Source organism: Falco cherrug, chromosome 10, assembly GCF_023634085.1.
Source record: "Falco cherrug isolate bFalChe1 chromosome 10, bFalChe1.pri, whole genome shotgun sequence".
In the NCBI taxonomy this organism is placed as follows: Eukaryota; Metazoa; Chordata; class Aves; order Falconiformes; family Falconidae; genus Falco; species Falco cherrug.
The window spans coordinates 25,991,547-26,131,906 of NC_073706.1; the positions used below are offsets into that span (position 1 = coordinate 25,991,547).

The following is a 140,360-nucleotide window of genomic DNA, read 5'->3' on the forward strand; positions in this document are numbered from 1 at the left end:
ACTATCCTAAAGACTGAGTAGGCTGCAACATAATTAATTCAAGAGAAATCATGAAGAGCTTAGTTTTCTACACACCTCTTTCCTTATTTTCTAATCATTACTTTTAAACTTCTGGACAAATGAGTCATTCCACAGATACCGCCAAATAAAGTACAGTGAGTGCTACCTACTTGAATTCCTGTAGTCAAAGAATAGTCATTAGCTCATTTTCCATTTTATTTACTCTTATGAATCTAACAGCCTCTTACCAATTTTAACAATTTTAAGCTGTCCAACAGATTTTTCCTATCATAAACTTTGTTTTTCTGTGTTTCTGCCAAAAAACCCTCTACATTTTTGTCCTCATCTTGTCTTTGGGATTCAGCACCATCAGTGATGTCAACAGAACTGTGATAGTAACTTGTTATTGCATAAATACAGTGCATTAAATAATTTTCTTTGCAAGGTCTTCTTTCAGCCCTACAAAGACAAGTTCTGAAATAGTTTTAAATATTTTAAGCTTACATGAGATAATATTTGTCCTCAACTAAATTGCTTTCCACCAATGGTACTCTGGTTTTCTTGGGATTAATTTTAAGTGATTAGTTTATTATCTCTTCAAGGATTCCATTTTTAGGACTTCAAACTGCACAAAAATAAACCACCCAACATGTATCAGAAGTGATTTCTAGATAATACTTCCACAGAAAGATTAAATACGTGGCCTGAACAAGTGGACAACTTTGATGAACAAATTTTGATGAACTGCTTTTGCTTACCCTCAGTTTCTTGCCATTATTGAATTTCTATGTTGTGTTAAATTTGGGAAGTCAAAACTACTCAATTATGCTGTTGGAGTTACAGCTTCTCCAGCTGTCTACTTACTCTTCTGAACTACAACCAGTCAAAACCAAATCCAAATTCTACTGTTGACATGGAGGTGAGCTCTGAACAAACTTTTCTGCCTTATCGCCAGTGTCCTCTGTGCACATGGAGAAACAGAATATATGTTGTTGGTGCACAGCAAAGACTTAACTTCATTACTCTATGCAAATGCATCAGCCATTTCCCTGACAACTGAAAATTTGTACACAGCTTGCCCACGTAGATTCTCTCAGCAAGACCACAGAAGGAAAGCATGGTCTTTAGCCTGAAGTGACTAATGCAGAATATACAGTAGCTTCCCTCAGATTTTCTGTGGGTCTCAGAAAATAATGTAAACTCATTCTTCTTCACAGTGCTCCCTGTAGCAAGTAGAAACTCTGATATTACGCTGAAAAAGATGAATGGTATCAGGAGCGATGCATTATTCTGTTTCAGCATTGTCTCTCATCACTTAGAACTACCGTGGCCTCACCCCTAATCTTATGACAGACAAAGCAAAGGTGCGGAAATACAGAGCTAAGTTACTGCAAACTTCAGCTTGAGAAGGGAGATGGACATTAACTAGGGCAGGAGGAAGAAAGAGATGGTGGGGAGGGAACAGTAGAAAACAGCTTTGTATCTTTCAACCTTGGTCATTACTTTTCTAAGAAATAAACTACGGGTTACCTTTTCAGAAGAGGCTGAGGTTGAAGAGCTCATTTTCATTCCATGTTTTAAGACTTCAAATTCACTAGCTCAAAAGAAGTAGTTAAAAATGCATTTACAGAACAAGATCACTCACATTACCTCATCTTAGACCCTGACCTTCCCAGTAATTTCAGGGCAGAGAGGCCTCTGAGGATGAAAGTATCAGTACTATACTTTTAATTGTGTTGTGCAGAGTCACTGATGTGCTTCAACATGCTTTGTTTTCTGAACACAGATATGTACAAAGAGATTGGGTGTGCCCTAGTGTTTCATGGTAGGTGATCATGCTTTGGTAAAGGATGATGCATGAAAAAATCTGCCATACTACCTAGGTTTTACTTCCTGTACAATTTAATATTTATGTATAATTAATGTTTGGATTAAAACTGTCTGTTTTAATGTTGCTATACCACTCTACCTTATAAAAATCTAAAAAAATAATTATATTCTGTAGGCACATGATTTTGTACAATAATTAAAGAAGCATACTTTACAACAGTTAGCCCTGTTGTAAAACAGGTTATGTTTTCCTTTATGTCAGTCCCAGACAGTTAAAAGCAGAGATGTTGAGAAACCCTCTTGCAGGACATATGAAGTCTTCTGTTTTGTAATGTGGGTCCTTGTAGCACATGAGACATAAGTAAATGCTAACTATGAAAACCTGAATTGCTTTGTGGCCAAGTTACTCATCTCAACCTTCATTCCTAAATCTTGTGTAAATCCATCTGCTTTGAGTACTATATGCCACAAATACTTTTTAAACAATAAACTAACCTTGGTGTTCCTTTATGAGCTATGAATGTAGTAAAGACCTACATATAGGCCACGATAATTCAAGTGCTTGTGGCCATACCTTAGCAAGTTCTGTCATATGAAACAACAAAAAATATACAAAACACTTTGCTGTATGTCTTTCTGGGTTGCTTTTAAGCCAAATAATTTAATTAATCCTGCTTAGATTGTCGCCACAGATATCTGAGAAGGCACAAAGCAACTCTTACCACTGACTGGTATAATAGGAGTAAAAAGCTGACAAGTGAAAAGAGGAAAGAACCACTTATATCGCAGCCACTGCTGAGATTGTAACAGGGATAACACACCATCAGAAAAGCATTTCATGGTACATTGCAACAGCAGCAAAGCAAGCTGGAAAGTTTCTTTACCTTCTTGTTCCCATGTGTGCAGAGCTGTTACTCCTTAAAATGCTGCCAATACAGCTGTCTGTGGGGTCACAGTACAAACCCATCACTAAAATGATTCAGGTTAGAAAAAATAAGTTATTTGGATCACAGATCATTCTGGCTTATTGATGATCACAACATTGTTTGCCACACAACTGCTAATCAAAAGCAATAGAGCAGAAGCAAAAGCAGATTGAACCTCCTCTGCCAAAGTAGCACTTCATGGATGGACCACTTCAGTCTGCTTGTGGATTCAATTCACTGCTTTATCATTCTTCAGATCCTGTCAGTGAAGCATAACCTAACAGAAATGCAAGACATAAACATGGCTTTAAAATCACCCATATAAATATATATACACATACTAATCCCCATGGAGACGTACACATACATGATCAAAACATAGTTGATTATAAAGTAGCTGTAATTGATAACATGTCCATGTTGATCATGATCCTTCCATCTTATTTGTATTGGTAAGAAGCAAGCATAGAGACTATGCTATCAATTACAAGTCCTCAGTCCCTAATTTCACAAATTAGTCAGATAACAGGTGTTTCTGTGCATTGGCCCCAGAAATACCATCAAAAGCCTCATTTTTCTAAACAACATCAACACAATGCTAAATTAAAATCAAGTACAAAGGTGTACCAACTTTAGCATCACACTTCTAGCAGTTTATGGAAAAATAATCACAGGTCTCAGATACATAACTGTTACAGTTATGCTGATTAAAATCCTTTATGATATATACAAAAGATTTAGGAACATATTTATGTAACAGCTAAGATAACAACACAGTCTTCTCACACTTCAGCTAATACTGTTGTTAGAACAACCTGAAACCAAAAACATTGACTGTCAGATGGTTTTAGGTTCATACCTCTAAACACATATATAGGCTCGCATGCAAAAGATTTTGCACCCCTGTCTTCTCACTCCCTTATACACTTAGCAACCTTATTCTGACACTGTTCATCCCTGCTCTCATTCTGACTGAGGAAGGACAGTGTTTGTTTTGTCACCCATTATTTCTCACACGTCATGTGGCTAACTTATACACAATGTACAGAATTCAACTATATAAAGAGAAAAAAGAAGGCCAAAGATCCCAAGATTCAACGCTGTATTTCCTCTTCTATACTCACACTTTGTTTCCCTAATCTACTCATGCCTTTCTAATCTTTTTAAATTTTATTTCATGTTATTCACCTACTGCTATCTCCCATTCAACCTCCTCATTACAGAGAATATAGACATATAGTGCAAACCATTGTCCCAGTTTCCTTCTCCTCCTCCTCTGTTCAAAACAGAACACCTCTACCAAAGAAAAAAAAAGAAACCTGAAAACCACATCTGCTCCACAACACACTCCAGATGCAATGCCTATTGGTCATGCTGCAATTGTTCTGTGCAACTGCTCACGCCTCTTTAGAGCTAACATGCTTCAGGGCAGAAATTCCTTCATCTGGCACATCTACCTTTTGTGAACCGAAGCAGTGTGCGCTTGGAGGTGAACACAGGGCACTTTCTTTGATGCAGGTTCAAAAAAAGAAACCAAACCTCATACAAACCAGGTCATCAATATAGACTTAAATTAAAGCCCAGGCTCTGACAAATGAATGTAAAAGCTTCTTCACCTGCACCTGAGAGATTTCAGATAGACAATGACTATTTATATTCACTAAATTCAACACAATTGAGAGAAAGGGGGTGATTTATAAGATTTGGAGGGAGAGGAGGTAGAGTCTAGATCCAATTGTCCCTAAATTTTGGAGTTCAACTCTAGATCAGTATCTTGCATTCCATGATAACTCCAGCACACGTGGTTTGCTCATTGGGAGGCTTGGGTTTTTTTATACAGAATGCACAAGTAATCAAGCCTGTCTACAATGACAGAACTTTCATTTCATTCTTCAGCATTTAAAATAGATCAGGACTCCAGGTGGGATTTTAAGAGAGGCAATATTTAAAAATTAGCATATTTATCATGACCATTTTAAAGCAATTTACATCCATCATTTTTTCTTACAGGTTACTTATACACTAATGTCCACCCATGTGGACACATCACTGTACTAAAGAAAGAAAAACTGCATGTGTCTGAAGAGTAGTAGGCAGTTTTGATAGACATGTGCTGCAAGGGCAATGGGGCTACTTAATAAAAAGTAGCTAAAAAGATTTGAGCTGGTAGAAGCTGTTGGACTGTAGCACTGCATGCTAGCACAGTTTGATCTTTTTCATTCCATTAGAGGAAAATCTGCTATGCAGCTCTCAAGAACCTAGCAATAGAGGACGGAAAACAGATGCATGGCCTTGCTTTTTGCCTTCCTGAAAGAATTACGTTCCACTTTTAAAAACAGAAATCCAGCAAGAAAACAGAAGTTTCAGGAAGCTGCAAATACACATTTGTTTTGATAAATTTATTCACAAGGAGAAATAGTACATTTTAAAAAATGTTTTATTTAATTTAATGAAGAAGTATTCATCTTTTTGATAGGTAATAATTAACCATTATTCTGTCATAAACAGAAAAGAAAGATGTACCTATGCAGCACTTAACTGAGCATTGTGTTAATCACACTGCAATGACTCAAAACACAAAAGCGAAGCAGTGAAGTTTCTTAGATGAAGTGTTCCTTTTGCCAAGGAAAATACAGCCTTAACATCCCTGAAAGTTAACTCATGATCACATAAATAAACCTTCAATTCAGTTTTACCCAATCCCTTTTGATTAAATTTCAAAGACAGATAGAAGCTGCTCAGCTGTCAAGATGACAGATTTAAATAATTTACACTGATGTGGAATATTAAGGCTTAGAAACTTCTCTGCATGCACAATTTCAGGAACTGTGGAGCAATCCCCCCAGATATCCCATGCTTTAAATTAGACAAAAGCAGATGTTGTTGAACATCTATCTTAGCAACTGATAGAGGCACAGACCTTGAGCTCTACTGAGTTGATAGTGGTAAGAAACAGCAAAGAGGAGGAGGATTTCTCCAAAGTGCTTAAGACAGTACCTGTGTGGGGACTAGCTAACACGCCTTTGCATCAGCCCTCACAGTAGGAGAAACATCCAATTCACCTTTTCAAAAAAGCAGTAACCACACACCAACTATGATATATGCTACTTCCTTCAAAGTAGCAGCCAAGGCTTCCTGCTAATCAGCAGAGTCCAAGGGTAAGGATCACCAATCAAGTAAAACCTTTTACATATAACATTTTTATTAAATATAGTTAAAACTGAAAATGTATGGGTTCAAGTATATTACTTTAAGCAATGAAGAAAAATAAAGTTTAGGCATAAAGAAATTTCAGGTTCTCAATTGCATACCTTTACATTATAATTTTTTTAGATTTATTTTTCCACTTTTCTCCAAGCACATTAATATGAATACTATGTACTTTTCATAATGGAAGAGAGGATGTGAAGGACTTAAAATACTGTGTACATAAATGTCTTTGAGTGGGTACACTGACATGGCTGATTCTACAGAAATCTATAAATTACTTTACAGGCCTTCAAGAGCCCAATAATGGCTCCAATTTAGCAGTCATATGATTAATATAACCAATCCACTACTAGATTTTATTTCCATCCTATTTAGAGAAAATATACAAGCCAATCTGACCCAGTTCAGTCTTGCTTGAAACCTCCAGAGAATTATGCATGGATCTATGACATGAGAAAACTCATTTAAAAACAGATTAACATGCAAATCTGGTTTGAATTATTCACTTTACAGCATTTATATTTTTCCAGAAAAGTTGGGCAGCACATAGACTGTGCTTACAGAAAAGGGCCTCCATATCTGAACTGCTACATCGCAGAGACAACTACTGTAACATTCTCCATCCTCTTAAATTGAACAATATATGGAAGTCAGACAAAAATTGTGGCAGTTGGATTTTTAGCTTAAGGTAACATCTCATTAAATAAAGGAAATCAGAGAAAAGGAACTTGTACTAAAAACCTCATTCTTGAAGTAAGACAATAATGGTTTGGCCTATCTGGACATAAGTCTAATGAGTTCAGCATCTTTTATTTCAAAAGTAATTTTTTCCTCTAATATCTAATTGCAATATGTTTAATTAAAAAAAAATAAAATAAACTGGGGCGGGAGGAATTGCTCTTCCCTAATCTGTTGCTTACTTTTTCTACATCCAAACTCTGTTTTCATCCAAAGCATGAAGATCGAGAGAGAGAGAGAGAGAGAGAGTGAGTGCATGTGCGTGCGTGCAGAGAAAATGTGAGTGAGAACATAGAGCAGATAAAATTACCTGACAGGATGAGGATGACAATAAATATTTTCAATGAGTTTTTTTGATTTGTAGTGTTTGATATTTTGCCCTCTGGGATATTTAATGACCATTGACATTAACATAGGAGAGAATGGTCCCAGTCACCATCAAGCACAGTCCAGTTCTTGTATTTTCAACTTCTTTGCTCCCTGTCCACTCAAGATAGTAACAGCTTAATGGTGACTGCCTGGAACAGAACCAAGCACTAAGAAGATAACCAGGCTACCTCTGCTGAGATGGCTTCAACAATTTGTACAAACACTGTATAAGTGTTGGTTGTGATCTTGTCACTCTATACCCCCAAAATCAATGGCCTAAGTACATCCTGAAAGCACAATACATATTTGATTACTGAAACTGCAAAGAGTAACAAGATCCCAGAACTTCAGAAGGGTGAATCTGACACTGGAATCATAGAACAGATGCCTGTCCCAAACCAGAATCTTCTTCAGAATATGATGCCTTCTTTGCTTCTTCAAGGATAAAAACTAATGAAGTGACCCTACATCATCTGAAACATAAAATACTGCTCCCCCAAGTCATGAAAATATAAGGACTGCCAAGTAACACTGAAACAAATAACCTAGACTCAACATGATCAAGCACAAGGAAAATAAAGATGACACATAACTCTACATAAGCTTTGCCACATGAGAAGACACTACTAGCACATCTTAGAGCTTGCATGAGTAGCTCAGGTCAGTGAGGTTAAGCTGAATCAAGGCAAGGCTAAAGAAAGTGTGCTAAACAGTTCAGTTCAGAGCTACTGCACAGTTTTCTTGACTCAAAGGGCGTGCACACAGTTGGTTAATCCAGTCCACAGTTATAAACTAAATTATAGAGTACTACTTTTGATTTAGGATGCCAACACACTCTTAGATATCATTCCTCATAGGTGCTACTGCCACCTCCAGTTAGCTAGAGGATAATAAACATGAGGCATCACAAGTAATTAGGATTACATTTGCATTGTACAGAAGCCAAGTTTAGCACACCAAGGACAGGCAGTGAAAGGTTTCTCTAGAACTGATCTAGTTGCTTACAGAATATAGGGTGACTACAAGAAAACTGGATTAAAGCCCACTGCTTATCACCTTCCCAAGCTCTGCATCATACCAAAAAAATGAATACTAATGAAACTTACTGGAAATAGTCAAACACAACATACAAAAATAAGTTGCAAAGAATCTGAAATTAACTTCTAACTATAAATGCCAAAATCATTACATTGAGCCTTGCTGAAGTGAAGCAGAGTAAAGGTTTGTCTTTGCACCAAACAGATTTTAAATAAAAGTGGTTAATTTAGGATGCAATGCTTTCATAGAGACACTGGACTAATGGAAAGGCAAGGGAGCATTCAGAGTGACCTAAACCTTGAAGCTATGCTTTGGGAGCCTCAGAACTGCAGAGCACAGCCTGCAGAGAATCCAAGGAGGGCTGCGTTGCAAGCTGCCAGGCAAAACTATGAACTTGCAGCAGCCCACAGGAACTGTATCCCTACTTCAGAGAGCAAAGGAACTTACTGTGTAACTGTGAGTAATCCTCAGGGTATTAAATCATTGTGTCGGCCAACTCTGCACATTTCAGACAGACCAAAGTGGTCCAAAATCTGAAACTGAGCTTCCAAGAATGAACAATGCCACACAAAAAAAAGTTTAGAGTTCTGATGTCACTGTAGACATGCGATTCTAAATAGATATGAATTACTTATTTTGTTGGATTTAAGCGTATTTAGTGGAAACAGTGCTCTGAAATTAAGAATAATTAAGAGCACAGGTGATTTCCAAAGATATGCCTGCCAAGAGCCAACATGATTTTCCCAAGTCCTTGTTTATCTGATTAGCTGCATACATTTCTGAAATTATAAATACCTACACTAAAATACGAATTACCTGAATAGATATAAGCCACATTCTCAGGAACTTATCTGCTAGAACAATTAAACAGCTGGTACATACATTAGTCTAGTGAAATCAGTTCCAAGTTAAAGACTGAAATTCTTTATCTTTTTTGAAATATACAAAGGCAAAATGGAATGTTCTATTAATATTAAAGGACAGCTACTGGTAAAAGTCAGGTAGTTCAAAGTTAAATAGAATGATCTGTTGTCCCTAAGCACCGATACACACATTCACACTAACATCTAAGAACCTATCTGTTCTAACCTCCACTGAGCAGTATTGTTGCTAATTGAACATGGAGAATGGGTTTGTTCCATCAGATGTGTTCATTTCTTCTAAGAACACCCTATGGAATATCAAATGTACTAAATATAGCTGTCAACATTAAAAGCATGCAACTTGAAAGTGCTATTAAAGAGCTAAGTGTACTTCACTTGGCATTATAAAGCCAAAGCCCTCTTTAAACATACATCATGTTATTAGCGACTATTCGCATTAATGCAAAAATAATCATTCTTAATATATTTTACAAGACATGTCTAGGCTACTTCCAGGCTCAAGAGTTCCTCAATTTCTCCCACATTTACTGGTAATTACATAAATGAATCAATAGTGTTTCAAGTAAGACAAAAAGAAATAGTTAACTGTAGCAGATTGATACCTTAGCTTTCCATCACAAACCAACTGCATCCAGGTAAAGCTTCAAAATAAGAAATGATGCAATATCAACAAATGTTTGCCAACATCTTATGCTATTGTATTTATTATTGCATTGTCTAGGTGCTATGCATTTTCAGATGTAATCCTGTAGAATTATTACAGGGTTTTAGTTAGAAACTCTGGAAGACTTCTAGGAAAACCTTTGCTCAGTAACAGGGGTGGGGCGGGGGAGGCACAGAAATAGTGCAAAAATAAAAACATGAGGGAATCTAGAAATAGCTAGGCCTGAGGAACAGCTCACAAATCACAAGCATTGTTCCTATGTCATAAGCAGAACTACTGTACATCTGCTTATTTTCAGAGGCCTCTTGCTTCTACCTCTATAATTCCATCCAAATTAACACCAACCCACAGATACTGTTTGAGAGCAAAATTTAACATGTAGCTGGTACTTTGGTTACTGTCAGAGAGGTCTCAGAAACACTAATGGAAGCTCTATTTAAGCACCACTAGAAGTAATAACATGAATATATTTTGTCTGAAGTATTCTATTTAACATGACCCCTACTACATACCTCTGTTAGCCTGCTTGCTTCCAAAACACACAAAATTCATTTCAAAGACATATGATTTTAAGCAATATGGTGTTAAGCACAGCAAACAATATCTCTCTTAACTTACCCCCCTCCCCTTCCAGTTTTTGGGAACTTATAGAATTTTAACTATTTTATATCTATCCTAAAGAATGCACTGAGATCGCTATCTTATTCTAAAAGTAAGAAGTTAAACAAAAAATGTACTTCCAGAAAACTAAAAAAAATACCCAATAACACTTCCAAGAATTCAGTCTGCTTTTTAGTAATTGGATGGATAGAATTAGCCCTGGTATAAAACTACATACCGTGATAAATAGTCTATAAATTCAAATACAGGCTGCATAACTCTAAGGTGTCTCAATTCCAACAATCCAGATAGATAAATAAATGACTAGATCACCTATTGCACACAGGTAAACAAGAACCTCAGAAATAGTCTCCTCTACAGTAAGTTGCGTCAGTTTAAAATACTAAGAGAACCACAGAACAGTAATGTCTTCTAGAATTCAGAATACCGCTTGGCAGAGCACTCAAAAAACCAACTAATTCTGGCCTTTACTGAGACATTCATGTTATTAGTGACAGCATGGTCTAAAACTGAAATCATACCCATAGCAAAACACAGTAAATTCATGAAAGTGAGACTATTTTTTTTATTCTAGATAAAGCCTACTTAATATTCCTATCTGGAGTTAAACACTAATATTGTTCTTCCAACCAAGGCTGATCCAAGAAAAGAAAAAAATCTGTTAAAAGGAAAGAGCGAGACGTACCAAAGCACATTTTATAATCCAGAAAAGATGTGTCCCTTGTTTACTCTGTAAACCATGCATTATTAGAGCCAAATCCCACAGGCCTTGTTTTTATCAAAATTCCCACTGACTTCAGAGGCCATTTTACCTAGTTTTTTCTCAGCCAGGAAAGACAAACACAATCTTTCCATGACACACAGCAGAACCCTGTTATATAGCTCATCGTCTCTTTATTATTGCTTGCTGTCAGAGAGCAGTGACTTTTGTATGGTTACGATTTTCCCATTGCAAGCATTCAATGAGGACTAGTCAAACTCTGATTAGATATTACAAAACCTTCTCGGAAGGTTTTCTGAACCACAGCCAGTGGGATTCCCTGCAGCATTAAGGGCCAGTCTTGCTCCCACTACAGTCTGTGGGAGTTTTGCCAAGGATGTAAGTGGCATTATGACTGGTCTCTGACAGCAGATATTACCCATCACGCTCAAGACTTGATTAAAGACCTACCCACCTGCAAATATATAACAAATAAAGGGCCTAACTGCATAATGAAATACAAGGGCTTTTAATCCACAATAGAAAACACCATAGATTTTAGGTAGCCCACATACACCAAACAACTCATTAGATCAGTATTTGCTTGACATCAGTTTACAGGAAGATTGCAGAGGGATACAAAGTGTACCTATTTTCAAGAATCAGAGAACACAAACAGAAAGCAATAAAATAAAGTTAAATAAAAGAATACCACCACAGCCTAGACCTACAGGCAGAAATAATTTCATACTGTGCACACAAGCCTCCAACAAAGATTTTCTTCACAATATATGCATGATGGGCAGTGATTTTGAATAGTAAGTACAGTGCTGCTATTAGACTTTTCCTTTTCCAAGGCACCAGGCAGAGATGTAGCAGTGTACACAAGTGGGGTGTAAAGTCAATGGGATTACATTTTCCTAATTATTTTCTGCTTGAGGTTTACATCACATACACAAAATGAGATCAGCCGGGACTTGCCTCTCTAACAAATCACTCAGACTTAAACATTGCTCAGATAAACAAAAGGGGGGGCAAGGCTGAGAAAAGGCAGAGAAGTGCTTCTTCAAACACAGTTGCAAGGAACAAAAACCTGGAGGGGGAAAAAAGCTGTTGGACCGCCACCAAATCTCCCCCCACTAGAGACAAGAGCCCATCTGCTGAGCTCTGCAACTTAGCTTTAACTACCATTCAACTCGCGTCTCTGCAGAGATCAATCTACAGAGCTGGCAGATGGACCCCTGCTTCCCTGAGTCGCTGTGTTATTTGTTTAATAAATTTAATTAATATCCATACTGCATTGGATTGCTCCCAGAAAGGGGGCTGCAGCTTTCTCTTTCCCCGATAGCAACATGAGTGATTTCCCAGAAAAGACCAGATAACAGTACCCCCAGGCCATTGAAAAATTAGAAGTGCCATGTGCTTACATTACTTCACATGTATTAATTTTTGCAGTGCACTAATTTGTTCTTGAAGCCTATTTTAACTTCATGAAAGTACAGGATTTTGAAAAAGTCATAATTCATTTTGTTTTGTATCAGTTACAAAATTAGTTGGAAAGGAAAAAAGCATCAAATCTAATTTGATTTCCAACAATTTTATCTATTTACAAGAAAAAACCCAAATTGTTAATGAGGGTGTCTCCTTAGGCAATATATATTGTCACAGTTTCTGCCAACAAGTTACAGGCATTCAGGGTCATGTTGAACATGCTTTACTTCATTGTTTAAGAATGTACTTATTTTAACAAATAAAGACATATTCAGCTCACACAAAATAATTCTTAAAAGCATGCAGGATGAAAGAAAACAAAACTAGCAGCAAATTTTTACAGTGAAAAGCAAAACGAAGCAACACATGCTGATATTCCAGTAGCAAGAGGAAGCATAAAATATGTACAAGTATTGAGAACAAAAAAGTTATTTGTCTTCAAGATTAGCATTTCATATTTGCTTCATTTAAGGTGCTTAATTTTTCACCTTAAAAAAATGAAATTGAGGCATACGTAAGAATTATTTCAGTCAAGCCTATTTAACTCCTGGAGTTGTGTTAAATGCATACACTTTTCCTTGGGTCCCATTTCCTTATCAACTTACATTACGGCTGGAATATTTCATCCTCATGCTTATTAGCTCAGCTCCAGCAGCAGGTGTCCTAGCGGACAGTACAGGCTTGTCAGCATCATCTTCAGCATCTAACCTTTCCTAACACCTTTTTCCAGAAGTAACTGTGGCAGGAAAAAGGTTAAGCACACCTAAACACTGACCTCTGCCTCTGGAGAGGAGAGGGTGAAAGGTACCCATCCCTCAGGTCAGCCAGCACACCTGCTCCTGGGACCAACTCTTTAGTCCACTTCACTTGAAGTCAGCCTTATTTATTCAAATAATGAGTTTAAATATGAGGCTTTTGCTAGAGTAGGTGATTGAGTGAAGCAGGATAAGGAAGAGTAAGACACACAATTATGCACACAAATCCACAGAGGCATTTAACTGCTTTCAGTTAACTACCACTCCAGCTCACCTTGCTGATAGTCTATCCCTGCGCATTAACTGTTTCCACTACCACTGCTGGCATTTCCATAGTGAACGTCTAACTTTACCTTCAGAAAGCAAAACAGTAAGAATACCAGTGACCACAGGTATTCTATCACCATCAAAGAGAGCAATGATAAAAGTCAGGAAATAAGGGCTGGTAGACTTCAGTGGTGTCCAAAGAGCAATTACCTTCTAGTTCCAGAATGAAATTCACTTTTTGAGAAAGAATCTGGGAAGGCAGCCCTGCATGGAAGGGGGAGCAAGTGAAAAGACCTATGCAAAACAGCTGAAGACCCCTCTGTGTACTCTGGCCACATGCTTTGCAGTTGCAGCTCCTGGAGAAGCAGAGGCAGGGCCAGCCACAGGACACAGAGCCTGGCAGTGCCCCCATCTGCAAAAGCAGGAGTCACAGCAAAACAAGAGGTGCCAGAGAATTAGACCTGCTCCATGGATAACGCTGGGGAATTCTTCTCCTTCCAGATCTCAAGTATTGCTACACAGAGCTCACTGAAAGTGTTTTTAGGGAGCTGTTCAGTGCAAAAAGAACTTGTACAGCTCAAAAAAGGTTGGCACATGCACTGACAGATTTTTTTGCAGGTCTTGGGATTTGACTGTGTTCTGAAAGAAATTGAGATTTTTTCCCCCTCGATATAACAACCTAAACAATCTTTTGTCTCATAATTCTAACTTTCTAAAGTACTTATAAAGTCAAATTACAAGCAAACAACAATTACTTCCTACCGAATATTTATGTAGTACCTTTTATTTATTAATAGTATTGTAAGTTTTATACAAGTATTAATTCCTGTCCTGTGGGCAAGGAAGCCGAGACACAAAGACACACCAACTTGCCACAATCACCCTCCTAAGGTCAGTAGTACAGTCAAGAGTAAAGTCCTCATTCACTCATTCATATCCTGAAACTCTGCCTTGCCCAGTGTCTAGAAAGCTCTTAGTAAGTAGCTGGAGTCTTGAGTACGGTGAGCATCAAAAATAAAGCAGTTTTTTTTAACAGGATTTACGTTTCAGAGAGATGGAATGAAGAAAGTGCTATGGAATAAGCCATCGACATGGTACATTCCGCTAATTTTGGGAGCTTCAAAATCAAGTACTTCATGTATACAACATTGCATCACTCAAAGTAGCTGTGCCATCCTTATACAGGGCAGGTGTGATAACCCAGAAAATGAAAATTCTCCCTACAACCACAAAACAGCCTTTGCACAGTGTTAGTCAAGATTTCACGCACCTCAACCATGACTAGTGAAAGTCTTTGGGGTGAGGGCACAGTTCCTCCTTTGTACAAGAGACATCACTGGCTTCTTTGCCAGGAAATGATGAGAGGCTGCAGACCCTGTCTATTAAGAGAAACATGCAACGGGCTCACCATTTCCCATAGGCTATGAATGCCTCGCAACTTGTGACTTGACTTAGAAGAGAAGTTTCTAGCTCTGTTTTTCACTGCCTTGGCAACCTCATTTCCTTACTATGATTCAGTTTTGTTTGCCAAAGGGAGGCTGGTCATTCGTTGTCTCATCATACTGAGCTGCCTTTATATGATTAATTTTTTTTTTAAGCTTCATTTCTCCCTCCATAACATTTTTGTAAATCGCTGTTTATCATCTTCTAGAGCTGAAATGAAAAATGTCTTTAATAACTTGTATAACTTGTATATTTAATTTCCTAAAATAAAATGAAAAAGTTTTAAAATACTGCAAGGAAAAGGGGAAGAAGAAAACTTGCTATTTGATGGAAAGTTTTAATTGTGATTATATGATTTTGTGGGGTGGGGTGGTGGTAAGATTTTTTTGGATGGGGGGGTTACATTTTTTGATTTTGTCATCTTCTCCCTGAAAACAAATCAACATCAGTGCTAAGGATTTACTTTAAAAAAAATTCAGAAGTTTCAGACATGAAATGCATGTTCAGATGCCCGAAAAGAAAATTAATTTTAATGCAACATAAAGATCAATATTCTTTACATGAGGATCATGCAGTTATATACAGGGCAAGCAGATTTCTTGAACCAAAGTCTGTCTACTTTTATAACAGTATTAATTTTCAAAACCTACCACATACTCATAATAGTATATGAGTTAATCAGACTACATCTGCCTAGATTTATTTTCACATTCTCAATGATATGTTATTAATTAGAAGACTAATTCACCTGACAGGCATTAAAGACACACAATAGCATTATTCATATTCCCCTGTGAAGTTATATGCATATAAAATATTGAAGAAAGCACAGGAAAGCAGTCACCTATATAATAGATAAACTGTAAACCCCACACAAGCTGTTTGTAAGACATTAACACCTAAACCTCTCTGTAAGATTTACATCTGACCCTATTTCCACACATACCCCACAACATAAATCCAATGTGCTTTTACTTTCAGGAGTGCACAGTCCTTTCCAAGTTGTTTTCCTTTGCAAATCTCAAAACACTAAAATGACAGGAAGAGTAGGTTTACTATTAACAAGGGAGACCATAAGCTGAAAAATTATAGGAAATGTAGCTAATGTGACTCTTCCATATAAAGTAAACATGCAAGCCTTAAGTCAACCTTATAACTTATGACAATATGCTCTGCCTCTTCCTTGTGAGTATGGAAATTTTGCCTTACATGAGCTATGTGGACTAACAAGGAGATGAAAAAATCCTCCAGGTATTATCTTCTTCAATTGTGATACAGAAGGAAAAAGTTATTTCTAAAAGGAAACAAATAGCCCTTTGTCCTTTCTTGTGTCTTTCCCCCAAACAATTGCAACTTGAATTGATAATGCAGTTTCCAGAACAATGAGAAAAGTCCTGTTCTTTCAATATACTCATTATGTTAGGGTTTTTACATTTGGTTGGTTAGTTGGGGGGGGGTTGTGTGTGTTTGTTGGCTTTAAGTTTTTTTCTTTATTTTTGCAATTTCCAAGTCAACAGAGGATTTCAGGTTAACTCTAATGCAATCCATCTGTTACTAAAAGCTTACCTAAGTTTAATGATAAATTTCAGACGAGTAATGAAATACTGTCACTGCTTATCAGTTTATTATATTACTGTGTATATTAACAACCCAACATAACATTCCCCCATGTCTGATTCACTGGACATAATCAATAAAAAAGATCATAGGAGGATCAATTGCAAAGACTTCAGGTCACTGTGCACTTCAGTAAAGGCAGACAAATCTGTGGGTTGAATTAGGGAGAGAAAATGCAGCACTTCAGAGCATAATCCAGCACCCCTTTCCTTTCCTTTAGTCTCTTTTTGAGGAGATCACCTGGGAAGCATGTAGAGCTGCCTCACCTCAATCAAAGGGTGCTACCAATTGCTAGAGGAAGATAGGATCCTGTCATTAACATCTCCAAGTATATCTTTTCTTTGGTTATCATTTTGGGCAGCTTTGCTAAACCAAGGAATATTTTCCACAGGCTCACATAACACTGCTAATCTAAGGTCAATCACCAATTCAAACAAAATAGCTAAGGGAAGAATTTACCATGAAAAGGAAGCACTGTCTGTCCTTAGGGCAGGGAGGTATCATCAACATGAAAGGTTAGTAAAATATGAGTTCAAGAGAGCAACTGGAGCTTCAAGCTGATCTCTCATCAAATTATCAAAGATAGAGAATTTATTTACATAAAAAGAAAAAAATAAAGGAGACATTCTAATACCCAGACACTACAATTACAATATGATAGATGACAAACACAATGGTATGCTTTGACAAGACTACAAATACATATTGACTGTTGTTTAAAATGTCAGCTAGAAAATCTTCAGGAGCATTTTTAGGTGTCAAATAGACTTTTCAGAGATCAGAAATGGTGGCAAAATGGGCAAAATTCTTTTGTGTGGCATTCCAGAGTCCAGCTGCTTAATTCTACCAAAACCAAATTAAAACTAGCTATAAGCCTTAACAGACTGAAGTCCGTCCTTTGAGGACATGCTTAGGTAACAAGGTGCCTAAGGCTGACTTGCAGCTTGCCAACTCTGAGATCTGCTAAGCAGCAGTGGACACTTAATTATATATTCAGAAGGAAACAATATTTTTATTAACTTCATTGCATTAGCCATATAACAAGTGTGAGGAAAGAAGCCAGTAAGAGCAATATTACTTTTACCAGACATTGTTGACCCCAGTTGTTATTGGACTCTGGGATTCCCTTCAGGTTATAGTTACTAATACAGGGAGGAAAGAAAATGTGGGAAAGAGATGAAAAAACAATCCCATGTTCCAAAAGCTCCACACAGAGGCTATAACTAGAAGTGGATAACTTGGAGCTTCTGCAATAGTCATTGACAGTTAATTTCTAGAGCAGATAACAAGGCATACTTAGTGAGGTCTAGTGAGTGGGCATTATACCACCTAGGAGATGAATTATCATGTACAGAACTCAAGTGCACTTAATAAGGATGAGCTCATTCTAATAACGCAATCTGACAGGCTGACATTCCCTATTACTGACTTCTGAGGTCACTCAGTGATTTTTTTTTACTTAACTGGTTTTCTTAATCCATAGTCTACTAATACATTGAGTGCCAAACCTGTGCCACAAACTGACTTCTACTACTAGTGCACCTGAATTACACCAATGGGTTAAGTGATCAAAAACTGTAGAAGAAACTTCAGAAAGCAGATGGTCTGAGAAATAATTTTGTGTAAAAACAACCTAGCTCACAACTTTTGTGAAAACAAGTTAGTATCATAAAGCACCACTGCCCAATTAGGATGCTAGATTTCTAAATTCTGTTGTATGTTTCACACTTACAAACAGAAACAAACATATAACATTAATGATAGATATATACAGCTGTCTGGTATTTTCATTAATCCATTCATCTGCAGATTATTCAAGCAGTTCCTCTTCCAGAAGGCTTAAATTAGAAAACATTGTTATCACGACAAGCAAAATAATGTTCCACATTCTGGACCTGAAGGCAACATCTGAATCCAACTCCAACAGCAGTGCAATTCAGACCTTTGGAAATCCAACTACACTACAGCTAAGCCTAAATTTTATTGAAGTATCTTAAAGCAGTTCAAAAATTTTGAGGTAACTGCAGCTACCTGTAGCATGCCACTGATACTGCAAGCAAAAAAGTAAACATGCTTAATTCAGTGAGTCAATTATACAATGGAATGGAAGAACCATCCTTCATGTTTGTAGGATGTGTATTATACATATAGGAGAGAATTTTAACAGAAAGTCTAAAATGTCACCAAAGAAAAAATTTGGTTTACAAGTTTTGTTGACTAATTTACCCCACAATGTATGGTATGGAGTTACTACAATTTAGAAAATCTGAACATTATGTGTAAAAATTTCAGGATGGAGCATTTCAGGTTCCTACTGATCTTGCATAATTTTTGAAGTCAATGGAAAGTCACAGTATTCTGCGTATGATTAAGAACTCAAAGAAGAGCAATCACAACCCCGCTGACATATATCCTGTTAAATAAAAAAAACAGTATGTTTTTGTAAATAAAACCCCTGCAAGCATCAGTTTATTACAAAAAAATGATTGTATGTCACCATTTCTTTGTTTACAATTCAATCTTACAAGGACTCCATCAATTAAGATTACGACTTGAACAGGAAAGGCTGCAGAAGAAGTAGTAGAACTGCCAATGCATTTCTAAGTTGCCTATCATGTAGTTATTACAAACTGCAAATCAGCATGCCTCAACTTAGACTCTGCTGTAGTAAGGTATGTTCAACTCTCCATTCAGCTGACCTCTGCTCTCCCTACTTATTTCTTATTAATAGGAAAAGTTTGATTCCCCCCCCCCCCCATCAGGTCAAGACTGAATGCATAGGGGTTGTTTTTATGATTCAGAAACATCCATCTGGTCAGAAGGAATTGAGACAGCTGTGGTATTTTATGTAAACCTTCAAAATACCAACAAGTGATAGTCTTCAGTCACACTATGAACTGATATGAGTATGTTCTAAAGGAGGAAGATCTACTACCAAGCTCTTCAGCAAATCCCTACCTTTCTGATCTGAGTTTCTTTTCTTTTGGACAATGTCATTTTACGACGTGAAAGCTGGAGGCTAGATGGACTCCACAGCTTTCCTGTGGTTTTTTTTGCCAAACAGCAACCTGAAACTCAATCTGACCACATAATTTTGTTGTTCTTTAAAAAACAACACAATAGGGGGAAAAAACCAGCCAAAACCTTTAAAAAAATAGATTAAACCTTTCTGCAATAAAACAACCAACATCAGCCTTGTATTATTTATAAGTGACACAGCATCAGGTAAACTGTTTCACTCTGCTCAAAATTAATTTCACGCCGAATAACCTGACTAAATGTTTCATGTCAAAAACTAATCTTCACAAAAGACACTATCTGATCCTGAAACCTAAGTTTTTCCATTTGAAATACTTACATGTCATTATTTGGTGACCATTAAATACTTTATTTAGCTAAAACAAGGTAGATATCTTCTAAATATTGGATGAAAACCGAATAGTGAATTCCACTAATGTGAGTAGAAGAGCTGGGACAGATGAGCAAAGCTGGCTTAAAATCACTCTTATCTCTCCACTTTTGCTGTTTGGCACTCACACTGCCATCCCCTATATACCATCATCCCAGGTCCTACTCAAAACACTTTCATTGCAGAGAAACAACCTGTATTTTTATGCAACAAAGCTAAACAGATCTTGTGTATATATAATATACTAGCATCATCAGAGAACATCTCCTTAAACTTGGACTATAACGAACAGCCCTAAAAAAAAAATATATATATATATATACACACACACAAACCTTCCCAAATTCAGCCTGGTTTTGTACCATTTGATTTTTTCCAAAGACTAAGATTTTCTGTTTGTGGAAATGCCACAAATAATGGAGTGCATTTACTCTTTTGAGAAGTTTCTACCTTCCCTTTAAACCAGAGCAGTTCCCTGATTTTACTTGGTGGATTTCTCCACTTTCATTCAACTTCTTTAAAGTCCCATCTTCCCAACCACACCAAGACATTGAACACATTAGTATAGGTCCTGCTGTATTGCATAAATCAAACCAGAAAAAACACCACAATGCACATCTTCAATAGGCAAAATCAGGCCCACTGAAAAAACAGTATAGGGATAGGCTGGTATTCTTCCTCCACAAACTTGGCCATTCATAGCATTACATCTGTTTGAACACAAGCAGCCTTCACTGTATTTTTAGGTCCTTGCAAAATACAAAAAACCCCCATGTTTTGCTCAACTTCCTTAGAAAAACAGCATTTCTAAACCAAAGCTTTTCTAACAGTCTCACAAGTTTTTTTCCAAGCATAGGATAAATTTTCCACTTTCATAAGAAATGGCATACAGGATGACACTTGCTTTAACAATGCTTTTCCACATTATAAACTCTGAGTGTATGACAAATGCTGTAGAGTCTGCATGAGCCACTTATTGGTACAACTTAAGATATTCATTATAAATATCAATTAACTTAACTGAAGGAAAGCTTTTTTCCCCATGTAATTTACTACCACTTCTACACCTACTGGAGTGTAATTTAAGAGCGTTTAAAAGACTCATCCTTAAGAACTGAGGATCCCAAATATGCCTAGGACTCTGAATTTTCACATCCTCTTGGTCTGAAATTATCAAAGTAGAAACCCTTTGAACATGGCAAAAGTCACTCAGGTTGAAAGGTTTCAAGTACAATTTGAGACCCAATCAGCTTTTGCAGATTGTCTGCTGATAAATTACCACCTCTCTGAATAGCAAAGACTGCTGGCTTGTGAAGTTTATTTTTAACCGATAGTTAACTTTAACTTACAGTTATATTTTAATTTATAGTTATTTAAAATTTAATTACAGTCATGTCACTCAAAGCTTTGTATGGGGTTTTTTTCCTAATGGTAGACATAAATCAGTAAAATAAATTAAGTGCCACTGACTGCTACATAGTTATATGGCAAATTAATGAAATCACTCAGGAATACACAGGTAATGTAGGCATAAACAATACTGAACCCAACAAGTTGGGCAAATGCGATATCAAACCTGCCAAGCAGCATGAGAGAAGCTAAAGGGTACACCATGAAAGCCAGCTATCTGCTTCTTTTAAGTAGCAGCCTACATACATCTCAGTTATTAACCCACATCTTATCAATTCTGCTGCAGTTGCTGGGGCAGTTTTCTCCTAGTTTGTCAAGCAGTTCTTTTGACTGTTTGCTAGGCTTGTTCAGTGCTATCTCTTTTTATGGCCTGTTTTAAGAAGTAAAAAATAATCATCATCTTGGTACCTATTGGCCAGATGCAGCTCTCATGCACTGATGAAGGTTATCATCCTCCAAGATTGTGTTTTAGAAACAGCATGTTACCATCCGAGGGCTTCTGGAGGGCTTTTACTGTAGCTCATTCCCTCTTTGTGGCTGCCATTTGTAGCGCAAGTCTGCGTAAAATAACTTTTCTTTACCAGCATTCATCTAACTCCACAATGCTACTCTTACATGCTAAGACAGCCAAACTATATTTTACTGAGAAGTCTTGAAGTAACCTCAAAAGCCACAGCACACCCAGACTGTGATTCTGTAAGCAAAACTCTTTCCTCCAAGTTTCCATGGATCCAATTAACAAGGTATGTGAAAATATACTGAATTTCAAGAGTAATATATTTCTGGAGATGCTGGTTTCTGAACAAAATGTAATACAGTCATTCTGTCCTCTTGTTGTGACCAAGGGTCTCTTTTCTGAAGACCAGGAATATTAACCCCAGTGTCCTAACCCAATGCTGAAATGGATATTGCAGCTAATTTCTGACAATGTAAATAGCTTATTCATTTTCAGTTTGATGGGCTTTTTTCTTTTTTCCTTCCTAAAAATGTTATGCAGGCCTACTGCTCACTGTTAAACAGCTTCTGAGTTTCACTACTGAGGTGCTACATGTCAGAGGTGGATGAAGTGATCCTTTTATATCAATTAGCAATTACTGTAAAGTGCTTTGGGGTGAAATGCCACAAAGGATTAGAACTTCAAGGGAAGAATAAGCAGCAGGAGCACATGAACTCATAAATGGCATAGATCCTATTTTATGTAAATTGCCCTAGTAATAAAGAACGAGCAAAAGGTCAGATAAATACAGAAAATGACATATAAGCAGAGTAGTGTCTAAACAGAATATTTTTTCTGTTTTCTTAGGCACTAGTGCGTCTCTAGGCCAATAGCTCCCTCATCTGAGCATCTGTAATACTCAGTAATTCAATATTATTTGGTTTTACCACCCTGTGAGTTAATTTCATTCCAGACTAACATAGTGCAAGCTCATAAAATCCATCACAGGAGAACAAAAATCCTCCCCAAATTTGGTAACAAAACAAACAAGCTCCTCCCCTCTTCCCAAAAGATGTGCACATACATGCCTCCCCACCCCCCCACCCCCTTCCCGCATCTAATCCCAGGAAGACCACTATTCCGGGAACAATTTTACATAGGATTGATGAATCTACACAGTATGAAGACTAAATCTAAACTACACAAAGGCTGGAACACATCAATACAGTAACATAATAATACATATTTGAGCAGTCTTGCAATTTGAGATATTACAGTTCCGGTCTAAAGAAAACTCATTTCCCATTTGTGCATTTTCATACCACAATAACCAATCTAGCATTACCTTTACAAGATATATTACAGTGCTTTCTCCAAAACATGTAAAAGGAAAACAAGAAAATTAATTACTGATAAAAGCAACACATTTGTTCTACTACCAACACATCAGATCTACAATTCATTAAATAGCAGCCAAAAGTTGATGTGTAAGAACTTTTGCTGGTGACACCTGGACTTTAAAAGCTATGAAATGAAGGATCATTTATGTAAAACCTGACTAGGGGAAGCAGGAACAAAATATGACTAGCAAGGATGCAGCAAGTCACATTTGATTCTAAATTCTATTAGTAATGCATTGATTATTCTAAATAAAAGTAAAGTATCCTATATAATTAACAACATGACTTTTTACATCAACAGTTCATGTACTAACTCTTAGTTTGCCTTTACCCTTATACAATGTCTCAACACCAGAAAACTACATATGAAGAGCAAATTATACACTGTGCTTAGCAGGACATTTAAAAGTATCCTCCAAGCATGCACAAAATGCTTCCTTAATAGCACAAAAAAAGACTTTTATCATATTTAATTCTTTTCTAATAATTTCTCAGGAACAAACACTATAGTAAACAAAATACCTTCAAAATACCCAAACTCTGTAAAACAAACCAATTTTCAATGCAAAAAAGACCAAATGCCATATGTCCCATTTAGCATGACTTTCAGACAGTGCATATATACAATTTCTACATCATTAACTCGTCTATGTTTCCAAATGTCTTGCAGTTCTGCTGGGTAAGCATTAGTATATTCATGGTTTTAAACATGCTACCTTTTATACACTGGATATTTCACTTGTTCAGTTATTTAATGCACAGCTACTATGGCTGAAACAAAAAAAGAAACTACTAAAAACAGCAACAAAATTCTCAAAACTATTTCTCCTGTGGGTTTACATTTATTCTTTTTTAGATGAGTAGGTTAGAATTGACACCTATATATAAAAATATGACTATATATAAAAATATAAGGATCTGCTCATTTTTATATATAAGTATACACTATTTAATTCAACGTAATTATGCAATTGCAACCCAGTCTTCTTCTGTATGCACATGAAGCAGGTATGAATGAAAAAGCCAAAGGGGGGGGGGGGGGAAAAATCACAAGTGAGAAAGAACAATCTCTCATTAAAGATCCGTGAGTCAGCGGTCAAAATTTCCCAATTCTGTCACAGACTGACTGTATTACTGCAAATAAGAAACTAGTCTTTCTATGCCTTTTCTTACCTATAAAGCACCCTGACCTCACAAAGGTGTTATAATGTTTCATTTGTTAATATTGATAAGGCATTCCTGTCTGCACACAGCTGTGTAGATGGGCCAGTCATTGGATCCAATGATACATGAAACATTGCAGAAGCTTTCTACTGGCAGTACCTCTCATTTAAAAAAAATAATCTAGAGACTAGAAGTTTCAAACAGACCTATAACTTTTTACTCAATGGTTAACGTTGACTTGAGCTGAAACTTGTTGAACACCAAAGAAATGTTGCAGAAAGCATTACTACTACATTGGATATTGTAAAGCATTTATGCTAAGCACCTATCAAAGTTGGAAGTCAGGCACTCCCTGTTACCAGCACTGCTGCCCCGGTCTGTCCCCTACACCATCACCCAGCTTCCCTTCCCCGTGGATCTATTCAAAACAAAAGGCAATATACTATCCCGGGAGAAAAGCCCAAGGAAGCCCTTCTGACAGGCAGCCTGTGCATAGGTTTCAATCACTGTGTCCTCTTCGATCATCTATTCTTAGAGTTTGAAAGGCTCATGCATTTTATAAAATCTCCAATGAAATGAGCCAGCCAATTCTCAGAATGAGCCCTTTATCAAGAAGCAAGTTGTATCAAATGGGAAAAAAAATTAGGATTTTTACAAAATGTTCATAATGTCTCCAGAATGCATTCTCTACTCAGTTACAGCTGAATCAAAAATGATTTGGACATTTTTCAACACTTAAAGCTCATGCATACACAGAAGAGTTTTAATACATCATCAGCATCAAACAGTCTCTCCCACACCTTCCTCTTCAGGTCCATCTTAGAACAAATTCTTAGAAGTATTTAAATTTGTTCATCTTAGATTATATATGAACCAGCAATCTATATTATGAAGTTATGAAGCCTTCAAGCACTTCTGAGTTTGAAAAAGCTTATTTAGCTGAAATTGCTTTTGCTCACTTCTGCAATTTCTGCTTTTGATAAGTGGAACTGCTGAAATACAAGAAAGCAAATACTACCTAAAGTATCAGGCCATTTATGAGAAAAATTAATTTATAATGTTGTTTCCATTAATTTCTGCAACTCTTAATAAGAAATCCAACCTTTCAGTTCCATATTTTCCACAAAATCTTTAGGTGCTTGTCAGCTGCAGTTCCTACCAACAGAACACTAGGAACCATTCCAAACCCTGATTGGTTCCCTGACTGGCTGATTAAGAGTAATACAAATGGTAAAGCCAAGCAAAGCAAGATTTCTACAAGATACAGATTAAGAAATTAAAGAAAAATCAAGATACTATTGTGCAGGAAAAGAGTATAAAAACAAGGGAATAAAGTTATTTACAGGAAGTTATCTCCATTATCTGAAGAGCAAAGAGATTCTTTAAGTTTTCACATTACAGTTAAATAACTGACACTTGGAATACCAAAAGCCTGTGTCATGTACCACATAGTTGCTATAACAATTCTTCATTTACAATGAACAAAAAAAGCAAACAGTTCAACACAGCCTCTGTGTTAAACAGCACACCTGTAGACTTGATAAGGGGGGTTAGCATAACACATCAGGTAACTGAAAACAGAGCTTGGCATTTCTCAAGTCCTCACAGATACAGATGTTCTTACTTCTACTCTGAGACCCTCTGTTTAATCCCTGTAAATCAGTCCTAATAATGTCCCTCATTTGTGGTCTCACTACATACAGCATTTTGCAGTATTAACTCAAGTGATACTTAAGTATCTCATACTTATGTAAGATAGTGATACTTGTAAGTATCATGAAACTTAAGAAAGCAATAGTGTATGTTTGAAGTCATCAACGTACACATTACCTGCATTACTCAAAATTAGGCTGGATGCAACAAAACAAACATACCTACCTATCTTGTCAGCTGTCCTGGGAAGGAGGGTGGGTCCTTTAATTACTGTGGTGTGACTTTGTAACTTGGTTCCTTCAGCTTTACTTTTGCCAGAGACTTCTTTTATAACCACCTAAAGCTATCCACTGTACTTCCCCCTGCATCAGTTCTTCAGCAATTACAGCCTCAATTTGGTTAATGCAAGCACCAATACTAAATTCAACATATTACACATCAGACACATAGGCCTCCATGAAATAAGTATGGACAATGCCTTCCTTCTTGCAGTGTATGTCTCATTTATTGAGTTCTTTCTGCAAAGACCCCACTTAAATGCTATGTATTGCATCCAATAGAGTCTAGTTGCTATTGGAATAGCTATTCTGTCCGTAGTTTTTGATGTTATTACACCTGCCAACTACAAAGAGGCGAAGTTCATAGTAATCCTGTCTGAAATACTTTCAGGGTTCAAATTTGGAGCCACAGAAACCAGCAGGTGCCAGTAGTTCTCCAGATACCTTCACTTAAAGGAAAGACTGCTCACAGTCTATTAAGTAGATATTCAAAATATAGCCTGCATGTGGTTACTTTCTGACCATGGCTTCAGGTCTGCAAGGATCACGTAGGTCCCTAGGCTTTGTTGAACTGCGTTTTTCATCTATCCTGACTGGAAAAGTGAGCTGCATCACTCCTCAGGGCAGCATGGAAGGTGAGACTCCAGAACAGGAGGATCCTGCTCTGTTTTCACAAGGAAAAAAGTAGCATTTCAATACCATCATGAAAAACAACATAGCTAAAAAGAAACATCTCTCTGCAAACACCACCTTTCTTCAGTTATTCTCTGTTCACTTTTTTTCCCTTCACAAGTTAACAACTGAAGTTTTCAAAAGTAATTGAAGAACTCACTCGAATGATACATTGATTAATAGCAGATTTTTTCCCTTGAACAGGAATTACTACCTAAAATTAATTCTCAAATATTAGAAATTTAGGACAAAACAATCCCTATTCATGCAGTCAACAAAACCACACTGAGTTCAACTATGTTAACAATCACACTTGGGAAAGAATCACACTTGTGCATCTCCAAAGCGGTCCAGAAGCATGAGGAGAGAAGAAAAACACCTTTCAGCTTGCTCTAATTTACCTCCCACACATCACCCTAACAATGGTTCTTAATTACAAGATTTTAAATTTATTTAACTGTCCCTTCAATCACATGCCTATCTATAGAAATATGTAACACTGCATAAATGCACACACAGCATTCCTACAGATGTATGTTTTATTAAGAGAAGTTTGGCCTCAAAAGCTGTTTATTCCTCCAGATATTTTCCCTTAGGATCCCTGTTGTCAGCTATTCCACTTAAGCTTTTTTTTCTTCTCCTGTTCCCTAGTCTAGTAAAGTTGGAAGGCAGGGTAACACTAAAAACATTAAAGATTCATTAGGAACATTTTATACATTTTTAAAATCCATCCTTAGTTTAAAAAAAAAAAAAAAACTAAAACCACACAAAACCCATACCCCAGTCTGGTTGATCCAGGGGAAAAGTTAGTGTAGGAGTTTAGTCTGCTTTGCCAGTGTGGGCACCTGAAGGCATAGAGAGGTATAGGCAGCACTGTGCAGGGACTCGGTCCTCAACAGGGCTAATCAGCATGGCAAGACTGGCATGCTAACATGACTGCTCTGCCCGAGGGATCCACACTGATTTCTTTAAAAGACAGTCAAACTACATCTGTGTGGCATTAAGCACAGCCCCAATCAAGATGACCTGGTTTCCTTTATTTTGGTTTGCTTGATCACTGCGTGACATTCAGACAATTGCTGTCAGACAGACATCCAGGTTTTCTCTCAACGTGCCAAGACTTTTTTCTATTCACTCATAATCTGGGGGAGGTCCACTACCTGCTGTACAGAGCTCTCATCTTTGCAGCTGATATTTTGTATCTCATATTTTAAAATTGTTTTTTTAAAGCAGGAATTCATTCTTTGTTATTATTATTATTCCTCTTCCCTCTTTCCCAATACATTACTTGATTCTCAAGTCAAGAACATTCAGAAATGGTAATTCTTAATTTTTAGAGCTTAAGGCAAGAATAACCCAGAGTGAGTTGCTGTTGTTGGGGGTTTTGGTTTGGTTTGGTTTTTTTTGGGGGGGGGATGTTTGTTTTGGGGGTGGTTTTAGTTGTTTGTTTGGGGGTTTTAAAATTTAATTTCTTGGATGTATATACCTAAGATTTGTCCACCTTACAGACAAAATGGGTAAAGGCAAACAAAGAGAACATCTATTCAGGTCTATAACTAGGTATTACAGAGCATCCAGTTTTACTTTTTCCTTTTAACAGCTGTTCACAATTCACAATTTAAAAAGTTAAATTTTAGTTTATACAGTAAGCATTAAAAATAAGACAAAACTACTTGAGAAAAATAATTTCAGAAAAGACAAGGTAACAATTCAGAAGTCTGAGGAATGAGAGACTAGACTGAATCAGGAACATAAGGAATGGAAGAATCTCTCAGAAAATGGGAAAGATTGGTGGAAAGGTCTGAGCAGTATATCCTCTTTAAATTACATAAAATCTGCATAGAGGGGAACTGATATCTCCCACAGCAATACTCATGTAGGCTGCAAAATGTGTGGAGGACCTTGTTCATTACTTGGCATGACTGTACAAATGTTGCTACATTTTATGCAGATATATTTGGGTGATGGGTAAAGTAATTATATCACATATGGCACATTAATTGCTCCCAAGAGACATCCCTCTCCCTGTTTATATATTAAATTCTGCATTCTTCCATAATCCTATCAAGATGTTACTTGTTCCAAAATCTTCCACTTTACAAACCAAACTGAAAACTGAAGCCATCAAATTAGTGCCTATGTGCCTGTTATCACAATTTACAGCCAAAAAATTTGCCTTACAGAACCACAGAATAATTTAGGTTGAAAGGGATCTCAGGAAGTTACCTCATCCGGTCCTCTGCTCAAAGTGGTCTAATTTCAACATTAAGTGAGGTTATTCATGGCCTTGTCCAGTCTAGTTTTGAGTCTCTCTAAGGACAGAAATCTCACTTATTGTCTTACCCTGTGTTCCAGTGAAAAGCCTTCCATCTTTTCAGGCATTCTATTCATTTCTACAATTCTTCAGGATCCTTCAGATTTTAATAAAACCCTATACAGTAAGAATAAAAGATGATTTTACACTATTATTACACTACTTTAGCTAAAAGTACTTTATAGATGTGGGAGGGTGGGGTTTTTTGAATATATATGTATATGTATAACTATACAAGTACTAACAGAGTAGTAATATTACACTTGTAAATAGAACATAAGTAATCAGTACCTATTACAGCTATTATACCACCTTGTTTTCAAAAGATTAAAATTAACCACATCAAGGAATTTTCAAGTAATATAACCATACCTTGTAAAAAACATCATTGTTTGATCCAAGAATCAAGTGAAAGGGAATACCAAACTGAAATTTACTCTTCATTTTCTCAAATTATTTTGTTTCATTACAGTGAAGACGTTGCTAAGTCTGAATCACAAATATTTAGAATTTTATGTATTAAAAATTCAATCATAAAGCTCCACCAAGTGGAAATCCTTAAAACTACACTAAACAAATTCATGAACAAAATTCACAATGTAATTATAATCACTACCACAATTCTAATTATATACAGTGAATAGCAAATCTCGCTATATATACCTATAACCAATCATTTTTACCATGTATACTAATTATGTTATTGATTGGAGGGGACAGGAAGAATAACTTACAAATCATTAACATACTTGATTTTCTCTCCGTTTAGAACACTCCTTCGTAAACTTTAATTTTGCTATATTCAGTATGGACTAAAATGATCTCTACACACTGATTTGATACCTCTGTCATCCTGACTTGCTGAAATTCCTATGGGTAACCTTAAGTTCCCTTTCTTAATATGCAGGTTTGGTTATTTATACAAATTAAGAGGCATTGCCATTTTAGGTAGCATAAGATTCTTGAACAAATGTTGTTTGTTAAATGGTTTGCTGTCTCTCACTATTGAAATATTCATCATCTGTGTAATTTTAACAGCCTGATAAAAACTGTTAAAAGCATAGCTGTGCTGCCCAGCAGGTAGTGCCATTTTTAATGAAACCATAGCTATCATAAATAAATAATCAACTCATGAAGTATTCATAATGTACCTCAACTTCCATAAGAAAATTTGTTTTGGTATGGGACTGCAAAACATGCCACAGCTATTCTCATCCAGTAAAAGAATTACCAGAGAGATACTCTAAGCCAAAGCTTATTCTCAAAACATTTGAGCTTGACTTTATTGCACAGAATAAGTAATTTTTACGTGCAGAATTCAGAGAGATCTAAACTCACTTGGTACATTTGATAACACAGTGCCCCTCACACATAGAACAGAAGTGTGAAGAAGTATCTCCCTTTTGAAGCAACTCCTTTCCTCCTGTATGGATGCACCATCCCAACATTATCTATGAGGACATTCGATACATGCCAGGAAACTGTTCTTCCAGCACAGTGTGGGTCACTGCCTGCATTTAGAGAACACTACAGAAAGTTATCAACATGGTAACCTGATCCTATTTTATACAGCAGGGAATCCAAGACAGGTAGCCTAGCTTGTAAAGCCCAAACACCAGCAACTGGCAGCGTGTCTATATTAACATTTAGTTCAGATCACATGTGGGGTTTTAAGTGATTTTCAGTCACCACTCTCACATACTGTGCTTGTGTTTGCAACATAGAGCAGTCTTAGAGCAGATCAGTGGGAATTCTTGGAGAAGAAACAAACCCAGAAGCTGCACTCCAAAGGCCAACAGAGTTCTGGTCTGCAGGACAGGATAGAGCTAGTGCAACATATCTGAAATCAGGTATTGCATGGACATCTGGTCCTCAGCACCAATTGCTCTAATCTATAGATATGTTTATACCACACAGCATATTTGCTAATGTAAACATAGCCTTGGATGTCTCAATCCTGCAACTCCTGTTTTACATTTCCTTGGGGTTATTTTGTTTTTCAACTCTTGGGTTCCCATAGTCATAGAGAGTCCTAGTCTTCATTTGAAATAGCTGCTGAGAAACAATTGCAAATTCTTTACAAATATATTAAGAAATATAAGAACTGCTTTCCAAAACAAGGATGGGTCAAACTGAGGTTTTGCTATTACTTAATTATTAAAATAGACACAGTACAGACATACTGGAAAGAGGCAGAATGAAATACTACTTTCTTACCACAAAGAAATGCTTTCTACACTAATTCACCACTCACTAGGCAACGTGTGAAACACTAACTACTAGAAGGAAGGATGTTTAAATTTCCAGAACCAGACAAGCAGCTCTTTGAAATTTCTAACCTTTTTTTCAGAACAGTGTTTCTTCTTAAAAGAAATTCTGAGCTGTAGAAATCCTAATGCTTTACCATTACTTAAAATGGTCAGTAGTAAATGACCCAATTAACTACAGGTTAGTCAGATTAACATCAATACAAAGCTAAATCATGACAAGATAATATATACAAACAGGACTAAAGGATAGCAGGATAATTAACAGTAACCAGCATAGCTATGTGGACAGTAGAACTTGACAAACTTCCTGAAATATATTACAAAACCAACTGATAAGGTAATTGGGTTGATAGTAAACGTGGTCTGTATCAGACATGACTGCATGACATTTTCTTTAAAGCACGACATTTCTGTAGTGACATTTGTCACTATACAAAAATCAAGGTTTACCACAAAGGCTGAAAACCAGTGAAGAGATCTCACAAAAAATATGTAAGTGTGGAAACACTTAAGAGGCATGGTTTTAGTAGTCCTAAAGACTCTGGGCTGGTACTGCTATTTTTAGCAATGACTGGAAATAAAATGGATGAATATAAAAATCACTGGTAATAAACTCTGTATAACAGAAGTCAGTGAATTGGGTCAGCTAATCTCACTTGAATTCTAATTATTATCAAATACAAGTTCATGCTTAAGAATAAAACATGCAGATCACTTTCAAGCTGGCAACCTCACCCACAGCCTAAAAAGCACATTATTTGGAGGTAATGATTAGTAAAAAATAGAAAATAAATTCCTAGAGCAAAATCTTTTTTTACATGAATAGCAAGAATGCTGAGGAGATAAAGTAACAAGAGTAAATCAATGCAAAGCACTGAAACTACACATTGTACAGTGCTGCCCTAACAAATATTTCTAAGTTTCAAGAAGTCCAGAAGAAGATCACAACAAGTTAGTCACTGTGGGAAAAATTATTTCTGTCCATAAGCCTGAGAAGTCTCTAAATCGATGTGCTTTTTCAACAGGCAGTGAAGAAGAGAATTAATCAGACACCAGCAGATACTCGCATGGGGAAGATGCTTGTAACAAGCGATGGATAGTATCTCAATCAGAGAATCATTTAGGTTGGAAAAGACATTTAAGATCAAGTCCAACCGTTAATCCAGGACTGCCAAGTCCACCACTAAACCATGTTCCTAAGCACCACATCTATGTTTCTTAAACACCCCCAGGGATGGTGATTCCACCACATCCCTGGGAAGCCTACTCTGCTTAAATCTAATTCCAATGCTTGGATCTTTAATCCAGAAACAAAAGACCTCATCAGATGCAGACACTGAAAGCCAAAGCTAAAAAACCTCAGACTAAAGAAGAATAATTTAACAGTGGAAGTGATTAATTATTGGAACAATATACCCAGGATTCTCCATCACCAGAAATATTTTTCAGAGTCACTTTTTTCTGAATAAGAGCAGCTATAGCTCAAGCAGAAATTATAAACTCCATGATGATTTATTAACTAAAAATGCCTGTTCCAAGTGACACAGGTCAAACCATTTGAACAGAAGGGTTCCAGTAGTATTTAAAAATCCAAGCATCTATGACAGCACCCTAGAATTTTTCACTATTTAAACATACTTTTGTGCTGTAAGCACTAGCAATACAGCAACCTCTGATACATTCCACTAGGCTGATAACTGAAAATCCAGTAAAAATACTGTTTATGCTTATTGATGCACTCAAAATAATTTGCAAAGAGCAAAAGTATCAGGCTGAGTGATCAGAATAACGGCTGTGCATCTGTAGTGTTCATACTTGTTTCTGTTATTCTTTTCACTCACTTGAATTAATCCAAATACTTTCTTCTTACCTGCAAGGGATGTTTTTTCAAGCATTATACCCTGTCCTGTAGGAACATCTTCTATTTTGTTTCATGGGACTAGAGTGTTATGATCACAAATTAGCCCTACAATCAAACAATAGCCTTCAAAGAAACTGCAGTTCTTACGTTCAAAATAAAAATTCTTTGTGGAGCGTTAGATTTTAAAACAAGTCTTTGTGACTGCTCTGGCATTTGGTTTCAGCCTAATAAAAGTAATTTCTAACCAGTAATAGTTCATGCAGTTTCCTTATACCAGTAAATGAAAAACCAACTACTACACAGAGCCTTACTATCAGGCACGTTTCACCACTACTCTTTGAGATGCTATCAACCACACTGAGATGAAACATTAGTGAAGGCCAAGCTGTTATCACAGAAGATACTGTTACTCACAGTAATGGCTGTTTGGAAGGCAGTATCACTTCTGTGGAATTCCTGAACTGCTTTAATGTGCATAAGCCTTGTGTAATAAATAAATTGCTATTCCTTCCAGCGCTTAACACACATAATTGTAATTCCAAATTTATCCATATTTTCTGTGTTTTTGGTTTGAGTTGTCTATCCTGGCAGCTATCAAGGTGATCTGTACTTGCTGGCCACATGATATCAGACTGCCGTTATTTTTTCTTTTAACTGCATTAAGTGAAGAAAAATACAAGTTGAATACTCCCTTTTTTCCATATAATCAGTTACAGTAACTGCAACAGAAAATTATGCAATTGTCTTATCATATGCACCATATCCTCTTTCCTTTACCCTCACAAACTGTTACCCACACTATGTTTATCCAGCTGTTTTAGGAGCTTCAGAAGCATTTCAGGTAAGCAAGGTTGTGGGTTGGACTCCAATTCCACAGCAGCTGGTTTGTTGTTTCATGTAAATTCACAGGTGAGTTTTCCAATCAGACCGAATGAAGGGCAATGCCCAGTTTATTATTACTGTGCTCAAATACTGCAAAAAACATTGTCAATACCTTTGCCAACCCCCTGTTGTTTTTTCATTGGCAGACTTAGCAAATGGCTAAGCATGACCAAACCTCGAGCACTAAGACATGCTGAGCACTTACTAGGCATTTTGGAATTAAAATAATATAATAAGCCACAAAAACCAAAACCAAACAACCTAACACTGAAAATTTTATACAAAGAAAGATTTGGAAATTTTAAAAAAAAAATATTAGTCTATTACAAGAAAGGCAGAACCTCACAAAAAACTCATATTCAGTCAACAACTTCTGCAGAATGCAACTTTACCAGAAAAAAACTGGTTTGGGGTTTTTTTTTCCCCCCTATCCTACTCTATCGTATTTGGATATTTCAAAATAAAAGTCTTGAAAATCAAGAAATGTAAGACATCCAAAAAACATGCTTAAAATCCAACCCAAGTTTAAGGAGGCCTATTTTGCAGAGCTGTTGTAAACAAAGCCATTGAATCTATGAGAAGAGAAATTACTTGTTGCAGTTACTGAACTGTGTTTAAACTTAGCAGTTGACTACAGGATTTCTGGTTCCGTGCTGCCCTCCTCCCAGACAGCTAATCCTGTCTCCTCTGACCTGTCCCCTTGCCCCATTATTCTGTTGTGTCTGTGCAGGATGTTCCCCCCCTGCCCTGGCAATCGTCTGAGTGTTTACAAGAGGGCAGAATCCTTTCAGTTCTTTTACATCGGCCTTGAGGAGACAGGGATAGGCAAGGGTTTCTTAATGCATTTCATTACATTCTTCATTAGACAAGGAAGTAATTCCATGGTTTTAAATTCAAATAAAGTATTTCTATATATCTTTCACTTCCTCTCCCACTATCTTCCATATAGCCTCTCTACTTAATAAATCTGTCACTAAACAAAAAACATTGTATGTGAAGGAGAGATTCCTGAACTCACCCCACACAATAAAGGCAAATATTTCAAGAAAAACTGAATGGAAGTTTGCTTTTGTCAGGTTTATGCAACATAGTAAATAAATTCTTTTATGTCAGCTACCAGCAAAGGTTGCAATTTTAGATTATGGACAAAGATCCCAGAAGACAGAAGCAAGCAACAGCAAATTGGGAGAGTAACCTAGTGAATAACTTTACTCCAAGCATGAAACTGTCCCTTCAAGTCTAGGTTTCTGAAAGCTCTGTTTATTCCACTTTGGATGTTAGGTCTTCCCCAAGTTATTCCTGATTTCATCTGATGAAAGCAAACAGAGCCCAGGAAATTAAACAGGCAAGCAATTCTCTCTGTATTCCATTCAGTGAATTTTACAGATGTTGCTGTTCAAAAATATCTAAGAAAAAAACCCCAAAACTTGCTATTTCTACATGAACCAAAGAGTTTGAGGAGCTGTGTACTCTGTACATATGAGGTGTGAATGTCATATTGCATACAGCTATCCAGCATGCAAGTAATCTACAAACAACACTACAGACATTTGGCTAAACTAAAATTTCACGGGTTTTTTATCTGTAAAGTCAAAGCTAGTTCGTATGACAGATTTTCTCCAGCAGAAAAAGCTGCATCATTGAAGCACTCTTAGTTCAAATGAGCAGGCTAATGGGAAGTAAACTTCAGGACTAATCTTGGCTTTCAAATGTCACCCTTGCAAGAGCACAATGAACCTGCTGTCCTTCTAGACAAGCCTCAAAACAATCTTGCACACTTTACACAGGCATGTTTAAGTTTAGCACAAAATTAAAAGCATTTAGGTTCCTAGCAACTTTTTGAGGCATGTTATCTGAAGTGGTTCATCTGATTTTTCATACATAATATATCAAAGACAAGTATGTCTTTTAAGCCTTTCCATCCCTTCCCAAAATGGCTGTTAATCAGTTCCCACTTTTGAAAACCTGATGGAGACACATGAGCACTACTTACAGAAACATACAGCATCCATAGCAAGTTAGGGAAATCATTATTGGTGCAAGGAATTCCAGTCACAAAAATAATGGGGTTTGTGTCGTTTTTTAAAGCCAAACATCTGTCTTTGCATATTCAACAGTCAACACTTATTAAAAAAAAAGCAAATAAACTTGGTCAGTCTCTGAAGAAACAGTATAAACACAATAAAGGATTGAATATAACTTCTTTAGGAACATCTGCTTTAGTCTGAGTACATATACTTAGGGATGAATTTCAAGACCCAGTCCAAGTTCTCAAAGTCTGATTTTTTTTTTTTTTTATTTCAACGTAAATTGGATCAGGCTATTGACTGTTTCTTTTATAATACTTGTATGACCGAAATGGTTAGCTGGAATGGCAACCAAAAGTTTCACTTTCCTCTGTAGACTTGTGCCAGGTTATACCAGTACAGAGTTTCATTTGACTTCTAATTTTTTCTTAAACTCCACTCAACAGCATTCAGATTCCAAACTGACCTTTATCTTTACACTAATAGCTTTTCTTATCAGCGGCAAAATCACTACATCTTCCACACAGCTGATCTGTCACTGTGTTTGGAATAATCTTTTACCCTAACATTTGGTGCTGACTATTAATAAATTAAGAACTAACGGCAAAATAATTACCCTTTCACCTAGGAAAACACTGGTGGCCACCACAGAACGCTCCCTCAGTGACACAGTGTTTTGCCCTGTATAATTGATGCAAATGTGTAACAGGATACTGTTATGTTCTCTGCACTAGCTGTCACTTTCACATACATACTATTTGTCTCCATACTATGGCAGATGCAATAGCCTACTGCAAGGGGGTTTTGTTTGTTTATTAGAAACAACTCTACTTTTAATGTCAAACTATTGTGACAAGAAAGATACACTTTTTTTTCAAAAGGCTACAGATACTGGTGGTGTATAATATATTTCACTTCCAGATAAATCTGAACCTTCCAACAAAGACTGAAAAATATTTTTTTCCAGCTTGTATGTATAGCATATGACTGAAAATTGGCAGATCTTTCTTAACTGTTAGCAGCAAATGCGTCATAAATTACAGTGCATAGAAAAAATTCAGCATTTCACCTTGCATAAGCATATAACTCATAGAATACTGCGGATGAAGGAGCAGAGATCTCTTTTCTCCACTACCAATAAATTAAGCTCCAACTTTGTTTTATACATCTGCCAGCACAGTGGTGAACTGAGGTGTTGCAGGCGCCATTGTGATGGACTAAGGAAATGCTAAGGTCTGTTGCTTTACCTCATCAATCTGGAACCCAAATGGAGCTTTCCCTGAAGGTTGCCTCCAAACACATTCCTGAGGAGCACTGACTGGTGACCAGAGCGGCTGGCTGGAAAAAAACAAGTTGTGCAGCATAACAGCGTTAACAGCTCTTCACCAAGACATGCTGCCGCTTCAAGGAAGGTTTTTCACTAGTACTGAGCAAGGGGCTGACCTGTCCTTACAGCAGATAAAATATTCTGAAAGCAAGGCTTGGGATATTTTTTTTTTTTAAGTAACAGTGTAGTATTTTCACATGGTAGTTTTTCCCCCCTGTACTGTTTACATACTAATCAAAGTTAAGAATCAGATTATGCATAGGATACTGCAACCACTGAAGCTGCTCAATCACTTTCTTAACATATGCAGTAGAAAGTGCCATGAAAGGGTATTCCATCCACAGCATTTCAGGCACTGTACAGAGCTAGCTAGCAGACATGGATTTTAACCTCAGCCTGTTCAGTGACCCCAGGGAGTACCTTCCCGCTTCACTTTCTTTTCCCACAGCCTAGACATGGCAACACTTGCTGTTTTGAAAGTCTGTAAGATTTCTAGTAAGAAAAGAAAGACGTTAAGAAGGACAGTATGAATGTCACTATAAGGAATTTTTTACCAACAAAAAGATTTAGCTGAGTTCTATCTACAACAGAGGCTAATAACAAACATTATTTACAAAGGATAAATTAAACTATATAAACTGTCACTGAATTATCTAATTGGCATTTTCTCTCTCCCAAATGCGGTCCAGATTAAGTATGTATTCACAATGGCTCTTAAGTCTCCAAACTATTTATAACTCTCCTAAACACTGAAATAATGTATTTACATCAGGATTAATCATCACTATAATTTAATTAGCATTTGACAAGAATTGATTTGGCAGAACTTTTTCCCTTAAAATAGGAAATGGCCATAAACCAAGGGAATGGCTATAAACTAAATGCACTGTTTTTTCTCTCCATCTGCTTCTGGTAAGATGCATTCTTCAACTGCTAATTCAGTCAAGAACTCTGCTTCATTTATTCAGTTAATTAGAGTCAGATGCTGACAACATCAAGATTATAAATCATATCTGGGTATGCAGGCAAAAAGAAAAACACTGCTAACGCTAATATACATGTTTTGATTTCTTACAGACCTACATATGAAAGAAGAGGATAAACTAGTAGCACACAGGGAGCAAAATTACAATTAGATCCCACAAAAGATGTGCCTAAAAGTTATGTACTAGAGTACTAACCTCGTAAACACTTGGGCTCAAAAGCCACGTCTAGAACCTCACACTACTGCTAAGCTGCAGAGGAAACTGAAGTTGGGTCTCCTATTTTTAGGGCACTGGCTGAAGCTAGTAGGATCAATATAAGAAATTGTTTTCCATCTCCTTCAGTTATGTTTCAAAAGACAGTGGTATTGACCCCCGTATGTTGTAGAGAGCCTGAACACCCAATCACCCAGCAGGAGGTCCCAGGGCATACCTGGCACATCCTCCACCTTGGATTCAGTCAGCCCTGAATGCCCCAGACTAGTGAAGAGGAGGCCAGTTTAAGGAATGCAGTAATATGCAATTCTACTATCTGCAGAATTTCAAAAATCAAGTGGAGTTGATATAACTGGAATAAGGCAGCACATGCTGGGGTTTTCAAGATTAATTTCATTCTTGAGAACCCATGCATCTACCCATTTTTGGAGGGCAACAAGGAGATGTATGTGATGCCATGTAATCTCCTTGTTGTGCACTTTTTCTGTTTACTCTAAGGGATCACATCTGTGTCACCAATAAAGAAAGCCAATCATAATTAATGCTGACTCAAAAATTACAGAAGGAGAATATTCTACTACCATAGTAGAATTTGCTACTTCTTGCTATGTTTATGCTTAGATGAACATCTGAACAGATGGACAACTTCAAACAGATTGAGAACCTACCACAATACTAAGAAAGCCTCAAAAGTAAAAGAAAAAAAAGTGTCATAGTATATATAATTTTCTCCCTACAAAAAAAAAAAAAAAAAAAATCAAACAAACCAACTCTTAATTCTAAAGCACAGAGCAAGTTATATCAGATTGTAAGGATTAAAAGTACCCTTGGAGTTTCTATCGAAACTGTATAACATTGTTCAGTATCAGTTTTAAAATTATCTATACGCACAAAGCACATACATTGTTTAAGGGTATATAGACTCCCGTGTCACTTAGTCCAGCCTCAAACCACCAAAGTGTTTTCCCATATCTTTGATAATATACCGTAAGTAAGAGTGTATTTCTTTGCATTCTACTTTACAAATATTCATACTCAAAGTAACTACAATCCATAGGCATTCAAAAGTGATTTAAAAAAAAAAAAATCAGGTAGCTTTTCATTTCAATCATTCCTAAACTTGACAAACACTCCTCTGCCCATGAAAATCTGCACTATACAATGGCATTCCTCAGCTCGCATTCTCAATGTATCCTTTCTCAAGGTCTTGCAACTTTGCCACATTTCAAGTCACACAGTATGGCCTCGATGATATTAACTTACCACAGTGTCAGGGCTGTTCACTTTACAGACTAACAGCAGTTCATCAGAAGCACTGGAGATTCCGGGACTCAGCATCAACATTTTGGTTTTTTGAGTGCCAAACCTAGAAGTCTCATATTCTCACCCAATGACAGAGCAATTCCAAATGCTATAATTTAGAGGATCAGAAAGATCACAGCAAAGCATTATAAGACTATTTCAACTACATGTGGGTAACTCAAAGAGATTATGTTGGCTACATGAAGATAAATACTAAGCTTATCCGAAGCTAACATGCCTTGAAATAGCCAAAGATGCAAAAAGCAGATTTATACAGGAAATCACAGTTTCTTTCTAAGTGCCCCAGTCGCACACTGATACCATGTGGCACTTCTATCTTTCTCTGGATTCATGTTGACAGCAGTTGACTGCCCTTACTTAAAGAAACTTTAACAATCTCAGGCAGAAACATCTTGGCAGTAATGATGAAAAACTCACTATTCATTCTGGCAAGTACCACAGCCACCTGTTGTTCAGGTGCAGCACTTGAACAGTTCAAGCAAGAGAATGAAAACAGCAGCTGAGGTGAAGAACATAGTCAAGAGCAGGGCAGACGGGCATAACTGTCCTGGGAGGTGGCCACGCTGGATCTAGCACAATAACATAACCAATGAACAATCTGCCCAAAGGAAAAAAATTGCAGTAGACTACAGTTGCAATTTCAGTAAAGATGGACAACAAATATTGCAATAAACCCATATCAATTAGTTTTCAACAGCTCACCACTCACGGTGTCTGCTATGGGTCACAGGTTCTCCCACTTGTCTCAGCTATGCTGGGCACCAGTTGTTGTAGTCTGAGTCCAACTCAGTTGGCCTCACACAGGGCACCAATTGCTGCAGCATAAACAAACTTGTAGGCTGCAACAAGGCTTTAAACATGGGTCAGATTCTACTATCCATGCTGTTTCTCCTTCCTTCAAAGGTCAGACCACACTGGTCCTTCTCTGTCCAATCCCTTCTCCCCCAATCCTCAGGGCTATTTAACCACTTAGCAGCAACGAGCTACAGCTGCACATTGTCCATGTCAATCAACCCACTGCCTTTGAGGCAAGGCCACAGCTGCATGTTATCAATGCTAATCAGCCCAATGCCTTCATTCCTCTACAGACTACAAATCTTGCCTTTTTGGTTAGCACATGCCTCCGCAGAAAATATTAAACTTTGGAAAGAGTGGACATAAGAATACAGATCTATGTGAGCCAGTCTTCTTCTCCTGGAAAACTTAGCCCTGAGAATTGTAGAAGGTGGGTGTCCTCCCACACCATAAACTAGTGGGATGTCCTGGACTCTCAGATGAGATACAGCTTATGGACAGGTCACATATAAATAATTGCAATTCTAAACTGAAGTCTGTCATCGCCTCAGTCTCCAAGGCAATATGCCACAAAACAATAATATAAACCGGTGACATAAACAGATAGCCCAGATCAGTCCTTAGCACATTGCTTAATTTCACTCCATTGATTACACACAGAGCTGAAACAAAGCCTTACACTTAACTTGTGTTTCCAAAACCTTATTGTTCCCAGGCTTTGGTAGGAAACAAATGCTTCAAACTAGCTTTTGCTTTCAGTTACAAAAGCAAAGATCATAAATTATTTACCCTCCACCTATCCTTACCATTAAACCGTAGTGGATGTTTCCATCAATGACCTCAAGTTATTTGGGTGTTTTGGTGGTTTGCTTACAGCATGTGTGACCTACCAATATCATCTGTAAGTATTTGGTCTGCACAGTATTCTACTAAACACAGTGATTTTCTCAGAGCTGGACTCTAATAAGATACAGCAAATCTGTCCCACAATTAAAGAAAACAAATGTGAAGCAAAGTGCTTCATTTTCACCTACATTACACCAGCCAAGATGAGAGAAAAGGGGTAGCCCTATTAAAAATTCTTATCTTCTCAATGCAGCTATTTCATTTGTCTTAGGTATCATTAGTGAAGTGAAATATCAGATTTATGTCATCTGGATTTCTATTATTCTTGAATAAGGATATTTACACATTGATCCATCAGTTATGCTCCAAATGGGAAAGTGTTTTTGTATAAGCACTGCTCAAATATACACATTCTCAATCTGGACGTGATTTTTGAACCTCTCAGAGAAATATATATATATACACATTACATTTCCTAAAAGCATCTAAAAGTTCTACGTTTACTTCAAAAGCCTCACTGTTCCTTAAACTAAAACCTTGTGCTCCGTAGTACTTGACAATTCACTCAGCCTTCAAGATTTATCTGTTCTTTATATAACCTATCTCAGTTCTTACCAGAGTACCAACCTAAGCTACAAAACAATATTCATTCCAAGCCAGCAAATGATCTCATTTCATACGCACATTCTCTATCTGGGTCCAAGTCCCTACAAGGCAAGTATACAATGTGATTTCCTGCAAAAGAAAACCTCTGAAATTAGTCAGGCTGACAAGAAACTGAGATTAGGCTTGGCAAAAGGTTCACAAAGACTTGGCTAAATTGGCTGTTCCTGATTTCTAATGACACCCAAAATCATGTTTGAGCCACTCCAGTTGAAGCAAACCGCTGTTTCTTCTCCAAACTGATTCCCTCCTACAGTACCACAAACCAGTAAGGCAACAACTGATCTGCAATAAACAAGTCCTTACTGAGGTGTTATAACTATTACATAGAAAATGACACCGTTATATAGATACTCAGCAATGTCACAAAATCCAGAAGACACCTTCTGCTGTATTCATAATTCTCCCAAAAATCACTAGTGAAAAACTTCATGCTCACAAAACATAATACTGTTTCAAAAATGAAGACAATTCATGCAAACCAAAATCTATTCTTCATGCGAAAGAGCAGGTCATCCTAAGACACGATTGATATATATTACAATTCTCTACAGGAAATACACCTAAAAACCATGGAAGGAGGTGCATAGTAGACACATCAATCTAAAGTTAGTTTTTAAAAATGCATGGAAAAAATCCATATATGTGTATTCCACTGCAACTGTGGATAAACTAAATGAAAATTTTGACAAACATGAAAACAATCTAGTTACAGCAATAAATTTGCAGATTTTAGTCTAATGGAGACAAGTTAGACATACCTCCAACCCCAGTGAAAACAAGCTGAACTCATCATTCACTTCATTTTGGTTTTATATCCATATTTGTTAACTAACCATACAACAAGAATTTAATTAACAGAATGCTTTCAAATCATCAAATAATTTCACTGGCCAAGCACAAAGGACACCAAATCACCTTCTGAAAGACTAGCAGAACACAATTAGAGAAGTTTAGTTTCAAAACTTCTATTACTGCATGTTACTTTTTTGGGGTGGGAAATCGACCCAATTTTGAAATTGCAGATATTTACTTTCCTTACTTATTGCACTTATTATTTTATGCTCTTGCACTTTGCCTTCTTTTCATTTAAAATGAAGGTGTTCTAACTTGTACTACCCAGGACAGGGAAGAAGAGAAATCATCAAATTCTGGAATCTTTGAAGGCAGGGTTTCCATGGTTTTAGACTCTTGCAGGGATCTGAGACAGAGTAAGAGTGATATATCAACTCCTAGTAACTTAATTCCAGTAGGCTTTTATTTTCTTATACTTTGGTTGCTTTTTGAAGTGAACACAAGAGGGCACAGCTCTTGTGCAATCTCAGACTGCATTTGTATTCAGCATATGCCAAATTAAAATCACTTCTTCCTATATGCAAAGCTTATTTCCTATATGCAAACCTTGTGGAAAGCTTACATGCCAAAATAAGGCAAAGCGGCAAACCAGAAATCTTACATACATATATTTCAGCTACTGTATGAAAACTAAAATGCTGTAAATCAAATAACATAAGATTACCATGTGATAAAGGTAAATCAGGACCTCAAAAATGTGTAGCATGTACAAGTTAAAATATCTATTTCAGGAAACATGACACTGATTCAACTAACATCTGAAGATCCTCAATATAAAGCATCCTGGAAAAGGAAATACAGAACAACTCAGGAAAAGGATCAGCCTGATAACAGGGGGGAAATAAAATGAGAATATAGGATTCTTCCCTGCATTAATCCTTTGAGATCAAGCTTATCAGTCTATTTTTAAGACAATGATTTTAAAAGTAGGCTGAGGTTGAAAGATTTACTTGTTTCTGTCTTCTACAATAGTTAATCAGGTATTCCATTTAAATATAATATTTTGTGCTCCAAGATAATCCAAAGCAATTTTTAAAATTTTAGTTATAAAAAATAGGTAAATGCCAATAATAGAACTAGCCTTTGCTGTGTTAAAAATACACATACATACATATATATATATATTAAAAAAAACTGTAGTGCGGGTAAGCAATGCACATATTCAGATGCTATGCGTAAGCACCAAGAAGCCAATCAAAAGTCAGGGGCTGATAAGAAATATTGTTCAGAGGTCACTGTTAACCACCGCTGCTGCAGCTTCTGCTCACACCTACAGAAATTTTTCTCCTAATGCAGAATCAAACAGTTGAAAAATACCAGGTACTTGGCCACCTCCTCAGCCCGCTGCTAAGACCCTGGGCTAATGAAAAAGCCGTGCCCTTGGCTGTGCAGCACCACACCGCACACAAGGCACAGTAGTTTTCATTCAAGCATCTCCAGCCAAGGACAGACAAACCCCACTGTGGTGTGGTACCACCACAACCTACTTCTGTAAGTTAGCGAAACACTTCGTTCCTAAAAGCAGAGCAGCGATACTCTCAGCAGGCAGGCTGTACCTTGTTTCTGAGTTTGCCAGTGCAGCTCTGGCCATATCAGTTGCATTATTTACAGTATCGCTCCTGACTTCAGAGGAACTGAGCCCATGAATTCAGCTGCCCAAAGAAGAATGGTGGTCTTACAACACATGGCAACATTACCAGTAAATGCAAGCAATTTCTGCTTTTTGCAAATATTGACAATTCATATAAGCAACACACTGCTCTGTCTTCTTGGTTCAAAAGCACCTGCCTTCATGGGGAAGGTAAAGCCTAAGGATATCTACTGCGAGGTCTGGATGAGAAAGATGCAGTCCGAAAAGCGGCTCACAAGAAACATGCAAATGAAAATAGAGCCTGACATCAACTCTACGTGGAAATCTGTTCTGAAAAGGACTATAATATATAGGTGAGATTAGAGCATAGACTCAATACACCTTCTGTAGTTTCTGAATTATGTCAAAAATCTGAAAACAGCTTTGGCTATAAGATTTAAATGTACTTTTACATTGCTGATCTGAGCACACTGTTTTTCCTGGATAAACACTTTGCTTTTACTATTAAAATTTTAAAAAGCAGGAATTGGACTGGAAAGGTACTCCAGTCATGTCGTTACTGCAATTCATGAAAGGACTTAAACATGGCAATGCTCAGCATAAAGATACTTGGCTGTAGGTGCTTAGACATGTCTGAAACTCCACCTTCCTCCTAGGTAAGACTCTTCCTCACATCCCAAAACCCTATCCTGTACTTCAGATGTCTATGCCATCTTGTTGGATAAAGATGACCAGCTCACTTTTCTTTGAAAGTAAGCCCAGTGAAAACAACACGTTTTATCTAACAGTAATCAGGGTGTCCAAAAAGCAAGAAACCTGAGAGTACAACCTCCCCAGTGAAAAAACTTCAGAACACCTTCCACCTTCCATAAAACTGCCCTAACCACTAGGCTGCAGCACAGCAAAGGCATCTGTCACCCCTCCTATGACAGCACACCACTGAACACACACAGGTTCTGATCACCAGAAGCAAAAAATAACATTTCCCTCCTCCTTTCTTAATATTATTTATATTAGCAAGCACTCTATGTCTGTTTTTCCTCAGTATGAAGACATAACTGAAAAATAAAATGCTTCTCCACCTCAGGTAAAAATGACGAGAAGCATTTCTAATACATCCAGAGTTGAGTGCAAAAAGAGAGCAAGTTCAGGAAAAGAAAGCAAAATACAGAGAGGAAAGAATAAGCACATCATCACAATGAAAGAATAGACTGATGCTTCTGATTAAGTTTTCAGCCATAGTGTATAATTTTAAGCAAAATGATCTTCAGGATCAAAACCAATTCCCAAAAATTACAGCCCAACAAAATATAAGGCACATTAACTATCTGCTTTTGCCTGCTTCAGTAGTATGACATAATTTTTTCTTAAAAACAGAATTATTTTTTAATTCTTCTGAGAAGTGACCATTTCAAAAGTAGTAACAGGCTTTAAAGGAAAGCAAAGATCACATCAGTCTACATCAGTTTCTAGCTCTGTTCTCTGAATTGTTATATGTTACCATGCACATGTTTGTTTATATCTGTCAGTGTGGTTTATTGTTAGGGAAGTATAGTATCAGCTGTCTCTTCCCTGCCATCAAAGCTACTTCGTTAAAGTTAATAGTGTTTGACTTCCAGAGGATCTCTTGCCAAGGTAACACAAAAAACTTCTGCTCATCATTATTTTTCCAACAGTAAGACATCAAATGGATGCAGTATCCCCTTTACCTTGACAAAAAAAATCCATTCCATTAATCCATTGAAAGCATTGAAGAATTCTATTTGCCATTTACTAAATTACTTCAGCTGTGAGCAACCAAAATCTTAACCACACACCATCAGACAGCAGACCACACTGTATTAAAGAATATCTGCCTTGGTTTGTGCAAGACTACTGTACAAAGGTTCCTATGCACCTGTGTTAATATGAACTGCCTTCTGTCTAACATTACCCCTTCACAGTTGTAGCTACTTGCATTAACCGACTTGAAACATTTACATTATAATAGTCTTAACTAAAGAACATTTAGAGAATATAACAATGATTTCATTAATAATTTCTGCTTGGTTTTAACTTAACTAATTATACATTAAGAAGTGTTTGATAAGCTGCATAACTTCAACAATTTTTTCTACACTTCCAAAAACATATTTCTCTTTATGATACAGCCACTGGTTTTTAGTCTTTTTGCATTTATATCCCTCCTCATCTCTATTTTCTGCAAGATACTGTAACTACATCTGATTTCAAGAATAAGCATCTTTCCAAATAACTGGTGGTTTGGGGGTTTTTTTGGGGGGGGAGTAGGGGGCAACTGGCAATATATTTTATTACTTTTAATCAGAAATCAAAAATTCTTTATTAATAAAAATACTAAATTTTAGAACTGCAGGAACATAGCCAAACATCATCAAAATTTATGCTGAAAAGTATTCATATTCAAAAGCTGGTTACATAAATAAAATGCTGCTGCTTTAAATAACAACGTGTTCATTTTCACAAAACCACTTAGGAACTGAGCGTATGTGCTTTTTAGTATAATACACATGTGTCCTATTAACAGTAAAAATGCAAAGACATGATACAAACATCAGGAACTTGTTCCTGTATAGTACAAGTTATCCTAAAAATAACAAAGCCCAGTAATCTTTAAAAAAGATCAACACAGTTTCAGTTATGTTAGAATGGTCTGGCATATTCACAAGCATTTGTTAATTTTAACAAACATTTATAAGCTCAAATACAAGAGGACCCAAGTTCAAATCAATTTTACTCTAAGTATGTGAAATACACTATAAAACTCTTGTGTACCTCAATAACCTCCAGTAACAGAAAAACAAAAAGAAATGTTTTATGCAGTATTAAGAAACATCCAGTCTCCTTAAAAACAGTACAGTAAAATATTGTAAAAAGATAGGGGATTCATCTAATGCTTACAATAGTAAAATTAATAGTTTATAACAGAGCTTTCCCATGCATGCACCCCTTTAGATATGAGCAGGAATTTTTTGTCAGCCATTTTTACCTGAATAACCTCAGTACCATCTTTTCAAAATGTACACGCGCATCAAGAATACTCATGGTATCTAGGCATACATAAGGTCATTTAACTGCTAAATTGGCATTGTTGAGGAATGAAAGACAAAGGCAGGTATGCATATCTTCACAGCATTTTATCTATTTTCAAAAACAGTGGCTTTTTTAACATGCTTTTCATATTAGTAAGTACATACATATGTGTGTGTGTGTATAAAGCTTTTTTGCCTGCCAGAAAAGCATGTCAATTGAAGCGTACAGAACCAAAGCCCAGCAAGCAACGTTTTATTACATAGAATCTGAGATATATTTACTTCATGAGCCCCTCCACAGGAAATTACTGAAAGCAGCAAGGTTGAAAATAAACTAAGTATATTGCATGAATCAACTATTAAGACTTTCAAAAAAAAAAAAAAGACAAAAGCATATACCTCTAGACGATGCCTAGGAAGGTGAAGGCGTGTGAACAAAGCCCTCGGTCGCCAGCACAAGAGGGAGCAGTTGGGTAATATTAACAGGGCTTGCGGCCCTGCTGGGAAAGGTTCAAGGTGCAGGTACCGAACGGGCTGGCAGGCTGCCTCTGCCTACTGCAGGCAGCTGCTTTTCAGACACTCCCTGTCCTGCCCTCAAACAAGCACCTACCAAAAAACGAAAGCTCGCTCCATCAAAACCAGTCTCTTCGCCTGCATGCTGCGAAACACAGCTTTGGCAATTTCACCCTGCTGCCTGCTGCAATGTGTTGCAGCTGTCTTCTAAAAAGCAAAAAAGGGTAATTACAGCTGCAGTCTCGGTGCTGTAATTCCCTCAGTTGCGAAATCCAAATGTTTGTGTGGAGGAGAGAACTTCTATACAATTATTTCACCTCGGTAATACAGCAACACTACAAATTAAGTGAATTACAAGACATCAGAGAGTATCATGTAAGTTTCTGTGTGTTCCTGCATGTTGATTCATTTCAAACCTTACAAGAAAATACTACATGTCAGTTTTCCTCCATCCTGAGGGAACTAGTAAGTTGCAGTGCATATTGAAATATATTGAAAGGAATTTGTAAGTCATTGGCCCTTGTGAATTTTGTTGGTTTACTGACAAAAGTGATCCTTCTGCAGAAATCTGGAAGAAGATGCTCAACCCAAGTTCATTGTCACAGTTTACTGTGATGTTCTTCCAGATTCATACAGCTGTAGCGCTTCCTGTGTTTGCTGTCTGGAAACCACCTTCTCTGATACTCAGGACTGTATGCTCTTTAAGGACTCAAAATCCTTTTAGTTTCATATTTGCAAAATATGAAAAAAAAGTTTAACATAATCACCTTCTGACTGTGACTAGCAATCTTTGCTGCTACAGCCAAACACTATTTCAAACAAAAGCTTAAAAAATAATTATCATGATAAAAGAGGTAACTTTTCACACTGAAATGAAAATGGATTTTTTAAAAAAGTAAAAATCACCAAGCAAATAGATTAGAAGCAGTGAAGCAGACTGTCAGAGTCCACTTCTAATCCAGAGCTTCAATCAATAACTGCTTTCTATGTAACATATATTTCATAAATGAAAATATAACATCAGATCTAGGTCTTCATAACACCTCTGAGAATGAAAACTGTAAAATACCAGACAGAAAAATCCTCCATCCAGCAATTACTTTACTAGTACTTATTCCACTTCTCAGATAACTTCATAAAATAAATTCAGATGTGCAAAACCCCACCCAAATTCCACAGAAGCCAGCATGACTCCTTCCACAGAAGACTCTGGAGCTTCACTGACTTCATACTGTTCACTACACCACAAACCACAATCCATCCATCAGCATTTTGAAAGCCACTAAAACACTAAAGCTTCACACACACTCAGGTAGGCTACAATAAATAAATTTTAAACACCTCTACCTTTTTAATTCTTAGAATCAGTTTTATATAAGCTTTTTCATAGACTGAAAGGATCACCACCCCAGTCAAACTTTAAAACTATTACTCTGCAACTCCTGCAAGCAACTTTTATCTCCACAGAACGGAAGTTAAATTTAACCAGCTGAGAAGTCCATGATCATCATTAAAAGAAATGCAACAAAATCCCTTCAGTGCAGCAGAATCTGAACTGCCGGTCCAATAAATCAGCCAGTTAGTTTAATTATAAAGAGCCTATTTATAGTGGAATCACTCCAAAAACATTACAGATAGGCCAATTAGTTACAGTCTTCCCTCAGAATAAAGTGAACGTAAACTGTATTCTTACTTCTGTAGGCTACATGAAGAATTTCATCTGGAATAAAAGCTTTTCTCATTTAAATCCACACTGTCCTTTTTCTTTTTTACTTACTGCACACTGCTGTTAACCAAAGGAAAGATTTAAGGGTTTTTAACCAAAGTATCTGTTGGAAGTTCCAAGTAATGCCTTGACAGGGCCCAGGTTGCCAAGAACTGTGCTTTCTACCAGTAAGCAAGGAAATCTATCCAGCTTGGGTTTTTTAGAGAAAAAAGACATTTCCTTTGGAATTTATTTTATCTTCTAACTATTCAGTGCTCTCACTGCCCAACACAAAGACATACCTTTCCCCAAGGACAGGGGGAAGCTCTGAGCACCCCAGGGGACTGTGAAGGCAGCCAGATCCCTCAGCCTGGGAGCCTGGGCTGCCATTTTCCCGCCTCAGGACCCCAGCCCCAGGCAAGGGGGCTCTGCCAGCCGGGGGCTGCCGGGCTTTGGCTGTGCCTCCACCCGCCGCATTGCTGCCCACCCTGCCCACAGGCTGTTTCTCAGCATTTTTGTGAGGAAAAGCCAATGTTTTCTTCAGAAATACCATGAGTTCCCGTGAGTATGGAGCTGGTGGATGAGGCGGGAGGGGGAGCGCAGGCACCACTGCCAGAGAGGGCTGAGAAACGGTGGGGTAGAGAAAAGGTCTTAACCTTTGAATGTGTGTTTTAAGGGAGGGGGCAGACTTTTTAGGCCTTGCATTTGACCTCCTTACAACAGGAAAATGCTATAATCTGAAGGACTGCCCTTTAATTTGAAAGGATAATTTTGTCTAAATACATGCATCATCAGTATGATGGACTGATAAATAAATAAAATGAGCCTGCTCCAAACTGTTCATGATACACTTCTATTACATAGTACCCCATACGTTATACTGCAACACTAACCTCTTGATTAATCCGATGCTGACATTCCTTATGTGCCTACGAAAAGACACTTGTGTTATCGAGTCTAGATGGTAAGATAGTCCCCATGCTGCCACCTGATTCAAGGCCAGTTTAGCTGATGGCACAAAGCAGATCTGTCATACATGGTTATCCAGGGTTTTCTTCCCTATAAACTATGTTGTTATCACAGTGAAGGATTTGTACGATCTAATGAGAATGCAGTGAGTGTATCAGAGCAAGCCCAGCTTTCATGGAAGTATTAGCCCTGGGCAGGTTTATTAAAAGGGCCTCTGGAGTGTAGTCATAAAAAAAGGGGTGGATTTCAAAGGTAACTCAGCACAACAAATATCCAAGCAGGAACAACTCCATGTAACTGCCAAGCAGAATATGGCTGACGCTCAAAAATTAAAAAAAAAAGCAGAAACCCGATAAGAATAAAAAGGATGTTCATTTTCAAGTAGAAGATAAGATATGGATTGAAGTCCATTCTCAGAATAGTGCAGAGAAAGTTTTTATGGCTACACTAACCCCAAACCAGAAGATTCGTTACCAAGTTATTTAACTAATAGGGTAAAAGGAACCACAGTGCTTACTGTATGCCATGTGTGCTGCTGTGGGATGTAAATCCTGGCACACTCACACTGCTGGGGCTTCTGGCAGCCTTTATTCTGGAGTTGTGGCAGAATTCAATGTTTATAGTCTTTACATATCCATCTCTGATTTTATCTACATGGACATTAAATTTATTCATTCTTTTATGTTCTTTACCTCAGCCATTCAGTTTTTAGCTTTCCCTCAAGAAAAGGAAATAACCACAAGAAGGGTGGTAACCATATAACCTCTTCCATACAAATTATGTTAACTTTCTTCCTTTTTTTTCATTACATACATATATTTTCTACCCGTGTACATCCTGGCCTAATCATAATCATTAGTTAATAAATTGGAGAAGGAGAGATGGGAAGGGAAAGATGCTGGACATCAGGGGTCAGATCAGGGAAAGGATTCCTCACTTTCTGATTGGCATGACACACCCTGCAAAATTAACTGGGGAACCAGCAAACAAATGGATTGACAAGGCTTGTATCACCCACAAAATAAGGCAGGGAAAAAAGACCAGGAATATTAATATTAGTTAAGAAGGGATAGGCAAAGCTGTACACATTTTTTAAACTGAAGAAAGAAAGTTGAAGTAGAAAAAAAATCTAAGAAATTTGTGAAGCTTTATTAAGTTTCTCATAGACCTGGGAATGGAGCAGTCTGCAAGTATACATTTAGGCTTCAACAGTGATCTAGGACACTCCTAAAGTGTATAGTGTGAGTATATTGAGTCCATTATTCAAAACAAGAATGAATATGAATGATGTTTAACTGTTAGGAAGCTGGTGCTGCAATTAAAATTTGATTGTAGCATTGCAGGTTCACATTCTGAGTCTCAGTTTCACCACCATTTTAGCTTCACTCAAGTCCTGGGGCAAATCATTTGATCGTGGCAGGTCCTTTCTTCTTCTGTAACAGAAAACTGTTGGTAATATTTCCTTTTGCCCATTCTTTTTGGAAGCAGGCGATAAACTCTTCTGAACAAGGACAGCCTCTTGCATAAAAGTGCTACAGTAATAAAAATAATGATTTCTGAGGTTTTTTCACACTGTAAATTCGTGATTTACTACTAAGGAGAAATACCCTGGTTTGAAAGACTTGATGACATTTTCTAAATTGTTGTGATTATGTATGGAGATACACCAGAATTCACCAGAAGTTCATTAGTCACCTTTTCAGGCCGTTTCAGATGTATTTCATTAGTTATATGTGGAAAAGAACAGCAGACTTTTCCAGTGCCTTTCTTGTCCTACCCTTCCTTTCATATTTTTCTCCCACTCTCAGCTTCACTTCTTTTTCCATGTTGCCTCTTATAGTTTGAATAACTTCCCATCTGCCACATGCCAAATCTCCTTTAGATCCTTCCTTAAAACCTACTTCCTTCACATAGCCTACTTATGTTGATATTTTCACGACGACATCTCCATTCATTCCCCATCTGAACTATTGTCCCATAAATCATATTTGTCTTGCTTAGATTGTCAGCGCTAAACATAAAGCATGTCCCGGACATTCTAGCAGTCATTCCTAGTCTGCTGCCACATGAATGATAGCAGGGTCTTGTATCAATTTCTGTACATTTCCCAGCAGGACAGAGGAGAAAAAATAATTCAAAGAACTTCACAACAGCCCTCAAGGCTTGTCTGTATTACACAGCTGGAAACAAACATTTCTTCCTCCTGTGAACTACAACTCACAACATTATTAGTTAACCGAAGGTTAAATGTAAGTAACAAATGTTTGTTCCTATTACACCCCAACAGATCCTTACACATTGACAAACATCTCAGCAAATATTTAAACATGCTTTTCTTCTTGGTTCTGGAAGTCAATGTTTCAAATGACACGGTAGCTGAACCTGAATAAAAAGAATCATTATTAGTCCTTAACAGTCAATAACAAATAAGAAATGCTTAAAATTTGATGAGAAAGATCTGTGAACAGTTTTGAAAATTAATTTTGTCAGGTCATATTTAGTTAACAGCTCTCTATTTCAGTTGTGAAGATTAATGTTTTTTCCATGAAACTAATGCCAAAACTTTGACTCACTGGAAATGAAACATTAGTTTAAAGAGCTACTCATTATCATTTGTTTTACAGTAAAAAATAAATTTCATGAATTAAGATATAAACCATTTTGTCATATAACAGTATGTTGGATAAGACATGGAAGGTGACCTGTGTACAAATAGTTCATCCATTGTTGCCAAGTTTCCAACTACTGTAACACTTGCACCATTTACATGGATAGAGAAAAGTTCTGCTTGCTCAGACTGTTGACTGAGGTTAGCTTTCCTCTGTAAAATAGAAATTCTAATGCATACCTTATGGGAGTGTGATGATGACTGACTATCATTTTCATTATCTGTAGTGTGCAGAACCCTTCCCTGTATGTTAACACCTGCTGGCCTAATATCAGCACTGGCCTGGACGCACAGTCAGTGAGATCTTCTGGGACATGACACCACTATACACGTGAGTAGAGATTTCTCATATGCATCAAAAAAAAAATAAATCCTGGCATAGGGCAAAGAGGTTTTACAGGTTGTAACTACAAAGTAATTAGTGTTTCTTAGAAGTACCACTGCACCTTCAGCATGTGTTGCTTCTTATGTGAAAGAAAATAGATCCTAAGGTCACCTTCTTGCTTGCAAAGATTTTATTCCCACAAGAAAGCAGCAAAACCTGGTAGGTTCAAAGCATTCTGGGAAATGATGAATGGAAATGGATCTTATCTTGCAGGATAAATCCATGTTTGTTTGAAATCAAAATAAAAATCTTACTTTAGCATCAAAAATCTGTATTAAATATCTAAATGCGACAAGAAAAAGAAATATAGGAATGATGGGGGGGGTTTAATGTATATTGATATTACCTGTCGGTACCGGAGTATCAAAAAATTATACCAAGAATTCTTGCAAATTTTGCAAATGCTTACCTTCATATTCTCCTGTATTTCCCAGAAAATACTGTGGACAGTAGTTGTTATTCTGTCATATCAGGAGAATATATCTCATTTTATACTCATTTAAGGTTTTATTCTCTTTTTTTGCTTTGTGACACACTGTTTTGTCAATTTTGCTTTCAAACTAGATTATTTTTTCATATTTTTTTCCTACAAAATATTTAGACTCATTCTTAACCTGATGAGATCTGGAACTAGTATTCTTGGCTTTAGGGATGCTCTAAAATGACACTGAAAAAGCACTGGCAGATAATGCCTTTGCAAGTGGGGGCAGAGTTTTTGCAAAGGCTGAGAAGCTAAGGAATCTGCAGCATTCCTAAACCCCAGTGGGTTTAATGCTCCTTGCTGTCTCTGAAATACCAATGTTTTGATGTGTGTCCCATTTCCTGGATTCACTAGCACTGTGAATTTTGGGATCTTTTCAGACTATTTAAGTTTTCACTTCTGAATATACATCCTAAATATTTAGAAAAAACTGATTTTTCTGAAGAAACTATCAGTGAAAACATTGTTAAAGTAAAAGTAGTTCAGAGCACATGTAAATAACCTGAAATGTATTTCCTCTGTAAAAACTGGTTTCTCCAAAGTTCCTAATGCTGGTCATGATTTTGGTTCTACAATATGAAATACTTTGAAAAGGTTGTGATTCTTCAGAGGACAGATGAGTAGTTTCAGAAAACAACACATCTTCCTTTTAGAAAACAGTACATCTTCAGTGTGCCCCCACTTGGCTACTTAAAAATGGAAACATTCAAAGTTTCCAGTTACCATGGATAAACTGGGCATAATAAAACCACTGTGAATTTTTATTCTTACTGCCTCTTGTTCCACAGCCAAAAGTGCTCAGTTTGCAAATAGGAACCTCATCTTTCTCTACTGCCAGCTTTCCAAGCTCATTTGGATCTTAATATTTACAAGAGAGACTTTTAATGCTTTTCACATTATCGCAGATGATAATTGTTCAGGTATATCTGTGAGAGCTCACCACCTTCATTTCAGTCTCTCTGGTTCTAACTCAGGAATGCATTTCAGCAAATCCATCATTTCTAAGCAGTGTGTCAACTACAGACATATTCAACATTTTTCTGAATGGGAATGTTTTCTTACAGATCATACAGCTGGAACCTACTAAATACTTAATGTCGTGCAGCACAAGAAAGAATCGTATTCAATCTTCCCAAGTTAACTGTACTAGGAATAAAAAACAAAACAAAACAAAACCACCAAAACCAAACACCAAATAAAACAAGAACAACAAAAAAAAAAAACCCAACAAAACCCAACAAAAGCAAAGGAAATACATTGTTTAGAAATCAAGTTGCTAGAACGACTGAAGGAACAGGTTCCTTGAACAAGCAACTTTATGTTGCCATTTTTAAAAGTCAGACTGGACTTGAACAGTTGAGTAAAAACCAGTAGTTACCTCGATGAGGACATTACAAAACTTGGAGTTAAGAATAAATTTTAAAGAGACTGCCTCATGGAGACAGTAAGATCTTGTTAAATTATGTTTGATGCTCTAATAGCCTAAGCGGTAGTGAGTGACACTGTTGTTAGGAAACTGGCACTGCCAAACACAGTACACAGTTAACTCCCATCTGTGCTGTGTGTGAGAGAGAGATCTAGTGCCTGGCCCGTAGAAAGAACAGTTGCGATCACGGAAGGTACTGTTTACATTTCAGAAGCCTGCATATTTTTACAAAAATAACCTTCATCATCATTATCTGATGCCAGCTCCACAGCATGTACAGTGGTCCACCTCCTGATTACAGCAAAGTTCTTTAGGATCCATACTTCCATTCCTTTAAACAGTGCCAACACTCAGACTTGAGGAAAGTCAAAATATTGTGTGTCCAAGGGATATTGTACCGAGCACACTGTTCATTATTTCACTCAATAAAATCTCCTTTGTTGAAGCTACTCAACATTGCCACAGGATTTCCAGTCTACTAATAAAGTTCAGAGTTGTTATCCCAGTGATCTGTTCTGGCTTGCTACATGACATAGAAAATATTTCTTGTAACTGATTAGCAATAGATTGTTTTTATAACGATGTGTTTCTGTACACATACCCTCCTCCAATATCCCTCCTCTATTCCCAGGACAGAGACACCAACTCAGTAGTCACAGACTACTATATTACATCAGAGAGCCTCATTAAATCACTGTAGACACAACTATCTTTTGTATCCATCAAACCATGAAAGGTTACCTGAGTTACTAAAAAATTCCAGGCTTGTCTTCCTAATAAACAACAGTATAGTGATTAATTGCTAAAAGAATCTGGTGCTTTAGGAGTAGCTTTTATTTGGAAAGTTTAACATACTCATTCACCAGACAACTGAACTCTCCACTTCTCACTTTCTCAGGTCACCTGCAAGTACTAAAGATTTATGTGAGCAAGAAATATTGTTACTTTTTAACATGGCGATGTTTTTTTAAGCAACATATTTCAGATAGAGATTTAGCCCCATGGTGCATACAAAGAGACTTTGCCTTGAGAGGATTTGGTATGAACTGGGTCACAAAGGCAATTGAAAGTTGTAAACCAGATGTATTATGTCAGTTCTATCCTTTTCGTTTGTGTCAATGGGTGAAATCGTAGCATGGTACACTCTGGTTCATTTTGTCATTCTAAAGCTAGAAAATATGTAAACAAAAAAGCAGCTCTGATTTTTTTAGTATTGTGAAAGAGAGTCATTTTATTCCACTTAAATCAATGATAAATTCAAAGCTGGAAAATGCATGTGTATTTTTAAAGATTCTGATTTTATAAAAGTGCATTCTGTAGTCTGGATTCGCTTCAATTGTGATTGATTTGTTTTCTTCTATATCCCATAGTATCTATACATTGGATGAAACATATATAAATAAATCACACCATTAACACTGTGTTTTCATTCACCTGTGGAATCCTTCATAGGAATTACCATTTCATGTAAAGCACACACTAACTTTCACATGACTGAGCTGAGCTTCCAAAATGCTTTCTGCTTCCAAGGAAGATCAGTTTAAATACAGTGAAATAAGTAAATCATGTAAGTGGTTGCTCAGTACAGAGTTCCTCAAGTTAATTATATTTCTGTTGGTTTTGGCTAATAACTAATGCTACAATATTTACTTTAATAAGCTGAAGTAAGCTCTGAGCCTCTTCAAAATCACACTGTGTAGAGTGCAAAAACTGTAAACATTGCAGAACGAGGATTCCACTTAAAAGTAGATACATTACTTACTTGCCAAACTTCCTGCAAATGAGGGAGGATTAGCTATTCTCAGTAAGGTATCTTTATAGGTAACTGCTGGGAAAACCATTACAATAATTTGGTGGCACTGAGCAGCTGGTGCTGTGGCATCATTCCTAAAAAAATGACATCTTTGAGAGCCTACCCTGTGGGGAAGAGTAAAAGTCTCTTTGGCCTCTTTGCTGCTTAAGAGAGTGAAGATCAGTACCTAGTAAGTTCGTAAAACTGACTAGCTTACCTGTCCCCTTCTCTGCTCTAGTCCCAAGGAGCCACTGCGTCTGGCTGCCCAGGAGATCTCCAGAAACATAGGATGTTCTGGCATAGAGGCATTACACTCATTCCTTCAGGTTTCCTATATTCCCTATGACACCATTCCCTCAGGCCGAACTAATCAAAATGGGTAGAAAATGGGTAGAGATTTCCACAACTGCACCTCAGAAAGTTCACCTTCATTAACCATTCTGTTCTTTTGTCAGCTCTCATTGTTTGGATTATATTTGTGCTCTCACCTTCACCTGTGGGACTTTCAACTCATGCCTGATACAGTTATCTGCATTTTGTAGGGGGAAAAAAATGCCATATGCTGTCCCTAAATAGCTTACTTTCCATAGCCAGACAGAAATGTGCCTGTAATTTGCTTTATATTGCCAATACTTTTTGTGAGAGGAAATTGTTGGGGCACTTGAAGTTATTTATTTTCCACTATATTTTATTAGGTTATTTCCTGTTTTTCTTCCTGTTCCTTTGCTCTGTCTAATTTGGCAGATTGATTTTCTTCTTGCACTTTCCTTCCTTTTAGTTTGTTCTCCCAGTCCTACTCATGATCTACTTATCCAAATCTTCTGGACATCAGTTGAATCTTAGAAAGTAGAGCTGGCCAAAGATATCAACATTTAAAATATGGATAAAGCTTCAGCTAATTCAAACCTTCAGGCTTGCCATTAGAGTTACATCCAAATCTAGAGAACAGTCATGTCCTCTGTGATTTTTTTTCATATTTATTTTTCCTTTTAATTTATTTTCCCCAAATCTAGCTAGCCCCTGCTTTATCTTGTTCCTGTTCCCACTAAGGTCACAGTTAGACTCGCCCAATTCTTCTACTTTCTATTTTAGGTATCAGAATGTTTCCAAAGACCCAAGTACCTCTAGCTTTTCAGCATTTATACTGGGATGAGTAGAGGGCAAAAGAACTGGGAAATAACACAACACTCCTGGTAGCACCTGATGAGAGTTGGGCAAAATGGGACATTTGTTTGGTGTTACTTAAGTCTACATGGCATAAGACCTTTATTGCTAAACACATTCACCTTCCTTCTCTGCTAGTTTCAGTAAAGTATAATTTAAAAAAAATGTACAGGTAAGTACAACATTCAACTTTGGTCTCCAGCTCCATCTCTGTTTCATACTGCATATTTTATTGTTGTGTTAGGAAGTGAAAACTGCACATTGCATGACAAAAAAATAACCATATTGCTCTGAAGGTGAATTTGCCAATCTACCAGATCACAGATTTCTAATGAAATGCTCTATCCTTCAGGAAACAAGTCCCTTTAAAGTTATGTGCCCCTCTAGACTGAGATAAGTTGAACAGCATTAGATGCATCTATACCTTGGGAAAAGAGATCATTAAGTTCAACTCACAGAGAAATAGCCCCAGGGGATCTTGGGTTTATTCAGGCTAGCCAAAGGCCATAGCCAGCACAGCAAAAATTCCAATATTTGACATATTTAAGCTATTAATTTGAATTGCCAAATAGTCTTTAGACATATTGTTACAGAGCCCTGAAAGTGGAATTGCTCAGTGGTTAATTTTACTCATCAGCTGCATCAACACATGTTCAAGGAAGGCAGGAATGTTCCTGCAGCATTTTATGATTTCTCTCTTCAGAAAAAAAAATTGGATTTGTATTTATTCTTAATAAACGAATTACTTCTGTCCTAACTCTTCAAAATAAAACTATTAAAGTAGTGTTACAACACTATTGATTCACTTCAGTAGCACATAAAACAATTGAAGAAAAGTGACTTACCAAAATGTTATCATTACAAAACCCAAATGAGGAAAACTCATTTATTTTAATTATATATTTAGTAGTAACTGCTCACAAGCCATCAAAACTGGAAAGGGAAACTCCTAACATTGCTTTCTTAATCAGTTTCTAAAATGTTATCTAAGTTTCAGCATTTGTTAACTAAGCACAAATTTGATAGCATTGAGGGGAAGCAATACACTCAAAAGAGATTACAGAGACAAGAATATGCTGATACTAAAGGCAGTGAAAAAATATTTTTTATGCCAAGAAAGAAAAAAACTTGGGGTATGACCTGGAAATTTGAACACTTGAAGAACAAGGGTTCAGCGTTTTTTATTTTTCATTTTTGGCACACTGTGCGCTCCAATTTACTGCTCATGCGTTTGGACACAGATTCGACTGTCTCCTGTATCCAAGGATAATGACCTACCACTCCAGTGATTTAGTAAACCTCAACTCTGTGCAGCCACTCAATCAGTGATGGGCTAATCCCTTAATGGCCATTTGTGTCTTTCCAATGCATCCTAAAGAGTTCTGTAACACTCTGATTCTGCTGCACAAAATTACGTGCACTTCTTCCACCCTCGTTATCTTATCAGGTAGCTAATTCCCACAAATGATCATGCAGTTTCAAGTTTAAGATGAAATTGCAATTGAATCATAAATTTGTCACTCTCCAGACAGCTGCTAAGTCAGTAAAATCTTGATCAAGTAGGGATTAGTCACTGGGTTGAACAATTAAGACCTGTGAGTGCATCTGGCCCTCTGTCAGAGACATGTTTATTGATAAAAAAAATAGTTTATGTAGAGGTTTAAAATGTTATTAATTCTTAAGTGGGGCATAATCCTTTATCTAGTATATTGTGACACATAGCTAACTATCCCACTAAAGTCTTGTTCTGCTCAATTGACTATTTAAACAGAATTAATCTTTTGAAATAATGACTGCGAGCCTTTACAAATTATCAGAGTAGAGTGCAGTGAGAGATGTCATTTACAAAAATTGTTTGCTTCCATGGCTTTTTTTTTTTAATCTGTAAAAGAAAACAGCCTTTCAGATCATCACCTAGTTATATTTTTATTAAAAAGTTCATATACATTACACAATATATTTCCTACACAAGAAAAATATGTTTCCTGCAGAGAATTGGCATATATGCACATCTCTGAGCCCTATTTTGAAAAAATTAAGGCACAATGTTATACGGAATGCTATTTTGCACTGCTTGTTACATAATGGAAACAAATAAAAGAGATAAGCACTTCCCTCATGTTAGTGACCCCTAACCAAAGCTTTCTCAAGTAAAGTTTTTTCCCATTGTATCACGTATCCATGTTTTACCATGTTCTATTTTTGTTAGTTTATTGTAGGAAACAGTAGATCTCTGAAATGTCAAATGTTACTGTTCCATGGCTGTAAATTTTACACCATTTATATTTTGAATTTTTAGATAGTTTTTTAACTACAGGTATAGATGCATTGACATTCTGGGTACTTCTACAGTTCTTCAGTTGCAGAGTTTTCATTGTATTGACAACTAACTGTGAAGAACTCGGCACAGGCTAAAAGCCTCATTTCAAGCATACTACTCACAGGAGTAATTTTTGTTCATCTTTGTTCTGACTGGGACTTCAACTAGTGAATTAAAACTAAGTGATTTAAGGTATAATTAACCAATGATACCATTAATGTGTGCAGTCTTGTGACCTGATAGATTTGGTGCCTGCCAGGTCTGTAGCAGGTGATCATTGACCAAGCTCTTCCAGTGCCACCAGTATCAGTTTTTCTGATTTATCTGGTGTGATGAAAAAAACCGCAGCATTCCTGTATCTGTAGATAAAAATGTTATTTGCTTACCTGATGGAAACCTCCATGTTGTACTTGCTTGTTATGAAAATGATTCACTGGAATTACACCAGACAAAGCAGAAAATGTAACTGGCATTTTCTGCAGCCCACTGTTCTCATTCCATAGTGCTGAGCACAAAACTTCTTTTTTAAGCAGATCTGTACCCTTCAATCCCTTTGCTTTTCTCACAAGATACTGAAACAAAATTCAGTTTGAGATTTGAGAGAAACATCTTGTTCAACTTGACATAACAGTTTCCAGCATTTTATTTCCACAAAAGAGACTCAAAAGGTTACAAGTAAATTTGGCTCAATGAAACCAAAAATTGGGACAGATACCTAAGTTTGGCTGCCCATATAAAAAATAAATACATATCCCTAATTAATTTAGCAATTTTCTCTATACTGCAATGTTTCAGACTTCAAAGCCACATCAATATAAGATCAATGCAACTCCACACAAGAACCTATTCTTGTTATAAAGGAGATTAGTATCTCCTTATAGTAACATAGCAACGGTATTTTATCTTGCACAGTTACACTGAGCAGCACCAAATGCAGTAGCATGTGCAATAAACAATTATCACAGTGTTTAGCTATGTTAAGTGTTTACACTTAACAGAAAATAAAGGTATATGTAATTTCGGCAGTGCATAATTACTTTCTGTATCTTTAAAACACTATCCACCACTTGTTACCAGCTCTGTGACTGGTGCAGGCTCTAAGTAAAATGTAGCAATAAAACCAAGTACGGTTGAAAGTGTTCTCAAGGAACAGTTTAGTCAGGCAGGTACTTTTACCTGCCGTGTTAATATTGGCTGGATTTAGTGCAGGGGTACGGTGGAAAACTTCAGGTCTAAATTAATCATCTTCTGGTTTTTTAGCTGAAAAGATGAAGGGAGTGCCAGCCATTTCACAGACATAACATTTCTGCAGCCCATCTCGCACAAGGAGGCCTCACACAGTGATCTCGATGGCTTCCTCATGCAAGCCAAAAAGATGCCCTCAAAGATACCTTTTGCAGAATCCCTGAAGTGCTTCATGCACACACAACTGTGAACACACAGGCTACAGCACACAGGAAGGGAAGTCTTAGTCACTGTTCAGTCAAAGGTAACAGCTGCCACAGGCAACAGTGTGCAGAGCTGGCCAAGTCCCTTGGGACTGCTCCTCGTCTGGGCTTTGCCCAATGCTGCACTAGCACTGAGGGTCGTCTAGGTGGGTGTTTGGGGCTGGGCCACGTACACCTGCTGGAGCTGGAATGTTTAAATTTGTATTCACTATTGCAAATTCTGCCTCAGTATCACACCCTATGTTCTTTGTCAAATCACAGCTGAAGGGCCTCTTGCTCAAGGAACACAGCCCAGATTCTTCTGACAACCAGGTTGGATTAGGGTGATTCACTTCATGAATCAGACAGAACATGCCCTACACTAGCCATTGCTTTTCCATGCTGCTTAGAAGCATAACTTTGTAAATACTCTAAAATCCTGCTCTCATGGGTCACAGTCATTTCATTTTGCCCTTGCCTATGGCTGATTAATGCAAATTAAATTTCAAGCCAGTCAGCTCAAGCGATCTGCACAGTGTACAGAAATCCAGAGGTATCACTAGAAGGCAAAATTGTTTTCACCAGTTAGCAATGTTTTCGGAAAAGGTCAGAATTCTAAATGCACTGATCTAAGAGAGAATAATTAAAAAATTCAATCACAATAATCTTTGATTTAAAAGAAAAATTGAAAAATCCAGCTGGGTTACTTAAGATTTTTTTTCTGAGTTTAGTGTGTGTCTGAATAAAAACATTTAATATGTAAAACAACAACACTGCCTTTAAAGATGGATCTCTGCAAAAACAGCCAGGAATGTACTAAGCTATTTCCAGTAAATAGCCAAGTTAAACAACACACAATGACAAAATTTCCCCTGACTAAAACCAATGTTATACATTTCATGACCATTCACTACATTGCTCCTGAAGTGAGTTCATGGTTGGGGCCAGTATTTCAACTGGGTCTCAAGATTAGCTCAGCCCTATCTTCTAATATTGAATCTCATTCCAGGCAGAGGAGAATTTTAAAAGAACAAACAAACAAACAATCTAAACCTGCCCTAGGTTTCTTTCTCACCTGAAATTTTATTCTACTCAACTAATATACAGATCTTAACATGTTAAATGCAGAATCACGTATCAGAGGTACTAGAATCCAGCTGAACTACACGATATACAAAACATAATCCTAACACATAAACTTTCCTTTAGTCTTGCTGTGACAAGAGCATGTGTCACAGAGATGTGACAGAACATCCTCTAACTGTATACTCATGTGGAATAACTAGGATATTAATCTGGAACGATCAGTGGGTTTTGAACTTAACTCAGCAATTTCTGGTCAGGTAGAAATCTTACCCAACTTCAGGAACATGGGGCTTTTCTAAGAGTCTAAGATTGCAGATTCAGCAGAGGTTCATACTATTAGAAGTGCATTACATTATATTACCTTTATTAACAAGGGAGATTAGTGTTTTAACTGGCTGGTCTCAAAATTCATAGTTAATCGTGAAATCCAGTCTTTAGTATTTTTTGATTCCCTACATTACCTTGTTCCAATAAATACTCTGGTGCCATATAGAAATTATATTGTGTAAGTCTCTATTAAACAAAACATTTCAAGATGTTAACCCTTAAAAAGAGCAGTATATGTTTTGCTGAAGTCATCCCCAAAAAATTGGTTTGGGTCAATCTGATTTTTTATGTGATTTTGGATATCTAGCCCATACAAAACTTTTTGTAACCTAATTACATGAAGCAAAATAGCACATCAAAGGAAAAAAGTGAGCTCCAGTGCCCCTTCACTAAGAAAAATTTACTTTTTTTTTCTTTGACATTTTTTAATGAAGAAGTTTAGCACTCTCTGAAATGCCCAAGAAAATATTTGTTCTCTAGGCAAATGTCACCTATCTACCTAAGAGGTTTTAAATGTGGTTCTAAAGCAAGCATTGATGAATCCAGAATAACATTACCAAGGTATCAGCTGCTTCATGTTTGCCATTGTGGATATGAAAATTCCCCTGTTAGCTGAGTGTCTGTAATTCAGGCCAAGCTCATAATAAAATGTTTGGCTGGATGATCAGTGATTGATGTGCAAGGAGCTGGGGGACTTCAGTCCAGCTTCTAGTGGGGGCATTCTCCACATGCACAGCCACAAAGGATGAAAGCCGCAGACTGGGAGGGCAGGAAGACCAACCTGTTACCTCCACACCAGGCGCTAGTCTAGCACTCTCCAGTTTTGATCTGAAGTACAGTGGTAAAAGCCTGAAGTGAAAAATATACAGCTACTGCCCTAGTCTCTCTGTGCTGTGTAGCTAAAAGCAAGGCTCTATCACTTCAGGCAGGAGCACTTCCCTATCAGTGCACTCATTAATTTTTTGCCTTCTAATAGTTAATGATTTGTTAAGGAGACAATGGAAATGTCTTCAGTGTTTGATTCAGCTTTAGAATAAAAGGGAGATTCTGAAAGACTTAACTATTAGGCCTGTGTGTGGTAGATGAGAACTAAAGGGTTAAAAATACTAATCGTGGGCAGCCATCAAGCAGCAGAGAGTAGCAAACATACTGGATATAAACAGGTGATAAAAGGCGATAAGAGATGACAAAATTAAGAAAATAAAGAACACTGTTATAAAGATTTATAGATCAGCTAAAGCAGAGAAAAATAAATGATAACAAACACTGATAAAAAAGCAATGGGGCATCAGCCATATAAACAAGCAGGAAACTTCAATGCTTCTGTATAGTACTATGACACTGGTTTGTTTACACCAGCATTGACCTTTTGCTCCCAAAGAAGTTTATTAACCGTCTTGGTCTTTCTTTGTGTTGCTTTACTCATCAGGAGAAAGTTGTACAGGGCTGATTCTGATGAATGGCTTTTTCAGAAAGTCAAGTTATCCTTGACTAGATGCAGATGGCCTAGTAAAAAAATGAATGCTGCCAGCAGACATTGTCTTTATCAGTAGTAAAAGTTCAGCAGGGACTAGACTTCCTCATCTCTGGCCAGAGAAACCCAGCCTTCTGTTTCAGCACCATATCACATATTGTCCTAATGAATTCTTGTAACACACTGCAGCCCAGATAAATATGCTTATATTAATGTATTTTGGCAGTCTGGGGTATGGTACAGAATTGACACAAGTGTTTGGATTCTGCCTGGAGCAGACCTTAGGAATTTATACAGCTTACAAATATTAGACTGTTGTTAGGTTGTTTGTCCTGTGTGACAACCTGCAAACTGCAGCTCATCCTCCCCAGCCTGGCTTCACAAAGGGGAAGCCTGTAGCCATGCTGAAGTCCTGCAGCTCGGCACGGGGTAAGGAAGCAGCTCACTCACTACTGGGTTTCATTCATTCCACAACAGCACCAAAACTAATTTGAGATTTATATTTCAGGCAGTCCAGTGGATGTTCACCAGGGCGATATCCACTGCAGGCAATTCAGACCCTGCTGCCTTTTCTTTCTTTCATTCTCTACTAATTCTTCCTTCTAATAACAGAAACACGTTATCGCCACGCTTCTGTGGTAATGAGCAGTGCATGATTTACAGCACATCTCTCTTCAGAGCATGAAGCACCATCCCAGGCAGCCTCAAGGACAGCAGGAGCTTGGCTTTTGAAGAATGCCACAGGCAACCAGATTTTTACAGCTCTGTAATTCTCAATAGCTACCCAGATCCACTTGGATAAATGCTGTAATTACAGTAACAGCACAACTGTGTACTCGGGCAACTGAACTACATTTTGAGTTGTGTTACATGATAGTCTTCAGCTCTGACTGCTGCTTTGTAAATCCTGTAACTTTCTGTTGCAAGTTAGGAAATTCCTCCAGCTGGAGCAGGCAGTTCCCAGAAACGCAGCTGTCCTAAAAGCAAGAAAACCCTCCAGGCTAGCCGTCTAGCGGCTGAGGGTGAAACAGCTCTCCTGCTCTAAATATAGGTCTTTGTTGGGCTGGAGTACTTGCTGTACAGTAGATAAAAACCCTTTTATTTGCCTTTACAATGCACCTTTACTGTGCAGCTAGACCGATAACTTAACCTAAAAACCTCAGCGATGCTGTTAAAAATGTCAGAGACCTTCCTGGGAGGAAACATTAAGCAGAAGTGATTCTTGTACCAGTAGAGCACGTGCACGAGGACACGCCATTTCCCAAGAAACTCCAGAGCAAGATTTTTTCTGGGCAGTGAGGTTACTTTTTTTTTTTTTTTAGTTATGTTTTTCAACATTTCATTCAAATGAATGGGAGTTCTGGGGCATGACTCAGATGAGAATGAGCCATAAAAAGAAACAGTCTGAGAATAAATACGGTTGTATTTCTCTCCTGCACCTCCATACTAAACTGTCTCAGTATCCTGTGTTTTTTATAATCCTCTTGCACCAAAAAGGGCTTTTTTGATGCTGGGGAAGGGCAACTAGTTTTATATTAGATTTATCTAGTCATTCAAGCCAGGTTGATCAGTCAGGTCTTTCCATTACTGCTCAGCCCATTTTTGCAGATTAAGATCTTGGTTCTGCCAGAGTTCATCAGAACATAACTAGCCTGTTTCACACACACAAAAAAAGCAGTGATGCTATTAAATTATATTTATACCTACAGGATATGCATTTAGTCATCAGGAATAGAAAAGCCCTGCCTGGGACTATACTTTCTCACTCAAGATTTTCAGTGCCTTTAAACATCTGTCTTTTAAAACCTTATCTGTGGCTTGCAGCCTCTCCAGGGCAGAGTCTTCCTGCTACTCAGTGTTCTTACAACACCTAGCACAAGATTTGGCCGTGTTATGTGTCTTCTAGAAGAACGCCATCTTTCAGACCATCCTCACTGCCAAAGCTAACTTTTTTAGCAGCAGAAGCTGGCATTTGTGTTTGGATTGCTATCTATACAGAAAACCGCACTTATTTATTTGATGTTCTGGCCTACTTCCAGTGGCCGTGCTGGTCTTGGTTCCCTCATCACCATCATTTAACAGCCTTACTGTGCTGGTGGAACCACACCTGCTCATTGGTGCAGAGACTGCCAAACCCAGCACTTAAACTAGGCTTCATCATGCTGCTATTTGAAACCATGGACGTTCTGCCAGCTTTTTTTATGGGAATCAACACAGGCTGTACTGACAATGTGAAAGTTTGCAAAGCTTCGTACCAGCAGAGAAGAACATAATCCTTGTATGTTTTGTCTTTCCCTCATTTGAATCATATTCTAGCCAACCCTGCTCTTTCCTGTATTACAAGCAGTCTTTCATGAAAAAAGAAAATAAAAGTTTTGGGGTGGTTTTTTCCCTGTTTTTTCTTTTGGTGTCTCTTCCTGTGCTTTGCATTGGTAACTTGCAGGAAGAGAAACTGCTTTGGTAGAAGTTTTTCAAAAATTCACTTTGTAGCAAGTCTGTCAGGGCATCTCACTAGTGGAACTAACTTAGGACCAGTGCATTAAGAGCACACCCATTCCTGCCTGCCAGGCTCATCTTCCTTTCAGCCTGTTCTGGCAGTTTCCCTTCGTGCCTCGCCGGATGATGCCGGCAGCCCTGGTAAGTCTCCCCTGAGCACCAAGAGCTGCTCTGCTCCTCTGCTAAGCAGCCGGGGCTCAGAGCACTCCCCGAGGCTATTGGCCTACCACTGTCCTCTGGGTTTATCTCAGCTCTACCCCCGGTTTTGTCACTGTATCCTTCAATCCCCTCTCTCCCCATAAAAGTGTCTAGCTGTCTCTTAAACTCACTTTACCATTTGCTTCTTTGACCTCACTTGGCAACTTATCCTTGTGTTTATTATTTGAGGTGGAATAGTTCTGGCTACATTCCTGGTTTTACTCTTAATTGTCTAATTTTTAGAATGGTGTCAGTGGGGTTGGGATTTGGGTTCGGGCTTTTTTTAACTCATCGCTCTTGTGACCAGGTCTTCTCTTTCATTAGGCTCCTTTGTGTCATCAGGACTTCCAATAACTACAAGAATTCTAATGAATCTTTTATTGGATCTACCCAAATATTGCAGCTGGGCTTTCTTGTCCATTAGTGCCATTCTGAACTACATACACTGCTTTTAATTACTTTTTTGTTAATTGGGGAAGGGGGGGAAGGAGGATTTTCCCCAAGCAACAAAGAGTTCCCTAACTAAAAAGCTGAGTGATTCTCCCTGCCTGTACCAGCCCCAGTGGGAAGGTACAAACAGGGCTCAAGCAGGACCGAGCAGCAGAACTTGTTCACGCCCTCTGGCAGCATACCTGTGCCTGCTGGTGGCCTTTGTGTACCCACCTCCTGCTCAGTTCAGGCAGCCCCGAGGTGTGTGGCTGTGGGTGCCTCCCTGGAGCCTCTCGATCCACTCCAGAGCCTTGTCGGGCTTTTGGACAAGGTGCTGGGAGCAGTTTGCTTACCATATTGGATTTGCTGTCAGGTCAAAATGATGACAGGAAAAGACTGTGCATGACAGGGTTTTCCAGTGCCTGTCGCCTAGGGAAAGGGAAGGAGGAAGAAACACTGGTTTAAGGCACCTACCTGCATCTTCAGGAACTGTTCCCGGTTGCTGTAAGGTTGGTTGGTGGAGCAGTGAAAAGAGTCCTACTGACATCCTGAAACAGATAGGCCTGGCTGGAGTGGCTTCTAAAATGAACAACTCCCCTAACCCACCAAGGAAAAAGAAGGAAAGCGCTACTTCTTTGCAAGTCCCCCCTTCCCTTCCAGGAATCGGCACCTGTCTGAAGGACGGACTCGCCTTCAGGTCGGTTGCCTAATTGCAGCAAGTTAATGCCTTCCCTGTTTGTTCAGTACAGTCCGTATCCTTAAAGAACATGATGTGCACCAGAAGCAGACCATGTGGTTACAATTCAGGCACGTTAGCTCTCGTGTTTTCCCAGAGTAGAAGGGACCCTTTGCTGGATTCACCTACCTTGAAAAAACTGGTGCAAGTGAATTCTTGAATCCCAGCTGATACCATCGAAGAAGAGATCACTTTCCCTTTCCTGCCCAACATATCTTGTACATCATGAAGCTACAAGAAAAACTGGAAGTGTTGTCTCTATAACGAACATGCTCTATTCTGGGGTGCTATAGAAGCTACAGGACAGGAATGGTGTGCCAATCACAGTAAGACATTAACCATCAGCCAAAACAACTGGTCACTATTTTCAGTTGAAGAACAGAGGGCAGAGGCATGAAAGATTTGCTCAATTAATTGTGGGACTGAAAATTTTCCAGAGAGCTAAGGATACTTGTAAGATATAATAGAGTGCAGCCCCCTCATCCTTCATATGGAGGTCAGGCTCACAGAGACTTGGCCTGCTGCACAGTTTCTGCTTGCTGAAAAATGAGGAATATGCTGCATGCTGCAAGAACCAGTGTCTGGGGGCTGCTTCTAAGAAATTCATGTAGGAAAGCACTTCAGTAAAGGTGGCTTACGTTACTGATAGAATCCTGAAAACAAGGAAATGAAAGGGAGAGACATAAAATGCCTCTCATGACAAAGACTGTAAAATAACTGGGAATAAAAATTTTAAAACAACTTGTACACATTTACCATTGTCCTCACTGTACTCGGCAGGTTGGAGGTTGCAATGATCATCAAAATCAAACAGTGGAGTAGCAGTAAGTACTTCCGTTGAAGAAGTGGCAACAGCAAAAACAAAAGGACATGCTCTGTCACTCATCAACCCACGCTTCATTTTTTGCAGCCATCCATCATTATTGTTTGGTATGCAATTCGCTAAGCAGCAAAACCATGGCTGTAGTTATTTACAGCTTACTGGAAGTCTGGCCTGCGCTGCAGTAGAGGTTTGGTTGTATTTCACAAAAGATAGTTTTATTTATGTTTGACTAATGCAGGCACAACTGGAGGCTGAGTTTTCTTTTTTTGGCTTTTAGTGTAAACACTCATGGCAGCGCTCTATTTTGGGTGCAGGCTGAAAACCAGATTGTTTTGTAGTTGCAGAAGACTGCTGGGTAAATCAGAGGACATCGTTATTGCGACTGAACTTTTCTCTCAAGAAAGCAAGGAGGAGTTGCTTTAGTTTTTAATTCTGTGCAGTTTTAGGTACACCATTCACTCCAAATATTTGATGTTTGCCACACTTGTTATGAGTTTCTCCAGAGAGATGCTGGCTTTTGGCAGCAAAAGATAAAGTTGACTGATACAAATGAGTCACAGTACCCCAACAGTAATTAACAGTGATGCAATACCCATGCGAAAAAGAGGACTTGAAGAATTAACTGTTGAGTTTTCTTGACGATGCAGCTGCACTTTAAGAGAGAAAGCTCAACCCATCATAGAACTCCATTGTGTACATTAGAGAAAAAGCTTGGCAAGATACATTAAAGATTTTTGCTAAAGAGATACAAATATTTTGCAAGGTCAAAGGGTGTTGAGGCAGGCTGTACTTACTTCCAAAGAAAAGTAGGCAGTATGACAAAGAAACAGTAATTTTTTTTTATCTTCATTTTCACACTTCATCATCTAAGAAAGACTGTCTTTTTCAACCTGCTGAACTGATTTAAGCCACCCCAACTCTGAGTTAACTTTTACTTAAAAGTCAGTCTATGACATCCTAATCTAAGAAGTTATTTGTGCTTATGGTTTCAGCACAATTCTACAGAAGGCCAGTACTGCAATTTATAAACTGGATTTTACTGTTCTGTAAAATTCTTACACAAATCTTACAGGTCAAAAGAAAAGGAAGAGTTTGGTAAGAAGACGGATGATTGAAGCAACTGCTTTATAGCACAATATGAAACTTGACACTGTTTGCTGCTGCCAGTATGATTCCCAAGTGAGATGGATAAATTGTGGTCAAGACCTGGACAGGTTAACTAGTGGTCATCAGTGCTGGTGGTACCTTTATATACAAAAAAAAAAAAAAAATGGATACTATTGGACAGGGCATTTGAAATTTAATACCAGACATGAAACAAGACATCTGTTGGACTCTCATTTGTTTCTCTTTGAATGGGCTTTAATTGAAAGCTCAGTGAAAAATGCAGGTTACATTCTTAGTGTTATCAATAGCTTGTAACAGCAACAACATCAGAACAGTGATGCATCTAATATTTATACACTTTCTAATTTTAGATGTCTAAGAGCAATACATTATCAGATATATATATACACACAATCTCAAGCAATTAAAAGTAAATAATAAACCCCTCCTCCCAAAACCCTGAAACAATATATTTCCTTACACTAATAATGTCTTCTTCACATATACTTGACAAAGAGTCTTTTTAAGTTACTTATCTTAAGAGTAATCTGTTAATGGAGATCCTGGACCAGCCCCATTAAAAGTTCAGTTTTAAGTTTATACAGCTTGCTAGCCACATAACCAGTGTGGCTTTACATTGTAAACAAATCCCAAATGTCTACAATGATTGGAATTAGTTTTGTGTAAAGGAGATCTATGCATCTCATGATAGAATAAATTTAATCCAATACATTAAAAAGAAAGAGAAAAAAGGAGAGAGTTAATTGACAAACAAAACAGTCTTGGGAGATCAATTATGCGATTATTTAAAAAAAACAAGTTAACTTAATGGTAAGATTCTTCTTTTCTGTACAGAAGCTCTGGTTCATCTACGTTTAGCTGCTCTAGAAATATGTCCTTTAAAAAAAGGTTTGATTTGTGAAATTCAAAAGCAGATCTTCCAACTTTAAGAGCTTGCCCTTTGGCAGTACAAGTACAAAGTTTACCAAAAGTATCTCAGGTGATTGTTCCATCTCGTTTGGTGAGGACAGCTGTAGTAGCATTCGGAAACCTCCACACATGTACAGATGAAGTAAGCGTAAAGCTTACCTTCAACAGGGAGGAATCACTCTCATCCACTGCAGGGCTTAAAAAGGTACAACAATGTGTACCTAGAAAAGTTCAAGTGAAAATAAAACCAGAAAACTGTAGGCAGATGTGAAGGTAAGCATAGTTTATAATAATCTTGACTGTGGCAATCTTGCTTACTTTTTAACTTACTTTTACTTTAAAAAAAAAAAAAAGTTTTTTTTTAAAAAACCTATTACTTACTTTAAAATTACAAATTAAAATCCCTTGAACTTATTGAATAGGAACTTGTGTAAGTCCAAATGGAAGACAAGGCTGAGCAGAATCCTACAGTTTAGTTAACTTGTGTCAAATGGGATGCGAAGACAGCTGCAGCTTTCTGACAGAGGTGATCGAAGAAGGCTGATAAAGTTTGCAGTAGCTCTTAATGTCCCATCTGGTTTATTCCCTTGTTTGAACTGTCTAAAGGGCCAACTGCAGTTTAGTCATGTTCCTCTGGTGCATGTTGTGATGACGAACTAATTCATCAGACCTGGCAAATTTTTTTTGACAGCTGGGCCACCGGCAACTGAAAGGCTTTTCACCTGTTAACAAAACACCCTGTTATTAACTGGGTATACAGCTTGCCTGAGACACTTATTTGTCTTCTCTCTGCAGGGCTGTGAGGAGCTAGGCAGAGCCCCTGCCAGGAGGAGAGGCATCCCAGCCTGTCCTGAGAGGGTGTGGGAGTGCCCTCAGTTGCTGCTCACATCAGCGCTCGGTGCTTTCCTGCATCTCCCTCAGCTGATCTTTAACAACAGCTTTTTCAGATGACGTAGAACATTTTGCAGCGGTTCATTCCTGAAGACAGGCCCCTACTGAACACCATGGCGCCATGTCTATTCTGCTCTCGGCTCTCGAACGAACTAGTTTAAAAGTCACTCTGGCATTTGCACAAGCTTCAGTCACACCTTGGACTGCGGTGCAGACATACTCTTAGTCACTGTGGAAATTGTCAGTGACTATTTAGAGCTTGACCTCAAGTCAAGGAGAATTTTTCCAGCTAGTTCAATGAATTTGGGCTGAAGTTCTTTGAAACTGGTGAGTGTAAGTGAATATGGTAGAAGCAAAAGGGTTCAGCATGAAGTCTGCTGAGTCAGACTGAAAGTTTCCCACTACTGTCTAAATAAAGTAGACTCACATCTATGGGAGATGTTAAAGGCTTAAAATATTCAGTATTTCTCTAACATTCCCGTGGGCATGATATTCGCTAAAAATGACCCCAAGCAAAGCACACTCAATTTTAACAAGAAATGACACAGCTTCTTACAATTTAACCTGGTCTCTTGATTTTCTACACTGTTTAAGTGGAATTTCAGGCCGTGTGTCTGATGCCATAGGAATGCTGATGGAATACCTCAGAGCAGTACCCAGTGACCCATGTTTCTTTTAAAACTGCATTTTCTTTATTTTCCCCCAAAATAAACACTATATTTTAAAGTAGGTTCAGCGCTGGGACTGGGCTTTTCAGTGCTGTCTGTACACCTTGTACTCTCCAACTCAAGACACACTGGGGTGGCACAACCTCACCCAGACATCTTCTCCTCTTCTTTGCCTCACACTTTGTGGATTTCACAAACATCCAAATTCAGGCAAAGGGGGATCTGGAATTGGCATAAATATGTATTTCTGTTTGCAAAATCCCATGCAATATATTTGGTGGCATACGGTGGGGTGTTAAAATCTACTTTATCCACTTAACATACATGCTGGCAAAAGCATCAACCATCTCACATGAGTGCATAAAACAGTATGGGACAACACTGGTCTGGTCAGAGCTACTGATAAAAATCACAGATTGTATGAAGTGGTCTTCTTCCATCTCAGCAGCATTAGCAAAATCATCCTGTGAATTGATGTGAGTTATCTATAATGGCCAGTTTTTCACTGAACTACCACAGTAAAAGAGGCACAGTTTTGCTGTTTCACAAGCAGTTCTGGTTGTCCTCTCACAACAGGGGACAGAATCTCTGAGCTCTGTGCTGGGCACAAACTATTCTGTACAGCTTCCCTGTACAGGTATCAGAAATCACACTTCGTCGCTAAAAATCTATATAGATGTATGAAGTTTTCCTTTGATTAATTTTTTTGCATTCTACAGCAAAGATTGCTGTCACGGTAGGATTGCTTGTGGAGACAAAAAAAATGAATTTGTTGCTTAACAAATAGTTTGGCAGTTGACTTAAAATTAGGATGGAATTAGATGGAAGTCACATGTGCTTTGCTTCATCAAGATTTAACATGGAGCGAGTTCACTTGAGCTAGGTGTTTTGTTGCAAAATTTAGAGGGTACCAGAAAGAAAGAGGAATGAAGCTAAAGGGCTAGATGGAGATGAAAAATCCCCACCCACCACTCACGCTCATTCCCCTCAGGACATGTGCATTTTACAGTCAAAGGCGCATGACACATCCAAAACCGCCGACAGGAGTATCATCACAGCAGCATGCAGCTGGGCTGCAGAGCTCGCGCAGAACCTGAGCCAGTGGCAGGCAGCAAGCCCACGCAAAGGTCTGTGCTAGGAGGTTATCGGTGCTCAAGTGAGGCTGCTTTCAGCAGTGAGTGCGCTGTGGGCTTGGATCACATGGAGCAAGGAAGAACTAGGAAAGGGAGATGAGTCTCACTAGAAAAGAGAGCCAGTTCTTCACTGGTTTAGCTATGCTGGGATAAAAAATTACTGCAATGAAACGTGATGGGGAATGTAGTTTATCTTGACTTGCTAGCATGCGACACCCACTTGCCTTTTTGTCTCTACCAGAACGTTACCTGTTGCTGATTACAAAAACAGCTTTATTCATGGCAATGTGCACAGATCCAGGCCCTGCAGCTCAGCATGAGGCTACGGGGAGGACCCAGAAACACTGCCATGCCCTTTACCATTTGCAGACTGCAAGTGTAGATATGGCCATGACTTGAAGTGTTTATTTGACTGGCTGACTTACTCTCAGGTAAGTCATTTCCTGTATTGAAATATCTTTTTTTATTTTTGAAAGCCTTAAGTATGGGGTTTTATGGTCCAGAAGAGAAAAAAGACTCCTTAGCAGGGAGAAAAAGATTTTCAGGATCCTCATCCACCTATACAGAGACTGAACTTAAAAGGTTAACACCAATACAGAAAACACTGTGACATCTAATGACATGTCAAAGTGCTTGGTAAACAATTATTTGGTAAAAATACTGCACACATAGTGGAAGGGAACAGAAAATGTCAGTTCACAGGAATAATTATAAAACTTAAAACTAAAATACAGAGGTTGCTGCAGTTGTTCCTTAATGGGGTTTACAATTACGTGAAGGCAGAGTAGGCTAAAATGGCCTCCTATTTTTCCCCCTGTATTTATACGAAACACTGTGGTTTCTACAAAAAGGTCCGTGAATATTTGAGTAAGCTTTTACTTTAGTATCTGTCAGTGTGAGTTTGCAAAAGGCACTCCTTTTATCTTCTGCAGAGATTACAGTACAAGCAGCAACAGCACGAGCTTTGCCATGCTATCCTGCATTAGGCTCAGCTGACACTTAGGAGAAGTATGAGTAGGCATGAATACTTTAGATTACAGACCTTCGGCTGAAGCTAGAATTAAAATTTCTATCTTGTAGGGTTTTTTCAGTTAAGACAGTAGATCAACTTGACATTTGTGGGCTGAAACCATGATGTTCATTTCACAATAGCTGTCAAAATACATTTTGCCAAGCTGAAATTCCTTTAAAAATGAAGAAAAAAAGCGTAGTTTCCGAAGTCACCTAAACCCTTTGTGAAAAGTGACTACAACACTTGGGAAACGCAGTCACACTGAAAAATCAGCACACTCTGAAATTCCTTCTGTTGTTCTGAATATTTAACTCTTGGCTAAGAGACTTTCTAATCATGTAATTTACAACAACATTGATTTAAACTTAAAACTTAAAAAATAATGAAATATAAATGTGAAGAAAAGTTTACGCACTTGTTTTACCTGTATGAGTCCTGGTATGAGTCTTCAGATGATCAGATCTGGAGAACTTTCTCTGACAGGTTTTACACTGGAAGGGCTTCACACCTGCAAAGACAAAAGAAGGCTATTCTTATATCCCAACACCTTTTGGAAGGGTGAATAAAATCAGCTATTTCTGAATTTTCAAAAGGCTGCATTTTTTGGTAATAGTTACTGTAACTGCTTCTCCCAGCTTCATGCCTACACGATACAGAAAGTCATTAATCAGGCTGCCATCCCTCTGTAACCTCCTCTTCTGAAGTCTGGGTCTGAAGCATCCAAACAGCACCACCAGAAACAAACACCCACGTACGCTGCTGGGCTAAGGAAGATCTGCAGACTTTGTTAATTCTCGTCCCGTGGCTTGGCCCTATTGGCATCACGTATGTGCAAACATGACACAAGAAGAACTGAGGCGCAGAGGTATATTTTTATACTCTCTCAATAGGCTTAACTTACTTCACACTTCTACTATTTATGTTACACACTACACCTAAGTCTTGGGGATTGCTTAACACAGATATATATGTTCTAGCATGCAGCGGCTAAAAATGTATCATCCCACCAGCTTTCAGAGATGCTGCCTACATCTCTCAAAAACACCATTTTGAGTGGGACAGAGCATCTTTAGCAGGAGAAGTAGTAGGCAGAAACCCACCACAGAACAGTGAGTAAACCCGCTGCCAGGCCACTCCCTGAGAGATAGGAGACCCAAACACAATTTCTCGCTGTAGCTCAGTCAGAGAAGTACCCTGAAGCCCTTTCTCATGTTCCATGCAGAGTGCCCTCATAGTTTCACTTCCAGCCAGGAGGCTGGAATCCTAACCATCTCCTCTTCTGCGACTTTGAGAAGGGCAGCTGTCAACATAATTTAGACCTCCAAGAACTCCTGAAATGCTGAAATGGGCTGCCTTGACATTTCCAGAAAATGGTGTGTGTGCAAAAAACAACTTGCTGAATTTGGACTGAACTCACAAGTAGTTTTGGCTGTCTCAGAACATTTCATCCAGTCAGTGATTCACTGAGGAAGACACACAAGCCTAGCTAGGAGCTGGACCCATTTGTAACTGCCGCTGCCCTCGCCGCTGTATGTGAACTGCTGTACACTCTCCAGGCTATTTGTGCAATTCAACCAGCCATACCTTTGATGTTTCCCTCTTTGCTGCTCCTAGAATCCTTCTTTAGTTGGCAGAATTCAAAAAAGGCTCAAATTTAAGCTTAAGCTTAAAAATTCAGCATAATTTGCTGAATTATGGTCTTAAGCATAACAGCTAGGGCGGCTTTCTCTTCTCCACTTCTGTTTTCCATGTGTAAGTGCACAGCAATTCCACCAGCCTTTCAGGTTATGCACATGCAGCATTCACCTATCAGCGCTGCCACATGAACAGTGGAAGTGTTTATCAGGTTACTCACTGACAACTTTTTCTTGCAGAACTGTTTGGTTTTTAAAAACACTATATTCCCTATATTGGGGAAACAGTATAAAGCAAACAGTTTCATTAAGAAAGCTGTTTCAAAAAGATGGTGGCAGGATGAAACTGTCACCTATACAACAAGAGTAGTGCTGAAACGTCAATTAAAAAAAAACCCAAATACAGTCCACTCCTCAAGCTAACTTCAAGAATTTGGCACTATGGGTATCATGTATGAACAGACGGAACACCAGAAAACCAGAAGTTCAGAAGTATACTTTTCGGATCGCAATTCACATATAAAGCTGAACTCTAATGAGCAGAGATGTGATGTCAACAAACCTGTGTGTCGTCTTTGGTGCCGTTTGAGTTGGTCTGAACGAGAAAATCTCCGTTCACAGTCCTTAAAATCACACTGATAAGGTTTTTCACCTGTAAAGGACAAATAGTTTATCAGAAAATGTGGCTAAATGAAGGAACACATCAACTAGAATCAGAATGTGAAACGTTACGCTAAAAGACTTCTCTCCTGCCTAAAGCAGTCTGGTGTTACACCGGGATTCATATGCTATAAAGATGTACAACTGGGTTGGAATCAGAGAGGAAAGGCTGGCGTAATTCTACTGCACTGACACTGGTATTGAATCTGCTTATTCTAAAAAAACCAGCCCATTAGGTTAAAACTACAAAAAATTTCAGGTTCCATGAAAATTTTTTTTATTGCCTTCTGCTGGAAAAGAATGGAAATCTCGTTTTATATTTCTCAAAAAAAACCCCACCTCTAATATATAAAGCCTTTTCCACCAGTTTCAGTAATGTATAATTTGTACAAGGGAACAACTTACAGTTTGCTTTAATTGGATCTGAAGCAAAAATGAAACCAATGACATCCATGTAGGTGGTAATTTTAACCACACTAAATGAATTAAAAGAAAATTAAGAGCAAAATTCAACAACAGAAAAACACATTCTTCCCCAAAATGCAAACGATGTTCCTTCCATAAAGCACCATCAAATAGAATTTCTCGTGTAGCTGCACACCTCTCGCAGGTAAACATAAACATAATAAATATATTATGTAAATATAAACTCTCCCTCCACCTCCCATACAGTTCAGCAGAGGCCCTCTGGATGGGTTTTCTCTGGGATGAAAAGTGAGATCCTGACTTTTTAAAAAACAAGCTAGCATCTCAAATGATCCTGGGTTTCAATGTAAGGGACTTCATCAACCACATAAATATTCAAGAAGCAATGCAGCAATCAAGGAGCCTGAGGAAAGAGGGAAACACTGCTCATGTAGCAAACCACAGAGCTGGTAAAATCTGGCCAGCACAAAAAGCCCTAATCCTTATGCTGTTACAGGAGGAGCTGTATGATCTTTCAGATCTGATTCACATCTAGTGTAAGGCCCCTTTCCACAACACTGGAATCCTGCACGTGCCCCAGATGTGATTACATTTATACCTGCAAAAAGTCTGTTTATGGTGCCACAGCCCTGCACAGAGGCCTCTCAGCACAAGAAGAAATGAAACATCTCTCACTGCAAAGCTGGGAAAATCCTGGGGTTTATCTGGAAGGTACAAACAAGGCCAGCTGGGCCCTGCTTTGTCTGTGGTAGAAAGCCGAGATGTAAAACAAAGGTCCAGTAGGAAGGACCTAAAGAAGAGCATCAGCTGAAGTGAGCAATGAGTTTAATTTCTCTGGGTATATTTTTAAACACATACCACTTTCATAAGTCTTCACTGCAAGTGCCTGCATTTCTCATTTTACTATGACGAAAAAGTGATTCTGAGATACCAGTGCAAACTACCTCAGTTTCCAGCAGAAGGATTCTGATTGAGGTAGCACCATATAAGTAGCATATTAAGAAGAGTGTTCCAAATCCATACTGCTGTGGGTCAGATCAAAATTTCACAAAAGCAACTAAATCTGCGAGAACCAGTTAACTTCCTGTGACAGTCACCCAAAGGAGTTTACAGATTCTCAAACCTAGGTGTGGACAATTTCCACGTCTGCCGTGCTTAATTTATTAGCATAAGGGATTAAAGTTGCCACAGGTGTTTGAAATAGTTCCGTACACTTTGACCGCAAGGACTCCCTGGGGGGTGCCTGCTTTTCAGAAAACACTTACTTCCAAGGAATTCAGCCCTCTGGCAGATTTAAGAGGGGGAATGTCAGCAGAGCAGAATGCAGTGACAGGATGATTGTCTGCTAATTGCAATATAAACGCAGAAGATGGTTAAGGAGGTATTTGAATAAAACAGTATAGCAGGTCTGATGGCATGCACGTGAAAGTATTTAATTAAATACTTTGAAATACAATCTTGATCAAAGTAAGGACAAATTTAACCAATGCATCTATTAAAGGAATCAAACCAAGATGCTTACAGAGAAATACAATGACACTGCATAGAAAATAAGCAAACAAAGAAAAAGAGGCACAATATTTGGACAGAAAGTCTAATTTCCCTTTCCTTCTATATCTCCCATGCCAGTTAGTGCCACGCAAAATGCCTGCCCAAAGCCAACTGTCACATACCTGTTAATCCCCTTAAGTTCCATCGGAACAGAACGACAGAAATGTCCCTGATTAGAAAAAGTCTGTTAGCACCTCATTAAATCACTATACCAAGAGGGGTTAGAGCAGTGTCTAGTTTCCCCAAGCCTATTAAAGCCTCCCCAGTAAAAGGCTAAAGTCTTTTAATGTCCAAAAACCATCCCATAATACTGTCACCTTCCTATGTGACCACATACAATTTCAAAACAAAACAGGAGATGAAGATGGAAGCTTCATCAGTCCTTCCCCCTGTGGCTTGGAGGCTTCCATGATTATTTACATTTCATTACTGAAAGAGGGCACATGGAAGAAAGGCTAAACTTAGTCCATAATGAAGTAGTCAAGATGAGAAGGGATAAAGCGAATAGCAGTTCTTTAATATTTAAGAAAATATTTAGAAAAAATAAAGCTCAACAATTGCAGAACAAGTATGAATCAGACTTTGCATGTATTGCAATAAATGTTTCTAATAAAATAAATCTATTTGCTCAAAAATAGTTAACTTAAACTAGAAGAAGCACACACATTTTCTCTGGATGAAACCTATTTGCCCAGAGGCATGGAAAAACAGATATTCCTACTGCTGTAGCATTGCACAAAATATTCATAATTATTGTATTTAATTAAGGAGTGCTGCAAGAGCAAAAGCGCACCGCTAACAAGAAAACATGAGGAGAGGAGGCAGATCTTGAATGAGAATCTGAAGGCTTGTCTATACTCCCTTCATCAATTTAAACCTCTTTTCTTGTATACCCACTTAATTAAACGAGCACAACCCCATAATCACAACTTTACCTCGCTAATAGTAACATTTTTCTATTCACTATTATTTGCTTTAGCAAACTTAGATAAAATTTATGTTTTCTTATTTAGTAGGAAGCCTTTATAGGTAACGTTTTCTGTCATCTTCACACTGTAGTTCAGGTGTGAGATGTCATCACTGTTTTGACACTAATCTTGTATTCTAAATACACAAGTGCCCTTATTTTATGCCACAGAAATGAAAGGCTAAAAGCAGCCCATGCTGGGGAGGCCAGCAGTCTCCCACCATGGCTCACCGAAGATGCCCGCAGGAGAGCAGAAGATAGCAAGGATGCAGCAGTATTTTCCCTGGACCTCTCCTAGTACCCAACAGTTCACAAGTTAGCAGCTTTATAAGCCAAAGGTGGCTTTTTATGTAACACGCGTTAATGGGAATTTCTTTCCATTAATCTGTCCAGTTGTTTCTTGAACCCCTGTAAGCTTTCAGCTTCCACAGTATTCTGCAGAAGGGTATCGCACAGCTGAAGTACGAAGGTCAGGATTTCAAAGCGACATCGATGAAAGCGTGCTACCCTGGGAGCTACCACGCTAGACTCTTAAGGGGAGAGCCTATGCAGCTCCCTGCTCCGGCACAATTACACCCATTTATCAATCTATCGTCTTTGTATATAGAGGACTGGGCTCTGTCTTTCGGAGGTGTTGTAATGATGACCTGCACTAATGACTGTAAAGCATTTAGCAGCACGGTGGCACACACCACAGTAAAAGGATATTTGCTTTTGTCAAAGCAAGGAAATGATTGTTAGATGCTTAGCATAAAAATCATTATTAGACTGCATTACTTACACCCCCCAGAGCTTCAGAAATCCCCCACCAAGACCTGAGTCCCCTGCCACACGAAGGACAACCTTCCTGGTTTACAGACTCTCATACTTCATTGCAAAAGCTCATACCTGTAGTTGAGCATATTTAGGCTGAAGAATGTCCCTGACAAACAAGTAGAGGGTATTTTCTCTGCAAAGATGCCCAGCTTTCTGTTAGGATAAATCCAGTTTTTCCAATGTGTGACACTGAGCCCAAAGGGTCTCTGGCAAGAATGTTGATGTTTCCAGCACAAATGAAATGTACAGAGGTCTAGACAACCATTTGTTTCTGCAAAGAAGTCTCTGAAGTCTGCCACAGGATGGCAACTCACATTATTTGCTGAACTGTTGAAAAGTTACATGTATTTTTGCATTTCCTTTCAGAGGTCTATGTGCTGCAGCAAAATACACTGAGATAAGAAAAAAGCTTTTTTGGCTGTACATGTTTCAATAAAGGCATTGTTAACAATGGATACGCAGTCTTGGAGGGTACAAAATGTCAACATATTTTCAACTAAGGCTATGTTGAAACACTGCTAAAAACTGATTACAGAATCCAACTTTGTATTTCAGGGCCCTGCTCAATTTTGCAGTAATGCAACTGATGAAGAATGGAAGACCTGATGAGCCAGTCCTCTGCAAGTATCTATTATAGAAAGAAAAAAGATAATCAAGAGCCAACATTATCCTGCAAACGTACTATCCGCTGGTTTAATATTAGATATATGTAACAGCTTGTTTTCAAATCATGTGTTCATAATTCAAAAAACTGACCTACCGCTACACTAAGAAAGGTGGAAGAGCTTCAAACCCATGAATGAATCCAGAACCACCTTACAGGAGGACTACTAAAATGTTATGTTGGCTGCAGAGAGGTATACCATAACACCACCAAATTACTGTAACCGCTTGAGCTGACATCTGACAGCTCTCCCGACTTTACACTGGCTCATCAGGATTCCTCCCCATCGAAACATTGAAGCAGAAGAAGAAGAGACACATCCCTTTGTCTAGTAAATACATTAGGTGTTACGTTTGCCAACTACTTTCTGTCTAATATGCTAATTCCACCAAGCCCAATTTCTGTACCGAGTAGAGAACTCGAGAATGGGATTTTGGAGTTCATCGGGTTACAGACAGAAAGATGATCAGAGAGCTTAAGAGACAGCCACCTAATTATCAACCTAAACCAACAGCCTCGCTTGAGTCATACCGGCCCCTTAAGATATCCCCTAACACATAACAAGCAGGTGGAGATAAGAAAGAAGGTGCAGAGAAGGAAGTGTGAACTGCAACTACCGTAACTGTTACGAAGACACAAACATTCTTCATCATGATGACTGATCTGGCCTTGGAGAAAACTGGTTTCCAAATTTTGCTTTTGACAAGCAGCTTTTCCACATGCAGGAGACACAAGTCAGGGTTAGATAGAGAAAGACATGAAGTTACAAAGGAGACTGGAAATGGATTTGAATCACAACAGTCAGTTCAAACTGCCCAGGACTCCTGAACAGTGTGGGACTGAACAAGACCATTATGGCCACTGAGTCCAGACCCTCCACCACACCAAGCAGCCAAGAAACAGGTTAACTCAGACGTGTTTGTAGACTATCCACTCCAGATCTCCCGCACAGTACAGCTCACCAAGCACTCCCAAAAACTAGGACTGACAGACCACAGGAGGAGACGAGAAATGAAGAGCATCATATCCTAAGCCTCTACAGCAGCTGGGAATTTGGTAAGTAAAATTTCCAGACAGTAATTACAGAAAATGGCTAGTACTCATACAACAGGCTGAGGACAAAAACCTGACAGCCCGATAAAGGGGAGAACTCCCTTCTGATCCAAACTTTGAATGCATCAGCCTGGCAAGTTACCCAAGCAATTATCATACCAACAGTGCTTCCTCTCTTTAGCTGCAACCAACCCTGAAAGCTTGTATGGTCTTATCAATGGCAATGTTTGTATCGGTAAATACAAGCTTTGGGAATCAAGCTGTCTTCTTGCAGAAAGTAACTTGCAAAGGTCTGAGAATTAAATAAGTTTTGTTGTCAGCACATCAAAATACAGTGGCAGAAGGATATGGGCCCACCTGTACATAAGAGGCGTTTGAGGAGAAAAAATGTTTTTCCTCTACCCTGTTCCACTGTAGTGTAAAGCAGAGAAGGGGCACGTGTGACCTCAAAGACAATGGGAGAAGCCTCTCTAGGGATGTTAGATGGCCATGGTCTTATCCTCTATGTCTTTGGTGACTCTACATGTCTAGATTATATCTGGTATAAATCTGAAAATCTCCAGTTAAGGGAAAGAAAAAAAAAAAAAAGATGTAAGCTGAAGTCCTTGTGATGCATCCATAAATAATACTGTGAAAGACAAGCAACTAAATGGAATCAAATACAGGAGCAGAACAAACAAATTACGACTGTTAAAATACAGAGCAAATCAATTTAAGAATGAAAGAAATAGTGATTATGAGAAAAGGTCTGAACAGTTTAGGCATACTCGAGAAACATACTGCAGTTAATGGACCCCAAAAGACCTCCAAATTTTCTCATTTCCAAATTATTTACAGAAAATAGAATAACATTTCTGTAGACCTTGATCTCTAAAGACTAAATTCCAGTTACAATCTAAATTAACTTGAATGTGTAATCTGAGAAATACTGCAGATGTCTACCTGAATATTTTGTGACTTGCCCATTTCAAAACTAAAAATGCTTTGTAATGTTCATTTCTCGCCTATAAGTATTTTATGCAGTTAACAAATGTCACTACATGGTCTCCAAAAGGAAAAAGTTGCAACTATTTTGTGTGAACTGTTAGACAATCTGCTATGTCACAGCAGTATGGACTGCCTTCCTGTTTCATCCCTTTGACCATCCGCCACACTAATGGCTAACCGAGCATCCATGGTTACAGATTTTATCCACAGATTTCTAGATTAACACAGAAAGAACTGTCTAAATAAAAACACAATAGGCTATCAAAAAATGCATAAGGAGCATACCTAAAGGTATATCATAATTTTACATTTCCAACAGTATAAATCTCCCAGTAGGAGAACTAATTCTCTTTACTCTTTGGCAAGGTGCAACAGGGCATTTGATTTGCACATTTTGAGATGTAACTTCTATTGTCTGAACTTAGAGAAAATCCCGATCTTAGTCTGCAAATAACTGGCTTCGGGCTCGATTCTTCGTGGAAAGATCCCATAGCAAGGAAGCTCATCTGCCAATCCCTGCCTCCATCCCCAACCAGAAAAGGCTTACACAGGACTAGAGGATGCTACATGTCTAGGTTCCTCTTGCAGAGGAAGCTTCTTGATAGTTAACGCAAGATAAGATTTGTAGCAAGCTTTGATGCTCCCAAATGAAACGGGGGAAAAAATAAGAAGGAAGATGGCTCGCAGCCCCAGTGATGCCCTATAACTAAGAGAGGGAGGGAGGTGAAGTACCTGCCAGTGCTGCTCTGTGGTTTTCTTCACTAGATTCAGAGAGTCTTCTGCATCCGACAGAGGGATTGCCCAGATGACAGAGCATAAGTACTCATCTGACAGATTCTCACTACCCCTGACCTGGCAGATCATTTCTTGCACCTTATGCTATTTTAAAATCACCCTACCCACTTTGCCATCCAGCGCTGCAACGGGATTTATCCCAATCCATGCTGACACTTACCAGTGTGCTTTCTGCTGTGCATCTGTAAATGGGACAACTTAAAGTATCGCTTGTTACAGCCAGGGTACGCGCACATGAAGGGACGTTTTTCATTTGTCTCACTTGCTGATCGGACAATAGTTGGAGCTACTCCTGGCACCCGTCGGACATCCTACAATGACAGAGACTTGCTAATGCAACATGTACGTTCCCAAGCTTTTACTTAACAATCAGAGGCATTTCTACATGACAAAGAGATACTTAAATACATTATACTGCAAACAGGCAGTTTTATTTTATTCTACATTAACAAAGTATAACCTTAGTATAACTTAACCTGTTCTTTGCACAGAGTATAACAATTATTTGAAGGTGAAACACAGTGAACTCTACTTATTAAATTCTCTCACAGTATTTATATGCACGACTAAATGGACCACATTTTGACCTCACGTATAATCACAAAATCCTGGAAGAACATTCACTGGTGTATGAAACAGTTTCAGGCTTATACCACTGTAAGAGATAAGAGCACAAGCCAGAGTACCATTCTCCTCTCTATTTTAAATATTCATACGAAGTTAAAGGACAGGGAAATTAATGTTCTGAGTTAACACAAATAGGTAAAAAACAAAACAAGAAAGACTGTCTAGGTGGAGCTGGTGAATAGTTCAGCCTTAATGCATTTTGGCCACTGCCACAACGTTCCATCAAAGACGATCTTTTCCTTCTGGGACAATTAACTTCCTTAAACAATGTCCACTGCTTACTTTTATTCACTCAACAAAAGCTGGCTCACAAGCCTATTTCTGAGAGCTTGCCACTGAATAATGACTTGTTAAACTACACAGAAAAGGAAAAGGAGAAAAGACGCCATCTAAAAACATTGATGCATGTTGACAACACACAGCAACACAGAGACAGATACTATGTAATGACTTTGCCATCAGTTTTAAGAAAGTACATCTTTCACAGTGGCATTTATTGATGGTATGACTGTTTTAGAATGGGAGGAAATTAACTCCCATGAATGGTAAGTTCCTTCCAAATATTCACTAATTACTTTGTCATTAGGAAACAATCACTTATTATATTTTGTTTTAAGGAAATACGTTTGAATTAGTAAAGTTTCAGAAATCCATAAAAGCAAAATGTCATCTAATACTTTCTTATATACAGTTATCAGACATAATCCATTGTAACCACAGACGCTTGACAGCCAAAGCGATTGGAGTTAGAAGGTGGAAACCGGATCATATATTTTGGACCATCCTGAGAAGCTGGTAAGGAATATTGCCTCGCAGATACACTTTAGAAGAAATACACAATTCTAAATGACTGTGTCAGAAAGATACCTTACATTATACTTCAATGGCTTCAGTGAAGTCAGGACACTTATGTCAAGCATTTCTTGGTAACGCAGGGAAACCGCAAATCAAGGACAGAATTATAAAAACCATGATAAACAGTCAGCAGCTTTACTCCCCTATAAAGAATGCCCTACCATACTCACTTGTATGCCTCTAAAAACTCCATGGGTGTGTATTCTGTATTGGGCCCCACAGCTGTATAACATGGGAGCGCTGTGGTTCTCATTTTCATATCCTGCTGTATGGCTGTAAATAAAGAGGGAAATAATGGAAAAATTAAATATTTTTCAGTACTCAGCTCCACGTGACAGGTTTCGTTTCTTAAGTCAGTGACAATGTATGCAGAGTTTGCTTCTATAGCTTGGATATCCAAGTTCAAATGAAATTCACCAAAGGAAGCCTGCTCTGGCTTTGCATGGTGCTGCTCCCGCTGGCACAATGCAATGACTCCATACATACATCTAGTAGTAGCCATTAAGACAGTCCAGTACAAAAAAAAACAAAAAAAAACCCAAAAAACAAATATCATTAACTCTTATGTATTTCCACAAAGATTTTAGGTAAGAGAAAAAATCCACATAGCAGCATAACTGTGTCATGTGCACATATACACATTATTTATCAGTTGAATGTGGGGCTGACTATTGCTAATATCTTTTGGAATGAGCAAAATGCCTCAAGTTTCACATTAAGTGCAGTGGATTTTTGTCAGCACCTCATGACTCAGATATTACCAGATACTACCAAGAAAGTGATGACATTTATAAGAATAGCAGTCATGTACTCATAAACAGAGATTACAAACCAGTGTCCAAATTATTTATCCCACATATCAGCTTGCAGGATGCGCTACAAATGAACCCTTCATAAAAATTAAAAAAAAAAAAAACCAAAACCAGGTTATACCTTTCTTCTAGGTATAAATTTTCAAGATTCCTCATGCAGCATCATTACAATAATTTCAAAAATTTGTAACCTTTGTTGTGTTTTGGGGTGTCACAACCACACGTTTTATCTAATCGTGTTCTTCAAAAGCCTGTGTTCTCCTGTCCAGAACATTAGGAACATTGCTGTTTCTTGTTTGCAAACTTCTTAACATCAAAACTATGTAAATAAATTTTAGGTTTTATTTTTAAATTAATATGTTACACTAGCATGTACATTGCCACATGTATTAATATACACTGGCAACGGTAAGTGTTCATGTTTTACACCACGCTAGAAATTAGAAAGCCCAGAACAAAGCCCAAGGGCATGCAGCTAGGGACAAAGATGGATACATAGGATGTTATCCCAGGCTTTGCCAAATGCTTGCAATAGCAATTTGAAGGGGTCCCTGAGGCCCAGACGCTCATTTCACTGGTCCTTCCTTTCTCTTTACTCAAAGTTCATGTGCAGAGTAGAATTACAAGGAAGTTTTAAACCTCTTAAGTGATTTGCAGAACAGCCAGTGGAACTGGAATGCAGGAGACGTCTAAGAGGTTTGTGACCCTCGCTAAAGAGGAGGGGAGCAGTGCTTGTGAACAGCGCTTACTGCAGCATGGGGGTTGCGTTCCTCATTACACGTCCCCACAGTGGCTTGCAGGCTGCCACCTGGCAGATGTGTTCCTTTAGATCGCTTCCCTGGCTGCTTAAAATACTAGTTTCAAATCCTGGCTCCACCCGGCTACTCAAATCAAAAGGGACACCTTTTAGGAAGGTATGCTCTCTTTATTTCAATTTTAAGTGGCAAACAGGTGATCATAATGAAGTAAGTTATAGGGTGGCAGCAAGAAAGTATCTCTGATCTGTAGCAATATCTGTAATAATAAATAAAGGAAGATACCATTATCTGATTTAAATGGATTAAACTCTTTTCTATGTATGTAGCGCATCAGGCTAAATAGGGTGTCATCTCTGCTTAGGGCCCAGATGTGGCCTTTTGTTCCCTATCACAAGTAACAAATTACTATTTGCTCAGTTCAGGTTCCCCACCAGCAGGCAGCAAGTCCATAGATGTTAAAAAAAATGGCTGTAAAGCACCCAACCCAGGGTGATATCCATGCCGATCACAAATTAAACAGTGCACTTTAAAACAGAAATTAAATGAGAACTACCATTTGTACGGAGGAAGTCCTGCAGTAGAAGCTACTGACAGTATGTAACGTAGCAGCAAATCAAGGGTAAACATGAACTTCGGCATTAGTCACCCCAAGTAACCATGTAACCTCTCATTCACGCCTCTACTACCAACTTTACACATTACAATAAAAATAATACACAAAACAGATAGGAAGAATTAGATAAGAAGAATTCCCAGGACAGAAACTTTAGGAGGAAGAACAGGAATAGGCAGTGAAAGCTTATACCATGAAACACAGCCTAACTTTCCCTCCAAACTCCCGTGGTTTTCATCTTTCAGTGATAACTGGTTTTGTAATGACCAGTCAGTTCTGAAATAATTCCCCCCCGGGAATAAAAAGCAGAACAAAGTCCCTGCCTGTGCCCTAAGGAGTGGCTCTGTGAATGGGAGGTATCCTCCAGATGATCTCCATCTCAATTTTCATTGCACAGTTGGGAAGTCTTCCTCAGCCTTCAGCTTTTTTCATATTTCCTCCCAGTATTTCTAGTTATACCTCACTAAAACTGCACATACAACTGCAAAGCCTTAAAGATTGAAACCTGTTTTCTGAGCTTCTTGACCCATAACATACTAAGTACTTAACCAGCTCCCTAGGAGAGATGCTTTAATAACCAGGAACCCTAGTTCCCATTTTACATTGGGCACGTTTCCATCAGCATTGGCTGGTACTCAGCGTGGTCATATGGATGATGACAGCAAAATGGATCTGTGAGATTTCTCAGTTAAAATGCTATTTATTCACTACAAAGCACTATGGAATAATCCGACCTTCGGGGAGATAGAAAATAACAGGTGAATGTTCTTTCCAGTCAGTGGAGAAACTGGAACACTGAAGGAGGAGTTTTCACAAACCATCCCTACGCCACCGCTCTCCTGAGCTTCAACCTTCACTCTGCATCGATAGTAACCTCACTGTGAAATACAATTTTTTAAGTCTCCTAAATACATTACTGAAACTCAAACACCTGCTTTATTGCATACAACAGATGATGATCAGATGCAATGCCACATACATGAGTAATACAAGTATTACTTAAATTTAATTTAAGATGAATTTTACCTGCAGTACATTAACTAAATGGAAGTCTTAAGAGGATAGGAGATTCTTTAACTTTCACCTTTTCTAGTCTGTGTTTAACTAGGCAAAGAGACAATGCCTTATCATAGTCACACAATCATTTAGGTTGGAAAAGACCTTTAAGATCATCAAGTCCAACCGTTAACCTGGCACTGCCAAGTCCATCACTAAATCGTGTCCCTACGTGCCACATGTACACGTCTTTCAAATACCTCCAGGGATGGTGACTCAACCACTTCCCTAGGGTTACACTTAGGCCACCAAACCCACCAGCATAACAATGAAGATTTGTCCTAAGAGCCTCTGAGGACTAGACAACAGCCTAGATCTCCACCAAAGCACTGCAATGTGTACACTGTACACCCCGGGTCTGCTAATAATATTTGCATTATAAATTAGAAAGAAGATGCATTAGAGATTGTCCTGCCCTGTTCAGATGAACAGCGATAATCCAGGGTAGGTAAACACTGATACTTTGGGAGTGACAGGCTTCTGGGACCAGGAGCCACGTGTTCTCTCCCAGCAGGATGGGCTGCTCAGGCAACACCACAGCAGCCTGGAGACCTGCCAAGGGAGCTGCTCGCTGCCCTGCTGCAAGTGCACTCAGAGCACGGCTGAGAGCGCTGCCAAAGCTGCTACGCTGCGTCTTCCCCGGCTCCACGGGCTGAGCAGCCCCCAGCAGAAATTCAGCTAAGCCCAGGGGGCTAATCAGGGGGAGAACAGTTGAATTAATCAAAGAAGAAGAAGAAAAAAAATTTTTTTAAATCCCCAGTAAGGCCCAGAGTTACAGTTTGGAGAGACACTAGAGCAACTCCTCCCTCCACAAGTTCTAAAAGGAGTCAAAACTAAGCAAGACTTGATGCAGCCAAACGGGCCTGCCAGGATCCAACAGACATTTTTGTTTGAGCACAGACGGAAGGATTTGGCCTCACAGCCTGGTTCTGCCTTTACTCGTAAATATACAACTCCCTTTAACTTCGATGGGAACTACACAAAGGCAGAACCAGATGATAAATATTTAGAATTCAAGTTAGTTGGTGAAAAAAAAGGACCTGGTGTATTTTTTTCTGTGGTTCTAGGCAGTCAGAAACAGACCTGGAAACACAGCCATAAAATGTAACTCTAGGTAACTGGGAATGTAAAGCGCCGAGCAAGAGCTCGGTGTGCGTTGCAGGAGTATTTAGAAGTGCTTGCGTTTACCATTAGCCCGGCAAATCCTTAGCACTTGGAGAGTAGCTCTTTTAAAATGATTAATCACAAAGTTGAACAGATTGTACAAAGATTCATAAAAATGAAGGTTTTACCGATGAGAATGTGTGATGGAAAACAGAGCAGCTTTAGAGAGTTGTATCAATCTAAGTGGTTATAAAAAAAACTCATAAAAGATGTCATTCTAATCTGAAAATTTTAAAAAATAATCAAGCTGCAATTTCTCTCTCACACCATTTTTACTTTGTTAACTGAAATTGTCTGTCTAATGTATAAAGCAGTTACAACTTAATCTGAAGAGTTAAGCTTTTTATTATTATTTCGTAAACCAAAAAAGGGAAGCTTTAGGGCATACTGAGGAGAGCTAGAAAATTTCAGACGAAACGTGAATACACGTTGATTCATGAGATTCAGACTTGGAAGAATAAAAAAAGCCAGAAAGCAAGATTACATAAAACAGGCACCACATTAAGCCTCAATTTAATTGTGTTTCAATGCAGGAACAGGAATTTTAGGGTTTAGAAACAGAGCCAAAAATGAGGCAAAGTGAGGGTGTGGGCTAGTCCCGTTGATAACAGAACATAAAGGAAGAGAAGTAGAGTTAATTCCCTCTGCTAAGATATTTACCATCCTAGCACCCTGGGAAAAATATGTATGGAGACAGCAAAAAGATTCTGATTAGTTATATAGAAGATCATGTTTCTGCCTGTTTTTTGTCTAATACTGTAACGGAGGGTGGAGTATAAAGCTGCATTTTTATCTGCACTTTCCAAGGCAAAGGAATATTAAAAAATGTGATTTCACAGATTACAGCCCTTCTGCCACCTTCAATGAGAAAACCAGCTGGCTGATGAAAGGAAGGCACGGGAGATTCAGGGGACCCCAGTCTCTCCGACTTCAACAGTCTTTGTTTGGTTTGGGTTTTTTTTACCACTGACCCAAGTGGAATCAGGATTTCACCCAACACTTCCCTTCAGCATGAGACCCTCAGCTATCAGTGGGAAAGGGGAAATTCAGGATTAGAGACAATAGGTCATTGTCCATTTCTAATTCATCTTGATTGCAGAACTGAACCCAAGTAGGAAGTTCTGCACCTCCAGATTTTACTACCGCCACCACCAAAGCTAAACAGAAAAACCTTTACAATTCACTCCTAGACAAATAAGTTTTCACTGTCTTGTTTTAGATGCAATTTTAATAGCGTTTCACAGAGATGATACCTAATTCTCCTTTCAGCGAGCCAGAGCAAACAGCAACAAATACAAATTTCCACAGAACACACTATTTAACACCCAAGCAAAACCAAAAGGGAAAAAACCAAATTTTGTCTGGTTATAGACTATATTTCAGATGACTATTGGAAATATGGATCAAAAATTTTTACTCAAGCAGCTGAAGAGACAACTATGCAGTATTTCTGTCAAGTCTTGCTGTTGGGTATGCAGCTACACTTCTTGCCTACAGTGCCATATCATTTCCTGCTTGCTATAAGTTATATCTGTGTCACTTCCATACAGAACTCATCAAAATATCAAGGAGGGGTTTATAGTCATGAGGTCCACCTCTACAATGACACTATGAAGGGAAGCAGTATTTTCCACATTGGACAAATAAGAAAGCAACACAAAAATATTAAAGACAGAAGCTGAAGGGGAAGGTGTCCACTGACGTGGGACGCTCATTTTGAGATGTCTGGGACACAGGTTCTCAGGGTAATAAACAAAGGACCCACTGACTTTCCTGCAAGAGTATAAATCTGATCTCAGCTGCTCCAAACAAGATACCACAAAATGAGGAACAAACCATCTGCAAATAATCTGAAGAGATAAAATCCAGCCCCACCGTGATGTTCACTGACTTTAACCACGAAGCTTTCCTTTCAGATCCCTGAGGCTGCCAGTTTGTGTGACAGCTCTCGCAGACAAGCCAGCCCTCCCTCTTGTCTACCCAGAGTTCAGAAGGTGACAGAGCAGTTGTGGACAAACAGGCCACACATAATCAACACACGAGCTCCCAAGGCACCGTTCTTCCCTCACACGAGTTACAAGCACAGCTTGGGCATTCAGAGCCTAAGTGACAATCTACAACTCTACAACACAGACTCAGTTCGTCTGGACTATGTGGTAGCTGTAGTGGGTTCGCCAGGGATGACAACTTGCAGACAGAAGATCAATTTGGGCCATCAGACCTCCTTTGGTTTGCCAGCAAGTAAAAACATCTAGAATCCATGACTGCAGCCTTTTCTATCTGCTTCCCCGTTTACACCTCTCTCCCCTTCCCCTGCCAGGCTATCACGCTGTTGTACTCTGCCAGAGGACAACATCTCTGTACACCTTGTGTGTCTTTCTCTACCACGTAGTGCTGGCTGGCCAGGGACTCCACACCCTTTGCTGCGCACCTCTGCTCGTCGCTGAGGCCGTGCCTTCTGCAGTTCCCTAACGCTTACACCTACTGAAAGCTCTCAAAGACCAAAACCCACTGAGACAAAGAAAATTCTTGCCCTCAATTCCAATATCCGACACTGAAATACCTGGGAAGGAAAAAAACATTCAGGAAAAAAAAAGTCTTCCAAGGCCTTAAAGCCATAGGCTGAAGCAGGCTCTGAGAAGATAAAATAATTCAATAGTTGAGCTGCCAGGCTCCTGCTTCAGGTCACACACAAACAGGGCTGTTGGTAAGCCTGCAGCCCGACAGGAATGGGTATCACAATGAGCGAAAAGGACACGGCTTCGGCCACCTGACAGTATCCCTTGCCAGATTTCAAACTTTTAATCTGGAGTGAGGCGATTCTGGAGCTGGTCAGTCAAATACTGGCAAGAATGTAAACAGCTAAAACCAGAACGCTCTTGGCTAAACTGCTAGATAACTTCAGCGCAGAAGCGGCTAACTACCTCTACCTGAACTGCGTGGCAGCAGCTTCATTCCAGCACATTAAACTTATGCTGAACACGAACCCAGAAAGCAAGCTGCTGAACTGATCCTCTGTCAAGTAAAATGCATGTGACCCGTAAGTTTTATATAACTGTAGAGTCCTTTATTTGCAAAACTCAGCGGTAATGTTTTCTTCCTTCTTGTAACACGCAGAAGTCTTATTGAAGCCAGGAAGAAGTGCTAGGGAGAACTCAAGGCAAGGAGCTAAACAAGGACTGTCATCGTTGGACAGAATCTAGAAGCTCCATATTTCAACAGAAAGATTGCTTCCAAAATTCTTAAATTCCAACTACAAGATTGAGAAAAGTATCTGAAATACTAAACGCCTGGAAATCACTTATGAACAGTTCATATATTTTAAAGATGTAAATCTTGGGAAGAATACCTTATGTTCATGGCAACTGAGATTGGAGGTACTGTGTATTGTAACTCTCAGCCAGAAAAGACAGATAACTATTTTGGCTCGTATTACCAGTGATGAGGCTATGTCTAGCACTGATTTTCCACAGATTCTACAATCTTGGCCTATACCAAAACTTTCAGCTTTGTTTTACCATAGATCATTCATCTTGATTTCTCCCCCCCCCCCCTTTCATGCATCCTAGGTCACATAGTTTACACTGCTAACAGTCTGACTCCTGGACAAGTAAGAAGCCATTTATTTTGTTCAGTACTCCTTTAATATTTCTATTGTGTCTTTTTTATTTATTTATTTATTATTTTACTGAGTTCCCCAAAGAATAACCTCTTCCTTGCTTTAATAACTTGGACCTCAGTCAAGGTTGATGAGTTTCTCCATTTTGCAGGATATTTTCCTCAGAAGAGACAAAACAGTGTCTAATATTGCAATGACTGATCTTTAAAGGGTACAGTTTAAAGAGGAAATAAAAAAGACTTATAAAAAACCAAGAGTAGGAAATAACCTTTAAAAAGAAAGGATTGGCAGCGAAGACACCGATCGGTACACAACAGTAGGCTCTGGGGATCTTCTCTAACCACGAGAGCTCCTCGACAGATCTCTTCAGGCTCAATTCTGTTGTTCATGTCAATACCGGCAATTTGCGACGCTACTGTCTGTTCCCTCCAACCTTCACAGGCCACTTGTGAATGAGCTGGAAGCAGCCCCACAGTATGTTTTCCTCCACCACACTACAGCACTGGACACAAAGCCTGTCTTGGACAAGGTTTTCACATTTATGGACAAGGACATGACGGCATAGATGGATGTGGGCTTTCCTAGGCTTCCATGTGGGCTTTTCTAGGCTTCCACCATCCGCTTGAGGAGGCTGCACATGCTTCGAGAGAACTTCTCCAAGCCAGCCAGTGCTACCTACCTCGGGCAGGGGACCTCTCATTGCCACTTTGCTGCCCACAGCAGAGCTGGCAACCTTTGGCTTCGCCTCGGCCAAGGCCAAAAGGTGGCTCTTTTGCTCACGGCGGCACTCGTCGGTGACACGAGGCACAGCAGCGCCAGCCTATCCCCGCCGGCCTTACAGGACAGCGGGCGCGGCGGGGACCGGGGCACCGGCGGCTCCGCGCCACCTCCCCGGTTCCTCTCCCTTTGCCCCGGCCCCGGCCGGCAGAGCGGGAGGCCGGGGGCCGCGGGGGCGATGCCCCTCGGGCCGGGGCAGCGGGGGCCGGGGCAGCGGGGGCCGGGGCAGCGGGGGCCGGGGCAGCGGGGGCCGGGGCAGCGGGGGCCGGGGCAGCGGGGGCCGGGGCAGCGGGGGCCGGGGCAGCGGGGGCCGGGGCCGGGCAGCGCCGCCCCCCCAGCGGCCGCCACCCCGGCGGGGCCCCGCGGCGCCTCGGGGCCTTCCTGCCCGCCCAGCAGCAGGAAGCCCCGCGGGGGAGGCGGGCCGGAGCCTCTTCCCGGCAGGTGGGAGGGCGACAATGGCCGGGAGGAAGGAAGCCGGGAGGCGGCAGGGCCGGGACACAGGACGCAGGGCCTGGCGAAGGGAGGGAAAGGGAAGAGGGATGGTGGGAAGGGGCGACAGCTCGAGGAGCGGAGCGCGGAGGGGCCGCAGCTGCCCCGGCCCCTCGCTCTGGGCCCGGCACTGCGGGGGCTCACAGGCCGCGGGGCCGCCGTCGAGCTGGGCGGTGGCTGTCCGTGCTGGGGAGCGGGTGCCAGTGGTGAACTAGGGGGGAAGGTCTGCACGGTACTGCAGCTACACCGGGGCGAAAGGTGAAGTAAATAAAAAAGGATAAAGCACCTTACCCCTTCAGTGTGGAGCCCAAGTTCATTTGGTTCCATGTCATGCATTCAAGCTGTGAGGTCATTTGGTACAAATTGTCACTGTTGGGAAAATGCGGAGAATTAGAACTAAAATGACAGCCGTCAAAGAAAAAACAATACATCAAGGCAGCAATATTTTCCTTCGTTATGGTTTTTCAATATACAACAGCAGAAAGTCGATTTATTTTATATAACCCCTTTTACCGACGTATTACCGATTTTTAAAACAGCAAAAGGAAACGAAAGAAAAGAATGGCTATGGGCTGAAAAGTCTCTTTGCATCTGCAAGCCCGTCCATTTGTAAATAGCTGGAAGTGGAGGCGTAAAACTCTTTCCTTACAGAAAAGCAATATCCGATATTGACACACTGAAATTAATGAAACGAATATAGGCACCCCGGCGGGCTAACGAAGCAGATTATTTGTTTTTTAAAAAAGCAAATCTGTTAGCTGTTCTAACCAGGAGTGTGAGAGACCACGTGGTTAATGGAGTGAAACAGCTATCGTGACTCGTGATGGATGTTACTACATAGAGGGGCTTGACAAGCAGGAGAAAAATGGAGTGGCCGCGCGATAAGCGCAGCTCCCCGCGGGAACACGCTCCCGCCCCGCCGGCACACACCGCGCCGGGCGGCCCAGGCAGCAGCGCGGCCGCGCAGCCCGGCCACGGGCCCCGCCGAGCGCCCCGCCGAGCCCGGCCGAACCCCGCCCGGCCGCCCCCCCCAAGGGCCGAGGGCTGCCCGCGGAGCCGGCGAGGCCGAGCAGGCGCCCCGGGCCGAGCCGCGGGGCTCCCGGGACGCAGCTCCCCGCCGCCGCGCAGGCTCGGCCCGGCGGGGGGGGAAGGAGGCGGGAGCCCCCGGGGCTTTCAGCCGCGCTCCGTGATTGATGCCGGGGAGCAGCCGCTCACAATAAGCGCGAGTCTCCCCGTTGATTAATTGCACCTAAATTCGCTGGACTTGTGCGGTGAATTTATATCGTTTTGTTATTAAAGAGGGTATTTTTTTGTTCTTATTCGTTTTCTTCGTGGCAGGTAGAAGAGACCTAAAAAAGTCAGATTCCAGTGGGAAGCTTTTGCATATAAAACCAAATTAAGTGACTTCAATCTCGAAGTATGCGTAATATCATTTGTCAGTATCACTGGACACTATTATTCATTAGTGTGTCTGAAGTGCTATTATGCTACTACAATGTCCTGCATATCAGCTCAGGAATTGTTAAACTCTCCCGCAGTTTCCCCATTCGCAACAGCAGTCCGTGCTGGTCTGTGCCAACTACGTTTTGCAATTCCACGAATTCTTCCTGTAATGCTGCTGTAATTAATTCCTCCAGGACCCTGATTTTTATTAGAAGTGCCCGCCCGATGCATTTACAGCAGGAGATTTCCCTTTAACTTTCTTTCGCTTGACAGTTCATTTATAAGAGCCTCCCCCACAATATCCACTTTTCCCCCTCCTTTGCTTTTTCATAAAGCAATACACTCATTCATCTTGTCACTAGCTCGCAGCCACTGTACCGCCTGCCGCCGGTGGGTGACAGCGTCCCAGACCAGCCGCCCCGAGCCCGGGCCGGTGCCCAGCGGCGCGGTGCAGCTCCCCGTCCGCACCTCCTGCTGCCCGCCCCGGCACGCAGCGCTGCGCTCCCGGGGCTGCGGCTCCCGCAGCGGCGGAGCCCGGGCCGGCCCCAGCCTCGGAGGGAGCCGGCGGGGACTCGGCCGGGCTGCGCGTCCTCCGAGGCGCTGCGAGCGGGGGCGAGAGGAGCCGCTCCGGCCGCTCAGTCCCGCTTGGCCGCGGCCGGGGCCTCTGGCTCAAGCGGCCACGCTGCCCTCGCACCCCCGTAGCCCTTCCCGCTGCGGTTGCGGCGGGGCAGGAGCGGGGGCAGGCAGTGCGGGGGGGAGCGGGCGCCGGCCGCGGCACCCCAAGCCAGCCCGGCTCGGACCCACGCCAGCCCGGCTCGGACCCACGCCAGCCCGGCTCGGACCCCACGCCAGCCCGGCTCGGACCCCACGCCAGCCCGGGCTGGGACCCCACGCCAGCCCGGCTCGGACCCCACGCCAGCCCGGCTCAGATCAACGCCAGCCCGGGCTCAGCACCCCAAAAGCACCCCACGCCAGCCCGGCTCAGGTCCACGCCAGCCCGGGCTCAGCACCCCAAAAGCACCCCAAACCAGCCCGGCTCGGCACCCCACGCCAGCCCGGCTCAGACCCACGCGAGCCCGGGACGGAGCCGAGCAGGGCGCGTTGCAGCGGCGCGACGTGGGGGGACGGAGCCGTTTGACTCGCGGCCCCGGGAGCGGACTCCCGCGGGATGCGCTGCGGCCCCTCGGCACGCCCGGGCGGGCTATGCCCCTGCCCTGGGAGGGCACCCCCACCCCCCTCCGAAGGGTTGCAGAGGGGGTGCGCGTGATCCCTGCCGCCGGCAGCGGCCAAGGGCAGAAGCGGGGGAAGCACCTTTCCTGCGGCGGTGCTGAGCCCGGGGCCCTGCGGCTTGTACCTCGGGAAGCGGGGCTGCCCGGGCTGTGCCAAGCCGTGCTGAGGCGGCCCTGGGACGGCGGCAGGTGGGCCCCGGTAAAAGCAAAGTCAGGCACGTTTGCCCGGGGGCCGTCGGGCACCGACGCAGGCTTAAACATCTCGCATCTGACAAGTGACAGAGAACAGGGCATCCCTAACTCCGTTTACACCTCGCCACGATCGACTATTGACAGTACCGTCCGATGATCTCATGGAATTAACAGCTCCTCTCCAAATCTCGGCTTTGGATGAGGTTTGAATGATTAGAAGGAGAGCGGGGTCTCCGGGGATATGCCTGCACCGATCCCAATCTGAATCCTTGGCCCTCCAAACGGCCACAAAGACGACGCTAAAAATAACTTATTTTCATTACAGAGATGCTTTTAAAGAGAAACGAGAGGAAGGGGGGGGAACGTTCCTACAACGGGGATTAATGTAAGTTGGAGTGGAATAAAAGGAAGTCAACGCTGAGCAAAAAGGGAACTTAAAAGGAAACCAGTAGTAGATCATATAGAGTTTGTTTTGGCCTGCATTGCAGTATTGCCGAGTTCTTGACCTCTGCACAGAAAGAGCTATAATCTGAACCAAGACTCCTCCACTTTTAAAGTCTTTGTAAGTGTGACTCACAGTAAATTTTCAACATCGAGCATGTTTACTACATTAAACAGTGCGAGGTAGAAAAGTTCACATCACCATTTTAATGGACCCACAAATGCTAGTCATCTAGCGCACACTTGCAATCTGTGCGGGTTTGTCATCCATGTCCAGCTATCAACAACAGGCGCAGTACTCCTTGGCAGAGGAACGGGCTGCGCTATAAACACAGCGAGTAGTTGCCGAGGCGAGAGATTTCCGAGATACTTTTGCTTCCAGTGTAAGAATTACGATCTTTTAGCCATTTCTTCCAAGCTGTTGCCTTCCCGACGGCTTTGCCGTGGCCCGGGAGAGAAGGCACGGCAGCTGCGCGCTGCATCGGGGCGGCACCGCCGGGGTGGGCGCAGTCCCTTGCGCGCCCCGCGCAGCGGCCGCCCATGGGCGCAGGGAGGCGCGCAGCGGGCACGGGCACGGCGGCGGGCAGCCTCACCGCCCCATCCCTGCCGATGAGGCAGCCGAGCCACCGGTCGTCAAAGCACAGCCGGCAAACTCCACCTGAGCCGCGAAAAGCAAAACAAACCTTCGCAAAGGAGGTGCGGAATAAATACGGTCTTAAAAAAAAAAAAAAATAAAGTAACGATTTCGCCATATCAATATAAATATGGATAAAGACAGTGCGGTCGGTTTCCAGGCCGTTGGGGATGCGGCTAATGAGTCATGTCCGTTTCTGTACCGTAACTGCTCATCCACCGCCGTGACACCACTTTCTAGGAAGCACACTTGTGTAGCGGGAACCCCGGTGTTCCCAGGTGCTGTGGAAGGTGTGCGGGGGGACAGGGGAGGCCGTACCGAGCCCACCCACCCGTTCAGGCTTAGATGCAGGCACAGGCTTTGCACAGCTGCCCTCGACGTGGAACAAGTTCTGCCCTGATTTACACCCCCGCACATCAGTACGGGCTCGCGTGAGGTTTAAGGGCTTAAACCCTGATCCCACCGCAGCAGGCAGTAAACCTCCCAGGGAGCGGAGCGGTATCAGGGCTCGGCTCGGGGAGAAACAGGCTCCGCAGCGCTGCCCGTGCGCGCCGGGCTCCGCGCCCCGGAGCTGGGCGGGAGGTGGCGGCGGCGGGGCGATGCCAGGCTGGGCTCACCCCCCCACACACCCCCCCGGGGCACCTGGAGGTGGGAGCTCTCGGCAGAAGCAGCGGCTTCCGACGGGGATCGCACCTCCCCGGCCTGGGTGGCACCGCTCACCGCACAAACGGGCAGGGCCGGCGCGGGGGGGGGGCGCCCGCCGTGCTCCCGCCTCCACCGGCGGCCCCGGCAGGGCGGCAGGGGCGAGCCCCGCGGGCTGCGGTGCTGGGGAGAGCGGTGGCTCCGAGCTGCCCTCCCCTAGCCTCCCTACACACCGTATTTATAGATTTCCCTACGAGGCGAGCAATCTCTGTCACTTCAGCGCAGGAGTTCGCCCCGCCAATTATTCTGCGAGCTAATCTCTCTGGATAGGCTTCTTTCCTTCCTTCATTACCTCATTCCCTCCTTCCCTTGACGTCAACTCACGTTCATTAGCAAAGTGGCTTCTGGAAGTGACAGAATTTTGTTGTCCCACGTCCAGTGTTGATTAATCAGAGATGATATAACCGGCCTACGAGAGGAGCCGCTCACAGCTTCCTTCGCGCAGGCATATTGTTTTGTATGCGAGAGTTACTTAGCAACTCCAAGATATGGGAGAGGCTCCAAGTTCACAAAAAGTTGAGGAATAAATTTTGGGGAACTTCTTTGCTCACTAAAGACGTTGTAAAACTGCAAGAGACACGCCTGGCCTCCATGCCAGACCAAAGAAAACGGGAAGCCGTGCTTGCCATGGACCTGTCTGTTGGCAAAGAGCGTTTGTGCTTCCAGCAAAGCTCCAGATGCACCTTTCTCCCGGCACGGAAATCCGATAGGTTTATTGTCCCGTTTTCAATAAATAACCTCCTTGCAGGCCAGTCCCTGTCGCTCCTGGGAGCCATTGGAAGGGCAAAACAAAGCCCCTGGACGGAGTCAAGTTTTCATTGCCTGTACCATGCTCTGCCCATCATGCTGCGCACCGCTGAGCACTCCTGCACCTTCCCGGCCTCGGAGAAGAGCGGCTGGGGAGATCGCCAGCACCGGGTGCAGGGAGAAGGCACAGGGGCAGGGGCCAACCGGTGCACCTTGCAGGTCGGATCCTGCAGCTGGGGTGGACGCCCTGCGCTCCGCAGCCTGAGCCGGGGCAGAGGGGATGGGTGCAGTGTGGGGGTGCTGGGGACGGGCAGTGAGGGATGCTCTGGAGCGGGGTTTGGGGCAGGCTCTGCTGGTGGAGCCCCACAGCTGGGCTCTGCTGGCTGCCGTGGGCACCTGTCCCTGGCGTGGATGAGAGAAAATCCCAAACCCTTCGCACCAGAGGGTTCCAGGACTGGCATGTGCCAGGGAGGCCGGGCAGTCTGGCTCCTGCTTCCCAAAGGTGATCAGCACCTGCGGCCAGGGAGCAGCTCCCCCGAGCTTATGCAGCTAGGCCCGGGGCAGAGGGTGCAGAATCTTTTCTGGTTTTGTGGTGGTTTTTTTTTTGTTGGGTGGGTGGATTGGGCTTTTTGGTTTGGTTTTTTTGTTGTTGTTGTTGTTTGTTTGGGGTTTTTCTACGTGTGAATCTATTTTTCTTTTGAGAAAGGAAAAAATATGTTTCCTTGCAGAAAGGAGAAAGCTGAACGGCATGCCGGGGAGAGACCACGTCCGAGCAACAACCCGCGCAAAAGGAGGCCAGGCAGAGCTCCCTGCCGGCGGAGGTACCTGTTGTAGGGGTTCCGCAGGAGCAGGGCCTGACTGCCCGTGCAGCTGTCAGTGGGGGTGTGACAACCATACACCGGGGGTGGCACCGAGTACTGCTGGTCCCCTGCGGAGAAAGCGGCAAAGAGTTAGCCCCTGTGGCCACCGGCTGGTCCCGCGCCCTGTGCTGCGAGGGGGCTGCAGGGTCCCGGGTCCCAGAGTTTTGGCAGCTCCAGCCCCGTGCCAGGCTTGCCGGGGCAGGTGAGGCGCAGTGGCACGACTCCGGAGTCATTCCAGATTGCCACCAGCGCCCTTTGGGACGGGCCCGCGGAGGCTGCAGTTACCTAGGGAGGGCTGCTGGCTGATGGGGTCCTCGTGTTTGAAGGAGTGGTTTGTAAACTGCGCGGCGTGGTGAGACGGCGTGTGGCCGTAGCTCGGGGTCCCGTCAAACGCCACGGTGCCATAACCTGCCGGAGAGACCACAGCGCCGTTAGGAGGTGCCACCAGCTTCCCACCAAGCCCCTTCGAGCAGGCGACAGGAGCCGCAGGTCCCCACCGCCATGCACCCACGGCACCGCAATACTTCGCACTTATCGCACCAGGTGGATCTGCCCCCGCTGCTGCTGCCCACGGCGAGGGAAAAACCACGGCCAGGCTGTGCCCCTTCCGTGGCTCCCCCCCCCGCCCCCCCCCGCACAGGCACCTCGTAGGGCTGCGGGCACGGGGCGGGGGGAGCCCCCCGGGACCCCCCCGGGCAGCGCCGGGCCGGGCAGCCCGCTCCGAGGGGCGGACAGTCGGAAGTCTCATTCGTGTTTAAAGAGAACAGATCGGCTTCGGTAATAAAAAGGATGTTTTCATTAATTGTTGTTCATATTAAAGAGGAAGATTCCCATCTGCTCAGCGTACTCCTCTGCCGTTTCCAATTTAGAAGTTACCCTTTAATCTTTCCTTTTTTTTTTTTTTTTTAAGAGCCGCTTTCTGAAGAGTCTGCAATAAAGAGGCGGAATGTTACATGCAAAAATAAAAACTCCTCCTTTCAGCGAAAACTGCTCTCCAAAATAATAAACAGGCTATTTTGTTTCCTACATCGAGCAGATTCAGATGGAAAGAGACCACCTCTGCTGACCCCGGGCCGCCACGAAATCGTAAATCAGGTGCTTGGACACCAACTTTCATTAATGACTTGGAGCTGGCTAAACAACTTCAGCTAAAAAAGTAATTACAAAGTAATATTATCTCAGAGGCTTCTCGGCTCATCAGCATTTACCCCGAGAACCAAGCTGCTCCGAGAGCCACTCTTCCAAAAAACCAAAACAAAAGTCCGACGCGGGCTGGGAAAAGAAACCCAAGGGGCGACGAGCACCCCCTCCCTCACCCCCCCTCTCTCTTAACCCGCTTATTCCAGCACGGGCACACACACCCCCCCGCAGCCCCGTCTGGATGGGGCGTGTAGCCGGGGGGGGATTTTGTGAGTCGAGGGGGAGCACTCGGGGCTGTTTGCAGGCTCCTTTCAGTTCCCTTCGGTGCCAGGTCTCTGCTTCACCCCCGCCGGTCGGTAATCACGGGGGGGGTGGGGGGTCAGAGAGGACAGAGTGGGGGGGCAGCAAAGGGATCCGACTGTTGCTTCTCTATTTTATTCTCTCTGCAGACAGCCTGGATCCAGGGACATTACAGGACTTAATTAACAACCTACGGGGTTGCGAGGATGAAATGAAGCGAGCGACGGGGAGGGAAAAAAGTAATCCAGAAGACTTTGAAACCTTCACCTTCGCGATGATTTTAAGCTGGCCCTGAGACTGCCGGGGCTGGACTGGCTTGTCCCCGGCCAAGTCCCTCTCACATCCCCCTCGTCCTAGGAGCAGAGCTCCTTTCCCGGCGATGGGAGCAGCGTTGACAGGCCGGTACCTTACGGGCTCCCATCCCACAGCTGTTTCTCGCTCCTTATCTCCTCCCTTAGCCCTCAGGGTAGAGGATCAACCTTCAACTCCCTTTTTCCCCATTTCCCTCTGCCTCATTTTTTAACTTGCAGAAAACAGACACTTTCTACGTTGCTTCTGGCCCGGCGCAGACTTGCGGTGACCTTCAAAACGCAGCTCGGAGCAGAACGAGGTTTTGGCCACATTTTCCGGTGTTGCCTGACCCAAAGCTTCAGGAATGTGATAAGAAAGTTGAGTTCTGAACCGAGCTGCCGATAGCGAGGTCTCTTTAATTAGGGCGTTATCAGAGCCAGGCCTGATTAAAATGTGCTGAAAATAATTGAAAGTTGTACATCTGCTGGAGAATGGGGCGTGCTGGGGGCATCCAGTTGTTGGAGGAGCCCAGCTGGATGAAAGAGACAAGCGAGGGAGAAGAAAATTGGGCTGAGGTTTCAAAGCCTTAGTTTCCTAACCCCCACCCCATCCCAAACTTGGTAGAAATGTCATCGCAGAGCCAAGGTAGTGTCTTTCCCACGGTCGGAGGAACCGGCTAAAAAAAAAAAAAAAAGAAATAGCAGTTCAACCTTGAGAAGAGCCAAAGCAAGAACATTTTATCCATCCACGAAAAAGAAAAAAAAAAAAAAAAGTGCAAACAAACACCCTTTGCCGAATTCCTTCTTGCCGAAGGAGCCCGCTGCGTGTCGCCGAAAATAGTTGTGGCTAAGGCAGCGCTGCCCGGGCGGGGAGGAAGCCCCGAGCTGAAGGCCACCCCCCTCCGCGGCCAGCCCGCTCGGCCCGGCGGAGCACGGCAGCCAGCCGGGCCACCGGCCCCGCTCCCCGCCGCCGCCTTCCCCGGGCTCCGGCAGGGCGGCGGGCCGGCCGAGCGCGGCCGGGGCGGTGTGAGGCCGCCGGGCACAGGTGTGTGCGCAGGGCTGGCGGGGCCGCAGCCGAGCAGGGCCCGCACGGCGTCGCAGCCCCAGTGCAGCCCGGGCCGGGCTCCGCGGCTCGGTGCGATACCGGCTCCGTGCCCCTTTGCGGCGGCTACACGCGGACGGCAGGGTGGCGCGGCTGCTCTGCCTCCCGCCCGGCCGCTCACCCACCCAGGGCTGCGTCCATCTCCCTCACCCTCCTCTCCACCTTCTCCTCGCTCTTTCGGCCCAGCTGCCAGTCCTCTCCCACGCATAACCCCCTTCCAGATGCCCCCGCAGAACCCCGTGGCCCGGCACGGCCTGTCTGTGCGAGGCCGCCCCCGCCGCTGGGAGCCTGGGGCTGCCCGGGGCGCGCAGCGGGTGCGGGGCCTCGCCGCCCCCGAGCCCCAGGGACGCGCCGGTCCTTCCTAGGGCACGGCCCCGTGCCCCGCTCCGCAGCGTCCGACGTTAGAGCCCGGCGCCGGGGGCCGAAACAGCGGGGCGGTGGCACCGGGACCGCGGCCCGGCGCTGCCCGGGGGAGGCCCGTGCGCGGCCGCGCTGCTGAACCGCCGCTTCCCCTCCGCCGCCGCCGTCTCCCCTCTCGGCAAACCTCGCCCCGGGCCGCCTCGCCGGCCTCGGGGCACCCCTCGGCGGCCAGTACAGAGCCCGCCCGGCCGGCCTGGGCCGCCGCTCTGGCCCCTCGCCCTGCCTCCCTTCGCCGGCCGCCACAGAGCCGGAGCCGCCGGCCCCAGCCCCTCCCTGTGGGCAGGGGGCTGCCCTCCGCGCCGCACAGCAGCCCGAGCCGCGGGCAGGGCGCCGACGACCCCGCACCAAAAGCGGCGAGACCCGGCGAGCCGTTCCGCTCGGGCCGAGCCACGCCACCCTCTGCCGCTGCCCTGTCCCCTGAGTCTCGGGGCCGCGACGGCCCGACTCCCCCTCGGCCAGACACCCCCGGCGCCTCGGAGTGCGGGGCAGGCGCCCGGCAGCCCGCGGCTCCGGCGCTGGCTGAAGGAGGGGGAACAAGACCCCAAAGGTCTCGGGCGAGCTCTCCGCACGCTCGCCCCCTTCCCCTTCTTCCTCGCGTTTGCACCAAGAGATGTTTACACTGCAGCCGCTGGAAGAAAAACGATTAAGACGCTGATCCCCGGTGCCACACGCAGGGCATGACCCATCGCCCGGTCGTGCAGCCCACGGGAATCTCTCAGGGCGGTGCGAACAGCGGGGGCCGCTGCCAGCTGCAGCGCAGCCCGTCCTGGCCACGGGGTGCTGGGGGGGAGCTACGCGGCGCCCCTGTTTGCCTAGCCCGGCCGGGGGCATTCATTGCTCCCCAGGCTAATTCGACAAGGGACTTGAACACACTGACGTGCGGGGAGCGGTTTTCGGATTCAGGAGGCGGTTCGGAGGTACACCCCCCACCCCGCCACGGCCTGTGCAGGGAATTGTCTCGGGGCACCGGGCCCATCTCCATCCCAGGGCTTGCGCCGTCCCCGGCCCGAACAAACTTTTGCGAAGCGAGAGGCTGCTCCAGCCCGGGGAGGGAGACGGGGGGCTCCAGCCCACCTGGCAGAGCCGACCGCTGCCCCGCCGGGGGGTGGGGGTAAGCAGCAACTCGTGGCTCCTAACCCCCCCCCCGCAGCGACGCGACAGGGAGAGGAGGCACGGAAGGGCTGGCTCGCCTGACCCTGCCCGGCCGCTGCCGAGAAAGGCCGGGTTTGCTGTTTACATCGGGTTCGGCGGACCCTCCGGGGGCCGCCCCCCCCGAGCCCGGGGCGCCCGGCGGCGCTGCCCTTACCCTGGTTGCGGATCGCTTGCTGGCTCTCCAAGCAGTTGGGCAGGTAGGGCCCGTTGGGGAACATCCGAGCCTGGCCGGAGGGCGGCTGGCTGGGCGGCGGGGCGCCGAAGGGCCCGTAGCGGCAAGCCCCGGCCGTGCCCGTGAACTGGCCGGAGAAGTGGACGGTGAAGGCGCTCAGGTATTGCTCCTCGTGCGGGTCCGATCCGTTCCAGCTCGGCTCCTGCTTGATGAAGGAGTGCGGCCCCAGTGAGCCGTAGGAGGCCCCCGGGGGGAAGTCCAGGACGGGAGCCCACTGCGCCGCGCTGCTCACCGGCATGGTGCAGTTGCTGTTACCCGGCAAGGAGGGCACGGAGGGCAGCAGCGCGTTGAGATCTCGGACATCGGAGCTCATCTGCTCGCAGACCTTCTGCCTGCCGCCGGGCAGCCAGTCTCCCCCCGGGCCGCACTTGTTCCAGGACACCTGGCCCCTGCCCGCCAAGCCGGAGGCCGGCTCCGGCTGCAGGCACCAGGCTGGCGAGCTCAGCCCTTTGGGGGAAGTTTGCTCCGCCACGCAGCTCCCCGGGTCCAGCCCTGCGGGAGCCGGCAACAGCGACAGGGAAAGGTTGTTCTCCAGGATCGCCTCCGGGGTTGCGCCCGCTGGCAGCGCAGGGCAGGGCGGCGTGCGCGGCTTGTCTGCCTGTGCTTGTGTCTGTCTGTCTGCGCCTGTGGCCGTCTGTCCGGGCTAGGGGGGCACAGCCACCTCGCACGCCTCACCTCGGATGCCTGCTCACCCTCAACTTTGCAAAGCTCAAATAGAGGCGCTTGCAGGGGAGGAGGAGTCAGCCAGGCCGATCCTCCATTCACACAACCTCCGCCGAGGGGCTGCCCACAGCCCGCTCTGCTGAACCCAGCCGGACCAGACACGCGGGCGGGGAGGGGGGGGGGGAGGTGGGAGACAAGGAGAGCCGGGGATGGAGGGGGAGAGGTTACTGTGGGAGAATATATCTCCCCTACACATCACTCCCACCCTGCTTCTGGTGCAAGCGCCACTAAATCTCACCCTAACATCCCTTCGGCTTTAGGAGAGGCTGGCGAGACTGTTAGAGGGATCCAGGTGGCGAGTAAGTACGTGCTGGGCGACTTCCCCGCCAGCTCCGTGCATGTCCGCGGGGACTCCCGAGGGCGGCAGGGTCGCCTCCGCCCTTGTAGGAGCCAGGGGAAGTGACCCAGCCCGGGGCGGGCGGCCCCCGTCCCTGCGAGGGGAAAGTGGCTTTCCAGGTGCCTCTCCCGCCGTGGGAGGAACCCGCGTGTGCCCGGGGGTCCGGGCTGCCTGCCCCCGCCTCCGCCCCGCACACCGAGCGCTCCCTGTGCCGGGCCGCGGCACGCCGCTCAGAGCCGGCCGTGCCAGGGTACCGGGGGCTCCGCCGGCGAGGGGAGGGGCGGGAGCCCTTTGCAAGGGGCCCGGCGCCGGCGTGGGCCCCCTCCCAGCTCCGTCCCTCCGACCTGCCCGTGCGTGAGGGGGAAGGAAGCGGCTGGGCAGGCGGGGGAGGATCGCAGGGCCGTAAGCAACCTGCTTTTGGGAGATCCACCTGGCACTGCTCCTGCGGAGCCCCGGACCATCTCTTCCCTCCTCAGCCTCCTGGACAGCAGGTCCCCAAGCGCACATCCCGGGGGCGGGGACGGGAGAGCCCCTGATGGCGTCTTACACGTTATTCCCGGACGGTCCGTCCAGGCGGCACGGCGGGTTTCGGGTGGGCCCTGGCAGCGTCCCTGAATGGGATGCCCTGATTTTGGCGGTGCGGGAGCCCTGCTAGACCGGCTGCCCTGGTAGGACGCCCCGGGGAGGGCGGCAGAGCCCCGCAGGATGTGGCGGTACCTGCCGGCACCGGGGGCAGAAGCAAGCCCGCAGCCCCCCCCTCCGCCCCCGCGGGGGACGCTCTCACAGAACGCGACAAGAGGGATCCTACCGTCTTTCTTCAAAACTAATTAATAATCAGTGGGGGTGGCGGTGGTGGGTGCTTCTGCGTGCACGCGTGGGACCGCACCTGGCAGCTGCGGCCGCTCGGGGGGTGTGCGGGGGCAGCGCGGCGGTCCCGCTCCCCCGCGCATCCCCACCGCCACCGGCCGCTGTTGGAGTGGCGGCTCCGCAACCCGGCGCCGGGGCCATGGGTGCCCCCAGCAGCCCCCGGCGCACCCTTCCCGGCCGCCTCAGCATTTACCTGCCGCTGGAAAGACCCAGCCCGCTGTCGTCCCGGTGACAATTTACGTTCCTCCTGAGGCATTAAAGATTAGCGTAAGCGTTGCCGATCTTGAAACGCTGTTTTCAAATGCAAGGGGTAAATGCTACAACAAAAGAAATTAAAATAGGTCGTTGTTAGAGTAGCCAAGTATTTCATTTTCTCTTTACACTCTTTAACCAAAACGGTCTGGTTTTGTTATTAGTGAAAATACCTAAATTTTCACAAACTTTCTTCAGAGAATTCCATTTAAGATCGCTTTTAATGTGTAGATCTATTTGTTACGGAAATCTACGTGTAACGTAAGAGCGAAAGATTTGTTGTTTGTCTTTGCCGGTATTAAAGATCGTCTGAGCTTACAGGATCTGCCGCTTGTGCCGAGTATACGCAAAGCTAAACCGCTCTCGGACGCCGTTTGCGAGCGCAGCCCGTGCCGGTGCGGAGGGAACGCGCTGCCCGCGCTGGCACCGCCGGCTCCGGCTGCTCCCGCTCCCGTCCCGCTCCCGCGCCGGGGCTCCCCGCATCCGCATCGCCCCCTGCCCTTCCCCCCGCGCGGGCCGTGCGGAGCCGGGGAGGGGGGCTGCTGCTGGATTTGCCCATTTCTGGGAGGGACCGACACCTGAGGTCGGTCCTTTTCATCTCCGGCTCTAAGGTGGACAACGTAGGTACTGAAACAAGTCTTTGGCCAGCCTGGGCGGAGTATTTAATTTCCCGAGAAAACTTAGACCTCTCCTAATACAAACAGAAAAAGCCCTTCCCCCAGCGGACTATTTTTCGAAGTAGTGTGGGGTTTTTTCTTTGCTCAAAATAACCTAGCTTGATAAATCTTCTTGAAAGGGAAAGATGTTTTCTTGATCACTTAGGTCTGCGTTATTCCACCTGGGAAGAAGAACTGGCGAAGTCCTTCCGAAGCTTCGCCTCTCTCGCACTTCCCAGCGGTGAGACAAGGCGACCCCTCGGCCAGCAGCGCACCCTCCCTCCCCGCGGCTGCCGGCAGCGCCCGCGGCCACCGGGGGAAAGCGGCGCTCTGCCGGGGCTGCGCTCAGCCCTGCGCAGCGCCCTGCACGGCACCTGCGCCCCCCCGGGCCACCTCCGCCGTGCGGGCACGGAGCGGGCCAGCCGCACACAGGGGCGTCCCGGGATGTCCCGGGAGAAACCCGCAGCGGCGCAGCCCGAGGAGGGGACGGAAGCCCGGACCCTTCTATCCCGGGACAGGCTGGGGCCCTCCGAAAAGCGGCCAGCGCCCCGTCCCGCAGCCGCGCCCCTGTAGCCGGCAGGAGGGAGAGAGCACGCTCTCCAGCCCCGGCCGGGAGCGCTGGCAGCAGGGCCCCGCGGCAGCCCAGGGGAGCCGCTCCTGCCGTGCGGGGGACATCTGCTCGCCTCTTCCCCGGGGATCGCGACCCTGATTCCAGTCGCATCCTGGCGTAAATCACCCCCCGGCCCGCAAACCGGGCGCCCGCGCCCGGGCTCCGGTGCCCAGCTGAAAGCAATGGCCGGAGAGATGGCGGTTCAGGGACAGCAGGTCCTTTGTCGGTGCCCAGACCCAGGGGCCCGGGACCTCCTGCCCTCTCCCCTTCGAACACCGCACGATCCAAACCTCTGCCAGGCAGCAATCAGGCTGCATTGGTTTGCCCGCTATTCCATACCTATGCTGATTCCTGATAACGCTCTATCTTCGATTGTGCTCGAAGGCATACTCTGCAAGATTAAACAACGGATATTCCCTGGACGAGGATTATTCTACTGAGAGTCCCACTCGACGCCGGGCAAAACGGGCTCGGGAACCTGCTCCAGCCTGGGTAGAGGTGAAGCACCTTCCCGGCCGGCGTTTCCCGTTCCGCTCTCTCCCCTGCCGTGCTAACCCGTTAAGGGACCGGTAATTCTTACTGCCCTTAAACTCAGAAACGATCCCTTCGCGGCTCGGAGCCGGGGGAGACTGACATAAAGAGAGATGAACCCCCCAGCCCTTCCAATCCCGCTCACAGCACGCAGGGGGGATCTGTCTCCTTTCACTCAGGGAGCTGATAAGAGTTTAATTGACAAGCGCAGCAGAAACCAAGCTGCGAAGCCCCTGCGGGAGCGCAGGGTGCGGAGGGGCTGGAGCTCACCACGGCGGGCCCGATCCTGCCCTCCTGGCTGCCCCTCAGCGCTGCGGGCACGACGGCAGCCGCCGGCACGGCGGGAACGGCCTCCCCTGCCTGGGCTGACGAGGGCACTGGCACCCTTTCCAGCTGGGGAGAGGACATTCTGGTTTTCCTTTGGGGGGGGGGGGGGGGGCGGAAAAGCCTTTTTCGATGGCGCAAGGAGGGAGAGGTGTGCGCCCTCTCCCCGGCTGCCCGCTGCGCGGAGCAGGGCGCGGGCGGGCGGGCGCTGAGGTCCCCCCCGGCCCGGGACCCCGGCCGTGCGCCGGCGCTGCGATTTCACCGCACGTCCCCTTCGGCCCGGCTCCCCCGCCGGCCCTGCCGCCCGAAGCGGCGCGGGGCTCGGCCGGCTGAGCGCTGCCCGCTCCCCGCGCCCCCGGCCCGGCCCCGGGGCCAGCTCACGGCCCCCAGGCCGCCTCCCCAGCGCCGGGACCGCCGTGCGGCGGCGGAGCGCGGAGGGCCGGGCCCGGCCGGTGGGGCTCGGGCCATTATTTTACCGTAAATCTTTGAAACGCTGGAACTAATTACGGAGAGGATATGTCTCAATTTGTTCCGCATTAGCGCCGCGCCGGGCCGCAGGCACCGAGCACGGGAAATTGATGAGCGCGGCCCCGCGGCGGCTCGCCGGGACTGCGGCCCTGACCCCGCGTTCAACCCCGCCTGCAGCACCTGCGGAGCCCCCCCGCCGTGCCCGCTGCGGGGCCGGGGGCTGCGGGGCCGGGGGGCGCCGGCGGAGGACGAGGTACCGCGGAATTTATTGGCATCCCGCTAAGGCTCGGCGCGGTGTAAATCACGGGGCTGTGCAGGGCCGTCCAGCATCCCCACGTATCCTGCCCTCGGCGGGTTTCTGGGGAATAGGAGGGCAGAAACAGCCGGGTATCAGTAACGTCCTTCAGATCTGGCCTTACGTGACATTTAAAATGTCTTAGATACACAGCGGGATATACTTATGGAGCAGCTAAAACTATCATACAGAAAGCGTATAGGTGTTCTGGCACACAAAAGAAATGGCGGGGGGGAAGCTCTTGGGTAATATGCTCAGTTCTTGGCATTATCTGTAATGGTTTTGAAACTAATAAAGTTATTATTTTGGGAGGGGAAAATAAACCAATATTCTAAAACATAATACATTATAAATGGATGTACGGTAACTGAGATCTAAGGAACTAATTTCTCCCTGGTTATGTAGAATGCATATCCCTCTCTAAAGGCATACCGAACTCGAAATGTAATCGTATGTAAGCAGATCAGCAACACCACCCATCATGGACACAAATCCAAAGAATTCTCTGAGCCGCCTGGAACAGCATCTTTGAGTATGGGTACACGTCAGAAACGCAACCCAAATTCACACATTCAAAAGTGTTAGGAAGGCTCCAGCTGACACGGACCTGCTGTCCCCAGCCCCACACTGCGGTATTTCTGGTACCTCACGGGTAAGGACAGGCAGTTTCTAACTGCCACCAGCAGTCTCGAGTCTTACTAACCCTCGGGTGTTACAGGACAGGGACGGAGGAGGAATTGTCCTTTACCAGTTTCTCCAGTAGGCTGACCATGAACAAGTTTTCCTCAACACTAACCTTTATCTTTCAACTTCATTCTTGAACAAACAGACTCCAATAATGCAAGCAAAGTCTTGCAAAGCCCTTTTGCAGCCCTGAGCAAAGATACTCTCTTGACCAGACCTTCCCAGTGGGAAGCTGGTGGGGCTCCAGTGAGGCTGGTCTGCCCTATTGCAGCCAAGGATCTAAACCCATTTACACGGGGTTTTGGTCTCATCCTGCACACTTCAGAGGAATTCATGCATGTAAGCACCTGATGAAGGGTCCCACCGAAATCAGTGCTTAGGGACTTCAGTCCACCAGGGTCTTAACACCTTGTACCACACTGTGGGGAGAGCCAAGCGTATCCTCTTTGCCTATGGGATGTTCATGGGGTGCGGAAGACAAGCAGTGAAGACAACGTGTCTAATGCCTCAAGCAGACGAGGAACAAAGGCTCCTCGGTTCTGTTCAATGCTTTCTGCATGCTTCGGAGAAATGGAAGAACTGACCGGTTTTGCAAAAACAATGGGGGACTCCAGCAGTATTTGTGGAGTGCTTGGAGACTTTGGGTAAGCAAAGAAATGCAGATGGTTGCTGAATTATGCAGCGCAGCTCAGTGTGATCTGCCAGCGATATGACCTGTGAGGGGGTGGCAGGGCTGGAGCGCTATTGCAACACGGCAAGTCCCTGCTCCCAGTCCCATTAGCACAGCATACGCCAACGGCTCCTTCACAGCCTGGGGGGAGATTCCACTGCCCACAGCCCCCCAGCACAGCCCTTTAGCTTTGTTAGTAATTGAGCATACCCAGCCCTTCATTTAAGTGCAGCTACATAAAAATACGTGTCTCTTTTCTCTCTCTGGACTATATGTACTGATATGTGTGGATTGCAGCAATACACAAAAGGCAAAACAAGATAATTTTTCTCATCTAGCTGGCTGAAAGCAACAGGCAGCAAAAATGTAGCTCCAACCAAAACAAGAGCTTTCCCAGTTCTTTATTCTGAGGTTACCCACTCAATATGTTTTTTTTCTTCAAAACCAAAGCATTACAGTCAGCCTCTCCCTTGTGTATGTATCACATGCTGCTGCATGGGATATCTGCTCTGGTCATGAGGGTGAACAGTCACCTGAAAACTCCATGGCTTCAGGGCCTCAGCTCAAGAGAGGTCTGCTGCAAGCAGGGACAGAAGCCCTGGTACCCTCCACTGAATCAAGCATGACCTAGCTGGGCTCTGCAGGTGCCTGCACAGTTCTCATCAGCACGTTACTGCAGGACTCGCCGTTTCCACAGTTGTGACTGTCACTGTTCAGCAGCAGCCTCTGCTGACCCTACTGCTGCCGACAGACTTGTCTCACACAGCTCATGCTGAGGGTGAGCTATGCAGGGACAGTTAGAGATGAAGCTTGCAGGGAGAGGTGGGGGGAAAGGGAGAGAAGGGAGGGAGCCCATGTGTTGAGCTTGCCTTAGAAGTCACATTTCTTCTTCGTGAGACACAGGAGATTCTTTTCCCTTCAGATTTTATTTATGTTTGATTCCGCTAAATTCATCTGAGTACTGCTATTACACAGGAATGAAAAGCGCTGAGGGTTTGCTGTAGCCTTTGAGTCACAGACTCAGTCTGATTAAACCTACCACTTGTTTTTCCTTCCTATTAAATGAAAACAGAGTTCAATAAAGTTCAGGTCGGAAGTAAGAGCTACTTTCGTAACGTCTTGACAGACCTTTCTTAAAATACTTAACATGTTAGTTGAAAAGAAAGAAGCACAAATAAACCCTGTCAACTTGTTATTTATAGACTTTTTAATAAATGAAACAATGAAAGGAACAACTAAGTAAGTGTGATTCCTTTCTCTAGATTGCACTACCATAGTTTATTAGCTCTATGAACAGATTTGCAAGTAGCACCATCATGCTAGTCAAGATATTAAAAAAGTTTATGAGCAGTTGCTTAGAAAATACAAGATAAAGCCTACAGAAATCTGATACTGGTCAATGGTGCATTTGTTCAAAACATAATACTCACTTCATGTCTCCATAAATCCTTTGCAAATGAAACTTCCATTGTGATCACTGTTCCAGATCTAAACGATTTATTTTTTTTTTTTCTTTGGTAGACATTAGATATCTCTCAGAACGTACAAGTTATGTACCTATTGATACAGAGTTAATCATGCCTCCATGAGATAATAAATATTAAATTCAAATAGGGAAATAATTCAAAGAAGGAATTCAAAGAAGTTTTTTTTTATTTATTAGTGGATTAACTTACATGAAAAAAACCACATTTCTGTGTGATCTGTTTCAAAATTCTGAGCTTCCACAGTTTCAACCAGTTAGATCCTGGGAGCAGAGCAGACATTGGATCATGTGCAGGGTCAAAACGGAGTTCTTAAGAATATTATCTCATTGCTTCACCCTGAGCTGCAGCAGCCTTTGCAATTTCTATGTACACTTGAGGAAATGGGTTCTACTGCTTTGAGCAGCTGCTAGAAAACAAGGAGTATACTGAAAGGCCAAGCAGAAGAGACCCTCCAGGAAAAGTCTGTCAGCCCATTCTCCTAACTCCATGGTCTGAGCTTACAAATTTGTAGAAGCATTGTTGTATTCACTACCTCTAGCTTTCTAGGCTTTTGCACACTTGTCTCCTGTCTCCTAATTGTTCAAATCCAAATGAATTTTCAGTTACCAATTTACTCTCAGAACCTCTGGGCAGAAGTCAAAAGAAGTTCAGCAAATTGGTTGGATATCAGCTGAAAACACACTTAATTTTTCATTAGATAGACTTCTCTCAGAGGAACTACTGGAGTCAGCTTTAGCCAGCCACCAGACCTATAATGAAATAATTCTATGTATTGGTAACATGGACACCTTGTCGTAGCTACATATGCTTTATCACGGAATGAAAGTTCTTGAATAAGTTGAATAAGCTCCTGAATGTTTTTCCTTATTTTACTAGTCTCTGTTTTGCATACAAAAACTCTCCAGCCAAATAAAGATTTCAGGGTATTTCACACTTGCAACATGCTTCACTCCAACACCACCTATCAATAATACCCATTCAGATATTGTAAAAGGTTTGGTCCCAGATTTACGGGGACATGTGTGAAAGGCATATGCAATTGTCACCTAACGCATCTTCAGAGGTGGTATCCCTTTGGACAGTTGAATCCAACATTACAGTTTCCTGCACTTAGCATCAAAGAAACACAATCAAGCCCATAACCACAGTAAACGCATTTGCATGCACAAGCTCAGAGGAGGCAGGTTTTCTTCAAGACCTGTAATATTATTTAGTAATCCTAACTGAAAGAGAAGCTGTAGGCTGGCCAGCACACAAGGGATGCTCTGGGCTGCCCAGCAAATGCAAAGAATCCAAAGACCCTCAAACACAGTTAAAAGATGGGGAGCACTATCCACTCCTGGGTGCCAAGTTATTAGGTGACTACAGAGCTATGCTTTGTGGAGCACTGCAAGGCTCCGAATAGTCTTCCGCAGCTTTTCCCAAATCACAGAAGTCCCCTGGGAAACGTCAGTAATCAAACAAGATCTCGTGGTCAGGAAGCTTTTCTTCATCCAGCCAATTTTATTTCCCCTTCATCATTCCATCTATTACTCATTACATCCTCCTGCCAAACTCGACATAATTCTTCTCTCTCTCTCATGCTTACATGTTTCAGTTACACATAGACCATTATGTCCTTTCATCCCAGCTTTTCCTACCCCTTATTCAGGCTGCACGTATTTAGTCCTTTTCATTTTTCCTGCTGTCCTCCTCTGAGCTCTGTCTAACAGCATCTCTCCTCAGAGAAGCACTCTGAGTTGAACTAAATATTCTGCAAACAGTTACATTTGGCAGTCTCTAAACGCAAGGACACACAAACCAATGACTAAGTCACCTTGAACAGCTGAGTGAGAGTTCAAAGTCATAAAATTGTCAAATCAGGATAGGGAACTCTGGATGACACTGCAAGATCAACTTCACAGGAAGCCCTCAAGTAATGACATCTTCAAAAATTTCCCAGGTCTGCTTTATGGTCCTTGTCTCAAGGAATGTGTCATTAAGTACATATTTGCAGTGATTTTTACGTACAAAATATTTTATAAGCATTCTGCCACTGCAACGTTTACTGGTAAGCACATATTATCCTTAAAATCTTACAGTATATTCTTGAGACACAACTTAATTATTGTTCCAAGAAACTGAAGTACATGTGAAGGCAACTTTTTACCCAATTAAATCACTTACTGTTAGCAACTCATGCTTAAAACATTAGAACATCACTGAGTTGCACAGTTACAATAGTTTGCTTCTATCATCACATCCCGCTTCAAAGAAACAGCTTCCACAGCCTTTCACTGCCAGAAACATGTGGCTCTTATCCATAAACAAGGCAAGGTCATTCCACAGATTGGAGCATATTGCAGATTTCTACATAGCTTACAATTCTGTAAGCTCAGGTCGAAAGACTTCAAGTTTAGTCGTCTGAAGATGCTGAATGTGGTAATTTAGCTCTTCAAAACCTAGGAGCACTATATATTTGAAATTGGGTTTACATCCAGTTAGGGAAGACAGTTGTCTAGATACCCATTTTTGCTAAACTATCGGCTTTATGACTAGACGCTGATAATGGTGTAAGTTTGTGTAAGGTGCCAAAACTTTACAAAAAACTAGAGCTACATTATCACTCCCTGAACTCGGAGCCTGATTTTCCTTTTATAGCAGAAGAGACAGGTAAAATCACTGGAACTTCAGAGCACACATCAGCCCCCAGGAATGAGATGAGAGACAGGTACTGGTACTGTGACATGCAATGTGGCATGCTAAATGAGCTGTGTGCAACACACACACAAAACAGTAACTTCTGTTTTCATCTGTGGAAGGCAGCGTGTGCTAGGACCGCTCTAACAGCATAGCTCATTGGGGTCACTGACACTTTCAGCATGCGATGGCTGCACTATTAAGACAACTACTGTGTGACCTGCAAGAGCTCTCAATGCCTGAGCAAGAAACCCCTGAGCAGCTTTCAAACTGGAAAGGGCAACTAGCAGATTTAAAGGATCATGAATACCCCATAGGAAGTGAAGCACCTGCCTCTACCGGTTAAGCCTGCACCTTCACAGAGCAGAAACGGCACATCATGTGCATGCCCTAAGCCAAACCCAAATATTGGTACTAGAACTACGCTATTACAGGATGGTTTCCATCTTCCCATAAAGCTACTCTTTCCCTCTCCCCTCAACTTCTGTGCTTGTTCTCCTCCCCCTGAATTTGTTTTTGTTATAAAAGAGAAGGACACACTCTGTTCCCGTCTTTCCTAGGTAACTGGAAGGAGCTACACAACACGGAACATTTGTAGATAATTTTCATGCCAAAGACAAGAAAGTGCTCCGATTACCTGGCATGCATTTACCAGGGGGAAGGGAATGAAAGGAGTCTTAGCCCCGCTCCCCTGCCTTTAACACTGGCTGCTGCAGCACATGGCTCTGCCTCACCTCACGAAGTCCTGGGCTCTCGGGTGTTCTCTGACTTTTCCAACTGTGAACCAGGGTCACGTTTTTTCTTGATTATGGCCAGAAAAAATAGGTGGCACAAGGTATGCAAGGTATCAGGCCCTACGACCACTGATAAATCTCTAAGTACTTTATGTGGATTATGTTGGAAACATATTCTTAGAGACACTGTTCATGTTTATAAAGTCTTTTGGGGTGAACATTGCTTAATGGAAAAGCAGCATAGAAATTTAACAAAAGCCACGCTGCAAAATGTAAAAAAGTAATTCTCCCACAGGAACTGAAAGGCATTTCATACATGTCCAATGAGACATTAAAAATAATTATGTGGAAGAGTAATAGCTCCCTTGGTTGTTTTAATATATTTTTGTCTACAAACAAGAAACGTTCTCTAAACTGCTGCCTTGGCTTGGCTTGAAAGGTCTCTCAAACAAAAGCCCTTCAAGTGACCCTTAGATTATTAAAGCTCAGTAACAATGAATGTGGATCTCAGTTCAAACAAAGACTGTAAAAATAAAAAGACAGCAGTTTCGGTCTTGGAAATGAGCATGCCTGAATAAACTGGAAACACACAGAATGTATTTTTGATCAATAGTAATACCTTCTCTGAACAAAACTAAGAACTATTGCGTAAGTTTTTCGACGTTGTTTTTCCTCTCAAACAATAACTGCAAATAGACTCACTTCTACTACAAGTGGAAAGGTTGGATGCTGTGTCTGAATTTGCACTTCCCAGAATTCATTCAGAGAGTACTTCAGATCACCAAGGTTTTTTTTGATTATATTCTTAATGATTTTTCCTCCAAAACCTGCTAAATGTTATTAGTATCATTGGAAACATTTGTGGTGAACAAAAAATGCCAGCAATACCAAATTACAAAGCTCAAACACTGATCTGTGTCTCCCATGAGAAAGAATAAAAGGTTGAGATGTTCAATGACAGACATTAATGTCAGATGCCAAAGCAGAAAAAGCAAACATAGGAGTGGGGAGAGATATATAGGCCCCATAGAATATCTTGTTTTGAAAGTCATATGTCATTTAAATGGCCTTTATAAATGAAGAAGTTAATTCAGAATATCTTTTTGTGTAGTTTTCTGGCAGAACATACACTGCTGCCAGTTGACAGTCAGTTTTGCACTTGTAAACTGGAGTCACAGCTTCATGGCTGTGAGCACCGACAGCTGTCCACGGCACTCTCTCTGGGCATAGGCCAAAAAGGATGTCACCAGAGCAAGTGGGCTGTACAAAAATCAAAATCATCACAGTTCTATCTCCTCTGTGCCTACCAGACTTGCTCTTGCAGCTAGTGGAAGAACCGGAGAAGTAGGGACTGTGCATATAGCTGAGAGAAGGGGACAATCTCCCTACAGAAACGTGGTCCTCTGCCCTTTCCATCTCACTTGCCAGGCAGCTCACCAGTCCCTCACCAGTTGCTCTGGCTTTCTGTGTGTGCTCTGGTCTTTCTTTTCCCTCCCACTCTTCTTCCTTTAGAAGCAGCAGCCCAGCTCTCCCGTCTCTGTGGCACACCTGTCACACTTCTCTAATGAGCTCTGTTGGCTATTATTGGCTATTATCAACACAGTGGCATCAGGCAGACACAAGTGTTTAACCGTTCCTTAGCTGGGTAGACCATGCTGTACTAAAACAGTCTCTGATGTTTTCATCATGGAAGTTCACCACCACTGGGAGTACTGCTAGAGCTGAACAGGTGGACAGAAATGCAACACATCTTCCCAAAACAGACACCCTCTATACATTAACAAAGGCAGGCAACAGATGTGTAGAAATGATCCTTCTCATTTAGCACAGGCAATCAACCCTGTCTCTCTGTTGGCAAATTTCTGAACTGAAAGCTCTGATGGGCTTGAGATTTGTAATGAAGTACAGGCAGAACTGTGCATCTGCTTTAACGACTTGGAAGCTGTAACATTGCTTCTCTACACAGGGGTGCGTAACGACTGGAACTGGATTAGTATCCTTGCTGACCAAAGTTTTCTATTCAACCTATTTCTATTCAGAGCAGTAAATGAGCTACCTTTGTGTTATGCCTGATTCCTGTCCAGAGGGTTAGGGAGATGTTTGTTCTGCATAACCATGGCAACAAAATTGGCAATTAGCATCAAGTTTGGCTATTCCTGTGAACAGGAATTACCCCGTGAACTCCACTTGCCAGACACCAAGCAGCCAGCAGTGCAACAATGATGCATTTAATACAGTGATGTATTTAGTACCATCAAGACTGGATTGGAATACAGTAATAATAAAAGACACTATAACCTACCAATCTACCTCTTTCTCAGTCTCTCTCATGTTTCGAGACATTTGTATTTTCTCTTAGATTTAGTGAGCATCTCTCTTTCCTGCCTTAACAATCACCTCCTTGCTGTTGCATTGCAAAGGCTAATGCGCTAAAGCTCACCTGTAGCATGGAGTGATCACACAGTTCCCTGGAAGTATGACTTCTCTTAGCACATTTTACACAATGCATTAAATGAAACACAGGACAAAAGTGAGTAAGTATATGCAGGAGGAAAACATTTCTGCATGAGATCTGGAAATAACGAAAGATGAAAAGAAGACATGTGATTTACTGAATAGATTAGTAGTTGATAACGTTGTTATTGATGTTCTTCAAAGCACTGATTTACATTTAATGAGAGTTCACAATTACGCAGGAATCTCCCTTCTGTTCTGTTTATGGTGTTCAGAGCAGTGTGGCAGTGGTCTGCCACCAGGGGTTCCTAGGTGCTCCAGCAGTACAAATAAAGAATGGCAGCAGGTGATAGAACTGATTACTAGAAACTCTTAACAGCTTAGCTTAACATCTGATACTAAGAAACTAGGGCCTGGATTTCAACACAATTCTCAGACTGCTTTTGCCAATTGCATCATTTCTATAGTTTGTACAACTCTTCTGAAGTTAGATAGATGATGATAATATTGATGGCCTCCTGTAGTTATCTTTTTATTACTGTTCTTTCTATATAACAGTATAGTAATAGTAATTAGCTCCTTGTTCAGAAAAAAACCCCCTAATCATGCTGTGTCTCTGCAAACACCAAAACCACATAATGACCTGCAATGTATTACAAAATGCTGGTCACAATTGTACGAGTTAGGAAAAGAAAGATGAATTTGAGAGAAACTGGGTCTAGTGAATGAGATACTTATCAATTAAGAGTTGAATCTTTTTTTCACAAGGATGTCAATCAATGATGATGGATGCTATGCTCATAAAGAGGAAAACTAAATACCAATAAATAATATTGTTAAAAATGACATGGCAACACATGCCAGAAGACTTCATCCTGGTATTCATCTCTACCTGTCAACAGAAAAGCCCAAACAGAAGCATGATGTCAGTTCAAGGAAAAGGCAGAGGACTTGTCATTTCAAAAGCCTATGGTTTATTAATACTTAAGGTGTGCTTAACCATTTCTTTATCATTTTTGATCTTCCGTATTAAGTAAAGCTACCCAACACCTGAACACTTGAAACCATGCTAAAGTGACAAGAAAACCACTTTTGGATTAAAACCATAACCTTTTAAGAAGTCAGCAAAGTCTCAAACTTACTGTGTATTTCTCCCACAAAGACAGCAACATTTGGGTGATGCATTAAAGGCAGAGGGAAAGAAGATGGATACCAAACAAATAGCATCACGATCGCAAAAATTCTGTGAAGTCAACAAAAACTAGGCAGGACTAGCTGTACCATGCTTTGCTTATAAAATATGTAAAGAAATAAATCCACTGATAATTTTAAAAAACAAAATACGTATAAACTGACAGAAAAGTAGTAAAATACTTGAAGTATCATTTCATACACATATGTAGTTTAATCCAAGCAATTAACAAGTCTTGGGAAACAAAGCAAAAATATTTTCTCTTGGTTCAAGCAAAGCATTTGAAGGCAGGTTCCCTTAGGAAACAAAGCTTATGTGACTGCATTGCCAGTCCATCTGTCTCTTGAATAACTTCTCAACCTCAGACCTGTTTCAGCCAAATTCTGTAGAGACATGACATTTCCAGCAACACTAAATGTGCACAAACATCAAGAACCTGGCAGCTCAATAGAAACAAAGTCCTAAACTAGTGCCCCCACTAAAGAAGCGCTGCTGTGTCAGCATTTGTACAGTCTGGCTCCCCCCTGGCCAGTTACTCATCATCAACAAAACATGCGCCCATTGCCCCGCTGTTACCTGGGGAGAAGTAAGGGAAGTGAAGTTAGCGGGAGTGGGAGGAATCACAGGGAAAATGTAGGGAGCAGGGGTTGAGGGGTGGGCAAAGAGCTTAGAGGCAAGTATTCCAATCCAGGCAGCTAGGATTCATTAGTTCCACTGTCACAGAACAACTTGTCAGCCAAGAAACTAGTAATAATAAATAACTAGGAGTTATTTGCACAGCTCAGTTGATATAGGACTTTCAAAACCTTTATTTGCTGGCATTTCAGATCTTACTTCCAACCATGGAGGCTTATGCAAGTAGAAGATTTGATCTGCCCCCAGCAAGCTGAACATTTACATTGGTGGGGCAAGGAAAAGATGTGTAATGACATTGAACTAGGATGCAACAAACATCAGGTTGCTTTAAAAACTCTAGAAGAGTTTGTATCCTTCAAAAAGGGGGTATTTCCTGCTTCTTTTCAACTGCACCATTGTCTACTATAAACCAATCTTGTACTCTGCTTGGGAATAGTAGAACGTGTGAGTAAGGACAGAGTTTACTAAATGTTGAATTAGTTGGGATTGATTTAACCATTTAAGCTTTTACTTGTGCTTAGGGAAACATGCTGAACTTTGAAGAAGTTTTTTGATGCCATCTCTTCTAAGCAGGATGTAAACTGATTCTCTTTCATTTTCTATAAAGGAGCCCATAAAAAGTTGTCCTGTGACATACACAAAAGACAGCCAGAAAAAAAAGACCAGCTGACAGAAACCACCCCAGACAGATGTATTTGTGAACTTTATATCAATTCCCCTCTGTCAAAAACTGACTAGATGATATAAAAGTGCCCAGGTCACTCTAGAATACATAGTCTTACAAGAAAAAGTTCAGTCTTCTCATTCTCAGTTTTCAGCTTTTCCCATGTGATAAGATCTGTGACACCAGCTCCGTTGTTATGGCTCTCTCCATTCCTGAGTGTCATTAAGCATGCAGTGACATCCACAATCAGCTTCAGTTTTGCTCTAGGTAAGGCAAAGAGCCAGCCATTAACAGTGGGCTTGACAAGGGCAGAAGCAGAATCATCACCAAAGGACTGAGTTCTAGTGTCTATCAGATCAGCAGCTGTCACTTAACCTCCAGTTGTTATTTCTAACAAAACCATTCCTAAAGGAGTGGTACAAACTCTCAGAAAGCCTTTTCTGGTTCCAATTTTTTTACAGTGCAGACATCTAACTCGTCCACAGCTTGCCCCCAATACTGGTAGCAGTTGAGGTTCCCAAAGAGCAAGTTCAATATCTATGGGAAGGAGAAGCGCTGACTTTTCTTCAATACCTTGCTAGCTACGGGGTGGGACTAGTAGCACTTGGGGCTAAGCCTTCTTGATAAAAATTTCCCATCCCGGTGGCTGTGTCTGTCTAAACTGTCTGAAGGCACCTGCTACAGCTGGTCCTGAAGACCTGGCCCCAAGTTATCCATGTGGCTTCCACTGGGCCTCTGGGGGTTTCTTCTTCATTGCAATTGAGAGCTGGGAGCAGAACAGAATGAAAAAGGTCCCACTCAGAATAAATGGCCAAAGCACACTGCAGAGAGGAAAAGGGTCTTGGTCATTCAGTTCAGGTGGAACATGTGGCACCTTCATAGAAAGAAAAGCAGCAGCGTTTGCCCACAGAGCAGTTTTAATAGATGGTTTTGTCATTTGTGTTGCAGCATTCTGCAGAGGCAAGAGGAAAGATAAGATGCAGGAGCCAGAAAGGACTATGCAAACTCCCTGGCGGAGCAGACCGGGGTATCTCACTGTGCAGCTTAAAGTCCTTGCTGAAGAGACAGCAGAATCATTTCAGGAGTGTGGAAGGATGCAACCAGATTTGGGAGGAAGTTAAAGATGGTTGTGGGAGACAGCTGTATTCACACAGCTGCCATCATCTCCTGTCCAGGGTATGTCAGACATCTCTCTTCTCTGTTCTCTAGGTACCACCTAACGGGTTGTGTAAGGAAAAAAAGATAAAAAAATAAGGTGGTCGTGGTGGTGAGGAGTGAGCTTTCACACCAGAGAATTCACAGTTGCTTTTTTGGTAGTCAAAGCTGGATGCAATTTTTTCTCATTGCTGACCTTTCATCTGGACAGACACGTTCACAGAGCTATAACTTGTACCTGTGAGAGCTGCATGCCCAAGAAAGCCCAGACCACTTTCTGTTGACTCCATTCATCCAGCATTTGTGTTCTTAGATTTCCTGTTGTCCAGACAAGGACTCTGACAGGGCTAAACAACTCCACTGCCAGCAAATAAATCCAGAGCATATCAGTGTCTCATATATCAGTGTTTCATATAATGCACCACTGACTTCCCATACTTCCAAAACAGATCCAGGAAGAGACATGAGAATGCCCCATATAAGCTAAAGAATCCCTTGCTTAGAAAGTAAGCAGGATTACACAAGCGTACCCTTCAGCAGCAGACCTACCTCTATTCAGCAGCACCTAGGGCTGCATAAAAGGAAAAGGGAAAGGGGATTACAAGGCATGTGTTTGAAACATTGCCTTATTTTTGCTGAACAAGGCTTGCATGAATCGTAACTCAGAATTGCTCAGAACTGAGGTGCACTTAATTTTTCTCTTCTCTTCGGTGGATGACAAGGAGAGGCCAATTTTTGCTGTGCTTAAAAAGAACACTGCCACAGCTCTCCGCACAGCAACTGCAACCAGAGGTTCCTGAGACCTAACCCAGTTCTGACACCAACCCTTCCATGAGTCTGTCACTGGCCTTTAGTACCTTGGTTTTCGTACTGATTCAAATTAGGATGCGAGTGACAGTGGTGGGGCTTGTGTACAGCACAGCACAGATCATCCTGCAGCTCTCTGGATCATCAGTGGTAGCACCAGGTAACTTAGTCAGAAATTAAGCTTTAACTGAACTTGAGTGACTAGTATGTTCACACCAGAATCTTTCCTGTGGGTTTTAAAAATTTAATTATATTCCACCCCCAAATTTTCCTAGTGCTACTCATTGAAAATACACAGCTGCACTGGTGAAGCTTGTCAGTGAAAGGAAGTTAGAGGTTTTGGCAGCTGCATGGAGGGGAAGAGGTGAGGCCCTGGACTCATGAGAAGGTGTTGGAGACAGTTTAAGTTTGGAGATCTCTGGAGTCTGCTGACATTTTTGGCGATCTGAAGAAAACTCATTTCATCCCCACCCTGTTGTGAACAAGGCAGAGGTGACTAGGTTACAAGGCAGTAGGCCTTCGTCCCAGCTCCTTCAGTGACATATCATATCACCATAGTCAAACAGAGCTTGGTTCCCACCTCCATCTGTAAAAAGGAGGAGATGCATTTCTAAGATGAACATCAAGATCTAGGGCAGTTTGGGAGAAGAGTTCTTAGTTCTATGAAACAGATGTGTTTGAGCATGTGCTGATGTTCCAAGCATGGATTGTAGCTCAGGAACACTGCATATACAACTCTGAGCTAGGGGATCTTGTCAGGAAAGAACATGTTCATCATGCAAGTCGTTCTGAAGGAGCCACACCAAGCAAAGAACAGCCTTCCTGATATTTATTTTCCTTTGCACACTACATAAATATTTTCTTTTTGAAGCAAAATTCACCTTTTTCTACATTTATACAGCCCCTGTCACTGGGAAGGGAGCCAGCAGTGTGGCTCCAAGGCACTGCCACAGAATAAAACAATAACAGAAATAATAATTCTCCAGGGAATTTATTTTCAACCTATTTTTTAGTCACTCAAAATGTAACAGAGAAAAGTAAAACCCACACGATGTACAAATATCATCATAAATTCCCGGGATTGTGAAATACCATAGGAAAAAAAAATCACCACCTTCAAAACAAGGTTGTCTGAATAAAATGGGACTTTCCTGTGCAAGAGATGCCATTTCACTGCAGTGGGTGAAAAGTGCTATGTAAGTATTGACTAGTGTTAATTCTTAGTGCTGCTGTTTGAGCTGCCTGCACTACACAACAGAGAAACATCTCCTTCCCAGCCATGCAGTACAGCAAGACAGTTTTGACACAAAAAAGCCAGTTTTCAAAGCACAACTTTACAGGAGGAGGTTCAATACCAAAGCTGCCTGGCATTACACTGCCACTGACATTGGTATCAGCCTTGCAGAGCACTGCTTTCAGTATGACTATTTTGTTGCCGAATCACACTCATTTTTAAAATAAGTGAACATCACTGCCTGGGGGGATGTTCCACAGTTCACATTGCAGTATGCAATAATACAAGTATTACAAAGTATTGTATAATCCAAATAAAATAACGAGACACAATAAAGACACATTATTGAAAGGAAGAGATTCAAGGCATCTCTAAGAAATACCAATGCCTAAATCAGAAAACAGCTCTCACCAAGGAGTGTTCATGGAAGCAGGGAGGAGCTGTCTGCACAGACCCTCCAGAGGGTGGAAAATTCCACATTTCACAAACCTGAGTTACCAACTGCTCAGTAGTATGGGGGTAACAACATACCTCTCACAACAGAACGTCCATCTAGGAAAAAGTATTTTCTCTAAGAGCTTGCTACTCCCTTTTGCAGCTTCTGCAGTAAAGTCTTACTAACGCCAGTCCTGAAGCACTCTGCCTTACACACACTGTGCAGGTGTAGATGAACTGGTGATATCTAAGGTGCTGTTAATCAGGACCTGCTGCTTCAGCAGATATGAAAGAAAAATAGTGCATGTGCTTTCATGGACACTGAAATCCCCTCTTTCCTGCTCTGCAGTACTGGCCCCTCAAACTCTCCTTGATGTGGTAATGTAATAGCAGACCGAAAAGAATTGCGCAGCTTTCAGCAGTATACATCAATGAGGGAACGAAAATAGGTTTATCAAAGAAAAACGTGACTCTGACCCATCCTTGGAACGAAATCAAAGAGATTCTAATGGCAGCAACAGGTCTCCGAGAAGAAAACAAAGCCAAACTAGTTTAAAATAGATCCAAATAAGCATACACGGGGTTTTTTTGTTGTGGACATTGCCAGCCAGATTATGATTGGATACAAATGTTAAGGGCCCTTGAGTTGCTTGAGTCCTTAATCCATCAAATTGGTCATCACTATGTGCCAAGTGATGACCTCAGTCAAAAGCCATAAATCATTGCTCAGTTAAAGAACCAAGCCTGCAAGATCCCTCAAGTACCGCTTCTCTCAGCGCTTGTGAATGGCGAAGGCAGGCTGCTTAGGATTTTGGATTAGCTGATTTACATGGAGGAAGACAAAAGGGGTCTCCACTCCGAGTACTAAATTTTGTGTTAACAGAAGCTGGCGTGGACCGTATCAATAAAACAAGATGCCAGAGCGTGTGCTTTGCATGTGAGCAAAATGCTGAAAGGTGTGCTCCCTTACAGTGTAGTCCCAGTGAAAGATTTAAAGTGGCACATAAGAAGTTAAAGGTTGTTCTTCCTGTTAATTCCCTTCAGGGCACTGCAAGCCACCTCTCAGTTACTACACTTTGTAAAGAATGCTTAAACTACATGCTGTTTACTAAATATTATTGCAAATTCCCAGAAAGTTCATTCTCCATTCAGAAGTAGAGGAATCACTAGCTATATTCTATTTGGCATATGTACCAAAGATGATGAAGCCTTTTTTTAAGTATAAAAGCTTTTTCACCTTTAATTGTCTAAATAAAGCAGGTGTTCATCTACAAAACATTTATCTGTAGGAACTGAATGATGAAAGTGACCTTAAAAAACCTGTCATAAAGATTTTGAAGAGCCACGAGAGTGTAGGAGGTGGGGGAAAGGAACATTTAAAACAGTAGAGAAGAAGCATGGTCACATTTTTCACCACGGAGTACTTTACAGCAAACTGTTTCCTGCGGTAAGACATCTTTCATGAAGCCTTCCACCACTCTCTCTATTCCAGTCACTGTTAGTCTTGTTGTTCAAACATTTATATGTTTGGTTTTTTGGTTTTTTTTTTGCATGTGTATCTATATACAAGAAAAAAAGAAATATTTAAGTGACACTATGTAACAATTATGAATTACAGTAAAAGCACACATTGAGGTGCTGTACAGTTAAATACAAATATTTCCAAGTCTGGAGATGAAGACTGTATCTGTATTAATCATAACCTGCAAAAAGTCTTGATCTTACAAGCTTTTTGCACATCCCAAATTAGGTTGTAGCAATTAGACAAGTGGCAAGTTATATCATTCATATGAATTTAAATACAAGAATCAGTCCTTATGGGAATGGACTGTATCTTGACAATGTAATAATACCTCTCACAGTCTGAAGTATTATCTTAAGTGATAATTCATCAGAATCAAAAGCATTGGCAAAGTAAGTATTTTGGGGTTTTGTAGTTTGTTTCCAATTTTATTTTTAAATGCTTTTGGCAGTTAACTCCTTCATTTTTAAAATTCCGTTACATTTATGTGAAATTGCCTTCTAAGCTGAAGGGACTTAAAGCAATGAGAATAGATTTACTCCTTTCTTTTTCAGTTTCAACAACTCCTGAAGAATAAAACCCTACAGAGTGGGGATGAAGTGACTCGGTTTTCATGGCAGTATGTTCCCTCTCACAAAGCACAGGAGGACAGAACCACTCTACTTGCTACAGTCCCTCAGACCACGAGATCCTTGTTCCTGTAAGGTCGGGGAATTTTTCCACTGGGCCAAATCTAGTCGTGACTGCACCTTCCTGCTGCAAAAGGCATCATGACTGGAGACAGCTTTTTACCACAGGCTCACATGCCCTTTTGCGTACAACCACTCCACCAGCTCTGTTTCACAGTTGTGTGCCTCCTGACATTTAGGAAACTGAGAAGTGCCATCCTGCTGTGTGCGAGAATCATTGCAGAAAGTAATCCGGTCCCCCAAGATTTACAGTGGAGCTACAGTCAGCAACATGCTGGACATCCACTGGCTGTAGAAAACCTGGGGTTTGACCCAAGAAGCTCAACATAGAAGGCAATTTAAAATATACAACTACTAATGCAGCATGGTGTCTTTTTTGGCAGAGAAGATAAAAATAGCAAAGAAACAACAGCTCTGTTCTCTTTATGAAAGCCTGGCAGTTTTCCAGTAGAGATTTAAGTTCTTTTTGTACTTGGGGTGGGGGGGTGGGGGGGTTGTGTGTGTGTTTGGAATGATGGGATGTGGTCCAAGACTGGTCATACAAACCTGAGAAATAGGGAATATGAGGCTGCGCTGAAGCAGCCAAAGTGGTACCACCAGCTGCAGCCCCATTAATTAGCGCTCTGTGGTATGTAGCTGTAAGAATGACCCTGATAGTTGTTGAATACAAGCAGATAACTTTTACAGAGCAGCTATGCTTTTCTTACTGAGGTATATTTATCCAAGAAGTACCTTGCACATTCCCCCCCATCTCACAAGGCAGTAAATTAGTTCTAATTGCAAAGGTATGTAGTAAAAGCTGTGCTCAGACTTCTGCAGCATTTGAAGATTTATTTTACAGTTTTAGGTTTTCTCTGGATGTCTAGAATTGGAGGGAGAGGAACATGAGAGAAAATGCAGGTTTTATAGAACTATAAAATTACCTTACTTCAGATAAATAAATGTTTCTCTGCAACTTAATGTAACAGAATACTGCAGTCCTGTAGTTGACAGTGCAGTACACTAGAATATAGATTTCTTTCTTTGTTTATAGTTCTTCTTTTAATTTGGAAATAATAACAATTTTATCCACTTAAAGGGGAAAATACGACAGCTACAATAACTATTTTAACATACCCTAACTCTAGTTTTATGAATAATTTCAAAAAAAGTACTGATAGCAGATACAGAGCAAATTTTTACAGCTCTGTTGACAACACCAACTTGTGCAAACAGCAGCAACTGCCTGAACATGAGCTAAGAGAGTCACTGGGTGCAACCCTAAAGCCAGAAGAGCCCCAGGATTTTGGATCCTTATTTTGTGCCAGATATCATCAGCAGGATGCAGCCTTTAGTCACTGTGTGGCATTCAGTCATGCTCTAAATCATCTTTTACAAATATTCATTTTCTTTGTTCCTTTGATCTGCTATACCTTGCTGATCTCCTGCCCCTGCAACAAGTAAACCTCACACTAACATCAATCAGGGAACATCAGCTACCCACATCAGCTACTCACTCCTTTCAGGGCCAGATTGTTCTGGTAGTTGTAAACTTGACAAATAGTCTGAGGATTTAATCTTGAATCAAAGCTATTATGCCAGTCCAAGAAAACAATGTTTGTATCAGACTCCGCAAAAACCAACTTGCATGTACTGCGCAGACGGTGGACACTTAACATGTATTTAATTTAGCAATAAGCTACCCGTTTCTGTCGAGGGATCTAACATGCAGAGGAAATACTCTTTTCTTGTTTCTCAGTAAGTGCCAGAAAGGACCTGTTTCCTCTGACCAAAACCCAGCGCCTACATGCATGACAACAGATACGTAGTCTTGCACATTAGATAAACAAACAAAAAGTAGTCACCTAACTCAAGGCCAAACAACCCTCCAAACAGGAGAAGGTTTTTGGACTGGTTGGTTCTTCCGGGAATGCAGCTGTGCATTCCAGCAGGCAGCAAGAATGTGGGTTTTTCCATCTAAGCTGATCACAAACTTTGTTACATTCTGGGCAAAAGCATTCATCCTCCACGTATACAGCTCAACTAGATACTGTTTCACAAAATAACACTACTTTTTATGGAAGAATGGAAATTAAACAAAGATTCTTTAAAAGTCTTCTAGTGACAGCCAGCATCATAAGAGAAAAATTAAACAGGTCACTGTGAGGAACGTGCAATTTCTTTTTCTGGCTGTGCAAGCCTGAGTATACTGGCCACACCTGACATGCAGCTTGACCCCATCTCAGGATATCTTCGACTCCTAGCATGGCCAGGTGTAACAGAATCTGGTAATTTTGTTAAGTGATAGAAATTGTCACATGCAGTTGTGTTTCGTGTAGCTCTTTATACCGATTTAATATGATCAGTAACGATCAACCAAAAAGCCTCCTCGAGTCCTTATGTCACTGTATGTTCTGTCTCTTCAAAGAGTCACAAACAGTTGGCTTTTCTAGTTGTCCCACCTTTGGCTGAAATCTGCTTGTGCTGATGCCAAAGTGAACAAAGGGATGCCAGGGAACTTCTGAGGAAAACTCCCCCTGAACTGTGATCATTAGAGAGACAACTAACCTATAGCTAGTAACTAAACTAGTGCAAAAGATTCCTGAAGCTCATTCTTACTGCCAAACCGAACAAAACTTAAATAGCATCTCTATCCTCCTCAAGTATGCTGCATTAAAAACAGATCCTCCTGTTACCTTCCAAGACAGCATTGTAGAAAAAGAAGCCAAAAACCAAGCAAAGAACTTTTGTAGTAGCCAGGTCATAACAACATAACAAGAACAACCAGTGAGATAAGAAGATTCACAAGACAATGTGCTGCCATCCCTTCCTCTATCTGATCTTAAAAACGTGTGGTTTGCTGATTTAAAAAAATGAGTTGATTACTGTGAAAATGCCCAATCTATTACCTATCTCCAATGGCATTCAGTACAAATCTGGCCAGCCTCATGTCTTTGCCATATTTTCTAACAATGTTAAAATGTGGAAGCTGTCAGAAATTGTGACAAATGTCGTGACAGGATTGTCACTTACTGGCAATGACTTAAAGCTCTACCTCTGCTCAGAGGGTGCTGCACCAGTAGATGGCTCCTAACCCCCTTTAGCAAGACACACTTTAAAGTTACAGCTCTGTCACCTCTCGAAGGAAAGAGCGTTTCATCTTTTTAAATGTCTACAGAAGTCCCTTGGGACTTGGTCTGACTCTCATTAATTTCAAGGGGAGTTGTAAAAAGCACTAGAAGAACTTAAAAAAATAACAAACAATGAGAAAGAATAGGATATAAAAATAAAATCTATTGCCTCCGAAACCGCCCCATTCTCTTTTTTACCTTTCAATAATGGTCACATGTGTCTGATGCACATTTAAGCATCAGAAAAACATATAAACCATTTTTATTGCATATAGGAAAAATTTATCTATGTATTTCAGCTTAGATCTGCAAGAATCCACTTCAATTTTAGAACTGGAGCAAGAAAACAAAGACAGTTTTATTCCATGCACAGCAATTACTCCAGCTGTCAGCACAAGTCACTTTTACTGCTAAAGCAAGTGTGAAGCATCAAGTAGATCCCACAAAAATAATACGTGTTTATTTAAAAAGACCACACCTTCTGTTCTGTAGTCCCTTGACACTGTTAAGCACAAGTAATAGCAAATTACCAAGCAGAATTAAAAGGAATGAAAAGGCCACGTGTTTAACCTAATTTCAGTCTGATTGTTTCCTTAGCATCAAGGAGAACCCAAGTTAGTACCAAGTTTCAAAAACATTTACAGATCTTCTGCAACTCTCCCATGCTTTGCTGTACAGAGTGAAATCCTGCTGCTAGTGTGGTCAACAGGAGTTTTGCTGTAAAGTTCAGTGGAAGCCAGAACAGTACCCTCTTTTTATTATTTAAGTCCACAAGCCCAAAATTTAGCCCTTTGTGATTTGTTTTCAACAATAAAGAGGGGTGTTCAGCACTTGCCGTAAGGCGGTGAGTTTTTTAGCTAACTACTCGTTATGATAAATGCTATTCAAACTGTGATCTCTCTCAGTCATGAAGGCATGCATATTTCTGGAAATGTCCCACTTCAGATAATTCATAAGTATAAAATGGGAAAAGGTGTTACTAAAAACTGTTTCCTGGATTCTGCTCCAGGTCACACTGATGCAAATGCTGTATATTTCTGCTGCTTCTTTTGGCTTCCTCAGCATTCACACCTGAAAGGGAATAAATCCCAGAACTACAATATGACATTTGCCTGAACAGTTCAATTAGTACTTGCTGCAAAAGCGTAGATCATGTGTGTGATGTATAAAAATAGCAGATTATAGAAAGAAATAAAAACAAGCCTATAATTAAATCGTATGTCATCCAAAACCAGGATGAATACTTACAGCTCATCTACCATAGAAGTCATTGTACATGAAATGGGTAATGTATAAACAAAGTGCTTTATCTGGGGTATGACTGGAAGCTCCAAGATTGTAACGTCCTTTAAGATAACATTCCAAACCTATCCTTTTAAGTTTTCAGCCAAGAATTTGTTTTTATAATTTCTTTGCTCTTGGCAAAAGGAAACTATGCTTCAGGCTAAGTTCTCCCTCCCATTCAATGCCACTACCACTCCCTCAGTTTTTGCCAAAGAAATGGTGCAAGTGTTTTTGAAAACCAAAACTACAGGGAACTGGCTATAGCCGCACTTCGTCGCTGCTTGTTTCTTTATCATATTTACCGTGAGGTATCCATAAGAACGTTCATTAAAAACACAAATAATACTATTGTTCTATCTACAGCTGGATGCCATCCAGCAGCTCCCACGCAGGTATCCCAGACACTGCTAGCTGATCCGAGAGAAGCTAGCACTTGTGCAGAACGGGCCTGGTTCCTTCCCTGGGGTGACAGACATAGCTGAGACCCCCTCTGCACGGACAAAGAGGCTCAGGAGTTAGTACTAGTTACCTCTGCTGCTGTACTACTTCTTGAAAACACAGTAGTCACTTGCCCACATGAGTAACCGATGTAATTTACTTTTCCACTCCTGGATTGCAGGCTGTTTTGCCACACAGAGCAGCGCTTGATGCAGTTTTAGGAATCCGAAGGGCTTAAACCACTGCTGTCTCCCCACCTGCCTATAGGCCACCAGGAACACCTCTAGTTCCCAGTGAGCTCCCTCACTTCCAATATGCACTATGTGATGAAGTCATTTATTGAGTATGACCACTAATAAAACCACAAAAGGGAGATTTTAGGAAGTGTCCGCTTCCTTCTTTACCAGCTGCAGGGGTTTTCTAATCGCTTCACACTGCCATAGCACTATACTGAGATTCAGCTGTATTTCTCAGGGGAAGAAAAGGCTGCTGCAGGGTAAACATAAAGCTAACGTTGAGCACTTTTGAAAAACCTCAGTCTAAAACAATTAGAAATAACACCACTCTTAACTGCACTTTGCAAAAGGAAAAAGATTTTGCAACAGTTTCCCCTTTTTCCCCTCATAGCCACACCTACATATGATACTAAAGTAAATACTATATATCACTACAGAGCCCAAGTCCTCATTTCACTTTGTTGAGCAATACCAGAGCAAGGCTACACCACTGTAAAAACCCTCTTTCCTTGTTTAATTTTGCATTAATTTAAGCACTTACAGTTCACAACATTGAATCTTTTTACAGAACTCCTACAGACTGCACAGAAATGTTCTCTAAAAAAAGCAAGCAAATAATTGAATGATACCAAAGTTTTGCGGCAAATTTTTGGTGTGGAGAGAGAAGCACAGAGTATGTGTGCAAGCGTGTGTGATTGTTTGTGTAAGCCTCATGCTGTTGCTCATAGTTTCCTGATTGATGAAGCCTAGTGCGTGCTCTGCTGAGAGCCAGCATTTGTTTTTTCAGAAAGAATTGCTGTATTTTGTCTCCTGTCTTTGGGATACTCAGGGGGAAAAACCCTTCAGTGCAGTAGGAACAATTCTTTTTTCATCTTCACCCCTGAAAACTATTTGGAATTTCAGGAGGAACAAAGGCCTTCCTTAAATAAAAAAATCCCCCTCAAACAAGGAAAAGGAAAGGAACCTATTATTCACCTGAGACTGAGAGTTAAATAGAATTTTACCTTTATTCCCCCAACAAATAAAAACCCAGACAAAGAGAGAGCTTGTCACAGAGTACTTACTCTAAGAGACTCTGAGGCGGCAAGGAGAAACAGAGACAGCTTCATGACCGACTGGATTCCTCCCCTGCTCCAGTTAATTCAGAGAAGTGTTCAAATTCGCAGCCTTTGCTGAGTCTTCCACTGCCAGATCTACAGCTTATGCAGATGCTGCTTTAACAGCTATGCTTATTATATTGTTCATGTTGCCATCCCAGTGTAGGCATGTTTTAAATGTTCCCTTCCCTTGCAAAAAGCTAAATTCTGGTCTCTTACTCAGCCTCTGAATTCAAAGGCCTTTCTCTGGGCTTAAGTAGTTTCACCTGGTATCAGCAGTGATATCAGGAACTCAGGAGTTTTAAGAATTTGCAGTTCAAAATCTTGAATACAGTTTAACACCGTTAACTAAATTGTGATGTGCTTGTTAAATTTTACACTCCAAATTAATAATAAATCCCTGCCTTAGAAGAGATGTCCAGTCCAAGCTAGAGTTTCCATGGCAAAAATTATCCAAGCCTTTTCATGAGAATGTGAAAAGTTAGTGCTTGCAAAACAATGATTGTTGTTGGTATCTGCATAACGTGTATCCTATTAGACAATTTGGATTTTAAAATACTAAGGAGGAAAGAACTATACCATACATATATATCAATGAATGAACAAAGGCTGATCTGCAAATAATAATCTCCAAGGTGAAGGACTAGAATCAAAGAATTAAATGTTTTTCTTCTGGAAGTAGCAATTAGCACAACCAAGGCCAGACAATTCCCTGAAAATAAATATACAAGCCTTTTTTTGCTGTTTTCTCCCTTTGTGTTTTTGAACAGTATTTGCTAAAAACTCACAGTGCTCAGCATGCAAGTGTTTGGTCTACAGCTCAGCGCTAGAGAGGCAAAGACACAGCATTCTGTGACAGTTGCAGAACGTCCTGGGCCAATGACTTCTTAATGTTTTTAGCCATTTATAAGTGGATTTTTAAAAACAAACTTGTCTCTTTGTTTTGGAAGGCTGAACTAATGGCCGTGCTCTGGATAAGTTTCCACTACACAATCAACAAATGATACTACGGGTTTATTGGGCAGGTGAATACAACAATAGGAAAAAATAAACAAATTAATCCGAGGAAATGTCTACTGAGTGCCTGTTTTAATGTACAGAACATTTCAACTCACATCCCAGTAATATTCTGGTCTTCACAGAATCACAGGATGGTTGAGGCTGGAAGGGACAGCTGGAGGTGATATGGTCCACCCCACCCTATTCAGGCAGGTTGATCTAGAGCTGGTTAGCCAGGGCTGACCATCTTCCTAAACTCAGGCTGACACAGCTGTAAAGCAATTATGGCCCCTCAAGAGAGATTTTTGTGGGGTTTTATTTTGTTGCTTTAATTATTAATCTCAGCATTCCCAGAAACTGGGAATCAAAGAGGGCCTTTATGCTGATTTCTTTGTATCGGCCTTGTACAGCTTTTTGGAATTACTGAGCAGACCGCAATATCAGCAGAGCTTTCAGTTCTATCAGTGATCTCTGTCACATTTTCCTCCTGGATTATATCAGAATTTGGATTATTTGTTTGTCGTCAAATACTATTTCACATTGGTAGCATACAAGGAGAGAAACATTTTTAACTTGGTTATGTTGTAGGTTTTAACAACATCTTACTCCAACCTGCTGCTTAAAACCCGCACACATCTTCATTGGATAATTCAGAGCACACATCTTCATTGGATAAAGGTATAAAATATTTTTTTAAACAGTAAAGAATCAGTATGTTTATGCAAACTGTTTCTCATTGGCTGTATTTCTATCTCCTAACATCTATTGTTCAACAAACATATGTTAGAACAACTCCTTTACTACCTCCTCAATATTTCTACAGAAGAATATAAAACTTTTTAAGCCAAGGTGTACAGGGTCAATTTAATCTTGCAAATAATCGTTGCAGTGTACAAGAGATTCTTTATCTCTTGAGCTTAAAAGAATTATCAGAGTTGAAAGGTGGGATTAGAGTTATCAGACCAGTATTTCAGTTTTAGGAGATGGGCTATTGATCAACACAGAGAGAAAGCTGATCTGAGTAAGCACCACATGAAAGATTTCCAGTCCAACCAATAATAAACCAAAGTCTTATTTCAGTGAAGAGGTTCTTTTGAACATTTAATCACATTGTCCATTGAATAGGAATTATCTAAAAGCTATATGCAAAAAGTTGATATTTAAGAAATGTGTACAATTTTCTCTTCCTATCACAGGAAGGGATCAGGATTTATTTTAGCTACCATGATAAAACATTAACAATCTAACCATCTCAGATATACTTTGCAGGACTTGGAAAGGGGAATTTGAAACAAAAACTAAAAAGAAAGATTCAGACGGGAACAGTATTTTCACTTGGATCCAAGTCAAAGTAATTAGTAAGTGATAAATCATTTGTATGTGTGTATAATTCTTTCGTATGGAAGTTAGTACTTCTTCTGATGCTACATTTATTTGCTGATTTACTCATTTTATACTTACCTGTTTATTTTGACTGGTAAATGGTTTTAGACTTCAAGCTTAGCATTAACTGTTTATATGCAATCAGAAATGCCGTAAGAATGTGCATCATGATGCCATTGTCTGTGCTAATATTAATCAATTCATGCTTGTACAAGGAGGATGCTAATCAATTTTAGGCTTTCAAAATGCAGGGAAGAGGTGTGATGCCCTGACCTGTCACAGGTGCCCTGCCAGCACAAAAACTAGCACGGTGATAAATCAAGCACAGTAAGTATTCAGAAAGAAGCTACATATAGCTCTCCATCAACACTGTCCATTTCTCACCAAGAGACTCCCCTACTGCGTATTTTCTTACAGCTGTCCTTGGAAGGATGTGTGAAGGGGAGGAAAGGAGCACAGCAGGTTTGCAAAGCAAATATGGGCACAGAGAAGCAATTTAAACTGAAGCAACATTTTTACCCACTGTGGCAGGCACCAATGACTCTACCATGCACGCAGAAGATGTAAGCCCATGAACATACTTAGGTCGGTAGCTGCTTCTTGGAAGTCTTGAAAGCTCTGAGGAGTGGGTCTATCATTTCCTTGGTGGAATCACAGGTCTTTATCACTGCTACCTCTTAGTCTGAAGAAAACAGATCAGTAACAAAAAATTCACTCTGTGGTTAATAGATATCAGTGATCTGTGCAGCTGCTTTTCCTTTTCACTCTATGAGCAGATTTTTCACCTTGGTAGAGGAATAGTCTAGTTTCCTGGGACTCAGAGAAGATCATAACTACACATCCTGGGGAAGCTATATGGGTTCTTGCTTTGTTAGTGTCTTCTAAAGTAAAAGTTGTTTTGATGGAAAGTATCTGTTTGCAATTAATAGTTTGAAAGCAACCAGAGGAAGTGCCAATTATAAGAAACTGTAATGTGGTACTTAGCTAAAAAGATGTATTTTCAAATCAGTCTGACCACGTTCTGAACTCACTTGAAGAGTACAGTATTGCGGAGAAAGGATATTGTGTCATCACAGCAAGGGCTGGCTGCATTTATGCCATTTTGAAAATCTCTCCACTGATAAAGAGCTCCACTTGTTTTTAAAGTTGTGTTTAATCATGTCTCTGTGGAACAGGGTCAACATTTCCTAAGTATACTTTAGGCTATTTTTGTTGTTTTTGTTTCACAGGAATTTTATTTCAGGGTACACCTTCTGTTTCCACAGAAATAGCACTAATTTCTTGTGTATCCTAGAGTTTTCTAGGGAGACCAAAGGGAGCTGTTATCTGCCATGCCGTGTTTCTGTGCCTTTTCTGGGGGTACTGGACGTAGTGTCCTACAAGCCAAATATCTTTCTAAATTAAGCTCATAATGTCTCTGGTTTAGGTAGTATTTTTTAGTAAACATTAACATGAATAACTCATCTGCAGTGAGCATGTATGGCTTCTTCTGCTGTACTCTCTACTGTTTGTAAATAAGCTCTGAAAGGCCGTCTAAACAGTTTATAGTCTGGAGCTGTGCAAGTGTTGAGGAAAACACTTCACAATGTGCTTTCAGAGAATCTACACCCTTTATTCTTAGCCACCATGTGTGTGTGCACAATACATTGCATTCCCAAGCATCTAATTTGAGCCTTAATCATACAGTCCTTTGAATAACATGTACAGAAGTTGATCCTTTGAAGCTAACCCAGGTAAATCCTCAATGGATAAAGATCATCTATCTAAGAATAATTTGGATTTCAAAAGATGTTGAAGCCATAGGTATGAAATGCTTCATGGTTTTCAATTAAAAGACAACTTCTCAAGATGTTTCAGGAACTTTCTAAAGGAATAGACCAAATCCTTACACATAATGTAATAACTGCTACTGTGATTGAGAAACACAACAGACATCATCCTGTGAACTTTGAAGTTATCACAAGAGAAAAAACCACTGCATTCAAAAAGAATTTTTTGTAATGTATAACTGCAACCTGAAGTCTCAAATACTTCTCTTTAAATATTGTTTTATGTCATTGTCACCAGCACCACATATGAAGACATAGCTTACACTTGCAGTTTCTGTTTTACATAAATTATTCCTACATCTGTGAGTAATCCTATTGGTTTCTACATTAAGCCAAATCATAAGAAAAAGTCCCTTGAAGATAAAACCACAACTCTGAATGTAGCACTACCATTCTAGCTTTATGGCCCATGTTAAACTACTTCCTCCAAGGCAGTATTTGCCATTTGTAGATCAACTACCACAGAGTAAAATAACCTTTCTGATAGTAATTCATCAAAGCTCTAACTTAGGTAGACTGTACCTTTCCTTTACA

General features: G+C 41.7%; 1 protein-coding gene across 6 annotated transcripts; it reads right to left on the reverse strand.

Annotated features, from left to right (window-relative positions):
• Nucleotides 1-68,741: 68,741 nt before the first annotated feature.
• Nucleotides 68,742-110,353, reverse strand: WT1 (WT1 transcription factor). 6 transcript variants are annotated; one of them, XM_055722518.1, is made up of 10 exons: nt 109,844-110,353; nt 109,466-109,589; nt 102,995-103,117; nt 102,675-102,777; nt 96,753-96,830; nt 87,344-87,446; nt 85,852-86,002; nt 78,335-78,424; nt 76,554-76,646; nt 71,738-73,156 (listed from the first exon to the last, which is right to left on the reverse strand). In XM_055722518.1, the coding sequence occupies exons 5-10, from the start codon at nt 96,812-96,814 to the stop codon at nt 73,035-73,037; spliced, it is 621 nt and encodes a 206-aa protein (XP_055578493.1). In that variant the 5' UTR covers nt 96,815-96,830; nt 102,675-102,777; nt 102,995-103,117; nt 109,466-109,589; nt 109,844-110,353; the 3' UTR covers nt 71,738-73,034. The 6 variants fall into 6 exon arrangements, with proteins under 6 accessions (XP_055578489.1, XP_055578493.1, XP_055578492.1 ...); XM_055722514.1 differs by lacking the exons at nt 71,738-73,156; nt 109,466-109,589; nt 109,844-110,353 and adding exons at nt 68,742-71,642; nt 107,268-107,809 and having other exon boundaries at nt 76,563-76,646; XM_055722517.1 differs by having other exon boundaries at nt 109,466-110,353.
• Between the last annotated feature and the right edge of the window lie 30,007 nt (nt 110,354-140,360).

What these genes read in the sequence shown, in the direction of transcription:
- WT1 (XM_055722513.1), bottom strand. Translation starts at nt 107,658, where the DNA reads ATGAGCTCCGATGTCCGAGATCTCAACGCGCTGCTGCCCTCCGTGCCC. An exon ending in GCAAGCGATCCGCAACCAGG is followed by an intron (nt 103,118 to 107,267) that starts GTAAGGGCAGCG and finishes TCTCTCCGGCAG; the next exon opens with GTTATGGCACCGTGGCGTTT. An exon ending in GACTCATACAGGTAAAACAA is followed by an intron (nt 73,157 to 76,553) that starts GTGCGTAAACTT and finishes TTTTGTTAACAG; the next exon opens with GTGAAAAGCCTTTCAGTTGC.